The sequence below is a fragment of the Cyclopterus lumpus genome, chromosome 13 (genome assembly GCF_009769545.1).
Source record: "Cyclopterus lumpus isolate fCycLum1 chromosome 13, fCycLum1.pri, whole genome shotgun sequence".
Classification (NCBI taxonomy): Eukaryota; Metazoa; Chordata; class Actinopteri; order Perciformes; family Cyclopteridae; genus Cyclopterus; species Cyclopterus lumpus.
In genome coordinates, this window is record NC_046978.1 from 10466333 (window position 1) to 10601076 (window position 134744).

Consider the following 134744-nt stretch of genomic DNA (forward strand, 5'->3'; position numbering starts at 1 on the left):
GAGACCCGTGGGAAGCCTTTAAAGAGGAAGTCAATAAAAGGGTATAAACATGCATGAGCTTAAGTTTGTGCTTTTTGTGTCTTTATTCCAAAGTTGGCTATGAATGATGGCAATGGAGAACAAAATAATGTTCCAGTTGTTACTAGTTTGTGAATGTTAATGCTTTTGCATTGCATCTATTAATACATAATTTCTTCACTAGTTTGGGGAAATTCATATAGACTTAAAGGACCTTTTATCTACAGTGATATTGATTGCATTTTCAAATCAATTTAACACATTACCCTTTGTTGAACATTTGAACATTTGTATAAGTATTAGTATCTGTTTAAAATATGCAACGAGAATATGCAATTCATTGCATAACTGATCTGCACAGTATGTATCTCAGTTATATTGGACATTGTGCACCTGGCAGACAGAGTCCTCATCATGTAAGCAATGCACATTTCAAAGTTATTATACCGTATAGAGGCTACCAAGCATGATATAATAATAATACATTGTATTTGTATAGCGCTTTGAAGGGTACTCGAGGCACTTTACATGGATATGGATGTGTGTATGTCCCACAGGCTTTAGTCCATCCATATACTGTAATGTATGTGGTTACCAAGAGAGATCTACCATCTAGGCACAACTGGAGAGGAGTCATGTTGTATGTGTAGAAAGCTGGTTGTGGTTTTGTTGTTCAAACATAAACAATAATAAAGAGCAAAACATTACGAACAGACACAGAAGTAAACTTTTCCCCAAAAAATAATGCAACTATAAATATGCAGAGATGCCGCTGAATGTTCTCCTGCCGTCAGTCAGACAGTGAATGCATTAGTAATTTGTCTACTGATAACTACAAGCAAGTTTGCTCAATACAATTGTCAAATTGAATTGCTGTAAGAAAACTGTTAAAAAAAAAAAAAAATTTAAAACATGGGAAAATGCCACAGAATATGTCTAGACTTGAAGACTATTTTAATTAGCCACCTCTTTGTTAAGTGTATATGCTCTTTACAAATCTAAAAGTCTGAAGGGAACTGGAGACACTAAATTGCATCACGACATGAGTGTTATCGTCTGTCTGTCTCTCACAGCCTCTGCGGTGGAACTGCATTTTGCTAAATGAATGCTCGGATGGACTAGAGCTCCTTATAACCCTGAGAGGGATTCAGCCAGCTGATAATATGAATGGGTTTTATTTGTGCCTCAACAAAACATAACAAGCCTCCCTTCTCTTTCACAAGTCAACAATCTGTCCTTAGGTTTCCCAGTTTCCATCATTTTTGTTTATTTTCAGGGTCTTTAATTTTGCATTGTGCACAAACCATATCAAATCATACAGCCATAGGAGGAATTACCCCGGAATAGATAACTACAAATTACCATGATGTGCTGCTTACAAGTCTATGAAAATGCATGACTTATCAAGCTATCACATTTCCAAAGACAGTGCAACAAAGTCTCCTTTATCTGAAGCTCAGACGTCCAGCCTGACTGAAGGGGCTTTATGAGCACAGCAACCCAGTGATGCTAAATCCTATTGACTGTGAGACTCATGTGAAACCTTTAAGACCAGCGGCCAGCGAGTACATGAAACACATTACAACAACATATTTAGAACACAAACGTTGAGCATATCAATATGCACCTCTGAATACTTATTACGCGAGGAGCATTTTCCAAGGCTTGACCAAAGCTGCCTTCTCACTGAGGACTCCTCCTGTTCCTTGACACTGACGCGTTGTACGAACAAACCGACGGAGAGGGAAGGTTGTGTGAACAGAATGCACATTTAAATCGTCATATCTGAATAAACGAAGGCTCCTGAGATAACTCAACACAAGTACAGTCACTTCCGGCCATGCTGCCAGGTGAGTGTGATACCTCAGATCAATCTTTCTGGAAAACTCCCAAAGAACAGAAGCAGAAAATAAATTACATTTACGGCAAACAGATTATGATGCAACCCAGTTTTTCACGGTTACCCATCTGCACTAAACACCTCTCTCACTGGCATAAAGCAAACTTGTGTTTTTGTTTTTTTTTCTTAGCAGAATGAGGACCGCTGTGATAATTATCATAAAAGCTCAACAGAAAACACAACGTCTAGGTGACTAGGACGAGGACTAGGGAATGGCGTATGGCTGTCATTTCTGAACAAAGAAATATTAACTTTGTTCATAGAGACTGCAGAAAGAGAGAAAAGGGAGATCATCACACAGGCTAAATGAGATTCAGAGGCTCATCCATAGTCGGGCACAAAGCCCACTTCAACAGAGATGAGGACCAAGAGAGATTGGTAAAGGTCAACACTGCAAACGGGCATAAAATGAAGTATCATTTTTGGCAAAATACTGAAACGTCAGAAATGCATAAACATCATAAAGCTCTCACTGTACAGACGCCTACCACGTTACAGCACAGGTGAATGCCATTCATCAAATCTCTAATCAGAAATGTTTTTTATTCCATTCTGTGCAGATTCTATTCAAATGGTCTCAGAAGTTGTAGTTTCTCCTTTTCAGACTCGTTTAGGCGTTTACAGTAGCAAGTGGGATCAGTTCTGCTGCATTTTTATTGGCCATTTTGGGGACCTTTAACCCTTTTGTGGAGGACTATATAATGCACTTGCATCATAAAGGTTTTTTCAAGCTTTGGCTCACTCCATTTCATTATTTTCTAATTTTCTATTTTCAAGGACTACAGTGTGTTGTGTTGACTTATGGCTGAAATAATGTAATGTGTGCAGGATTACCCAATTATATTTGTCATGTAATCATTCATGTATGTAATCATTTAATCATTATGTAATCATTCATGTATATATTTTTATATAAGAGTCTTTATTTGTTATTATAAAAATTATATGTATTATTCTTGTTAACTTAATTTCATTAGGTCTTTTTTGCAACTTTTTAAATGGCAGTCTGAAATGCATCAGCATATATATACATTATGAGCAGATTCCCAATCACCACGTTATAAATTACTTTCAAAACGACTTTAATAATACGCCTCCATTCACAGCTGGTTATGATCAATGTGGTTGCAAATGAAAATACTAAATCCTACCTTAACTGTGAAGTCAGTTTGACACATGTATAAAACATACAGTTCTCCTTTTATGTTGTACATAGAGTATCCGCTACTTTATGACTTGAGACATTAAAAACGTGTCTTTCAGCTTCGGCAGCTAGTCGTTCATGTTTAGATTTAGTTTCTTATTGACTCATCTGTCAGGGACCATAAGAACGCATGTCAATTCTGTTCTAGGGAGATTTCCCTTTTAAGATGTGTGAACACAGGTGCCTCTTCAGGAGCCTGAGATTGATGTAAGCACTGCTTTAAGTACTTCTCAGCGTGACCAATCATGGCTCTAAACTTATCATGAATATCTTGAGCCGGCTTCCTGGCAAGTGGAAAAATGTCTTCATTTCTTTTGCTCAAATTCAAAATAATCTTTAATAGCATAATTGCCCTTACAGTCTATAGGCTTCATTGCTAAGCCTATACCCACTCGGAGGGGGCATGGCGTGTAAAAGCACTATGACAAAGAGCATAGCGAAGGGAGACTGACAGCACGCGGCGTGGTTGTGGAAGCAAGCAGCTAATCTTTAAGCCCGTTCCTCACTTGTCTGAGCACATTTGCCTCCGGCTTGAGGCTTATCCCTACAGATGTATATCTGTCAACAGAAGGCAAGCAGGGCAGCAGCGGCTCTTTCGGAGCACATTTGTTCCCTTTACTGGATTATTCATTTGCAGTGGTAAACAGCGCAGCACCAGAGCCAGCACTTGGCAGCTGGGAGACGCTCTGCAGGGTTAAGCTAACCCTGAGCTCTAAGCAACGGGTATCCTTGACTGTAAAGCACCTTCCCTTCCTCTGCCATACCTTGTGTTCAGCTCCGCCGGGTTGTTCCTGCGGCCTGATTATTCCAATCCACGGGAGATGCACTTTGGAGATCCATTATGTTTTAAGTTGGAGAGATGTTGGATACACCGCGATGCAAGCTGGAATTTCTATTGTCACATCTAAGAACTGAGAAGTGATGCATAATCCTGTAATACTCTGAATGACAAATGGGCTCCGACACTTCATTACATCTATGTCCACTGTCCGAGTGTTGTGAAAGCTGCTGCTGGAATCCTCACTCTACTGTACAATACGCAGGTTTCTGCCCCAGACAACTGTGGGCCCGAGAAAGCTAAAGAGAGACACTTTGATGCTTGATTTTAATCCTGGCGCTCTGAAACTCTGAAAACTAAATATTGACTTCTTTCTTTTTCTACACAATGAATATTTTACACTGTTAGGCTGGCCCAAGCCAATTGGCAATTGGATGTTGTTACATACTACTCAGTATCCTAACTATATGCATACAGACCAGAAAGTGTTCATTCATATACATGACATTTATTTTGTTCTCATCGGTTGGCATATTTGTCCCGATGAATGTAAATGAAAACAATCGAATAACGGAAAGCGTTGTATGATGTGTTATGTGTGCATTAATATGCATGCATGTGTTGTGCATACTTGTTTATGAAAGAGCTTTGGATTTCAATTCCAGTACATCGGGGTTTCAAACATTGCCTTTCTGCCAAAGGATGCCGAAAAAGAAATATTCAGTCTCGACCAGCATTTTGGTGATTTAATGACAAATACAATTTTACACATGAAGGTGCTATTTTTGGAGATTGATATGGTTTTGAGGATCATCAATTTGTTCAGAGTTCTGGTAAATGTAGAGTTGAATTTCTGACATGTTTTGATGGTTAAGATGCTTTTAATGTTACTTTTATTTAATTGTGTTAAACAATTTATCTCAAACAATCACACAAGCTTACATGATAGCCTGTTCTCATTAATTCCACAAATCCAATCTAATAATCACAGTCGTGGTCTTAACCCTGAGAAATGGACAGGTCTACTTTTGGGCCAATATTTGAAGGAGATATCAATCGTTTTACTAGGCACTTTTGCATTTTTAATGACTTGCCTCAATTCCCGCCTTAATGAGGGAAGACATTTTTCATTTAAATTATGAGAGAATTATTCATCCTCAAGCCCACCTCATTGTCTCTCTTTGTCTATGGTTTTGATACCAGATACAATGCTGTAAAAAAAAGGCCAGCCACTTTCATTTCTTCTATGCTGTGCCCTCATTACTGCCCCCACACGTTATGGTCAAACACACACCAACGCTCAAACGTCACCTGCAGGTTCTATATTGCCAAAATGTCTGACGAGATAAGAAATGATGAAAGGCTCCGTGCTCAAACAAAAGAAAGGTTCCCTTGGCGGTATTGGAGCTTTTTGAGCTCTGTGAGAAGGAAAGTGATGAAACACTTGAGTGAAAGGAATGTCAGACCAAACCAGAGAAGCTGCGACCAACAAAGAAACGCACCGATGATAAAACGTACATGTCGGAGGTAACTAGCCCACAGGTTGGCAAGGAGACCACAAGTATAGCCGCACCGGCTGGCTAATTAGCATGAATAGCTAACCTGCCACCCAACCTGTTACCCGGCTCTGACAAGTCTGTCAAGTGTCAGCTGCCTTGGGTGGAACATGTTTGTGTGACGGCCCTGGTACAGTGATTCACCAACAGCTCACAGAGTGGCATAGGTTCCTACTGGTGCACATATGGACCGGGCCTCACACTCAGAGCTGGAGCACAAGGCAGGACACACAATAGACATAAGAATAAATCTATTCTGTCACTACAGCGTATTAAACATTTAGGCCGTGTAGTACTCCATAGGCTGCTGTAGCTATAGATAAGAGTGCAGCAATGCATTTAAGCAACATACTAATGGTGTAGTTGTTCCAAGAGGGATGAGTCTGCATGAAATGACTCCCAGCATTATGGAGCATGAACAGAGCTGCTGAGGCTGAGGTCTTGTCCACAGTATCACTGCAGTGTGTGATGCGGCGCACAGCAATTTAACTGTCGATTAGGCTGTGATCTCGCGGAGGACGCATGCACGAGTTACTTTCGGCGAGGAGCTTATTTCTTCAGTCCCGTTTGTTGTCTGTCAGAAAGCACGGCATCTCAAACATGTATTCTTCAACATGAATTTGCTGAAAGGTTAAGCCATGGCATGAACTAGATATAGATGCACATCAGCAGTTTGTTGAATGGGCTCGTTAATGTCGCAAGATGGGCAATTCTTAGAATACAGACGCCTCCCAAACTGCTCTTTGAATGAAAACAATCTGGCACATGTATCCATTAATTCCCCACCTCTGTGTATTGTTTTGCAGCAGATCCTGATTCCAATGCAGATGAATTGCAGCCTTGTAGGAGGTCTGTGCTCTCCGGGGGCTTTCTCCACAGACTTTCGGCGCACTGCCCTGGGTGCCCCTAGTTCATGTGTCTAAACTTAAGCCACATTGCATCAATAATTAAAGTAGCCCTTGAAGTGGGCAGCATCTTAGTAGAGCTTTTGGACAAGATGATAAAACCCTCTGTGCCCTGTTCTCTCTGGCAGGATGTCATGAACCCAAATCTGTTGCATGGGCTCGCATTCGGTTGTCCACTTCTACTCAACGTTGTTGTGTTAGCGCATGATGCTAGTAGTATTATTGAAAATAATGCTCCTTCGTGCAGCTGTTGAGCTTTTATTGTACACATTGCAGTATTTATAGATGGACTCTAAAGCATGAAAAGCATACTTTTTGCACAGACTTCTGAGACAGCAATATAATGTGTCAATTTATAATGTCCACTAAAAGGCATAAAAATGATGAAGTGATTAGTTGAGCACAGCTATAAACTACTGTAAGAGCAAACCACCTCAAGTCTGCAATAATGGTATACTCCAAGTTTGCTATTTATACTATAGATTTAGAGATTTGCATTTGACATTCAAAAATGTTTTAATGTTTAATGAATCTGGATTTAACTTCAGTTCAGATAAAACTGAGACGTAGGATTCAGGGCAGACCACACAAACCTTAAAGAAGCAGTTCCATATCGCCCTTTAACTACAACTCACTTGATTGAATATTACTTCCAACCATTTTCCAAAGCATCCAATAGTTTCAACTGTTACATTAATTTCAGCATAGCTTTAAAATCCTCCTGCAGAACCTTCAACACATCCTTAAAATAGGTAATCCGGGAAACTGACTACTAAGTTTTGTTCTTCTTATGTGGTAATGCACTGCAAGGAGGGGCTGTTTGCATGTGCTCAGGGTCTGAGAACAACCTTGTTATGACACTACTACATTACCATCCTCAATTGATATTTGCATTTCCTTACAAAACAAACCATTAATGCAATTCTTATCGGAGGCCAATTCTAATAGAATAAGGCGTATTGAATGCACCATCTAAAAGGTTTTCAAAACAAGTTCCAGGTATCTGCAGGTTAATGTTCATACGATGCTGACATGGACAGACACAAAATACTGCCTGGATGGTAGCATGTCATAAAACATAAAAACCTTTCCAATACCAAAAGACGTCTACACATCGATCATGCTTGATCAGTTAACCCTAACCACAACCCACTCCACAGGAGGGCCATGTCTTTAGAGGGTATGGCACATATATATATATATATATATATATATATATATATATATATATATATATATATATATATATATCCATTTGATGGCATTTCCAGTTTGACAAACTCACTGCGATTGAAGAGAGTGGGGTCGAAACTTGCCACAGGGAAAGATGGCCAAAAGCAAAATAATAATATAATTAACTAATTAATTAAATCATGAGATGCACCTGCTTTTTACGATGAACACTCAGATATTGGGTCACTGTCAGTGGAATCTTCTATCATCTCCTCCCTACACTCTTATGAATAAGCAGTGACAAAGAAACATCTTCCCCCCGCTGTCATGTGGGACACAATCTATTGGAATTGGAGTCAACATGTGTTTCGTTTGCTTGGATGTGCGCACGAGTCGCCTACAGGGCGGTGGCTGCGCGAGCATGTCCAAGAGCGGGACGGTGAGTGGGGACTTAAAGGCAGTTGTCGACACTGACGCCTGAGAGGCTGCAGAGAGGCATCACGCATCCCTCAGCCCACAACTTTGAATGGCTTATTCGGCGACAGTGGGCTAATGCGTACAGCCTATACGGACGGTCCAGGAGAATGCGTCCGCGCGCGCACTTCATTAAGACACGGTGCGCAACGCGCTGGAGACAAAAGGCTCAACTCCAATGCAGCCACGGCTACATCGGAGACGTGTTGTCCCCTCTGCAAAGTCACTGATGTCACGAGGGAAAGGACTTTTAAAAAAGGCCCAAAGAGAGCCGACAGTGTGACAAACAAGGCGCACGCCACCAGCTGATGTCACCTCTCGTGCATCCCTGTGCCAGCTTCGGGGGACACCACACATACAGGATGCGACTGAAAGGCTACTCAGCTGCAGCCGGATGTCGGATCTGACACTTACGACCGAAGGAAGAGCAACATCCAAGTTGTCTCCGATACAACAACAACAATAAAAAAAACTTGTGCAGCCGCATTCTGCTTTTCATTGCGCCGCACAATTCAACTTCCAGGCATTCCAGCACATTCGGATCTGACAGCACACAACGGCACCGGACAAAACTGCTGCGCAAACGCACATCATTTTTAAAATAAGGCAAATCAACTCTCTTTCTAGCGTATGCTTGAACTCACGTGTGGCACGAGCACATATGGGCTTTAGGCTCCACTTAACGCGGCCGCCACGCCCGTCTATACGACAACAAGCAGCGCTCACCTTTAAAGACGCTTGAACAGAGGCTGTAAAGGATGAAGATCAAGTGCTTCTGAACAATCATATTCTTCTCTTTTCCTTCACAAATATATTACGTCGACACTCCACTCGCATTCGTCTCTGTCTCTTTCTCTCTCTCTTTCTCTTGGTCTCTTCTCCTCGGGTTGGACTTATCCAGGTAAACGGCGCAGTTTCGGACTGAGCGGAGTCACATTGATGAACTCAGCCTTTTTCCAGAGAAGTCCCCGTGTATGTGTTCGCAGATCCTGGTGCTGTGGTGGCTGTAGTCTAGCAGGACGGCAGAGATGCTCGTCGGCAAAGTGCTGCTCCTGCCTCCCTTTATTGCCTGTCTCTTTGACTCGCTGCAGAGAGCAAGAGTCCCGCCCACGCGTTTTGACTAATGAAGACGCGTCTCCAGTGGAGAACACCTAGAAATAGTTCTGATCTGTGGTGAACTGTCGAAAGTAATCCACTGATGAGTTTTGGAAGGATAATTTAGCAAATGTCAGCGCAGAGCATGATGATGATGCTCTCTCCTCCATGTTTTTAACAGTGTTAGGCTTAACTGTGAGAGTGCAAAACAAAATCCATGCCAGTGATTTAATGTATTGAAATATGCCCACAGCTAGCAGAGTTAATTTAACACTTTTCAAACAGCCGCCCCAAAACCATTACAGATTTATTAGCAGACACACAAGCCTGCAGTCAACATTTGACAACTCAAAATAAGTGTCACTGCAAAATTGACACATATTATTACTTGGGAAATTCTAGAATACAAACAGAGTGTCTTTCTTAGAGGCTTAGAAATACAATATTTTTAAAAAGCATGCAGTGGTCAAAGAAAGACCTGCCTATGTTGTGCGAAAACGCAGTTGCTTTCCCCAGAGGTCGTGACCCGGTGTCAGCAATCGTGTCAGGAATCAGTGCACAGGCACAGGGGAGGTTAATGGGCTCCTGGACATCCCTCTTCCTTCAAAGGCTCCTATGATCGTTGCACATGAGTGTGACCATCCCTAAAGACAGAGGAGGGAGGAAAGCAGCTGCTCCAGCCAGGGATGGTTTTCTAAGCCCATCGCAAGGATTTTACACATGGTTTAACATGCCGCCGGTCGAATTTGGTCCAATTTTGTACAGTGGCCTTCAACGCCACTCCCACTTCAAATCAAATTGCTGACCTGGCCGTATCACCTGAGAAAATGCTGCAGTGCAAAATTGTATTCCAGGCTTTTAAATCATCAGCTTTTTTACTTCAGTGTAGGAATAATATGTAAATGACATGTGACACTCATTATCTGAACAAGCATTCACTTTGAGTACTAATTTTCTTTGCCAACCAAGAAATGAATGAGTTTTTCCAGATGTTCTAATCCATCATAGCATTTAATCAGAATAGGCAGAATGGGGGCCTTTTACTAAAACGTGTGCTCATTCACTTTTGCATGCTGATGTTGCAATTTAGCCTTTTAACTTGGAACCACGCACTTCTCTAATCCCCGGGAAACCATTGTTGCCTTTCAACTCTAAACCTTGAAGCACTGAACACTCTTGTGTGACATACATTCTCAATACATAATATAATTGAAAGCTACTATAGAAAGCCAATTACCATGAGGCTGGTGGTAAAGAATCAATCCCATGTATCCTGAAGGTCAATTCCTCGTCATTTCATTAGATCTATGAAAGTAGAATTCTACTCATGCGCCTTTTAAACGGAGAGAATGTATTGACCATGTGGGTTCAGCAGAAAAAGCTTGGGGTGCTGACACAGATCTGAAATGCAGAGGAGCATATTCTCCTCTGCATTTCTCTCTGGGACGTTATGTTGTATACTGTGCTCTGCATCATTTCAAATAGTGTGTGCATTGTCAGATGTACAAGGTCACCGGCTTCAGTACACATTTGATCCTTGAATTCTATTGAACATACAGAGTTTTCACTAAAAATGAGAATACACGATTCTATGTTTAAGTCCACAGGAGAGAATCAAAACAAAGGCAAAAGACAATAGTTTAGGCTAAGCTGCGTTACATTAATATGCATTAACCTGTCACTGATAGCATTTAATCCTTCGGGCTGATTGAAAAACAACTCATCCAGACACACTCGGTGCACAATCCATTTCAGGATGGGCCTGAATGACAGCAGTCGTGAAGGCTGAATGCTTCATGGAAATGCAGAGTGACGAAGTGCTGCACACAGGATCAGGACATGGGCTGTGACAATCATTTTGTCATTTAAGTAATAAACACATTAACATATCCAAATAAGACATTTGACATTTGGGATTTATTTTGTCTTGAGAGTTAACATTACATTTTTTAACAAGATAGACCTTAATAAGAATAATGACTTGAAGTAATAGCCTTGATACACTGTCTCACCTGCATATAATTCAATTCAATTCAATTCCATCCCAAAATCACAAATTACAAATTTGCCTCAGAGGGCTTTACAATCTGTACACATACGACATCCTCACATCGGATCAGGAAAAGCTCCCAAATAAACAGAAAAAAAACCTTTCACATTGAAAAAAGGGAAGAAACCTTCAGGAGAGCAACAGAGGAGGATCCCTCTCCCCGGATGGACACACGCAATAGATGTCATGTGTACAGAATGAACAGCATTACAGAGTATGAATAATGAGTGGTAGGCATGGACGATCCAGATTTCCACAATCCATTTAAACAGAAGGAGGTAGAGAGGGGGGGCATCAGCTGGGCCACGGCAGGAGGCAGGGCCATTATACAGGAGGCATCGCAAACATGTTTTCCTCATATTGGGGATTTAAAAGGTTAAACTGTACACAAATGCTTTTTCTTTTCTTGTATATCCTGAAACATTACATTAAAACTCCACATTAATAATGTAGAGGTCAGCGGGACACTCAGGAATTGCAAAAATAGTGTACGTCTTCACTAACAGATCAACCCAATATTAGCTTATAGCAGATATATTGGTATCAATAAATGTGTTGTCAGTACAGAGTACATGATTGGAGATATGTTTGATAATAATAATAATGTCGCCATTACAGAGCATTCACAAGTTACATCTTGAAATGAGAAATCAAATTTAAGGCTTTATATAAAAATAAATGATGTTGTATGCAAATACATCTATACACATTGAATTGAAACATTGAATGTTGGTGGGGTGTGTATATGTGTGAAACTACGCTCTGTACTCCTCCCCGGGTGACATCACAACCTTAAAAACTGGAATGATGTACTTGTTTGCCTAAATGAAAAAGATAGGCACACCTTTGCAAACCAAAGTCAAGAGTTAGTCTGAAGCTCTGGTACTGGCCTTAAAAATCCAGTATTTGTTGAGCCCTTTGTTGAACAATTAATAATATTCCTTATCAGCTGACGCACAAGCAGAGCTTAAATTACCTCAGTTGGACAGTACCGTTACACATTCCCATGACAAATGTGGCTTTAATTAGGGAGCACAAAGCAAAAGGGTGAACTTATTATTATGCATGAATAGTTCCTATCGGGTTTTGGTTTACCAAGCTCTGCACTGGATGAGTTTAGCCCAACAAAGGTCACTTTAAATCAACCTCGTTTGAACAAGATGTATTCAACTCTGCATTTTATAATCACAGAAGAGTCGTACATATTTGAAAATGCTGCATTACACATTGTATTCCCTGAATGCATGGGTGTTGTTAGGATTCAGAAATATCGTGAAAATGCACTGAGATTTAAATGTTCATGTTTCACACTAATGATCTCCCAAAACACCCTTAATTAATGAATTCATCAGAATCAAATAAAAGTCACTCACAAAAAGCAAGGCAGTTTGATGCATACCTTGGGGGAGTATAACTGTTCTATTTTACACATTAGGACTACAAAGACTGATCACTGTGGAAGCCAAGCTTCCACCCCAACATATTCAATACATAATGCAAAGGTTGTCAGTAAGATTAAAACTTTTAATCCCGTTTTTCCTCAGACACGTCATCAAGCACTTATGTCTCCCTCTGATGAACGTTGGGAGTTCTGTATTTTTGAAAGGCATATTGGACTGCTGCGGGATGTAGTTTAGTTGCAGGACTTTTTCATGATTATGAGAACGAGTCATACTTTATTGTAACATTACAGTAAAGTGTAATGGAGATATGCCTATAGCATTCAACCTGAGAATATACGGTAGAGTTACTGTGGCATATGTGGCATGTGTGGATGGTAGGTTATCATATCTTGTTCTTGATTAATGTAAAAGAGATTGAACATAGCAGCATGCTTAAAAGACAGATAGTTTTCATTACCACTGCACTATCACAATGAGATGAACACCAACATGCCTGTCCACAAATCATTTATTCTGCTTCTGTGTAATGATGTGCAGCATTCGTTGCAAGACACAGATGAAGGGGAGCATTTAGAGTTAATGCCATTTCTCTGAATGATGTGATGTATCGTGGCTTTCCTGCATCACTGCCAATTACTATGACAAGAAGTGTAGGTGCAGTACTTTCCAGACTACACACCAATATTAGCACAATCCTTTGTATACTGCTCTCCATACGAGCCCAGTGTGACTAACACATCAAGTTTTATAATGCCAGTGGTCCACTGGGAAATAACACCTGCTCCCAGCTGTGTACAGCTTGAACTTTAACAACATGTTATACGAAGAGCTGTATGTCCCCCATCCCTGTAAGAACACAATTCCATCTATTTATTGGCTTATCGACGGGACATTGGGACCCGCTACATTTGATAATGGATGTTCTGTACCAAAGTACATGCAAGTCAGCACTCTGTGGATTTCATTATATGCAGCATAAGTATTAATCCTTCATATATGTTGTCTGAAGATGTGTATGCACCTCACATAATTGCAGCATCAAATCTACACAAATCTACACAGCGTGCCATGTCATGGTTGTTATACACGGCGGTTGTGAGGACTGTTTTCCAATAAAAGTGCAACCATATGCTCGTCTAATCTGATCAGCTATCTTAACTCAAAAATGCCCTCTTTACATCAGCCATATGCTGCCAGCAAACTAAAGCGTTAGTCAGCTGGATGAGTGACAATAAAATCAAAAGTGATTCAGCTTTGTGTGACAATGTCACAGACAGTGATGAAGGGAAACCAAAGGCCCTTTCGTAACATTAGACCGCCATTACACAAAGAGGCTTCATATTGATGTTCATTTCTATAATGCTATAAATCACCCTGCTTTATCTAGTTGACCTATTGTCCATCATTAAACATGTATAGTTGTGTGGCTGAACCTACAGCAACTAAACATTCTCAACGGTGTGTTCTTACAGGGATGGGGGACATACAGCTCTTCGTATAACATGTTGTTAAAGTTCAAGCTGTACACAAGAAAGTGACAATTTAGGCTTGACACTGATATTAGTTTTGAGGGCTACAGCTGACAATTGCGTTCCCTTCGCAAACTGTAGGGAATTGTTTTTGTTTTTTACGGGTTATCCAGAGTTATCTGGAAAATATTGGATTCAAATATTGGTTTCACCAGAGGAAGACATTGTACTATTTTGTGACAGGATGCAATCAACTGTTGGATAACAGATAGATATTTCCCTCGTTTTCTTCTATGAGCTACAGAAAAACTAATGAACGTACAGTGCAGAGGTCACACATGGTTCCAAGACAGAGGTTATTAAAGTGGGAGGGGAGACTCTAAGGGGAGGCTCAATGAATGCAATCCAAAAAGACATCAGTTATCAAAAGAAGATCAAAAAGAATAGCCTAAATGTGTGTGATGTGGTTGAAGAGATAATTCAGACATCCAGAGATTTGGGGAAATTTGACAGTTTTCCACATTTTTCCAGAGTGCCATAGGACAGACCTTTTATGTATTTGTCATAGTCTGAAGTGATGTCCAACAGCAATTTAAGGCTATCTTGGCAAAACGGTTTATTGTCCATCTATGGGATTAATTAACATAATCAGATGGTTAAACGAAGCAAGTAAACTAAGAGCGCCTTTTGCCAAGTTTTGTCTGAGGGGATTATATGGAACACTGTACAAATATATTATATAACTAAATAACTAATAATTATTATTTTATTTGGAGTTAATATATCTTCAGGAGGATCAAACATGATCACTTTGCTGAGTAACACCTGCTCTTGGTTTTATTCTGATAATGTTATCTAGGTAATTAAGTACAGTACAACAGGCCCCAGAACAACAATGTTCTCTATTCCAACAAGTACAGTATACGCTCTGCAGCTCGGGACTATTAAAAATAAAACTAGACAAACTACAAGGAAAAAACTCAAACATTATTTTAATATATAAAGTTTTTCGTGGAGCATATATTTGCACAATAATCCCTAGAAGCCCCATTATCCAACATTGCCCTCAGTTTTCAAGTGATCTGACATATATTACAGCTCCGGCTGTGAGGTTTTGTGCTGGAGTAAAATATCTCAGCACAATTTAATGTGGAAGTGCTTACAAGGATATTCAGCACAGCGCCACAGTGCAATGTTCCATCACAGAATGACTGGGCAGAGTATGGCTCATTAATTGCAAATGAAATGTTAAATAAACATTGTATAGGACGACAGACCCCCAGCCGTCTTTCTAGAGAAACTACTAGTGAAAAATGATTTGCACCTTTGTACCAGGAGAGAAGCATGGTAATTATTGTATCCTTATTGCACAGTTCCAGGAACGTGGAACTGTAATAATTCAATCAATACCGGCCTTTAGTCTTAACTTTACAAACCAAGCATCTCTTCAAGGGCACACTGCTCCCCCATGGGACCCCGTGGCATATTTAAGTAGACGCTCCCCTCTCCACCTCTCCATCCTTGATGATACAAACAAAACCTAGTGCCCTGGATATGCAGAGTGAAGTGCTTTGTGTTAGGGCTCACGTCCACCACAGCCCACAGCAGCTGGTGTTCTCACAGACCACTGCATGGAAAATGGGCCGCTTTCAGGATTAAGCAGCCCATGGTGGATTTCTAACTCCTTATTGGGGCCAGAATCACTTTGATATGGACTTGCACAAGATTAACAGCGCGATTTCAAGTCCCCAGTCTCAGTTGTGTTATGTCTTGCTGCAGTTTGTGTCATTATGCTTCTACAGCTATTTCATGTTTTTAATGTAATTCATTTGAACTGAAGATTCAAGCTCAGATGGTATGATAGTTATGATGTGGGGAAGAAAATGACATGTGGCTTCAAACTAGAGATGTGTTGATACCGATATCAGATACTGGTCCAATATTAGTCCAATACTAACTCAAATAGCTGTGATCAGGTTTGTTGCATTTTGTTTTGCAAAGTTCGGAAAGCAATGTTTAATTAAGTCATGCCTGATGTTGCCCTACACATAAAATAATGATCACAGTCACGTCCACACAGAATGGCATACATTTTATTAATAGCACACTGGTATCAGATCGGTACTTAGTAAAGTAAAGTCCAGGTTGCTATCGGTACTGAAAACGTCAGTGCAATTCTATTTCAAACCCCAAGGTCACTGCAACACATTCGTCATGAGTGAGGAAGGACAACATTTAGTAGCTCTCACACAAACCTGAATGAAACTCATATTACATGATCTATCACATCCAAATATATGAAACCTAAACCGCTCCATCAATCAAAAGAAAAAAAACCACCACATCTGGTGTCTATCAGCTGAAATGAGAAAAGATGAGTAACAAGTTTGAGAAGCGTTGCACAACCTCTTTAGCATTCTGACACGGCAAGCGCTACCAAAAGTTTTGATACTTGGGTAGCTGTGTTATACACAGAATTATGATGCCAGTGTCTCATAGCTCATCAGCACTCTCAGCACCTCCTTTGCTTATCTTTGCATAACTACACATCCTGGTCATGTTTCCTTTCTCCTCCTGACCATCTGTTCCCTGCTGCCAATCTTCTGAGTGTGCCAACTTCTGCCTCTACATCGTCTCCTACTGAGTCAATCTGAGTATTGATATCATATTCTTCCTCTATCCTTTCACACAAACACACACATACACACACTGAAGTGTAATAGAGTAATCCTGATAAATATGGCAGCATGGCATACACAGTTTGTGATTTGTTTCACATCTTGAACATTGTAGAAATTGGCATCAGGCTATATAATGCAAATATGGCAACTAATATTCCTCGACATAAATAAGGATTCAATTTTGTTCGGAAAACTATTTATTAGCATTTAAAGCAATAATGGAACACATCAAACTACTCATTACTTCCATGAGCAAGTTGTCACAAATTGAACAAATTATGATTTATTTTGTTAACTTCTGTTGTTTTTGTTAAAAAATGAACATCTATGAAGATATCAGCATCATTACCCCTTGCTTATCCACATTCAGGATGGAGTCCAATCGCCAAAGACTTTGCATTATTCAAATATATGCAATTGTATTATGTTAATATTAAACTCTAAACAAGTCTCTCCTGTTTGAAGTCTTATTACCATTCAGAGTCACAGTGACCACAGCACTGAAGCTAAAATATGTTGTTAATTAGCTTGTACTTGGTTATGGCAGTATTGATGATAATAATCTACAAGTGGTAGTTTTCTGATCAATACAGTGTGTATATCAACATATGGCAAGTAAATGCAAAATCACATAGAAGATAATTAAATGTATGTTTAAATGTTGTGCAATCATAGTTCTGGCACCAATGCAGCTAAAGAAATGCTTGGTTTGAATTGGGAGCAGAACTATGGCTGCACGGCTGTTATATATTGTAAGTATGGATATAAGAGAAGCACCAGCAGGTTATAAGGGCGAGAACAAATAAAACTTCACGATTGCATAAACCCAATAGTGACAGCTCCTTGAGGGCTACTCCTATTCTCATAGAATCTAAACTTTCCATCGCTAACTAACTAACGCTCTTAGGCGTGTCAACTCAAAAACCACATAGACAGTTTCTGCAGGCAAAATATTCCTCTTGTTTGTGCCAAAGAAGATTGTTAGTTGTGTAATTCAAAACACAACCTTATTTTCTCCCACAGCACATTGCTGTACCTGTTCCTTGACCGGCCTCCACACCTCCCATTTCCTCCGGCAGCCAGTGGTTGGTCCACTCCTGTGCATTAAGAACTCCACTGCTTGCCTCAGGCTTTTAAAAGGAATGACTAACACACTCTTTGCAAACCACTGAAAGACTGCTGGAAAACATCTCAGCCTAAACAGAGTGATGCATGTGGGTGCCATAATACTCTGTGGTCAACACATTTAGGAGTCTGCTTGTTCTGTAACATTCAGATAAGTTGTTTGCAAAATATATGTTAGTATTATGGTGTTTGGATAAGGCTTTCACTTAGTTGGTTTAATACAAGTATCAGACATATGGAAGTCACCACCAAGTGAAACCCAAAAATATATGTATTATCCTGAGTTTTGTTTTGGAGAAAAAGTGGGATTCCATCAGTGCAATTTGCATAACTAATACATAATTCATACAGAGATGAACATTTCATGAAGGAAACATGGTGACTGAGGTACACGCAATTACAAGCATTGCTCACATCAAAGTGAAATAAACTGATATAAATAAGTGATAGGTTAGGAAACATGCATTCAGGCTTACTTGTATAATGATGTTTTTGGTCAAACGAACTACATCACTGACAAATTAATACAGTACAAAACAGCATGCTGATGGTCAGATTTTTAAACTTATCAAGAATTTGAAAGTGCACTTATGCTGGTTCAAACTTCAGGATGCATCTCCCAAACAGCTTGTCAGAGCACAGCAGGGTGATTAGAGTGTGTTGCTGCGCCGCGTGCTAACTATGGCTGGGTTTGCAGACCTGACAGGTGTCCCGGCAGATGCATTAGAATGCATTCGCACCTCGATACGTGCTCTCTGGTCAAAACAAAGCTGACCCCAGAGGACAAGGTGGTGTTTTGTCAAGCAAAAGCCTCACTGACAATCATCAAGTGTAAGAAATTCTACATTTTAAATTCATCTCTTCTCAAGTGCCCAGCAAATATATTAACCTGGACCACATATTAGTATGAATTATATGACATCAACTCAAGATTGGAATATTTTTACTGTGGCTGCAACATTGTAGATTTACAAGTACACAACATTCTGGTCCAATCAACACATTTTTCTCTCAACACTTCTGTTGGTGTCACATTTACAGATTCACTTTCACCCTCTCAAAGGCATCTGTTATAGAGGGGAATAAGCCTTTTTAGCTAATGGCTAATTCACCTCCAGAGCCTATTAGGAGGGTGCACTACCTGCTGTTTCTCAAACTGTGCTGATAATTTTAGATGACTCTCTAGTCGCAGTACATGCGAAACAAGGTGAACCACAAGAAAAAAGCACGCTTAACATAAAGCCTGTGTTTTAGTGCTACACGCAGACATTAGAAGGATTTATAATGTCACGTATTCTCGGTCAAAAGAAGATTTTCTAAAATATTGCACAGTTAAAATGTTTTGCATTAAAGCACCATGAAACAAAACTAGCCTTGCAGATAATAATAATTTCCCCATGGTAGGCTATTATCGCTCACTAACTGTGCATGAGAAACACATCTTGATTAGTTCTCCTGTGATTTGTGTGGCCCTCTGATATATATATATATATATATATATATAGATAAGTCCCTTGATAAATATTCCAAAACCATTCCCATAACATTTTTGACTTTAGCAGTTCCACATTTCATGCACCCTTTTTGATGGTAAGATCTTGATTGATTCCTCCAAATTGAAATGTCAACATGTCATGGATCAAACCAATTTCCCGATGTTTCTATTGTTGTCTGCAAAATTGGGAGGGAATATCACCTGACAAAAAGAATGTGTTCATGTGCAGGTGTGAGGCAATACATCAAAATGCAGCGATTCTTTTGCCAGACGCTGCTTTCAGCGTGCGCCGCATTCCATTTCGCCATGAAGGAATTTGTCAATTATCTCGATACACTCTCTGTCTGTGCATGCAGGGTGAGATTCATGGTTTTCGACTATTAAGAAGCAGCTGTTTTGGGTGAGGTACATGGCGATGAGGCAATTCCAACTGTGCTTAAGTTTTTCAAATTTAGCCCTAGGAAATTAAATGCACCCCGTACCGCTTTGAATGCATCTCATTTGAAATGATGAATACTTCAGGTGCTATAAACTATAATACATCTAATAGTCTAATGCAGCTCTGCAGCGGAGACGGGGAGCTGGTTGCAGCAGCTAAATCTGCTGCGCGTCCCCCAATCAATTAGATCTGTGAAATCCATTTCTCTTTGCTCTTGTTTGCAATAATTACAACCTCCACCCCAAACAGGCATGATAAACACCCCCTGATTTAGAAGTGTTTGTTCAGATCGGAGGGACCTGCTGCTTGTCTTGCTGTTTATAAACCGTGGAAATCTACAGGGATTACACAGGCTCATCACCATCTGTGGCATTACTCCAAAACAAGTCTGCACAGAGAAGAGCCCTTTCAGGGCGCCGAGAGGAAGAGGCAAAGTCAGACTGACATATAATGGCCTGCTCTCACCTCGTCTGCAGAACAATGCCATCACCATTAATTGGGCTGTTAGCGGGGACTCAAACACACACATACACACACACGCACACACACACACACGCACATACATTCTCTACATATATGGTTCTGTATTTAAGGGATTCGGACTGATTTTAACACATAGCCGTACATGTAGAAACAATTGCTTTTATGTTTTACTTACTTTAAATAAAACACATCTGTACCTCTTATCACATAGACAGTCTAAACTGAACTATAAAGGCTGAATGCATTTTGTTTTTTTTACAATATTTTCAAGAATAAATTTGACCCAAGACATTTCATTGTTAGCAAGGGTAGGAAACGCTAATGTTTCAAAATCCTATTGTTGAGTTTATCAAAACCCATTTTTCTGTCAGAACAACTGTGAGTGACCCGCAGGAATTTCAAAAGCAAAACGCAAGGCACAACAACAAAACTGCAGGATACTTCCTGTATCACAATGCTTCAGATCAGAGAGACCGTGTTTTGGTGATTCGATTTGTTAGAGAGGCGACAAAATAACTCCATTGACTTTTGAATGACGGATGTCACAAATGATTGACAACTGCTGTCAACTCATTTGACAGAGACAATTTTAGTCACATCTGAAAAACACTGAAAATAATAAAACATTTTGCAACAACAATTTTCGACTCAGGATATCAACATCAACTTTGGTGTCATTGTAGGCCTGAAAAATGGCTTATACAACCTGCATGGGATGGAAATGTTACATTAAAGCACAAATCAATATTCCTCTAGACTAGGACTAGCATGCTGACCCCAAAACCATCGAACTCACCAACAGATATTGTCCAGGTAATTTACAGTCATTGTAAAGTATACAGTGTAAACTTAGCTATAGAAGACAGAAGCAAAATGGACTCCTGTTATAATATGTATTGTGTTAATATATTTATGTAAGACAATGCCATGACCATAAGGCATTCAGTTATATCAAACCTATCCATATAGAACCGAAGGTTGGTTAATAAAATAAACCAATAACAGCATCATGGTTATTGCAAAATTCCCATGTTCTCTATGTTTTCTTGTGAATGTCTGCTCTAGTAGCTGCCATTAAGTCAAGTAGTGAATGTATCCTTTGTTGTTTTTCTTTTATCTCTTTATTTATTTATTTGTATTATTTTATTTTACCCTTTGTGTGTTTTTTGTATTTTATTTTTGTCTGACAAACCTAATTTTTGTATCTATGTAGGTCTGCCATCTCGAATTTCCCTTAAAGTTTTTATTTTATTCTGTAAAAATGGCAAATATGATATCAGGCATTGATTCTCCAGAGCATTCTGTAGGTGAATCTGAACACAACGCAATTGTACGTGCTACTGCTTCACTTCAACCCTAAAATAAAGCACCTACCCTCTGTCACATATTATATTTTCAGATGTGATATCTGTGAATATATTCTAATATAAGTCATTATGGCTCTCACCATTGAGGCAAATGAAAACCATTTGCATCATTATTTTTAGAACTTATTATATAATACAAAAATTCTAACGCCTTTTTCCAGCTGTCTGAAGGCCCTTTGGAATTTTTCAAAGAGACCTTGCAAGTAAATCATTGGTTAAGAGGGAACGATTGAACTAATTCACCTTCGACAAACCGGAACTTGCGACACATGGAGATAATCATGTCACTCTTTGTAATGATCCTCTTTCAAAGCAACCAAGGAAATTGAATGGTGGGAGGAGGCCACAGAGGGAGGTCTTGAACGTTTCAGTGCAAAAGTTTAATTAAAATGGAGGGTAATCAAAGTGCCTTTTATAACAGAATGAAAGACTTTATATAATTCTTGAGTCCTGTTGAGAGAAATAGACTTCACAATGAACCACTGTGCCCCATGGTGCTGAGGGCTCACTAGTTTTGTAGCAAAGTTTGAAAAACATGGTTCTGCTCCTGACCAAAGCGTTTATATTCTAGGAGGTTATTCTTTTTTTCCTATATTTGGGCCCAATCTCAAAACAGCTTTCATAGTAGAGTGTATCATCTGATGATATAAGGTTGACAACTTAGACTTGGATGCAAAAGCCTTGTGGTGCCATTTGTTCCTCTACCATTCAACCTTTCAGGAGAGCACTTTACTGTCAAGTTTTAAATGTACTTATTAAAGCAGTAGGCTAAACAACTATTTGCTTAAGATATAGTGGTATTAGTAGTGGTAATAGTGGTAATGTCCACCTGAGCAGAAAATGAAGTCACTCTCTCTCTGTAGGCTGTGATCTGAGCTTCGCTATTCTTTGTTGACATAACCGGGCTGGCCACCTATGATTTTAGTGCATGTTTGTGAATATTAGCGTGCCCAGCTGGATCGCTAATGGCCGCTGCTCTGCACTGAGCTCATGCGGCGGTTACAGCTGATAAAGCCACCCGACAACACAGAAATGTAGCGCCTGCCCTCTGACTCGCCCTCAGTTAAACACTTTCTGCGCTGCTAGCACCGTTAGCACCGTTAGCTGCGAGACGCAGGCTCAGCAGTCGCCATGTTGAGAGGTAGCCTAATAGAAATGCACCCAATCTTGCATAAAGCACGCTTAAAAGTGAGATTTTAAAGCGCTACATAGCACTAAGACATGCCTTCTCAAAGTAGCAAATTACCTTTTAACAGTGTATGCTGGAAATGTTCGATCTTAATCATTTTAGATCTCAGCGAGGCTTTTGATACTGTAGATCATGCAACTTTAATTGACTGCCTCAAGCACTGGTTGGGTATCAGAGATGGAGGACTGTGCTGGCTCAGCTACTACATTTCCCAGAGAACCTTTTTCTTTCACTGTCGGCAATTTATCATCCTCCTTGCCAGACACACTGTTACTTGCTGTAACAGGTTTACATTTTAGGTCCTATATTCTTTTGCTTGTATATGTTCCAATAACATCCGTAAACATAATTGTCTCTTTCAGCGGATACAACTGTAGGTTTCTTGATTAAATTTCCTGTGTCATGGCTCTTTTTTTAATCTCTTTTGGTATTATTATTAAACACAAACACAGAAGAAATAACAGTCATACTTTCTATTAGCCCAAATAAGCTGCTGTTAACCTTCTAAAATCACCACCAACACATTTGAAACAGCAGGCTGGGAAAATGACCAACTCAATAAAAGACTTTGCCTTTTGAAATCACAAATATGCGCAGACCTCTCACACAGTTATTGTATACAGTTTTGACAAGTAAGAAATGACCATCAGTATGTCGGCATGAAAAAGGTTGGGACAAAATGTGACTGTGACAGCAGCCATATGAGTTTTCCCATGAAGCCAATATTAATGATGTGAATTAAGACAACATCCATGCTACATCTTTAAAGCTCATATACACCCACTACCAGAACCCCAGCAGCATGATAGGGGCATTATAATGCAGGCGCTCAAAGATAATCAAAAGAAATGAGTTCAGTCACAACAAGAAAGTAATCCACACGTGAATGTATACATGATATAGCAGCGGCCAACGTCATGACAGTGAACCCATGGAACAACGCACCATGTTAACTTAACAGTTTACAAATGTTTCCATTCAACAGAGCCAAAGCATTACCAACGTGAGCACAAGCAGCACCTCGTTGAAGTGACGCCGCTGGCCTGAAGTTCGACTTCGTGGCCGATGGACGTCAGACAACCGATGGACGGATGCAGAATCAGTAGGATTATTTCCCCCCAAAAAGCCACCCTGAGGCAGCAGCAGCAAGTGTTGGAAGAAGCATTACAAAAGAGTTCAGCAGAAGCAGCAGTTCAAAAAACTCACTACAGAGTGAGATACATTTTCAATAGCCCGCCTACTTGCAAAAGGTGGATTAGATATCTATTAAAGGCGAGCAGACTAAATCATGGGAGGGTGCTGCTGCCACTGATGGTTGGAGGCTTGGTTGTATTGCTATGCTACTTGTTGTTGGATGACTGTTTTTAGTAATGAAATGTAAAGATTAAGCTTTCAAGTGTCACCAATAATTTTGGTTTTGGTTTTGTAGATGTTTTCTTTGGATTGGATGCACTTCAGTGTTTTCCATATGTGCATCAATGTAATTGGACTCTTCTATTATGACTTCCACCACTTACATCATATAACTGTACAATGGATTGACGTTATGTCTATTCAGTAAATTATTCCCAAGTTATTCTTGTGTATCCATGGGCAACAGCTAACAAAGATCACCGTAATAGATGAGTTAAAACTATAAAGTCTGTTTTGATAAAACATTCATTAGAAAAGCACAAATCAGTTCACCATTGTTATGAGACTGTAAATACAGTAAGTGAAAAAATAGTGTTATTGTGAAGAGAAAGTATAAAGTGGATTCAAAATTAGGCTCATTTCAACAGTCGTCATTCAAACTGATTGATACCTCCACAAAAAAACTGGACAGCTTTTTTCTTTTGATAATTGCCTTTAATGATACATTAAGTCCACGTTAATACCAACATTTTCTTCCCTCTGTGACAAGTGTGAGGGTACATTACTATTACAAGCTTATGGTATTCCTGACTGAACAGGTTATGTATTTATAAGTTAAATACCTTATATTAATGGAGGTGTCAAATTATGGGCAGGTTTGAATTCATATCATCGAGGCATGCATGCATTCATTGAGGCAAATGGAGGATAATGTGACTCTTGAGTTAATGACTTTAATACAAATGTTCATTGGTTTGAATTGGTTTTGGACTTGAACAAGAGAACAGCCTGAAAATGTGTCTTCATTAACACAATTAAAACACAATATTGAAGACTATATTCATAATAATAATAAGACGACGAGAAAGCTGCACATTCTCATGTACCAAAGAACATCAAGGTTTCTGTAGCTAGTGTCTTATTAAAAATATATTAGCTCTTTTTCTCTGAATATTCATATTTTTCACTAAAGTATTTTAGTCGCCCTCTGTCTTCCTACATATCAGCATATGGTTAGGTTTATTACTTTTCATATTTTCAAGGCTGGATCTTGAAAGGTTGCGAAGACTCAAACTCACATTTTGATAAAAAAGTGAACACAGCACACATTTGATGTTTTAATGCCTCTTTCATCTTTGCAACCAAATGGAAATTGGGCATGTATGATCGACTGCACTTTTGTTTTAGAGTTTAAGTCTTGAATTTTTGTTCAAATGATATGTGCGTTGTGTTGATTTGTGAGTCTAATCTCACCTCAACAAGTATTTTAACAGCAAAAAATACCCTTGTTCTTTCTTTCTGTTCCAGGAGATGACTCATGCTCTGAAATTCTACCTTTTTTTAGTTGCAACATACTGAGATACTGTAGCACAAGTTTAAGACACAGTTAGATTGGACTTGTTAAGACTAAGAGAGACATTATATCCTCACAGTGTGTGTGCCATGCAAGTCAATAATGAAAACAGCAGGTATTTAATTAGTCATCAGGATATGTATTATATTCCATCTTGGTACAAGGCCAGTGTAATTATTTTTCTCTAACCTCATTTGACAATCGTCTCCTTGTTTCTGTTAAGGAAGCCCTGACTCGGCCTCTTCACCCTCTTTCTTTGGCGGCGTCCCTCGAGTCTCCGCTGTTCCATTTAAACCATTTGGCCTGTTACAGTGTGAGGTCAGGTGTTAACAATCCACTTCTTCTGAGAGGTCTGAAATTCAGAAATTAGTTTTGCCAAAATCCCTGAGTGTGGCAATACAGGCTCCGCTGGGCTCCTCGTGTCCTCAAACTACATCCAAAGCCGTGACGCCAACCACTTTGAGGCAGATATTTTAAACTCACTTAACATATCCCCAATACGGCTGTGAAACATTCAGAAATAACACCTGGATATCACAACTCTTTGAAGACACTCATGTACCTGGTGGGCTCGTCCGACGCGTGCCTTGTGTTCTGCCTCACCCAGACACACTGACATCGCTGCTCCCACCTTCTCTGGCGTCTCTCATTAAAGATCAGTCTGCGGTCCTTTCTGAGATCCCAGAAGACCTCCATCCTTGAAATTGAAGGCTGGAGTGAATCTTATCACCTCTCATTAGCTTCATTCCCATCCTATCTGGCTCTCTTTATTGCCCGGCGATACCCTTCTTACTCGGTAGCATTCATGGAGAAGTGGTGTCCTTCCGTCAGAGGAATTATATGAGTTGCAATAATTCAGCACACTTATCCCTGACATATAGCTTGAACCCCAACATAAAGCGGTTGTCTGTATTGTGCCTGGATCATGTTGCCATACCTAATTTCATTTTTTCAATTATCATACATTTCCATTCAGTGCGACTGAAACTTGTTACAATATAGCATGTAAGCAGTTTTTTTTATATAGCTCGATTTAGAGGAAACTGCATCGTGAAGTGCATAATTTATATTGTAGGTGTTCATGGACTGTAAACCACAAAACTGTCTGAACCTAATTGTCTGATGAGGAATTATATAACATCCACGGACTCTAAAATCAGCAGCAATTTGAGGCTGAGAAAATGTATACTAATTATGTTATGTTATGGATGCAGTTCCAGAAGCATTGCCTGATGCTTTTGTTTAATTTGATTGATGTGTTTTGCATTGATGCAAATAAATTGTCCCTTTCTTTCCCCCAAGTCACAAACAGAAGAGCTGACTCTACTCCTGTCTGACAGCACGAGTTGGGAGATGTCTGTTGTTTTGAAAAGCGGCTCCCCTGAAAATATCTTCCCTCAGTAGACTGCTGTGAGGCAGCGTCCTGTCCCCACAGTCACTTAAAAAACACCAGAAATACTTCATCTTTATCTTAGTCAAGCACTGCACGTACAGAATCAGAGGCTGTGCTTGTATCAGAATCAAATTAGCTGCAAATATGGATAACAATGAGCGACTGAGATGTCCACTGTTCATATACTGTATATATATATTGATATTTAATTGATATGTCCTCTTTGCCTTGGCCGTGACATCTGGAAATACCTCGTGTCTTTTTTCACATTTTGACTGCAGCTTACATTTTTTATTTCAATCGTATATGGACATGTTCTTTGGGCTTGCCTTAACACAAATCTGAAGAAAATTCTGATATTGGTTAACAGATTGGCTCCATTATGTGCAAATAGGAGATAGCTCTATCTCAGAAAACGAGGAGCACAATCAGGCATTTGATATCTATAACAAAGAAACACGACGAAAGCGCTTTTCCTTTTTTTTATTTTATCTTGACTTTACTATTGATAAAAGTGTGCTTTTTCATGTGACCTAAAAATGCCAAAGTTGTACTCTATATAATTCTTTTATTCGAGACTCATGAGTCCATAAAGCAACAAACACAAATACAACAACAATATATAAAATACAATACAAGGACACAGGTACAATCACTGCAGTTAAAAAGTCACTTGTGGTTAAAACATTTACAAACACTTGTTCCAATGTTTCCACAAACAGGAAAAATACCTTGTATCACTCTGTGTTGGCTCAGTTAAGTTATTTAATCGACATTTAAATTTGTATATAAAATTCCTCAACACCGCATGGAAAGTGGGAACATTACGAGTCACAAACATCTGACTTGCACTTGTCCATCTGGGAAGCTTGAGCAAGATTCTGAAAGCATCATTAAATGCCACCTGAATCTTTTTCATTTTCACTTTACTATAACTGCACCACAGGTGGGCTGTATAGAGAGGAGTACAGTAGGCTCTGAAGAGAGCAGTTTGAACATCTTCTGTACACATATGAAATGTACGTGCCAGCATGTTGGCTTGGGCATAAAGTTTGCAACACGCTGCACATCGTCATCATCACTGAGGTCGTTCCTGATGATGTGACCCAAATATCTGACTACTGCACCACATTTAGTTCCTGGTCTCCCCAAAAAAAGGAAGGAAAATGTGGCTTCTGATGCTCCTTGGTTTTAGCTTTCATGATAACAGAGTTAGAGTTAAACTTGATATCATAGTGCACCCCTTGCACAAAGTATGTCCGTACCAGGTTTGAAGACTTTAAACTGGAACAGAACTCACTCAACAGACTTTGGCCACACATGGGTTAATAAATATGAGGGTCTCACAGTACCACGTTCTATCTCAATTTGAAAGAATATGTCAGCTCCTTTTTCTTTTCTTTGCTCATTTACTTGCTTATTATGGTTACCTCGCATGGCCCTCAGAAACATTGCACATGATTTAGCATTTCATTTCCACATCAAACTGTCAACTTCTCCATTGCAAAGATATTCTGAAAAAAGCAGTTTTTCTTTACATTGTCTGTGTCTTTCAAAATGAATCACACATTTCCTTCACTGACTTTTTCAAACAAAAGTACGGCACAAAGGGACGCAGCAGATTTTTATGCCACGAGTTGAACATTTTCTGAAACGTATTTTGTATTTATCCAGAAATAAGAAAAGTACAATTATGTTCCTCGTACTTTAAAAAGAATATGTTGTTTTGTCTTTTTTTTGCTTTAGCCTTTATGTTTATCCAGGATTCCTGCAGAGTAAACATGCTCATTCTCTGCCCTGCTCCACATATGATTGCATACGTTGGAGGCACCACAATTAGGACATAGTGATCATACTCAGAGCTTTGATTTTCCAAGCGACACTGCTGCTATAAATGCACCACTTTGTTTGTCATTTTAAATTGTGTAATAAATAGCTGAAGGCAGTTTCTGTCTATTCTGTTCCTTATTAAAACATTTAGAGCTACAGTTTTAGTATTCACTGACTTCCCTTCTATCTTCCAACAGCTATATTGTTTTGCCTTAGAGGTGTATTATGGAGATTGAAAACTCTGGGAAGTAATTCTCTCAGCTTGGATGTATTAAAATCTTTTGAAGAATAATTACAGGTATTGAAAGACTAATTGCATTTTTTCATTACACATGATATCAGTGTAGCATGCTTGTATACTCACATCAATTTAGGCAAATGAGAAGCTTGTTTGTATCCGCTTCAATTAAAGTCAAAACACTGGCATTTCAATTGTGTTTTGCGTCTGTCGTGGTCTTTCCAACTAAAATAGGATTCAGTGGGACATACAGTTCAGCACAACAGGGAGGAGGATGCTCAAAGCTCCGTCATCTGAATTCTCTCTGAATAAATAAATTACTGCCACTCGGGGTTGTAAACATGGTGTCTTGGGAAAAGTAAAAGGAGAAAAGGAAGATTTCGATGGGGTGATACCTGGGAGAATAGTTTGGGAGCATTGGGGGAAAGCTGCCATTTTCAGTTTGATTCTGTCTCTGCATCAACGATAGAGACGTCTTGAGCCGATAAGCCATCGTTGACAAAGCATCTTCAGGTGGTATAAATAAAAGAACATGTGTTTTAATGCGATGGTCAGGCCAACGTCGACCACAATAACCACTAAAGTCAAGCAGAGACACAGAAAACAGTAGGACACATACCAAGCAACATTATTTTGTCAATTCCTCGTGTCTCCAATAGTCATATTATTTCTATACCTGTTGACATTGTTGTGTTCTTTTGTGTTCTCTGTTAGTTGACTAGCTGAGAACCAAATCAAGATCAGATTGTCTTTTATAGCTGACAAATGTTGCATTAAACCTCTTCAATCTTTGGAGAAGCGTTCGTAAATGTGACCTTTATTTCATTTCATTATTTTGTATTTCCGTGGAATTAGTTGTAAGTTACTTCGAGGTTGGTGTGTTGTTTATTTGCGAAAGCAGCTGTCAGACTATAGTTTAGACTCTGCACTCCCTTCGTGTATATGTGTTTATTCACTAAAGTGTTATGTGGCTCTTTATTGACTCATGCCATATAATACATTTTGTAAACAGAATTCTTTGAGGGAAATATTTGAGCTCAGAGTCTTTTCAGAGTGATCTCAGCTTTTATGGATGGACTGACAATCTGCAGCAGGTGACTTGTGACTTGTGCTAAAAGCAGGTGAAACAAGGGGCCTGTGATCTGTGCAGTGAGGAAAAGCAGGCTGCTAGAAAACAAATATGTCTTTGCTGTTGCTATTTTTTACGTTTAAAACATCTCAGTGTCGTCCCTTACAGCCGAGGAAATTGTTTAACTGAATCAGACAGATTGCCTAGGTAATATAAATTGTAGCCGTATTGCTTACAGATAGCCTAAAATCAATTAAGCGCTTCCTTCCGCTCATCAGGTTAACACCCTTCAGATTAAATGTAATGTTTGTGTCAGCTGTTGTCATTGGGTTGCCGAATGTGTCTTTCCACATACCCCTGTAAATATTTGTTATTTAGCTGTGAATCCCGGAGACAACATTTATTGGCATAACCTTCTGGGATGGACAGTAACACGCTTGTTTCCTCTATTACTAACAGATGGCTCTTCAAAACGACACTCCCTTTGTGACTTTTAGCTGGGACAGTTTTATTTGGCGACAAGGACAACACTTTCAGGAGACACACTATTTCTTCAGTCAGTGTGAATGTTTATCAGCCTTTGTCCAAGAGGGATTTAATCTCAATTATAGCAAGGTTATACTCCTCAAGTCCTTTAAGTGAGTTCTGTCACTCCACACTAGTTTGTGGCCACGGACAACAAGATCAAAGCATTGCATTTAAAAAAAACATACCCATTAAATGGAAATAGGTCACACACACACACACACACACACACACACACACACACACACACACACACATACAAGGTTAAACAAATGTAACTTTGCCCAAATCAATAGGATCTTGCTCAATGGCGTCATTTTTTCTTTTTTGTTGAATAACAAGCACAATTAATCAATGCAGTTCGTTCCAATTGAGTTTATATGGAAAAGCTGTGGCCAGTAGTAGTTGTCAGAGGTGGAAAGAAACTGATTATATTTACTCAAGTTCTTTCAGCGCAATCGTATGCTACTTTTTAAGTCTACTATACATTCCACTTCATTTATTCTACAACTTAAATTACTAGTTTCTTTGTAGATTCAGATTAATATTAGAAAGTATAATCAACAAATACATTATAATGTACTATTAAAGGTTAGCTTATTATTGATCCCCGGAACAAATTCAATACCGAGCAGTATATAAAGTAATTAAACTAAGCTCCGCCTGTATCATATTAATTAATTAATGCACCACTAATTCACATCCAATTATATAAAATACACTTTTCTGAAACGTACTATTCTGCATAATGAGGTGTTTTACTGTTGGTGCTTCAAATATATCCTGATGCTAACACGTTTGTGCATCTTGAATGCAGGGCTTTTACTTGTAAGAGTATTTATACACTGTAGTGTTACTCCTCAAGCAAAGTGTGTACTGCTTCTTCTATCATTGGTTGTTAGTATACAAGTTCGTCTGACCTGACAGTGTTGCTAAAATAAAGGTCACAGGGTCACCAAAATCCTTACGAATCATCATGGATGGCAATGAATATTATTACAAAACTACTTGAGATAACAGACGAATCATTCTTTCCTAATTTTGAGCTCAGCTATTGAGTACCAGAGACATTGAGGCAGCTTTTTAAAAAAAATTCTTCTTCTTTTTTTCCAAGCACAAAGTCAAGCCTACAAACAGCCTGCACGCGCTGCACGTCTGCCTACAACTCAGAGTCGTCTCTCTCGGACGCGTCAGATGCTTCCTCTGCTGTCATCTTAAAGTGACACTGTATCCCGGCACCGCGCGGCTCGGCTCGGCTCTTCCTCCCGTCTGACCCGCTGGAGAACAGAGCGTGTTGCGATGGGTCGGGCTTGGCGCAAAGCAGCGTGATGCGCTGTTGTGTCCGGATACTATAAAGAGGCGCACAGTGCGTGCCCGCCCGGCGCTATATACGCCGTCAGTGCATCCGAACAGCAGCAGTCGGTGCTCGATTGGTTTCGTCTGGAGAAACCATGGCAGACCAACAGGATAGTGTTGCAATTCCTGACTTCAGCTGCCTGCTCCAAATGGACCCCTGTCTCAAAACGTACGAGAAGGACTTCAAGCGGAGGTAAAACGCGGCTTAAACGGCGCTTGTGTGCACACATTTGCGCCCAAATCAGTCCCCGGCGAAGCGAGCAGCAGCCATGTTTACGATGGCGTCCGTGTCTTGAAATAAACATGCACAACTAACAGATTAACAGCGATGTTTGCAACACACCAGACCGTCGCCCTCTGCGTTCGGGTTTGACATTAGGTGCGATCGGAGGTCGCGTCCCCCTCTCAGCAGCAGCAGCTCGCCGCCGTCCTCCCCGCCTGCTGAATAACACGCACGCACGCACGAGAGGAACATTAATGAACCGCTATACCATTATTATTTGTTTTTTGACGAGATGTTTGACAGTTCGAGGGCAGCCGCATGTGTTTCGCAGTCAGCTGCCGTCCACGTTGCGCGTCGGGCCGACACGCTGTCTGCTCCTCGCCTGTTGTTGGTGCTGGAGCCGACCCGGAGCATCGCTGCGGTCCAGCGCCACAGCAGCCTCAGCCTCCCGCAGGCCTCGGCCATCCGCGAGGAGGCGCTTTCCTCGTCGTTGTGTCCGGTTGTTATCGAGGCATCAGTTGTCCTCGAATGTGTGTTTTTATTTTTATTATTTGGATGAAACTCCTCCACCTCGGAGCACATGCACTATGTGATTGGCTTTTTGTTTGGATTGTTTGTGTTTGCCAAGTGAAAGGCTCTGCAACACAAATACTCACTCACAGTAATTGACTTCATGCTGCTCTCATACTGCATGTCCTTTCCCCCCTTTCAGCCTCAATTTGGCCTTCGTACGAATTAATGATTAGGGTGCAAGTCTTAAATCTGTGGATGCAAATCCTGATTGTGCAGTGCGTGTTTGGGCTATAGTGCATTTAATAATCTGGGTTTATGTCCAGCACACATTAAAATCACATTGTTTGTGCAGTTGCCAAAGCATGATGATTGATGGTATCAAACTACAACTCCCAATTTGTTATGACCGGACTAGAAATGTTTCCATGATGCGTCTTTGTAATTGAGTCATGCATTTGTGCCAGTAATGCACAAACCAAAGAGGAAAAGTTCTAATAGATAATGTAACGTCCTTGTTATTTATAAAATAGTGAGAGCTGTGCATGCACCATAAACATTCAGATGATCACCTTTTGTGATCAAAACATGTTTTGTAATGTTATGTACCTGAAGGCATACATACATTTATACACTTTTTTTTAAAATTCTGAAATAAAAAAAATATTCTTTTGGCTAATTGTCCTTGTTCCTCGTGACATCATTTTGAGGTTATTGGATGTGGGCTCACCAAACATACTCGTATGCCATGATTACATTTACATAAAGACAAAACGTCAAACCTTTCAACAGAATCAAGTTTGAATTTCTAAACTTAATCTGTTTTGCTAATTATCAATGAGCGACCATTAGGGCCCGTTTATTCTGGGTCAGTTTTAGCACTAAAATAATCCGGAACATATTTACAGGAAATTTAGAGGCCGGACATTTGCTTTATAAGTGAACACAGACACATTTTAAATACCGTTTGTACCTCACAGACACTTGAAAAATACTAGACTTGTGTCCCTCAGTTGACCTTGTGCCAACTCTAATCTCCAAAAGTAAATAGACTCTCTGTAAATCAATAGCCTGCACAGGCTCTAAACTGATGTTCATCTTGTTGGTTATTGTCTCTTTTTAACTGCTGTGAGTTCTGGTTTTAACCTGATAAACAGACCGGACTGTTAATGTTGCACTTTAAATAAACAAATTGCGTAATGAACGAGTGACAACACAGTGTTCCATTTAACGCAATATTGTTTTCATAATGATAAGTCTTTCTTGTCGAGGATCCTGTCGGCCCGATTCTGGGTGGAAGGCCGTATGGCTCAGGCTCACACAATGATAGTGTAATTATTTAGCTCAATTCTACACCTGTCGAATTAGCCTCACCTGCTAGATGTCTTGATAAAAAAAGAGTGTAATGATGTGCAGCGCGCATTGCTCCGGTATCTGCTCACTGTTGGGTCGTCCCCCACACTAGCCCTCAAAACTTGGCTGAGGGGCCACATTGGTTTAATCCATTTTCATTACCATGGCCCATCTTGTCTCTAATGTGGCAGGTAAGGGACCCCCTGCTTTGTATTTGAAGCATGCGAGTGGGGCTCTAGTATCTCCGAGAGATGAGCATGTCAGCTTCATCTCAGACACAGCTTGGGATCGCTCGGCTTCACAGAGCCACAGACGTGTCTCAAACACCTGTCACGCTGATGAAACTCACACATACATTATTTTACATATAGGAGCACTGCTGTGAAGGTTAATTCTTGATAAGCCCTCGATGTCCCAAGGCCCACGGCCCAAACACCACACCATGAGCACGGGCAAAGCAATCGAGAGCTTTCTCCGGCTGCGGTGTCACGCTGAGTCCCCTCGCCGAGCTGCACGGTGCTAAGAATTCAGCTGGCTTATCAGGAAGAGACCTATGACCACGCAGGCTGATGCTTTAGATTGCACCGCCATGTCAAGGCTCAAGGCTACCCCCACATCTCAGGTTTGTTGAACTTTGTTTCACACCAGATACGGCCCGGCATGGACGGGCCCGTTAGAAGGACTCCAGACGATTTTGCAAGCCTCCCATTCTAATGAGTTGTTTGTTGGGTTTGTGAGCAGTTCTCACTTTATTTCATCAGGATGCTACTTTTTTAGAATAAATGCAAATAAAACCGTTGATGCCGGACTCGGGTTACAGACCCAGTGAGCAGTGCTTTGTTGACATGCTTCATCATGTACCCTTCCTGTTGCGCAAGTCTGCAGGAGGTTCTGCGAGGAGTTTGCAGCTCGTGGCTCCACGCATCTCCTAAATTGGACCAAATGAAAGTCAGGAGCATTGGGAATGCTGAACTAGTTTTTGCAAAGACTTGAGTGTCATCTCAACTCATTTCAAAGTGAAAATACAGCAATAAGTCTGAGTTTTATGCTTGTGATGGTGATGCAATCTATTTAAAGCAGACTTGATTCTTGAGTTTGAAGTGATGAATACAGATGCATGGGCTCTGACTGAAAAGCATAGATTTAGAGCATGTATTTTAATACAGGGATTGGAATTTACAGTTTCTCGATGGGAATTATTAGAACGACTGGATCATATTCCTGAAACTATTGTATTATAATAAGTGAACGTTTGATGTGCCTTTTCGTTAAAGGGCAGCATTAATTTTCCTGTCACCTTGCTTGAGGGTCAACAAAGGTGTGAGGTGAGCAGGGAAGTATCGCTGTCATCAATCAACCTCAACGTGCAGGTCCCTCTTTAGCCTCATTAATGGGTTTAGTCAAAGAAGGACATTAATGGCATTATTTGGAAGTCACCTTGCCGCCGGGCCCAATGGAAGCCCTGTAGGCGAGCCGAGATCTGGAGGAGGGTTCAAGCTTTTTCCTCCTTGTGCTTTTCCAGGCTGTTGTGGACGGTCCTGACACCTCTGTGCTTCAGCTGTCACCATCAGTCGCACACGCAACACAGCCGACCCGAACACGCAACGCTACATTTAGAAGCCCAATTGTCTAACAGTGAGTTAATGAACAGGTTACAAAGTTCAGCTGCTCCATGGGGAGAATTAAAAAAGGTGGATTATATTCACAACGACTGACTCTTACGGCCCCTCGTGTCAATTCATTTTGAAGATATGACTTAACCCATCTGATACATTTTTTTTCCTGATTTTATATTAACCAGTTACAAATTCTACGTCCCCTCCCCCCCCCCCCCCCCCCCCCCCCGGAAAAATAGATAAGCCACCTTATCTATCAAATGCAGAGCTTCTTGTTTGAAGAACGAGGGGTCAGAACAATTCTTTTAACTGACTTGATTTCTCTGATTCATTCTTGTAATTTTAATCCATCCACTTGATTAATTGGGTCACCATAAAGCTAGCCCAACGATTACTTTCACGTGTGGAATCAACAACATTGTAGAGAAGGAAGCAAAACAAATGAAATCCTTTTTCTCTAATGTTAGAGCGGCATCCAAATGTATTGGCTGAAATTGACCGGACTATTCAACAAACTTTGGTTGACCTCAGGACTTTGAATCAGATTTCTGTTCATAAAGTTTTAAAGTTAGAGTTTCAACTATTGGTGGTACTAGTATTGTGTTAACTGGAAAATGTAGTACAGAAAAAAGACTTCATATGTGACTTCAGTAGCACCACCTCTATTTGTTTGTACCTAATTATACTGTGTTTTTTTTGCAAGGATCATAGTGTATCAGAATTATCATATTGAACTGCATTATATTTGTAAAATGCATTATGATAGGAACAATTGATTGAAGTAAAGTGAATAACACACACACCAAATATTGTAAAATTAATCTACGTAAAGCAATTATAATGACAATACAATTCATTATGATGAAATGCATTATGGAAATATTGAAATGATGTAGTACAATACTCCACCTTTTTATAAGTCATAGAAGGTTGCAGTTGAGGCCTTATAGACGTTTGAGTGTGTTGAACCATAATTGTACAGTGCTATACGCACATTATAAGACTTTACCGGCTGAGTATGTTTATAGTGCATTATAGACATGGGCATCATTTCAATTTCTATAGCCTGTGGAATGACCAATCAAGTCAAGCTTTTTTTTTTAGGCCAGTTCCACATAGGCAAAGGTTCTCAACGCTGGCCGTGTTTTTTAATCCAAGGAAAAGCTCGCCATGATAAACAATGTGGCAAGAGATCCTCCTACGAGGGGATGTTGGGGTGAAATAGTGCTACTGGTCTCCCACTGGGGCCAGGCATGGAAAAAGCTTTGTGGTCCAACTTTCCTTCTTGGACTTTTTGTCTCCAGATCATCCAGCCTGGATTTCATGCTGCTCTGCTTCTTTTCCCACTCCCGTCCAGTCTCCCGCGGGGCTTGTCTGAGCTCCTCTGGGGCCCTGAGGATGAGAGATCTTCTCCCTTTTTGTTTCTGCAGATGATTGATCTTCTATTCAATTCAATTTCAATTTCAATTCAATTCAGTTTATTTTGTATAGCCCAATATCACAAATTACAAATTATCCTCAGAGGGCTTTACAATCTGTACACATACGACATCCCTGACCTTTGACCTCACATCGAATCAGGAAAAACTCCCCAAAAATAACCTTTGACAGGGAAAAAAGGGAAGAAACCTTCAGGAGAGCAACAGAGGAGGATCCCTCTCCCCGGATGGACAGATGCAATAGATGTCATGTGTACAGAATGAACAGCATTTAAAAAGTTACAAAGTTAGTTATCTTCTGCTGCTCCTCGCCGCGCTTCACAACCAGTCTCTCCAGCTGAGCCCCATTCTCTTATTCAGGAGAGTGCGCCCCAACTGGTGTGCTATGTGGAGCACCCTCGAAGCCTCAATGAGATCTTCACAAACTCCCTTTCACCAGCACCCCCAGAATGTCTCCCACTAACCGATATGGCTTTCTCTTGTGTCTGCTGAGCCCAGCTCTTCTCCCTGTAGGACAGCTTCCTCCACCTATCCCGCTTTCAGTCGCTTCATAGTCTTAAGTCTCAGCTCACGACTGGGACTAATTGAAAGTTTCCTCTTGTTTGTGAATATCGACACGATCCAATTTTAAGTTGTTTTTCTCTGCAACGTTACGATCTGACAAGTTCTCGGGGAAATTTGGGATGACGTGAGAAGAAGCAGAAATGTAGCCGACACAGAACGGAAGTGATTTGACGAGACGTTGATGTCTGTCACTTGCAATTTTGCAGTGTGCAGTAATATGCAAGTCTAATATCTCAGTTTTGCCACATGACATTTTCTCCAGTATCTTCACAGATCGAGAAGAGTTATCCAAACGGAGAGATAAGAGAGCCAGGACTGTAATCTGTGGCTCCCATCTTTAATCTCCGGTTGCTCTATTACCACCGACTGACTAGGGTACAGAACCAGACTCTTTTGTAAGTCGTGGCGACGGGGATTAGTAGTGTTGTCTCTTGTCATGTACTACTTGACAATGAGCAGCAGTGTTTTTCAAATATTGCTGTGCTCCATTGAGAAGTGGTAGTACAAAAATAAAGGCATGCATACAGTAACTGATCTTTTTAAGGGTGTGTAGTTCATAAATCTGCTCTTCCCATTAACAATGGGTCACATGACTCTGTCTGCAACAGGAGTTGCTCACAGTGTAGTTCCTCTCAGATCTAAGGAGTGATTCAGCGTGCTTTAGCTCATTGTTTTGGATTCACGGCCGTACTGTATCCTCACTCCTCTGGTTCAGTCTGACTGAACTCATCCGTGTCCTTTTATAGCCACTGCAGGCAGCTATTTTCAGCAAAAAGCTCTGATAAACAGTTTGGGACAATCTGGGGAACATAGTGGAGCGTTTAGCCGCTAGAGACATACAAGAGTTTTGCTCTGAATGTATTATTCAATTGAACAGAAAGGCAACCACAATAATGTTAATGATGATAATGTTTGTCCATGTCTGCCAGGTGCGTTGAGTTCGCCATATACACTTGTGGTTAAAGTCTCCACCGTTCCCAAGTGGTAAATTAGCGAAAAAACATTAACGAAGATTTATTATTATAAGATAGTGGCACGTTTTAATGCACTATAATGCAGTACATCACTTTTTACTTTAATGCATGTTTAATTCAACATGCGTTCAACCTTCTCCATAAACACTGAAATTAGTCTTGTTTATTTCAATTGCAATTAGGAAATTAATTTGTAAGGGAAACCGAAGAGTAGCATCATCTTAGACACTATTGATTCTCACATTAAGATTCAAGGTGCTCATAATATTTCTGACAAACATAACACTGAAGGAATATTTCTATAGTCTAGACTCAAAATGTCTAACTTGAGCAATATTATAGCTAATGAAGGAACTGGGACTGACAGCGATGCACAACAAACAAATACTTATGCGAGCTGAATCCTTTTTAAGGGTGGCATATTCCCATGAAAATCCTGCACTTTTTGGCTTCAAGCCTTAGACGAAATAGATGCGCCTCAATAGATGAGGCTATCACACTGAGATCAACTATTTCTCTGCTCTGTTGTTACATTTGGTGCGACATGTAAACACAGCAAATGCCTGTATTTTTAGTTTTAATAGGTTTGAACATTGCATTCATGACTTTGGAACCTCATAACCTACAAAGAAATGTGACGGCTTCAACTGAATACACGGAGACGACAGTCTGCTATTCTAACATTGACTTGCCTTTTTTGGTGGAAGGGGGGGGGGATTCAGTGCTATAGCGCCAGGGGAATAAAGGCTTACTATTTGTGATGAAATGGTCACACTCTGAGACTCTGCACTTTGCAGCGTGCTGGCAGAGTGTTTTACAGCCAAGCGTTGCCTATGGTTACCACGTGCATAGTCAACTATAGAAAAACCGAGGGGAACGGTTTGGAGATGTGGTACCAGCATGGAGCAGAGGCAGAGTGACAACGTCATCAACATTTGTAGACAAAGGCACAGAGGACGGCAGCTTCTGCCTCATTATCAATAACAGGAAAATAGATCAAAGTTTTGATTTTGCCCATAGCTTCAACTCCGTTAATGACTTCCTGAAATGAATTGTTCCTTTTTTATAGGCGCACAACTCATTTGTGATGTGTGGTCTCATCTCGCCTCCTCGCTGCAATCTCAAGTGGAAGCCGACACCGGAGAATACTGCATCCACAGGACTTTAGCTCGCCAACCCCGCCGGTCCAACCTTCTGGAACTCACTTGTTATAATCATAGGCGTGACTTTCATGCCTATTAATATTGTGGCAGAGGAGCTCTGCCCCTTCGTGAAATCTTCCCTTTGTCCTTCCTTTCAGCATATTCTAGAAAAGGTAACAACGTGGCAAAGGAGGCATGTGGCATCATTGGTTGGACTTTAAAGGTTTACATTTGGCAAGTACTGCCTGTATCCACTAAGCTCAACACAGGGATTAGCTGCTGAGAAATGGCGCTGTTACTTCAGCCCATCATCACCAACCCCAGGGCATTCACAGGGCAGTCTGAGCTTGGCTTCGGGGCTATAGGGGAGAGAGTGCACTTAAATCAGAAAGAGGCTTTCTCTACTGGGAAGGTTCATGGGTTCGGATATGGACACCTGCTGGAAGGAACTTAAGTGAGATCAATTGCAAAGTAGTTAGTCTATCCTTCACAGTTGAATTGTAACAAACAGAGGCGTGTCTCTCCGGATATAGTCACATATTGTTTGAGTGAGGCAGGTTTGCGTCCCGTGGGATAGACATGAAAGAGCGAGCGTTGGCATGGAAACATTAAGATGCAGCGATGTCCACTGCTAAACTTGTCCTGCAACATTTTAACAAACGTGTACGGTATATATTCCCAGGTGAAAAGGATTACAACAAGAAAAGAAAACACTGACAGTTATCACCATTATTTCCTCAGTTGATTACTGTTATTCAGCCAAGTTTAAAATCTTTTTTCTGATTATTAAATATTAGAGTCAAAGCTTTTTGCTGAGGGAACATTGGATTTCTCTTTAGCCTTCTATTGTTGCCATGTTGTAAGGATGCTATGAATGATGGATGAATACAACCCTGTGCAAAAACCTTCAGAATTTAGATTTCTGGCTCACAGTACGAGAACATCCTTAATTATAGGAAACGTCTTTTAAAGGAACATTGTGTTGGCATAAATCATATATAATATTTATAAGTATGTTCTCCTAAGTGTATAATCACCTGCAAATAAGAATCGTTGTGTTTTTGATACCGTACAAGGAGCAGGTTCAGGCCAGTTGATAATACGTTTGTTTGTTTTGCAAGTATTCTGACATTTTTATGTTTAAATATTAAATGAGGCAATATGTAATGCTAACTTTTGGTGAATTTAGGAGAAGTCTACAGATGCAAATAGACAACGTATAAATAGGTTGTCAAAGAAGCGTGATGGAGTGAAATTGATTGATTCAACATCACTGATGACATGTATGTATGTATCTGTCGGATTGTGCTTTTATTGGTGGGTTTTTCCATTGGACCCAATCAACTTTGGTGTGTGTGTGTGTGTTTTGAAGATATGAGCTGCTACAGAAGCAGCTTTTCCAGCTGGAAGAGACAGAAGGAGGCTTTGACCGGTTCACACGCAGCTACAAGACCTTCGGTGTGCAGCGACAGCCTGATGACAGCCTGTTTTTTACGGAGTGGGCTCCTGCTGCAGAGGCCCTCTTCCTCACCGGGGACTTCAGTAAGTAGCCTGAGGAGAACTCCTGTCAGGTCCTGAACATATCAGCGGTGTGATGTTCAGGTAGTTTCTCTCAAGCTTGTACTTCGAGTTTCAGTGCTGCTCATTTATTATCCACTCACGCATGTTAAGGTGTCCCAATTATTACAAAATGTAATCCAATGTGAACATGTGGAATTAAAGCTGAAACTGTGTGTTAACCTGCGCAATTATTGTTTTTGCCATTGGTACAAAAATAATGAGTCTTTTTCCATTCAGAAATGTTTTTTATTTGTGTTTTTAAAAAAACTGCAGCAGGCTGATGGATGTAAGTGTCCTTCATTCCAGTTGTAAAATAGCAATCAGTGTTTCGATCAATGAAAATAAATGACACTTTAAAATAAAGTTACCTTCACTATTGAGGACAGAAAAACACAAAGAGATTTCAGGGCTGCAACAGTAGAGGTAGGGTGCATATCTTCGCGGTGCATTCAATAAGAAATGGGACATTGCTGATCTCTTGAACACAAAGTGGCCACAAATTAAGAAAACGCTGAGAGAACTGCAGCCCTTTTGATCAACCAACCTGGGAGTAGGAAATGTGGAAAATATTGATGACACAGGATAAACTTTTATACTGAAGAGGGTTCTTTTGAATGTGGGAGTGTTTGTTAATATTTCAGTAGCTGGTTATTTCATCATTGCCTGCAAAGTTGTTGAGAGAGTGCAACCTCTGTGTGTGCACTGAAATCTTTTATTCCCCCCGGTGCCAACTTTCAAAGTAATTTCAGGTTAATAGTCTTTTAAGTGTTATTTTCTTTTAATGTGGGCTGTGAAAATGCTGCAAGATTATTTATTTTTGTCATCATTAACACAATTAAATGAGACTTGCTCTCATCTATCAAGCAGATGTACCATGTTATACAAGCCCTCAGTGTCATTTTATTCCCTTTATCAAAAATATGAATGCATCTTTTACACATGCCAGCAGTAATATATATTATGGACAAACAAAAAATGTAATAATAGAAGGGAAAAAAACAAGAAGGATGGTGAAATAATTCAAACCTCTGCACATAACTCTGATACCATTAGCCATGCCAGGCCACAGCACAAGCTCTCGCCTCTGTGCCACGGCCATTCTAAACTGACACCCTGCAGGTAATGATAAAGAAAAGCAAACGCTAATAATAATACCCTCGGATGGATGTTGTGTGCGAAACCGTAGATTTGTCAATTTATTTTCCCTTTTTTTTTTGTGCTCGTTAGTTCTGTTGCTGCAATTCCCTCTTTCCATATTTCCCCCTGTCCCTTTTCCTTTTTTAATTATCTTCCCAGGACCTTGGGCAGCAGCTCAATTCCAACATTCAATTCTGTGAGAGATTGCATTTTGACACGGCTCAGTCATATTATTTGATTTCAATTTCATAGTAAATGTGGAAACAGCCCAGCAGCCCTAGTCATGCATATGGTGCAGGTTGGATGCATAATGCACTGTTTCTGTAGAGCAGTTTAAGCAAAAGGAGATAAAATAAATTGTGAAAAAATATGACTGGGCCTGTCCTGCCAGTGGAAAGTGCTGGTGTTGTGCCCGGTCACTTCTGGAGCATCTCCTGTGATTCATTTACCATCCTGCGCTTGTTTCTGCTCATGAATAGCAAACAGATGTGGATTACTGAATAAAAACGACATCCTAAATTGACACGCCGAGGTGGATGTTTTGTGTCTGGATATATTCCTGTCAGTCAATGACAATTGCTAATGGGTATCAGCAGGTTATGAATGTAACACCTCTTTGTCGTTCCCTCCAGAGATATAATTTAAAGAGCAGTGAAGTGGTATTTTATCAGTTTTGCTTTTAGATGACTGAGCCCGCTGCCTTTCTCACTGTTGCAAAAGTCTCAGGATACAGGCGAGCAGTGCGGAGTATGAAAACAACCAGACAGAATTATGCATAATGAGACAGCGGGGGAAGCAATATTGTGATCACTCCATACCAAGAGAGATTCATTTACAGACTTGGGCGGCTATGATCGTTTGTCTCTCTTTTATCACTACACAGCTAATCAGAATGATGTCTGGCTCCGAGTTGTAAACCAATTAATTTGAATCCTTTGCTGTGCTCCCCTATAGATGAATGGAACAAATTCTCCCACCCCTACACCAAGAAGGAGTTTGGCAAGTGGGAACTGGTTCTACCGCCCAAGCATGACGGGACACCAGCTGTGGACCATAAGACCAAACTCAAGGTAGAGTACAGCACATTTTCATGCCTATTCCCTCGCCCTCCGCAGGCGTCATCTTGCTACGGTACGGGGGGGACATGTCACTGTAATGTGCGTCATGTGTGGTGTCTTATTGACCAAGTAAAAAAAAAAACTGGCGTGTCGCCGTCGGCAACATGTCATACTCTCAGCGCGCGAGTAGGCAGATTACTGCATGTACACAATCTGCACAGTGGAGGGTAGATACACCTGAGGAGCCCAGCTGATGGCTTTTATTTCAGCTCCCGTCTGGCTCTTCTTCAGCACACGGTGCTGTGTTTGTCTGTGCATAAAAAAATAGTTTTTAAGCTCTAGAAAGTAATTCCTCGGTTAAATGCAAAAGACCCATTATGCATTGTCTCCCAAGCAAATGGCGTGAATGAGAAATGATTCTGCAATGAGATGCCAGGTGTGGATCGGACGGCACCGTGGCACCACTCTCCTTGGGACCGGGTCATCGCTGGCACACTCCAGCGCCCTGGACAGGTTGCCCAGCTCCCATTGTCATCGGAGGTCAGTCTAAGGACGATAAGAAGCAGATGGAAAAGCTGGCACCTGGCCTTTCTTTGTGCACCCCCGCTGTCTATGAATGGCTGTCTTGCTGCGAGCTCCACTTCAGAATTAGTTCCACGGCACTCCCTCGTCGAAGCACGAGCCGAGCTCCAATCACTCTCATGTAGAGCAGCTTGCCCCCCCCCCCTCTCCCTTTTTGTTCAGGGTCCAATTTGTCTCCATAATCAAGCAGTTTCCTTTTGTTTTTTACAGTACTTACAATGCGCTCTTTATGTTGAGAGCATGCAAGATTTTAGAGAAGTGGACGGAGGTGTCATCAAACGCAATTTTACATATTTTTCTAACTTGGCTCTTGGTTGTTTTTCCTGTCCATGCACCCTCACCCAGCAGTCTGATTTTTCTTTAATATTCTTAATGCTGGCCAATTTGTCTGAAGGACCACCGCTCTCTCAGGCTTTATGCCAGTCCATTTATCCAACTATCTTTTACTAATCCTATAAACTGTGCAGCATGTCATCAGGGGAGCCAGGCAGCTAACACCTAGGTGGCCTGGCCATAATGAAAAAACCCAGAGGGGGGTCTGGCCAATAGCTCGCTGGCAGGTGGCATTGGAACAGTCATTACTTTACAACAGTAGCCAGGATTAGTTGAGTTCTAATCCCGGTTTCTGCAGGGGACAAAACGAGTCGAACACATACTGCGGGTAACACTACAGGATCGATTTCTTGTTGGGTTTTTCCAACTCTCACGCTGGCTTCCTCCTTTTGCTTTTTGACTGATTGAGGCTAGATAACTTTTCAGTTAGATTTCCAAACTATACTTATTTGACTGCCTTCCAGTCCTGAATTGCAAACATAATAGATGAGAGGCGAAGGATAATGATTTAGATTTCCTACTTTTCTAAATTGCTCCCTGGCTCAAATCCCCTCTCAAGATAGGCCAGTAAGTGGCTGTGTTAATACCAAGAGAGGAACATAAAAAAAAAAACACAGGATGATTACCATTGAATCCATATTCCCCACACAAACTTCTCTGTTCAATACTGTGGCTTTTGTATTGTGTCTCTGGGAGCAAAGTATAATGGATTTAAAGCTGAGATTTTTTATTTTATTGGAGAGTGGGGAGCTGCTTCCTGGAGGAGTGGTGGTTTTCATGTTGACATGTTGAACATGTTTTGGTTTATTGGGTGAACAATCTGCACCATCCTTTCTGTACAATAGATGGGGAGTAACGGCACAGTTTCCTTCTTTTTTTTTAATGATGTAAGCATTTCCTGGCTGGAAGATATACATAAATGCTGATGTTTAAAGTTGTAGACATCCAAGGACGGGAACACACCAGAATCACAGAGGAACCTGAAGCCCAGGCCTCTTAAACCTGATAACTATTATTTCTGGCTAATTATTTTCTTTTCTTTGCAAAGATGTTTTCATTTTTGCATTCTTTTTTTCCGTTCTACTTTAGTTTGAATACGGTGTGTGGCCTCTCGGCTTATGTGAAATACCCCTTCTCTTTCATTGTTTAAAGGCCCTAGCTATAACACAATACTCATTTGTCTTCTTCTTCTTTGTTTTCTAGGTGGTAGTTCACACCAAGAAGGGTGACCGGCTGTACCGAATCTCTCCCTGGGCAAAATATGTGACCAGGGAGGAGAAGGCTGTCGTCTACGACTGGGTTCACTGGGATCCGCCTCAGCCCTATACTGTAAGTTTTTATCTCAATGTTTTATTTGATAACAAATAAATCTGTTTCCTTTCTGTTGTTATTCCTATGTTTGATTGATGTATTCCTTATTTAAGGAAAGGTAGAAATCTGAAAAAAAGAATAAATCAAAAAAATCCAGGTAAAAATAGGATTTGACAAACACCAATGCAGTGCAATCATTCAACATGTTTAGTTACTGGAAGCGTTTTCTGAGCTGCCAATATTGAAAGAGGAAATTGTTTAATGTAAACATCAGAATCTGTGTCTCCTTCCAACAGCAAAATTCAACAAATTGTTGGATCTAGATCCCAGGGAAGGTAACATCAGTTTAAACTGAGCAGATCCTTTTTTTTTCTGGTATGAAAACATTGAGGCATAATTCTGAAAGCCTCATCACAACTTTCATGGTTTGATGGCTAAAATAGATTAAAAAGGAAATCCTCTGTCAAGCTAATATGCCTTTTTTATGTTGGGTGTACTCGGTGTCCGCTTGCAGCGTGAAACATACAATTGCATTTGAGATCGCTCTTACATCTCGTATCCACAGCGGTCGTGGCCATTGTTGACGTGGGTGCTTGATGCTGAGAGGGTCTGAATGTGTCTCAATACTTTACGCCCTCAGCACAAGTGTGCACAAGCAAAACAATAAGACGCTATTAAAGACCACCTTGCCTTTTTATCGCTTGTTATTTAGAACCATTTTAATTAGAGGAGCCCTCGTACTGGCAGTATATTCGCTTTATTCACAAGTGTCTCAATCATGCAAATATTGGGTCTGTTAGGCCTTCTGGGTAGCCATCAGGAAATGTGTTCAATGAATGAAACAAATCCTGTTCCCATTGTGTAACACAGACAGTGTGCATCATGGCTCTCTTCATGTGCACAACCATCATCTGCCTTGAACACTCACACTGTGTATTTGACCTTTTTATGGCTCGTAATTACTCACAAAATGTACTGTATTTTCTTCTTTTGTTTAAAGCAATTTTCTTGGGGGGGGGAAAAAGTGCCGTCATGATTTCTTGTCGTATTTTTGGGTTCCTCTCCAGCCAATCCACCCTCGGCCAAAGAAGCCCACGAGCCTGAGAATATACGAGGCCCACGTAGGCATCGCTTCATCGGAGGCAAATGTCGCCTCATACGCCAACTTCACGATCAACGTGCTGCCTCGCATAAAAGAGCTGGGTAAGACACAAGGCTCCGTAAGATCATTCTCTTCCCTTTTGGCATCCCTCTTCTTCCGTTGGCTACTCGAGTCTGCGAAAAGCGCTCGGCAATTATCCTGCTGGGATCCTCTTCATCTGACTGTTAGGAAGAGCTTTTGTTGACTCAACTTGAGAACATTTTGTATCTCTTCGAGCCAAGAACACAGAGAGTGGAGCATCGAGGTCATCAAATCAGAGCCAGCAATGTGCTCGGGAAAAAAAACTAGTGGAGGGCTTCGTCGAGAGCCATTTTCAATTCAATTCAGTTTATTTTGTATAGCCCAATATCACAAATTACAAATTATCCTCAGAGGGCTTTACAATCTGTACACATACCACATCCCTGACCTTTGACCTCACATCGGATCAGGAAAAACTCCCCAAAAATAACCTTTCACAGGGAAAAAAGTGAAGAAACCTTCAGGAGAGCAACAGAGGAGGATCCCTCTCCCCGGATGGACAGAAGCAATAGATGTCATGTGTACAGAATGAACAGCATTTACAAAGTTACAAAAACACATTACATGAATATGACAATGTATGAATGGAACTCCAATCCATGAAACAAAAGGAGTTAGAGAGGAGGGGGGGCGGGGCGATCAGCATTTCTTATAACCGCCTGCGTCCTGTGCCGTCTCTGTCAACACTGTCCCTCCAGTAGCAGTGTTTTCAATGGCAGACCTGTCACTCTCCCTTTGCTCAAAGCCACACCAGCGAGTCAACATCCTGTTTACTGGCATGCCCTCGAGGGACCGCTGCACCGTTGACAGTGTTTTGTAAAGAGGGCTCCACAACACTAGTCGCACACAGCGCAGCAGATAACGTATTCCTTTTCTCTTTTTCAATAAAAAAAAAAACTATCTATTTGCCTATTTTTATAATTCATTTAAACAAATGCCATAAAGACAACCTCTAATGTATATAATCATAAACTCACAATTAGTTTGGTATCAATACATTCAACCATATTCGTTACACTGCACTATATTTGAGTTCTCGTGCAGACTCACTTGTGATTTGTTTGTCCAGATTAATTCAGTATATAGTCCTCAGAGGTTTTGGTCGTCTGGCTTATTGATTGTTTGAAACTCTGGTTAAATGTCAGTGGCTGTTGCAGCTGTCTCAGTTTAACTAAATAGGACAATTAATTAATTTTTTGAATATTGTGAATCTTTTACCAAGATGACTCGTGTGTCAGTCAATAAATTCAGTTTAGCACAGCTAATATATAAACCGAACAGTCAGTTTCTTTCCATGGGCTACTTGAATTCAATATGTGACTGACTATTAATACTGCCACATTTACCTTCATCTCTAACACAATATTCATCACATCAGTGTTTAATTAGTATTGCGGACAGAGGACATGTGGTAAACGACTAGAAGAGTTATTTTGACATTTCTGCAGGATTAAAATTTCTCCCCCAATTTAAAAATATAATTGAATAGGTGCTTTACTCTGCTTGAGAAATGGTTTGCACAGCAAAACAAAATGTCAAACATTACTCTTTTAGTTATTAATTCAATTGAAAAAGTGAAATACTATTGGGTTAAAGTGTGTTTTTAATTGTTTTACCATGCTAGCGGCGCAGCTTTAGAAATAGAAATGCCTGCCACAAAATGTATTTCTTTTAATTTGCCTTAACAAAATAATATTTCTGAAAATATGTGATTTAATAAGCCATTCAGAATTGGCTGCCCATCTACGTCCAAGGCAGGCTCATCAGAATAAACCTCACCCAGACCATGAGGAAAAATAATGTGTTTTCTGAACATTAAAGAATGTAAACATGTCTTAGTATAAACCCAAAATACACATATTGTGATGAACAGGAGTAGATCATGTCCTCTATTCAACAAAAAATGTAAACAAATGCTAAGAAATACACATTCCCTTCATGACTACAGTTTCAGACTAGAGGATGACCATATTGTTGCTTACAGCTATAATTATCATTGTTATTAGCTAAGAATTATCAATACTTGTTGTGCTTTGACGTGTTCTCATGATGCATGTGGCTTATGAACTGCAATGTGTGATGCAATATTATAATAACTCAACTTATGATTAGGAGCTAAATTCAAAAGGGACTTTCACCTCAAGGAACAGATCCCTGTGGAGGTTTGCAACTCTGCTCATATGAGCTATGTCATCATTTTACATTCAAATACAGCCTGCTGCACTCACATTAATAAAAGGCACAGATATGACTGTCACAGAAAACCGGGAGCAATGTGATAAATGCTGTTTCCTTGGGTGTGTCATTCTGTTTAGTGGGAAATGGAACTGTCAGTAAATGGTGTGCGTGTGCGTGTGTGTGTGTGTTCAGTCACACCCATTCGAAAAGCCCACATTTTTTTCCCTTTTTTTTTTTTGTCTCTCGCTTTCGCTCTAGCCTGAAAAGAAGCCGCAATATAAATAAATGTCTTCCACACAACAGTGAAAAACCGCAGGGCTTCCCTCTGGACTGCTCAGTGGCGGTTTAGAAGTGGCTCTCTTATTCATAGAAGCAGTAGTCGTAGGTTGTTTTGAAATGTTGTACATGACCTCCTGACTCTGACAGCTGGTGTTTCCCTGTAGCCACCGCTCGTCTTTGGGATACCAGAGCTGGTGTCAAAAAGGAAATGCCTGGAGCTCACATACAGTGTGACTGACAGGGGTAGATACCTGTTCAGGTAATGCTTTCAGTCTCAAGAAATGTATTTTTTGTTTTGATTCGATGTTTGGGATGATGAACTACGCAGGTGGAATCATAAGAAAAGAGAAGACGGCAAGAGTGAGGCTTTCCAAATAGACGGGATGTAATGCACTCGCTGACAAAGGAGCACCAAGACGTCGGGCTCCATTGTATCATGTTGCCATACCTGAAGTGTTAGCATGAATTAGACAATGTTAGTTCAATAATCTGGTAAAGCCGAATAATCTTTTTTGAAATGGCTGTCCTCCCTCTCCGCAGGTTACAACTGTATTCAGCTGATGGCAATCATGGAGCACGCCTACTATGCAAGCTTTGGATATCAGGTTACGAGTTACTTTGCTGCTTCCAGGTAAATGCTTGTCAATTTCACAGTTTGATACAACATGGATTTTGTAGAAATCTCTCTTTGTATTTGCTATGGTAGTCATTATAGATACTGCAGTTTTTTTTATTGTGTTTTATAGTTAATATTTTCTCATTAGTCATTCCGTTTTTGTGAATCTGACGTTATGTTCAGCATTACCTCGCCACAAGTAAAAAGGCATGAAATGATAAATCCTTTCAGCTCAACCAGGAGTGAAATCTTCTGTACTCTCTTCTATTAATTAGTGTCACATGCCATTCACATCTGTCACTTTCAGTGTCTGCCCTTTGCATGCAAACAGTTTTTCGAGAACTTCACTTCTCAACACCATGAGAACAACACTGAGCAAGCAACTTCCCACTTTATAGAACTAGTCACCTTGAATCAAGGTTAGGAAGTCTGGCTCCAACAATATAATCTCTCTGTAAATACATTTGCTGTTAATCCAGCGAGTGGAGGGAGTCTTAGATAAAGGTGGACTAGTCTGAGTATTTATCCTCTCTGAGATCCATCCTCACTTGCTTAGAGTATAAACCCAAAGTGTAATGTGTATATAGTGTAATTTCACCCATGATTGATCTGTGTCATTTAAAACCTGAGCGGTCGAATAACAGGAAGCGGGGTAATACTGTCGCTATGTGCCCTGTGTTGAAAAGGAAGCTGATATAATGATAGCTGGAAGGACGGCCGGGAAGTTATTGGACAATATGAGGAGTGTACACAAAGATGTGCGTGTGTTTGTATATGGCGGTGTGTATGCATACAAACAGTTACTCTGTGGAGTTTTCCACAGTGTTTTCTTTATGACCCTTTACATGGTATTAAAGGACTGTAGAAGTGTTGGAATAGGATACAAAAGAGTGTATGATCTTTTGATAAATGATCTGAGGAGGAGATCGTATTGGATTGTTATTTGAACCACAAACATTCTAATGAAAATGATCATTCAGTGTGTGCCCTTGCACTTTCTCTTAAATCGTAGACCTGTTGTCACCGTGATGCTAATTTTAGGAAAAATAAATTCAAAGTCAAGGACCTTCATGATCATCATTTGTTTGGGGGTGGGGAGGGAGATAAGTTATGATCTAGTTTGGGCATTAGAAATGGGGGATATTATGACATTTTGACTTAGATGTGGGTTTATCATTTGGATTGGGGGTTTGGTTGAGTTACATTTTGACTATGAAATAGAAAGAGTTTAGGACTAATACAAATCTGTGTATTTTTAGTCGGTTCGGTACCCCGGAGGAGCTGAAGCAGCTGATAGACGCGGCTCATTCAATGGGCATCGTGGTGCTGCTGGATGTCGTTCACAGCCACGCCTCCAAGAACACCGAGGATGGCCTGAACTGCTTTGATGGCTCCGACTCGTGTTTCTTCCACTCTCCACCCAGAGGGGAGCACAGTCTGTGGGGCAGCCGCCTCTTCAACTACGGCAGGTACTCACTGTTCCACAGTTATTGACAGGGTGTCAAAGTTTTTTTTAAATTTTTTTAAGGAAATAAATATCTGTGAATCAAGATTTGAAGGAGACATTTCTTCACCACCGACAGTACCTCAAGGTTCGAGCTCAACAACACGGTTGCACAATGTAATGTAGTTGTCGTCCCTCGATATGCAGCTTAAGAAGCACAACAACAATACCACATTTTAAAAAAGAAGAATTTGCTTGCGCACCCTGAGGAAAGATGCTGCGCTGTATTCAGCTGGTATGGCAGCGACTGCTTCTGTATCACTTGCCAGACGGCAGCAGGGTGAGCAGGCTGTGGCTGGGGCGGGTACAAACAACACAAACTGCTTCTTTTCAAAATCAAGTTTTAGCATTAAGTTTATTGGCATCAAAATATGTTGTTGTGCAAACATAAACCATATATTTGTGGAAGTGCAATGATGCATATGGTCAACACATGATGGTCAGGTTTTTTTTAAACGGGGATGATAAATGAGCATGAGGGTTTTAAGGGTTCTGAAATGGAAAGAGAAATGTACAAGCAACATATGAAGAGGTTGATAAACGAGGCCAAATGGGAGCTGACATACCACTTTTTGTATTTTATCAGACTATCTGATACAGCATGATGTGCTGAAGGTCAAAAGCAAGACATGATGACAGATTGCATCTCTCACCAGAATGGCCATGCAGTCAGGTTCACTGTTCATCTGATATTCCTCAGGCGTAGAATTAGAAGGATTAATGGTGAATGTAAGTTTCCTCAAACGCTCTTGATTTTGTGCCCTTTACACATTTTGCCAGACAGGTGTGGAATTTTAATCGTTGTGAATAATGATTGGATGCTACAGCGTTGACGGGTGTTGGTTGTGTTCATATTTTCCGCGAATTACAAAAGAGTGAGGGAGAAAAAGATGAAAGGCCTGCAGTCGGCCGGCTCTGCTGGTACACCAAAACTATTGCTTGGTGTTGTTAATTAAGTGTCCCTCCTCTTGCCTCTGCACCCAGACAATGATCCCAGAGCACATTAAAGAGGACCCGGCACTGTTGAGTCTATCAAATGCTTTTTTTTTTTTGCACTGGCTTTTAATAAGTGTGTGTCGGTGTGCAGCAGTTTCCAATGCATTATACCATGTTTAGTGTCAGGCATGAGGGCTATAATAAGGGAACAAGGTTCTCCTTTCATTACTTATTGAACGCTCCTCATATCCGCAGCACTCATTAGACACGGTGCAGACATATGCCGCGGCTGGGAGGCATATGAGGAGTCATTTGTAAAACCCCTAAGGAGCTCTGCAATGTCGTAGCCAGTTCATTTGTCTTCTCTGCCTCTCACAGGTTGTTTGGACGTGTCGGTTTGTGTCAAGCTTTTCTGCTACTCCCTTAGAAAGGAAATGAACCTCGGAGGTGAGCCGCATGCCTGGTGGGGAACACAGGCTGTTTTTAATCAAGCAGCCCTGATATCAGCCATCACAGTCCGACCATGATGTTCGTATTAGGTTGACAGAAGCTGACTGATACTGGCTACTGGAGCAGAGATATATTTTCCTTGTTGCTGCCTCTTCCGCTCCGCTTGTAATTCTGCATCTTTATCAAAGAGCTTTTTTTTTTCTTCTTTTTGTACGCGTTTCTCTTCAACTTTCCCTCATAACAAATGCAGCTGAGTCTGGAGGGATTGTTGTTTAGATGCCTGCTATCTAGTTGTTAACTTGAGTCAAATGCATCAGCATTAGAGGAAACGTACTACAGCCGCTTGCCCTTGCTGCGGATACGAGAGCTGGTGTATGTCAAGAGGTTCTGGGCGTCTCAGTATTGAAAGTAGCTTGTTCTTCCACTTACTAAATAGTTGAATACGATGAATAGTTTGAGTACAATGGCTGGAAAGGATATATATCCTATGCTTTGAGCTGAACTGTTCCAAATGCCCTTGAAACTTCAGAATATATTTTACTTGTATATCAAATCAATTGACCGTCTGATAAATAATGTTTCAACTCTGAAACTTATAGGGATGTAGAGTTTGACTTAATGTACAAGTGATGCATCGGGCTCTCGACTGCTCTTGATGTGATAGGCAGAAATGTCTCCTTCATAAACCGTTTGAAAAATGTCAGTCACCTTGAGACGGTGACCGAGCCCACGGTTCGGCGTGAAGGGGGCTGGCAGCCAGAGACGCCGAGCCTTTCTACAGATCAGGGCCCTCAGATGTGAGAGTTCTAAGAAGCTTGATGTTCTTTAATCCCGCCACCTCTCTCAGGATCATTTGCATCCATTTTTCATCAATCTTTGTGTGAATTCTTAAGATATGAAAAATAGGCCCAGGGCCAGGCTTTTGAAAACTCTTTTTAACTCTTCTGCGTGTTCTCATGCCGAGAGACCGGCCATGTGTTTGAGGACCACGGAGCAATAATTCTCCCTTTGACAAGATTATTCTATGCGTGTCTTTTTTATTGGGTTCAAATAATTGTTAATGATGTGTGCATGGTGCAATATAAATAGTGTATGTTACTGTGCCTGTGTGCCGCTGATGATCCTAAATGAATGAGGGCCAAAAATAGCTTCTAGACCTTCACTAAATGAGATTAGCACTGCTTGGATTGTAAGTATATTCTACAGTATGAGTAGTTTGCAGCATCACACAATATAGGTTCTGTGATGCATAATGTAATACTAAATCCATTAGTTAGGGTATGCTTTGTACTGTCACTCCCATACAAATCAGCTTATGCTTTGTAGGTTGTATTACTATGAACTGTATATCTTTAGTATTTCTTTGTTTTACAGTACACTTAAACATACCTTTTTCTGAAAGGGAGAACATTATGGAACAGCTGTTTTTTCCTGGGGATGACCTGTGAGGAGATCTGTGTCCATCTTTATTGTCAGCTGTTGAGCTTCCAGTGTGCCGGTTCAACTGTTTTTAAATCGGGACATTTAAAAATACTAAAAAGAAAAAAGAAAAAGTATTTCTTAAAAAAGGTTAAGTCCTGTACACAAGGGAAGACATGTAGGGAAGCAAATAATCATCCTGCTGATAAGTTATGTTTTTATTTTAAAGAAAAAGGAGCAAAAACCATCACAAATAAAACAAAAAAATAAAATAAAATCAACCTCCTTTTTGGAGCATTTCTGTTGTGATATACTGGCTACAGCCTGGTCAATCAATAAACCCACACTTGAAATGTCAACTTCAGTCATTTCAGTATTTAGTACCCATGAGTTATTATCCCTGCCCCATCCAGTCATACACCAGAGGGGAAAAGCTGTTTTCCCCTCTGGTGTGCTCCAGCTAATCAGCTGAGCTGAGCTGTAGGTGTGCATGGTGGCTGGGTGGAGCTGCCTGTAGGGCTTCCAGTAGGTGCTGGATGGAGCCAGTCAGTAGGATCTTTGCTGCTCTGCACCGTCATGCCCCTCAGACGCGTTAAAACTGACAAAATGCAGAAAAGTACTGTGTTTCTCAGTCAGTCCGTTCCATTCAAATCTAGTGAATAGTCTACATCTTAAACACACATTGTATTGAGTGTGGACTGCAGAGAAAATGCATTTGAGGTGTAAAAAGAACCTCACATTTTTAACGGATCTTCTTTTTTTTTCAGCTGTAAATTAAGAGCCAATCTCAGCTTTGTAATGTGTTGTGTAGTTCACAACCAAACTGATCTAGCCAACAGTTTTATAACTGTTCTGAAACTCCTTACTCACCAATACAAAAGGGCTTTTCACCCAGGATGCAGCTGATTTCAGCCATCGACTGTGTTGCAGAAGTGGACATGATGTCACTATGATGTCTCCCATCGGTTTGGGGACTGTCGTTTTGAAGTCTCGAGTTCCATATTTGGGCTGTCGACGACTTTTCTTTATGTCGCCATATTCTTTTGTTGTTGTTGTTGTTGTTGCAACCAGAAGAGACGAGAGACTTTTATTGACATTGTTAACCAAAACGGTAACGTTAAGTTTCATGAACTGAAAACAAAAATAAATAAATACGGACAACATCCAGACTGCACAACGCTGTGGCAGCGCACACTGCTTTATTGTCTATTTTAGTCTAAATGGTACAATCATTTTCAAAAGTTTCTACTAGTTTACTAGAAATACCATAAGCCCAACGTTGACAATGTTTACTGATGTAGATCAAGTGAGAATTGGGGTCATTGTTGCATAGACTTCTATCCAAACAGTCTTCTTTATGCAACCAGAGGAGTCGCCCCCTGCTGGCTGTTGGGGGGGGGGGAAATAAGCACGTTGAAGGTCCTTTCGGCAGCACAGAGCAGCGCTGGCCCAGGGGCCGTCATCGTACTCTGTAAGAGGCCCTTTAGGAAATGGTGTCTGCTGTGGCGCGTCCCTCCTCCACTTTACTAACCCCAGAGACTGTTATCCCTCCAGTTAGGTCTGTAAGGCTGCACTCTCCCTCAAGACTCACTGCTAGGTTCTGGCTCACTTCTCTTTTTTGTGTGCCACTACTAAAACCTGGTCCACTGGATTAAACTCCAATGGGGCACAAGTAAGAGGTGATTCTAATTATAGGGTGCTAAACATACAAATAGTCTCACAGGAGGCAGAGTATATCTCCCAGGGATGCCAAGCAAAAGTAGCTGGCTGCCAGGCAACCTAAAGAATGCCAGACAAATGGCAGATATCTGACACAAAGCACAGCAATACAGGGACAATCTGTCAGGCAGCGAGATGAGAGTTTAGCCAGCGAGGCAGCCAGCATTACCAGACTGCCTGGAGGGCTGCTCTACAATGCACTGCCAAATATCAAGACGTATTTCTTACACATGTCCAGCACAAGGCGCACATTTGCATTTCAAGAAACACACATTGGCTGGTGGAACCGTGTTTTACTGGACAGTGACTTATTTGATGAAACCAGGCATGATTAAAATGTCTACCTTTTTGTCACAGATGTAATAGAAAATGCATTAACATCAGCAAGTCATATCCGTCGAGAATCTGCAGTGTATGTGTATTTAATGTACCCGCAAGCTGGATGAATAATTCCATGATTGAATAAATCAATCAATCAAGCCTCAACCTAGAAATGTGAATGTATTGCAGGTGTGTCTCTCCTGTCAATTTCTCCGTCCTGGACACAATAATGGCTTTGGGGAGAGGAGAACATTTTGAAATGCGTTTAAATGAGGCACCTTATTTGTCCTTTTTGGTCCAACAAATGCACACCATCCATCAGGCTGTCCAGCATCGTTGTTTGAGCATCACACTTTGTGTGGAATGACCTGTCAGCGTCTTAAATTTATTTGGTCTTATCTGTGGCTTACCTGTGCTGTTGTGAAAACGAGGACTTTAATCTTTCTCTCTCCCATTACGACAAGTTGCCTTGACCCCTTATGCAAAGTTGACTTCTACCGGCACGGCATGATTCCATATGTGCTCATGAAGCTGATGTGTGGGGGGGAAAAAAAGAGTCTGTTATTTGAATTGACTTTGAAGCAGTGTGTTATTGCAGGTAAAACAACAGCACGTATGATAGATGACCTTATTGTACTCTACAAGCGGCAATATCAGAGGTAGCTCTGTTAGTGCTCCCTGACCGGGTTTCGCTGTCATTGCTCAGCTTTAGCACGAGGAGAGTGTAATATGTAATTTGCTTTTGTATTAACACCACAGGCCGGGTGATAACTTCATTGAACTGCATAGATAAGCGCTGTATTGCATTGGTATAGAGATCTAACTTTCCCACTGTAATTGGACTTGATGATGAATGGCATTGTGGGTCCTAATGTGGCAGTATGGTTTCATCTTGGGGCCTCTGGCTCTCACTGGCTATTATCTCCCTCCCATGAGGATACATAGTGTCTGAGCCTTTGTTGGCTCTGCGCAGTGGAGTGGAGGACCTAATCTATTTATCACAGGGTCCGCGTGACCACCCAGCCAGGCTGCTGTATCGAATCATACCAGGCTCCCTAGTGCTCTTCCTCTAGGGAATGAGGAAGCGCCGATGTAGCATGCAGCTTCACACCTGTCAAACAATGCTGAGGTTGATCATCCCTGAGGAATGGAGCACAGAAGGCAACGCATTTAAATGTATTCTTGAGTCATGGCCTACCCGGCCAAAAATATCTGGGATTTTAACTTTCACCAAAGAGGATGTAATCCTGAGAATTTCATTGTTGAAAAATTCAGGGGATGGATCAGTTATATGACTTCATGCAGAGGTATTGTTGAGAACAATACATGTCTGGTCTTTGGATGGACTCTGAGATATCACCGAAGGGTTGTTGAAGCATGAATCTGGAACTCCTCACTGCTTCAACAACTTTCTGACATGATGAAATTGCCTCATTGAAGCAAGAAATGTTGAACTGCCTCTCGGTGTGTGAAGTCCCAACTCACCCAAATGAAAATCAATGCCGCATCTTTCTAATTCAGGCTCTGAATGAGGTTTGTAAACTGGTACGGTAAATATGGAGACCTGAAGGAACATTCCCAGTTACTTTCCAGAACTAAGACAACCTCATTCAATATCATAGTTATATAACTAATATATATATATATATATATATATATATATATATATATATATATATATATATATATATATATATATATATATATATATATATATATATATATATATATATATATATATATATATATATATATATATATATATATATATATACATATATATATATATATATACATATATATATATACATATACATATATATATATATATACACGTCTTAAAGGCGTCACACAGCATTGATGCAAACAAGCTACCAAACAACCAGTGGAGCGAAACTTCATCAGACTACTTCTGATAAAACATGGCAACAGAAGAAAGCAGAAACATGGACGGAACACTTTATTCATGTTGCAGAGCAGTGGACCGTTTATAATAAAGTCAGAACACTTAGTGGTGACAGAAATATGATTGAAGTGCTTTTGACAAAGTCCTGAACAAATACAATAAGATTCTGGGACACTTAAACTAACTGTTGGTACCTGTTCACTCTATATTTATCTTTCTTTGACTGAGATTCTCTAAAAAGAAATCCACTGTACTGACTAAAGGTCTCCTGCACAGTAAATTACAGCTGTGTACTTTCTTTAGTGCGAGACCACTTAACGTCACTCTACAGGGACCCTAACCACTGAACTGAGACTGGTTATGTGTTAGACCACCTGACTCTACAGGGACCCTAACTACTGAACAGAGACTGGTTATGTGCTAGACCACCTGACTCTACAGGGACCCTAACTACTGAACAGAGACTGGTTATGTGTTAGACCACCTGACTCTAACAGGGACCCTAACTACTGAACAGAGACTGGTTATGTGTTAGACCACCTGACTCTACAGGGACCCTAACTACTGAACAGAGACTGGTTATGTGCTAGACCACCTGACTCTAACAGGGACCCTAACTACTGAACAGAGACTGGTTATGTGTTAGACCACCTGACTCTACAGGGACCCTAACTACTGAATAGAGACTGGTTATGTGTTAGACCACCTGACTCTACAGGGACCCTAACCACTGAATAGAGACTGGTTATGTGTTAGACCACTTAACGTCACTCTAACAGGGACCCTAACCACTGAACAGAGACTGTAATGATGTTCCCTGATAAAAGACAAATGTTTCTTCTGGTAAGTGTAATACACTACTTTTTAATTCATTATTGAATTTTGCGCATAATGCCATTAATCTCTGTTAATCACAGAAAATCATGTGATTAATCAATTAAATTTGTTCATCTTTGCCCAGCACTAATTATTATTATTATTATTATTATTATATATCATAACTTTTAAAAGTCAACAACTTCAAACGGAGGCCGAGTTGACAACAACCCAAATCTTTTTGGATGGATGTCCCTGAAGCATCATCTTATCAAATGGGGGTCTAATGGATACCGGACAGGACATTGGCTCTTCAGGGTATGGCAGGGAGGGGCATGGCCTGCAACATTGACCACATAGACTAACCATAGATACCAGCTTCTCGCAAAAATAGAAAATATATCAGGTTTCTAGGTATGGTTAACATTCAGGTCCACTATGCATGTATGATTACAGTCATTGTTGGAGCTGAGTGTACAGAGAGCATCTGAGTTGAGAATGTCGGACTAAGCAGAGACAGACGTTCACATTTAATCAGTGTCATTCTCCTCGCATCCACTGGGCTTTACTGCTGCTTTGGAGCATGGCCTCGGTGTGTACTATGTTCCATTCCGTGCTCATTACGCACATCGCATAGTGAGAACCAAATCCAAGTTTTTAACTGACGTTTCCATGGAAACACGACACTGAGCAGGAAGAAGAGAGGTGCATAGTGTACTTTGCCTTGAGTGGCTGCTCAGATCCAGATGACTCCCCCCATCGCTCAGTCGGGAACGGGAGCTGAGACATTTATGGAATCCACCTCCTCCAGCCTCCGTCGGACAGCAAAACCCAGCTACAAGTTCTGCTTTTATAATCCGATATTTTGTTGGTTTTGCCCATTTCTTTTCTTTTTCTTTTGGTGTATTTTCCTTCTTGCTTGTAGGACAAAGGAGCTTAAATACATTGAATATGGAGGCCAAAGCAAGTAGAAGTATATTGTGTATTCCAATTGCCCTGCATGATGTTTGTTAACCCAAGTGCAGCATGAAATCCTCTCAGTTTAAGTACTGCGGGATGGGCCTGGCTACAATAAACGCTCGCTCAGTGGTCATGCAAGTGCTCTGATGGAAATCGGGGAAAACTTTTCTGCGGATGGGAAGCCACGGATTTCTCTTCCTGACACCCAGATACGTGAAAGGCACGTTAATGAAAACACCATCTCCTGTCAATGACACTCCATCTTCAACATAATGGAGCTTTGGATATCAATATGTGAATGTCCTGTAGTGGTGAAAATTAATCTCTGGTGCCTCAAGTGCATGATGAGATGTGTGAATAATTCACAGCTTCTTGTTTATCTGACCTTGAAGCGCTCTCTCTCTGTGTGTGTGTGTGTGTGTGTGTGTGTGTGTGTGTGTGTGTGTGTGTGTGTGTGTGTGTGTGTGTGTGTGTGTGTGTGTGTGTGTGTGTGTGTGTGTGTGTGTGTGTGTGTGTGTGTGTGTGTGTGTGTGTGTGTGTGTGTGTGTGTGTGTGTGTGTGTGTGTGTGTGTGTGTGTGTGTGTGTGTGTGTGTGTGTGTGTGTGTGTGTGTGTGTGTGTGTGTGTGTGTGTGTGTGTGTGTGTGTGTAGCTGGGAGGTGCTGCGGTTCCTACTGTCAAACCTGCGCTGGTGGATGGAGGAGTACTGCTTCGACGGCTTCAGATTCGATGGTGTTACCTCCATGCTGTACCATCACCATGGCATCGGTAAGGCTGGTTTGTGTGCATCTCGTATTTCAGAACTGGGTATTGTGCGTAAAGCTTGTCATAACTACACTCCATTAAAACCCACAGTGCAGCCCAGACTTGTGTGCTTATATTTCTGATCAAAACAGCATGTTTCAATAAAAAAAAAATAGGGATCCAACTTTTTCAGTCCTGATTCAGAAACCAATACCTGGGGCTTTTGGCATCGGCCGATAACAATCCCATACCAGTGTTTAATCAATATGTGTATGTAGCCCCCCCCTCTCTGTTGCTGTTTTAATCAGGGTCCTCCTACTTTCCCCCTGTTTGCATGGGAGGTGCACTGAAAGAGGGTCTACTTAAATTCTTACTATGGCCTACTGTTGGTGTGGGCTCAACTCCCATGCATTTATATACATATATATCCCGGGTTAAATTCCTCGTGTCCTTTATAAATATAGCAGGTTGCTAACCCTGGAATTCTATCAAGACACGGGATTAACCCACATTAACATTTATTCTTCCCAAAACAATACGCATAACAGGAACACACACTCATCCCGGGCGTTAACAGTCTGTGCTAGGGTACCCTAGGCTGGCGCGCTTGTTGGAGCTCAGGTTAATCCTCCTCCTCTGCGGGGTCAGTACTCACGGTCCCCAGAGAGAGCGAGTGATGCAGTCCTACTAAAACCAGCTGGTCCCCTCTGGAAGCGCGATGATCCCCGGAACCTCCGTCCTGCCTCCCCTCTTCTCGCCGGCTACGTCGTCCTCAAGGAACCCCTCACGGGTTAACCGTCAGCTGGTCCGCCGCACTCCGACCGCGCTTTCAACCCGGCTCACTGTCCTCCGTGGATCTGCTCCTCGACGCCAATCCCAAACCCTCCGTTCACTCTTCCGCTAACACACCTGTTCCCCCACCCTCGAAATCATCCCGAACTCTAGCATCACCTCCCTTTTATCGTCACTCACCTCCCTCCTTCTGATTGGCTCCCCACCCTCTGGACACCGGAACCAGCCCAGAAAAGTCGGGAAACAACAGACCTCATAACAAAACGCACCACCACACACATATAATCAAATCAACAGGGCACATGTATGCCTCTCTGTATGGAAGTCACTGAGATCATTATTTGATGTGGAAGGTAACATCAAGGCAACATCAGGCTTGACTTAAACATTGCTTTCTTAACTTAAAAATATAATGAATGCATACATGTATTATTGTTGTTGTGTAACATGAAAATGTGAATAAAAAAAAAACTAAACTACTTCTCCAAAAGATGTTTTAATGAATAAATGGAGTTGAGCGAAATACTAAAAAGTGAGATACTCACAGACGGAACTGCACACTGCCTGCAGCCTGAGTAAAACATATTCCTCCACAGTATTTCAAATAAGGTCAACCTTCTGACTGAAGTGTGTAATTTTACATGTTGTCCGATTAGAATTATTTAGGAAAGAGAGACAACTGAATTAAGCAACGATTTCACGCTTGGATAAACTGTTAACGCCTTAAGATACATAGTAATGTGCCAGTAAACACAATACATGTTCAGCTCTGCGTTTTGTGAGCAGGGGAATGCACTCGACACATTTGCCAGGCCTTCTGAATGCGCACAACGCATTTTGGTGTCTTACACAAACCTTCCGCAGAGAGCACGGGAAATAATCCACACGGCCCTTTTGCAATAATGCAGTCTGTGATATGGGTAATAGGTTATTATGAATCTCTCTGAATATACCACAAGTAATGCTAGGTGCAGCTTTCTAGGTGTCGCTCATGCACTTATCAGATAACGAGTCAAAGTCCCTGTACTAAACTGAATGAGCGTTGCGTTCCACTTTTCCCTTCAGCACAGTTCAAAAGAAAAGCGGTGGAGTAAAACAGCACCAGCACCTGAACATCCTGAGGAACGGATGATTTCAGGAATCCGCATGAAAGATATGAGTGTTGACGTGCGCGTGTGTGTGTACTCCTCAGGCTCTGGCTTCTCGGGGGACTACAGTGAGTACTTTGGCCTACAGGTGGACGAGGACTCTTTGGTCTACCTAATGCTTGCCAATCACATTCTCCATACTCTTTATCCGGACTGCATCACTGTTGCAGAGGTAAAAAAACACACTCCACAACACACCTTTCAGCTTCCACTTACTTTGCAATTTCAATGCCCACAGGCTATTATTAATTAAAAGCACTTAATAGTCAGGCATAGCTTACTTACATATTCATTGGTGTAATTAAGAGGCAATGCACAAGGAAATTGGGGTGTCTCTCTTTTTTTGGCCTGTGGTATAGGAGTTTGAGCCTCTTTAATATGTGAGTTGTGTAGTGGTATTGATGTGATCTCGGCTGACTACAGGGAAAGAAATCTGTGCACACAAATGGAGAATGTGATATGAAATGGTGTGACTTCTCTGCAGGATGTGTCGGGGATGCCTGCTCTCTGCAGAGGAGTGGAGGAGGGAGGGCTTGGGTTTGATTACCGACTGGCTATGGCCATCCCTGACAAGTGGATTCAGGTGAGATGATTTACTCTTTCTTTTTTGTGTCCGCTCTGCTTGTTTTTTTCTTTTTATTCTCCCCAGCGGGTTTCCCCAGACACTGTAGGCCTCCGCTCACGCAGAAATGTACGAGCCACAAGTCGAGGGAAAACTGAAAGCATCTCAAAACGGGGATGAAAGACAAAGGGAGTGACGGGACATGTTAGGATGCCTTAAACACTCTTGCGCTATCTTATAGCTGAGTCTGTTGCTCAGCATCTGAGCCTTTTTTAAGAAGCTTTCAAGTGTAAAACTTGCCGAGCAATATAGTGACGCGAGGCGCTTGCCCTGTATTTTCCTGAAGGAACTTGCACACTGTTTTGATCTGATGTGACTTGAATGGATGAGGAGGCTTAATACACCTGTAAACGAGGCATTAACAACCGACTTCTGAATCTATGACTATACATGCCATTAACCTTGGAACGGGTTGTGTACAATAAGTACAATGTAACAGAATATCTCTGGGTTAAAGGAGACATATGCTCATTTTCGGGTCTTGTATTTTTGGGTTTCTGCCAGAACATTGTTACATGCTTTGATGTTCAGGAAAAAACCTAATTTGTTCATACTGCCTGAATATATAGTACTAATCCTTTGTCTAAAACTGCCTGTTTAAGCCCCCCCTCTCCCTAATTGGTCAGCGCTTCCCGGTCTTCCGGTCTGTCCTCCCGGCTCGTTTAAAGGCCCAGTTGTTGAATACGGGCTGTGTACATTTCTCCGTGGATGAAGTGTTTTGATACTGACACATGTGGCACCTAGACCTGCTTTATAATGAACAAAAAGACATGTAAATGATGAATAAATGAATGAATGCACAGCAAACTTAATTTACACATTGATAGTATTCTACATTGATTGCTTGCTGAGATTAAATCAAGTGATTGTTTCCATAATTCCAATACTGCACTATAAAATAGATCTTCTTTCACACTGCTCCAATTAAACTAGGCTGTTCTATAATTGGAGACTTTAACGGTCTGGACCCTCCTGTACAAGTGCTTTGCATAATATATTACACAATTAAATACAATAAAACTGAGGAGGATAACATACTGTTAATGTTTTATTAAGCAAAGCTCCAAACAAACTACTGAATGTAAGAAGGATAACCATAAATATTCTTCAACAATGACTGTCACATTCACAGTGAGACATATTTACAAATGTAAACGGGTCACATTTATTTTCTTGACCTCTTTTGCTGTTATGAAGAGTTGTTTTTCATTTCTTCTCCCGGAGCGGCACATACTTTTCTTTTATCAAACTGCAGAAGGTCTTTGTGCTTTTTCTAAAGCAGTGTTAATTTATTTTCCCTTTCCTCCCCTGCTTAATCCTACTGGCTCTGTGAATGGGAAGGTCATTCTTTTTCCATTCAAACACCGAGCTATGAATAAATGATGGAGGAGAAATAATTGTCATTTGAAAATAAAAGCAAAAGGAAGACAAACTTGCAGACTGTTAACTAAAAGGTCATCATGTCACTGATCCAAGCTGAAATCTCCTTTGTGTTGTTTTTTTTCCTTAAGTGGACCATTTGAATAGGCCGGCAGTCACCTTTACGTTTCATTTTGATTCATTATTCCATCTGATATGTCTGTCCTTGGGGTGACTTAACATGATGTCAAAGCAAAGGGTATTTTTCTGTTTAAAATGAATGCTCTGTTTATGTTATTTTCTTGACACTCCCTCGTATAAGCAGGTACTGTATATCACCCACCACTCGTTTATAAGGCCAAAGGGTAATTTCAGCCGTAATGAATTCATGAAGAAAAGGGTCAATTATGTCCACTCTAACATTAAGGAACACATTAAGCTGTTAAATGTCAAAAATATAATTATTACATTTGAATTTCCATTCATTCATTTAATGAAATGGCAATAGAGCTTGACGGTTTATAGTCCTAAAATTCATTGAACACAGAGTTCCCAAACCAGATCTCTAATGCTTCAAAATGTCTTCAAATGGTACCTCTGTGTGAGGTAAGAATACCTTGACGTGTGTTCATTGTAGAGATGCTTGTGCTAAACAATTCTGTGTTTCTCATCAGTCCATGTTCACCTCAGTGCTCATTGTCTTCAATGCAAACATCCCAGTGAAAATCATGACAACTCTGGACGGCGTTTCGTCTTGTTGGCCTACAAAGACACACCATTGCTCAACTTCAAGTTGCAATGTGACTTTGGAAGAGCAAGGGTGTTGTGCTCTTGCTTTCATCTGTGTTGCTTCTTTTAAATAACATCCCATGTTTTCACAAGTTTCATTAGTCAGTAAAAATTAAAGATTATTTGAAACATTAGTTTGGGTTGTAGCATAGTAATATGTGGTTGGGAACTGGTTCTCAAGCTTCATTCTGAAGAGCTGAAATATGAGCGATCAGTACCACCACTTCGTTATTCTGTACTGGGGAAAAGATGGTTTGGAGGAAGTCTTGAGGGTAAAAGGCCCTTTAGGCAGACCAGTTTTTTTTCTGCCCAGTATCAGAATTTTCTGTTTTTCCATGTATCCTCAAGGTTACCACCAGCCAACCAGCCATGCCATACAACCTAAAATGCTGCTCCCTTACAGACAAACTGTAGCTAATGTGTACTCGAGTACAAAACATTAGAGAAAGATGCCACAGCATCCACTCCAGCAGATGATTTTACAACAATAATGTTTCTGGATGTTCAGTGTTCAGGACATACAGTATACACTGTGTATTTAGAATATGCTGGTCATGTTAAGCCACATCAAAATGTTGCTTCACAAATATATGACCTGCATCAATGATTGCAACTGGTTATCCTCTAGTAAAATAATGGATTTAGGTAAGAAGATTACAAAAACAGTAACTTGAATAGCAGAGTGAATAACCTGGTGATCACTGCTAAAATTGAAAGAGGCTGATTACTCATTGCCAGCAAACGTAAAAAACACCATTGAGGGATATGTTGCCACCCGGCAACGCTTCAGACTGGATGGGGAAGTTCTGGACGCCAAATATTCTCCGTCCTTCCACAACAACTGTTGAAGCACCCTTTAGCTTGCCTCTTCAGCCCAAACTGCCCAAACTGCCACTGTGAAAGTACTTAATGGCCCACAAGAGGAAAACATTGTTTTTAACCATCAGGCCATTCGGTATGAAAGTCCACAACTGTGCAACATGGAAGCCGAGCAGCACAGGGAAGGTGTAGGCATACTCAGCCATCCATCCGGAGATAAATTAACATTATTATGTATTTCTTTATCCGAGAGTTGATGTCTGCACTTATGGCACCATCACACACTGGCGTACACACGCACACTCGCACTCAGAAAGCTTCTTTCAGCCCTGTTTGCCTCTTCTGGAGAATATATTCACTGTACTTGGGATCAATACATAACTCATAGTGTATTCCCTTGATCCCCTTGTTGGTTCCTCAAAGCCTTTATTAGAAATGACTCCCACTCGTCTTAAGTACTCTACAGTGTTTTAAGAAATCAGCAAGTATTACTTAAGAAAGTACATTTGTTGGAAAGCAGACAAGCAGCACGTTCTCTCTGGCGATGTATCTGTCTGTTTGTGTTGGCTGGAATGTGGATTGTTTGTGTGTGTCTACAACAAGTAGATGACTTTTCTTGTTTGATATTGAAAGGAAAATGCTGCTTGTAGAAGGCCTAAAGAGGTTATCTTTTGTAAGATTCATGTAAAGCCGTGGCGTTTAATCCAGTGAGCCCACACTGAAAGTTATATTTACTCATATTTTTGGTGATGAAGCGAAGCCGAGTGTGTGTGTGTGTGTGTGTGTGTGTGTGACCTCGGCGCCGCATGCATCCTCTTGCACTACGGTTTCTTGTGTCTCTCGATGGGGGAAGTCTATGCATCGTTAATCAAGCCTGTCTCTCACAGCAGTGGGTTTTACTCAGTAGCCATGATGGAGGGAAGACAAGGGAGGGAGGAAGAAGAGAGAGAGAGAATCCCAGACTTGACCTTCCTCAGTGATTCTTGCAATAGCTGTGCGGCACCGCTGAAACGGAGCCTCCTCCACGGTAACCAAAGGTTTTACAGGATTATCCTCGGGACGCCTCTGGAGAGGCTGTTGCTGCTTTTACTTTTCAAACAATATTGCTTGCAACGCAATATTCGTGTAGATGCTTCTTCTGGTTGCATTTTCCTTTTCAATTACATCTGTTGCCTCCTCGAGGAGACTTGACATCGCATGAATCGCAAAGCTGTGGGAGAGCAAGCGAGCAGCGGAGTTTGTGTATTTCTGTGCAGGGAAGCAGTCACATGAACATGCCGCGGTATAGTCAGTGAAGTGCACTCAGGGCTAGCCTTGCCTCTTCTCACAGAGTGTCAATTAGGGAAGGATTTGAATGGACTGAAGTGGAGCCTCCAGTGAGGGGTGTGTAGTGGAGACGGAGACATGGCGCGGGGGGTGGCGGGCATTCAGGAAGACAGACAGAGAGACGGGCAAGAAGAAACAGAAGGAATGAGAGACAAAGAGACGTTGGCTTATTTATAGAATCGCATGTGAACCAGTGATTCTCGAGCGGGGCCTCACGCTGCGCTTCGTCCCCAGCATGACTGATTGATATGACTCATTTACAGGCTGCAGAAGGCTGTTAGGACCAACAGGCTGTGAACAATTAAGATATCCTAATGAGGACCAGATAAGGCGCACAGCACAAGTTTGGATGATTCGATCTGATCGTGACCATAAAATGCTGTCACTCCTAATGGATAATGTTACAAAAGCCCTCCGATTTAACAAGCACCCTTCCCTCCAGCTACAATAGATTGAGATGTAATTGAAACAATTAGAGGCGGAGGCAGTAGGGGGCGAGGCAAAGAGAAGGCGATGCAGAGACTGGCATCTCTCTGCTTCTCCGCTCTTCAACTTGAATGAGTCAATTGTCCCGAATTTTGTTTGTTTGTCCATTTATTTTAATTGAATGGAAATATCAGTCTGCACAGCTCTCTCTCTCCTTATTAGTTCAAGGGGGAAATCCATTTCTGGTCAACATACTTTGCTCTATCATACTGGAACGCTTTCATTTAACATGACTCTTCTCGTCTCCTTTTAACATTCACATCTCAGCTCCATTCTGCACTATTTTATGAGCTCATTGCACTCTGAGGTCTCCCTTGTATGGTGTTACTGGCGAGAGATTTAGATGATGACTCCTTCAGCAAACTGTGAGGCGGCCTGAGGAGTGCCTTTCAGCCGAGTCAAGCCGGAGACATTTGTGTGGGCAGAATGTTCATTAAATTTCAACAAAAACTGAAAGTATAAAGATAGGGAGGCATTAACTTGATCCGTGGTATTGCGTGTTGCACACCTCCGTTCCCTGCTCATCTCTGGGGGCGGCGCTGCCTGTGAGAAAAGAGGATGTCCCCATAGCAACACGGTGCCAGTAAAGACAGGAGAGGCAGGATGCTCGGGCCAGCCACCAAATGTAAAACAAGAGCTTTACACTAAACACATCTCTAGTCCTTCCCAGTATGATGTGATGGCAGTGGAGAGGCTCTGGAATCAGTCACAGAACGCCAGTGGCAGGGAGATGACCTCATCCTGCACCGCTAGATTCTTTTTCTTATTTTATTTCTGGCTCTGCCTAATTAATCTGGGCACTCTGGTTGGCTCCTGACAGCAGGCTTGTAAAGTAAGATTTGTGCACTGCTCATTATCATTGATGAAGTGGAGTGTCAGTGGTGCCAGGAAGCTCGGCTGGTCGGGGCTGATGTGGGTGAGCTGGTGGTAGGGAAGTCGTCAACCCAGTCACTCTAGTCTCCGTTCCGACAGCCCCACTCCCAGATTAATTGCTCCCAGACCACTTTTGCGGTTGAATTGAATTGTAATGATTCATAAGGAAGAGTAAAGTGTCTGAATGTACGTGGATGTGGAGGCAGACAGGATGATCTCCGGGGTATATTCTGCAGATTCAGTTGTTTGGCTTTTATATTGAAGCCGGTGGAAATACGAGGGTTGCATTTAGAGGATATATTTATTTTCAGCCGACGTCGCATTCTTAGTTTAGCTGAAGGAGTGAAATTTAATTTTAAGCTTTGTATTACTATTCAATGTATCCATATGTTAACCATTGTATTGTAATATTCTCCATGATGCTACTCACCTATTCAACCTTGGCAACACACTTTTTATTTAGAAGTGAAAAACCTGATCTCATCTGCCTTGATTATTAGGAAATGTAATTTATTATATAGGCATAGTCATAACATTTTCACTTGTGGTGATATGTATGCACCTAATAATCTCCCCGATGTTTCTTCATTATCTTTTTTTTCTATTCAATGGATTTTCCAGCCTTCACTAACATCCCACGAGGTGTGCAAAGACTTTCTCTCTCCCAATATACAGTAGCACTGAATATAGAGCTATAAAGACGATGGAAGCATCAGTTTGTTACATGTCTTTAAGTTTAATTAAAATGCTTAATTTTTTTTTTACCTTAAGTATATCTTTTATTCCTTTTTTCTTTGAATGTATGCACAATTTGTATCTGTTGGATTTATTGAAGAAGACCTTGTGTAAGACATCTTTGCTCCTGTAGTTCTTTACTTATTTAGTTTACTGAATGTCTTTTACCATAGTGTCTTAATGTGCCTGAAAATGTGGCTTCATACCTCTCATTTTCCTCTAAAGTGTATTTAGTCATGAACATTTAATGGTAATCAACTTTGAAAAAAAGGGTTCATTAAAAAAAAAACTAATAAAAAAAAAAAGACTACACGGTGAAAACAAAATCATTTGAATACTATTCAAATCCAGCTATACATGGGACACAAATAGGTGGACATAAGATCAAACCTGGCAGCTGGGGCGAGACACTCTATGCCAAAGCCTGCTTGTGATTTAAACTGTAATCGTGGAAATTACAGTGATGTTTGTTCTAAGGTATAAGGTCCTCTGCATCAGGGTGTTGAGCTTGAACCAAAGAACAGCCAGTGTGGCTTGGCTCGAGGATCTGAGGCAGCGCACTGAACTCAAAGGGAGTTGAAAGTCTGAGAATTTGTCGCACATGCAGATGAGAAGTGCCTCACTGAGGTTTTCTGGTGGCAGTGGGAATGACTAATATGGCCACACAAGGCTGAGGTTAGGAAGAGTGAACGTGAACAGATGGGGATATATAGAGCAGGTGAGCCTCTATTTAGGTGGACCAGCCAGTTCATCTCAGACATATTGATCCACACAATTACCTTCTTTACTCCGAGGATCATGGCTCTGTAGAGTAATATAAAGGTTTCCTGACATGTCAATCAGCTGTCACAGCAAATTCCACCGAGAAGACTTCAGCCTGTCACTGAGATGGGCTCTCCAACTCCCCCACCAATCAGACAGGCTGCATGTCTATCACCAAGGGTTCTTTGAGGGCGTAAACTCTTTTTTTCCATTTAGGATTGCTATAAATACTGTGACTTTCTAACATCTCTCTTGTTTATCACATCATCTCCGTTGCCCACTACTGTCGATGTGATTATCTTCACTTTGCCCCTGTGCTCTCGTTAGCTCCTCCACCTCCTAAAAATGACCCCTTCAGCAGGAAGTGTGCATGTAGGCAGGCCAGTGGCAGGGCATTGATTTCATGGTTGGATTTATTGTTGAATCCCTCTGTTTGGATGAGAGGCTCTGACCTTGCCCATCTCAGGTGGGGAGGGCTGATGCCTTACTACCCATGGGCTGTAGTGAAGTTATTAAAAACTCCATTACCGCCATTCAAAGGTAGACATAACTCACAGTGCGGATATAGAGATGTCAAAACAGAGATTGATCTGAGAAAAAAGTGTAACCCAGAGAAAACTCAAAGGTAGAAAGAGTGCCAGATCTGAAATACTGAGCTTTAGACATCAGTCAAAGCCCGACTGGATCTCTCAGCAACACATCTATCAAGTCCTTTTTCAATAACCCCTCTCTGTCACCGTGTAGATCCTGAAGGAGTTAAAGGATGAGGACTGGGACATTGGCGATATCATCCACACACTGACCAACAGGCGCTATGGAGAGAAATGCATAGCCTATGCAGAAAGTCATGATCAGGTAAGCTATTTTCTACAAGATCCCTTTTAAAAGGGTCTGGATTATCTTGCTGTGGGTCATAAAACATAACCCACCTTTCTAGGCTCTGGTTGGGGATAAGAGTCTGGCCTTCTGGTTGATGGACAAGGAGATGTACACCAACATGAGCTCCCAGATTCCCATGACAGCCATCATCGACCGCGGCATGCAGCTGCATAAAATGATCCGCCTCCTCACTCATGGTCTGGGTGGAGAAGGCTACCTCAACTTCATCGGTGAGTGATTGTGGTAACACAAAGAGAATGTAACAACCTACAGTTGGCATGTGGGGCCACTGTGATGGCAGTAAGCTCAGTGTGGTGAAAAAATGATAGAAAGAAAGAAGGAAAGAAAGAGAACAAAAGAGAGTTGATTATAGAACCTCCAGTGACACCAGGCTACATTTACACGGTTTGATTCGCTTTATGAATGCTACTGTCGACTAGAAAGTAAAGATTTGAAAGAAAAGGATATTATTAACTACCAACTGTGACATTCACGCTGGTAAATGGACCTGTACTTCTACAGCACTTTTCTATTCTTCCGACCACTCCGAACACTACATGACATCATTCAACCATCCATTCACTGATGGGAGGAGCCACCTGCCCATCAGGACTAACCAACATTCACACACAGTAGGCACAGCTACAGGAGCGCGTGTGTGCGTGCGTGTGTGTGTGCAGATGGTTTTCCCGACAGTTCATGCAGAGGTGTATGTTTGCTGTGTCCGCCCCCCCGCGTCCCCCATGAACCCTAGGTATAGAGTATGGCTTAAAGAAATATGGACGCTAAGAATTAGAATAAGCATGCTAATCTGGAGTTAGCACAAAGCCGGTTGTACTTTATCACCGATCACAGACTGCGTGCGTGTGCGTGTGCGTGTGCATGTGTGTGATCAGGTTCCTGTGTTTTGATGGTGTCTTGGTGGAAGATTTCAGTGTTGAAACAATAAATTAATTGACATAAAATGAACAAACAACAATTATGATAACTCATTGGTAATTTAATTCACGAAAATGACAAACATGTCTTTGTTTCTCTCAAGTATAAGGATGTTCTACTGGTCTCTGTTGTACATTGTAAATTACATACATATTTTGTTTAAACCATTGGTCAGACAAAACAAGCAATTTGACATTTTCCTTTTATACTAATTGAATTATTGAAAAAAATAATTGGCAGAATAATCTTTAATAAAAACAATCGACTGCTGCAGCCCTAATATACTGTAATTATGTGTGTGCATCGAGGAGTTAATTTACACACACACACAATTATGGTTCACAATATATATACTGTATAATATTGTTGATTTAGCTCCCACATCATGTATCGCGTACGACACAGCATATAAAATTACATTACATTGCTTGTCAAATAATTATTTGATATACTGTACATGTATATTCAAATCATATGAACAGGTCATATTATTAATAGTCATGAGGCAGTCGAGTTTGTGATTGTAAGGCATCGTCTTTCTGCTTGGTTCAGTTTTTGTTGAGGGTTCATTTTCGATCCCTTTCATGTACTGTATTCATCCTGAATTTGAAGCTCTCCCCTCAGGCGGACACAACAATCCCTAAGAGTTCAATGAACGGATAGAAATGCACATTTATTCTCCTGTCCATCCAAGTCCTCCATGGGCAACAGGCAGAAACGGGATTCACTCTACATTTTTAATTGATGAGCTATTACTTGCGTGTTTATTTTTGCACTATTGTTTCAGGGTGTTTTGTGCTTTTATTTGTGTACATATCATTATGCCATAGTGTGTTTATTTAGCTTCAGGGCAAGACACACACAATGTATCTTTGCAAAAATAAAAGATATCCTAATTCACTAGGGCTTGAAATAGCTTAAAGTAGCCCTTGTCACTTATTTTCCATTCGGGGTGAAGTGTTCAGTTATTAGATTTCTTATATTTCTTTCATGGATAAATAGCTCGCGACCAATGAGTCAAGGCCAATGATAAGCATCAAAGAAACCTTTTGAAGTGGGCTTGACGTTAACACTTGCCAAAGCTGATGGGGGAAATACAGGACAAAAGCTGTCGAAGATCAGATAGGCTACTGTTTTTTTTTCTCTCACATTAATTCCAATTCATAGTCACTGTCGAGATGCTTCTCGCATCAATAATAAATATGCGTTATTAAGGCCTGCGTGTAGAGATAATAGAGTGGTAATGAATGATGTTGGAAGTTGACCTTGGTTGAGGGCAATGCATTTCCTTGGATGAGCCTTACTAATGTAAACGCAGCCGGTCCTTGTGATCCACAGACTTTCAGCTCCACCTGGTGACCGGGCTATCTGGGCAAGCTCTGAGTCTTTGGATTAATTATCGCTTAGTATTCACTGCGATGTCCAGTCTTACTCTGGGAAAAAGAGTGAAACACCCTGTGAATTTTTGCTCTGACGTGTCGGGGGTGTGGTGGGGGGGAAGGGAAGCCCAATCAAAGAGGCTGGCAATCATAACAGCTCATAATGAACAGGATGTCAGAGAACTGACCCCCTGTGGGGCAGTTGAGGGACCGTTGATGGTAATCATATCTCCTTCTCTGGCTTAAGTAGAGCTCAACGTCTCGCTCTGCTGTGTGTCTCATGGACTTTTACTCTCAATCAGTGCCGTGTCAGAATCATCAGATGATGCGGTGTTGGAAAAACAATACTTGAAATGGTTATTTGACAATTATTTCATCCACTCAGTCGAGTCCTTTATCGTTAGTGAAAATTACTCAAGATGTTCACTCAATCTTCGCCCTAACCCATACTTTTTAAAAATTGCATCCTTTGATCACATAATATTTCCCAGTCCAAAGCCATAAACATATCCAGTCGTTAAAGGACAATATTTTATAAGTCTTGTAAGATTCGTGTTCAAAGCTCCGGGTCCCGTGGCCGCAGGAAATTCAGGATTCGAGTTAAAGTTTAACAATATTTAATGGCAAAGATAATACTCATGTAGCGTTCACGATCGTGGGGCCAGAAAGGAGGAACTCTCCACAGACGGAGTGCAGCTCCCAGGGAGCCACAGACCGGGGCTGTCTCGAGTCTCCAGACCAGTAGAACCATGTCCCCAGAACAAAAGCTCGGCTATTAGTATGGTCATGCAAATGAATTCACACCTAAAGGTTAGTTCCATTGGTCAGTTCAAAGGATGCCGCCATTCTGTTCGCTACGCCAATTAGTAAACAGGCAAGGTCAAAGCTCACTCTTCCGGTCAAGGACAGGAAGTTCCCCTTCACAATAAAACCCTATTATCCTGCCTTCCGAATAAAAGCAACACATTAGGTTTCAATCGGCATCCATTTTAACTATTGTCTAAACAATAAAACATTCATTCATTCTCATGCATCATACAGTTAATCATTACATTTGTCATTAAAACAGAATAATAAAACAGTGATCCTCTCTTATGTTTCATAATACATTCCTCCAGAATATTCCTCATAATATCCCAAATTAATTATCATATCTTTCTTTATGTATTAATTTAAAACATAAACTTCTCTTATCTACATGTGCAAATATATATAAAATCCACTACAACCTAACAGTCCCTCCTTTTATACTATTCCATAGTATAAACAACTTGTATTGGATTTTATTTCACCGCACTGTAAACATCACTGTAATACAATCTTTATTATCAATACCTGTGGAAGAAAAAACAATATCACTCCCTCCTTTTGACCCTGCTCTGCAAAGTAACTAAAGTCTAGGAGTGTTGTGATCAGATATGTGTCTATCTGTGCATATGTCTATGTGCATCTTCTTCCTCTGCACTCTCATCTTCTTGATGGTCTCCTTTCTCTGCATGCTCATCTTCTCCATGGTCTCCTCTCTCTGCATTCCTCCATTCCTCGATTTCCTCGAGTAAAAGGAAAACAGCAAGTTCAAACACTATATTTATTTTATTATCATCATACTTCTGTGATTTTTTTATAATTTGAATCAATGTGTTAAAGGTGCACGATACTCCTCTGTTGGCAGCACATCTGTTGGTGAGGTCCATCACAGCAGGCAGCCAGGTACACAATGAAGGTCGACGATGGAGAGACGAGTGTAGCTGTGGGAGAGAATTAAAACACACAGAGCGGCTTTCTGCGCTGGCTCTAACTAAAGTTGGATATCTGAAATATACTTGGAAATAATTTCATATTTCCCGAACCAATTCTCCAACATGTCTGAGAAGTAGTCATTCTATTTCTATGTTTTCTTTTAATCTTCTCAAAAATTATTTCTTAAAGAACTGAATTATCCAGGTTCGGACTAGCAATCTCAAACTAAATTATCAAGGATCAGATTAGCAATCTCAAACTCAATTATCAAGGATCAGATTAGCAATCTCGAACTCTGTGTGAGGAACAGCTTCTCACCCGTGGGAGGAATCAACTATTAAATGCGCTTCTGTTGTCCAACGGAGTCTTAATTACTCGTCCAATCCCATCTATCTTAAATTATTTATCTCTTAATTTATTTATCTCTGCGGATTATATTAAATGTAATTGATCAACTCTATGTTCTTTTAACTATTTCAAATCCTGCTAGGATCTGATTGCGAGCTGGTATTAGTCTGGCTCTCCTCTCTTGCTCGAACACCTACTGAAAGAGAAAATGAAATCTCTCATTTCTTCTCAAAAATATTTGCAGCTAGGTATTTTGTGCCATGACATATTTCAGCTATCTTTGACTTAATCGTCCGATTAGCCCTCTCGACTATACCCTGTGATTGTGGGTGATAGACTGCTCCGTGTGCATGTGTAATTCCTAGGTGTCTTTCCACCTCTTGTAAGTGTTTGTGTGCAAAGTGTGTGCCGTGGTCAGACCCTATTCTCCTTGGAACTTCATATCTCGGGATGAGTTCCTTCTTCGGCCATTTTAAGACTGTCTTTGAGTCTTCTTTCTTGCGGGGGATCGCTTCCACCCATCTGGTGTATCTGTCGATCATCACAAGTAGGTATCTGAAACCTCTCTTCCTGTTTTCTGCACCCATATCGGTGTAGTCGATGCATATTTCTTTGAATGGAGCATCTGGCACTGGGAACTCTCCTTGTGGACATTTGTATGGTCTTTTCATACTAAAATCATTGCAGGTGGGACATTCATGGTGATGAGTTTCACCATCTCAGTCATATGGGGATGCCACCAGAGGATGGAAACTTCCTCCTCTGTTCTTTTGGGATTCACGTGAGAGGGACCATGTGCCTGTCTGATGAGTCCTTGACACATCCTTGCAGGTGCCACTATGCCCATCATGTGATCTCCAGAGTCCTTTCTTTTGGACGGCTCCATTGTGTCCCACTGATTCTGCTCTGCTCTGCTTCTTTCTGCATGAGCTTGATGTCTTCTATTCCGAGTTTTGGGAGTTCCGGTGCGGCTATGTCTGTCCTTTGTTTCACATAGCCTGCTTCCTTCTTTGCTGCGAGGTCAGCGGCTTCGTTGCCTTTTGCCACTTTTGTCTTTGTGGTCTGGTGTCCTTTACACTTCATCACTGCTACGTGTCGTGGTAGCAGGATGGCTCTCAATAATTGCTTCAATTGACTTTTGTGCTTTACTGGTGTGTTTGCTGTAGTCAAGAATCCTCTTCTCAACCACTGGGGACCGTCTACATGTACGGCTCCATGTGCATAGGCTGAATCAGTGTAAACATTGACTGATTTCCCTTCTGCATATTCCAGTGCTTTTGTCAATGCCACTACTTCTGCTAGCTGTGCAGATGCTTGCTGTGCGATGATTTCCACAGAAATGGTTGAATGTCTTTTCTCTTGTTGCTGCACGACTGAGTATGCGGCAATATTTCCATCTTCACATTAAGTCCATCGGCCATGTCGTTTGGCTCGTATGAGACTGATATGTAGCTGTTGTAAGACTTTTGAAATCTTATCTTGTCATCGAGAAGGCACTTGAGGTCAACTAGGCCGATGTGGTCTAACTTCGAGCTGTCGTACATCAGGTCTCTCTCCTCCCTCCTTTTTCTGAAACAAAACAGCGGACACTATCCCGCTTGATTCAGAAACATCAAGGTCGAAGGGCCTGTTGTGGTCAGGTGTAGACAGCTTTGAGGCTTAGCCAACTTCTTGTTTGGACTTTGCGAATGCCTCTTCTGCATCATTTGTCCATGTGAGCAGAGCTTCCATGTTTCGGCTTCCTGCTTCAGTTTGCATGTCTCTGAATGGCTGTGTGAGAGACGTGAAGTCAGGAACGTAGTGTCGACTGTAGCCTGTTAGGCCCAGGAATGACAGCATCTCTTGTACTGTCTTTGGTTTAGCTGCACTCAAAATGGCCGACCTCTGTCCCGCAGACAGAGCGCACGAGTCTCCTGAGATCAGTTGTCCCAGGAATGACACTGCATTTTTGCAATCTGAGTCTTTGAGCGCTTCACCTCATAACCTGCTTTGGTTAACAGCATTAGAAGGTCTTTCGTCACTCTAAGACAAATTGCTGCAGTTGGTGCAGCTAACAGCAGATCATCCATGTACTGTACAAGTACTGTGTCTTCCGGTAATATGAAGTCTTTGAGGTCTTGCTTCAGGGCTGCATTAAACAAACCCGGGCTATCTCTGTAGCATTGTGGCATTACGGGTTTGGCACTTGAATGTTCTGTGCAATTGTGGCTTTGTTGATGGTTCTTAGGTCATGAACCATTCTCCAGCCTCTGTTACCGGATTTTTGGACTGGTAATATCTGTGTATTCCAGTTGGACTCTGCGTCGATGAGTATGCCTGCTTCATACAATCCTTGAATTGTCTTTTGAATGCCATCTCTTTGTTCTAGCTGAAGCGGATATTGATAGCGCCAGACCGTGTCTTGATCTGGTTTCAAAGTCATTACCACATTATGTTGAGTGGTGTGGCCAACATCATAGTCTCCTCTCGACCATATTTGTGGTGGCACTTCCAACATTTCATCAGTGGAGGGATGATTTGAGTGTTCCCTTCCATGATTTCTGTCAAGGTCAAGTTGTCGGAGTTGTCCCTTGGAATACGAGTGTTGCTGTATCCTCCAATAATCACCATTGGGGGTGTGGGACAGATATGGGGATTTGGTTGGAATCCACCTTTCTTTTGAGACTCTCCATCATTGGGCCAAGGTTTCTTGCTTCATGACCTGCTCTGATCAGTAGTGTGATGTGAGGGGCAGAGTCAGGTTGCAGTGCATACCAGTCTCGTTGGTCTGCAGACAGTAAACATTCAGATGCAACTCCTTCTTTTCCTACAATTATGGCTCCTGTTCTGATGACTTCAGTTTCACCCTCCTTTTCGTCTTAGGCGGCGGCGTAGTTGTAGGTGCAACGGTAGGGATCTTCTGGCATGACATATGGATGTTGTGTCATAATCCATGGCATCTATGGCACAGGTGATGATAGGTTCTCGCCCATTTGGAACCATTATTCACTGCGCCGGGCCCTCTGGGCCTCTTCATAGAAGATCCACATAATCTTCATCCTGCACTATTCTTGCAGGCATCTGGTTCTGGTTTGGAATGTGTCGTCCAAATCCTCCTCTTTGTGGGCTTCCTCTGCCTCTAGCTGCATCAGGGCGACTGTAACATTCCTCAGCCCTGTGCCCAAGTCTGTCACAGATACGACAAGGTTCTCGCCACCTGTCTCTTCTGGATCCTCTGGACTTGTCTCTGTCTATTCTCCTCTTCTTTATATTGGTCCAGGGCTTTGCCCACTGCTTCCTGGATCTGGACGACGAGGTTGCTAACAGCAGCCATCTGCTTTCGCGCTTGTGGGCCGTGCTTAGCAGCCTCTGTGTCCTCTTTTGCTATCTGTAGCTTCAGGAGTCTCATTGACAGCTTATCTTTGGTTGCCTTTTCTTCTTCATCATCCTCGTGGTGCTGAGTGATGTGGTGTGTGATGTGTTTCTTCCACACTTCAAAGGTGGCATCTTTATGCCCATCGTATGTTGCTCACGACTCAACTTGGCCGGGAGACCTGCTATTACAGCAGCCTTCCACATGTTCAGGTATGTCAGGTTCCTGTCATGTCTGGTGCCTGTAGCTGATTCCCAGGCGTCAGCTGCTTCCTTCAGGTACACCATGGCTTCTTCATCTGACTTTAGCTTGATGCTGGCTAGGTTGGCCATGTCGGGAGTATCTCTGGGATTATATGGCTTGTATTGAGGTGTGCCATTGCTCAATGTCATGATAGGTGCCTGAATCTGGCATTTCCCTCTTCTTCTTCACAGCACACTGGGCTTGTTGCTGCCACTGACATCTGACTGTGTCGTGGTGGAGGCTTGTAGCTTATGCCTTCCTTTGCTCTCCTCGGGAGGTGTTGTCGTGATCCCTGGAGGCTGTCTCCTCCTCTGCTGTCTTGGAGGCTGTCTCCTCCTCTGCGCCAGTTGCAAGGCACAGTTAATTGACCGGAAAGGTCAAGCAGGGCTCCTCTTCTTGTGAGATGGGGGTGGAGGGGGCTGGGGCCTTGATTTGGCTCCTCTTCACTGAGGTGTCGCAGTTGGCCATGCGATTAGAATGGAGGCTCTGAGCTGGAGGTGGGGGCTCTGCTTGTGACAGTGCTTCCTCTTCTGCCTTTCTTTCCCTCTCTTTCTTCCACCATAATTCTCTTCTCATTAGGTCCCTGTCTTCCTCCTCTCTTTGCTGACTTTGTCTAGCATCCCCTTCTCTGCCCTTTTCTCGGCCAGCTAATGCCCTCTGCAGCTGTGCGACCTTGTTCATCAGGTCTGCGACTGTTCTGCTTTCTGTGGAGTCAAACTCTACACTGCCTCCTAATAGTCTCTCTACTGGGGCCATGGTGTGTGGAGCTTCTCTTAAGTGGGCTGTGGGCGTACGGGGGAGGGTATTAACATATTATGGGATAGATGGAAGGGGTGGGAACTGGGGCTGATGGCAGAAGTACAGGGGCTGTCTCCATTGACAGCTCTTTATTCCTGTTTGTTTCTTCTTTGGGGTCTTTCGGGGTGTTGCTTCTTCCTGGCACCTCCGAGCAGTGTTGTCTTCATTCACTGCTATGCCATGTCGTGGCAGTCTTGCCTACACAATGGCTTCATTGGTTCTGGTAACGTCTGCTGATCGGGACGTGAACCAATTTTCCTTTCTGTTTGTCTTTCAGCTTGAGCACTCTCATCAGAGTAACTTCTGGTCTTCTGTGGGCCCCTCCAGGGTTGTTACGTCAAGTAAACCCTCGGTATGACATTGCTGAACATATTTCCTCAGCTTCTTATTCAGTCTTTGGCTTGAACTATCAGGTTCATAGCAGCATAGAGGATGTCTTCAATCCAAGCGACCGGAGTCTTGATTGAAGTTGGCTCGACATTTTCCGAGAATGGGTACTGACTGGCTTTATATAAGGAAATGTAAATGTAGAAGGAAAAATAAAATTTCAGATTAAAATTTATCCAAAAAATTAAAAATTAATTTTTTGAATAAATTAAAAAATAAAATATTTTCACACTGTGTCTAACGTGCAAGTGTGATGCGATTGGGAAAAATATTCAAGTTAGGAAGGGAAAAAAGTTATACACTGCAATTGGACAATATTCCTTAGACAAAAATGGGAAAAATGTGTTACTTTATGCAAATGGAACAACGATTACGTACAGTCCACACAGCCAAGCACAAAGCAAATGATACAGCCTTCAGCTGTCAAAAATGGGAAAAACTTGTTATTTTATGCTAATGAATCACCAGGGGCCCAATCGGTATAAGTGGGACTCTGTCCAACACTTTATACAGGCTTCTCCTGTGTACTTTTAATAAGCAAATTATTTAACAGGGGCCCATTGGTATAAACGGAACTCTGTTCTACGCTTATACAGGCTTCTCCTGCGTTTCAACCAAATCAATGGGAAAAAACTTTATTTTAAGCAAATTTTTAACAATTACTTTTAACCGCCAAGCATAAACAAGCAAATGATATGATCACAAAAACTGCCAATTATGAAAAAAGCAAACGATAAAACAATTACTTTTAATCAAAGAATCGCCAATAATGAAAAACAAATGGCATGAGAACCAAAACCGCCAATTATGAGAAAAGCAAACGATAAAACAATTACTTTTAATCAAAACCGGTAATGATGAGAAATCAAACGATATGTCTTAATCAAAATCCGACAATCATGAGTAAAGCAAATGATAAATCAATTACTTTTATTCAAAAAACTGGCAATAATGAGAAAATCAATTGCTGTAATAAACTGGCAATACTTAAATCAAAAAGAATAATGCATCAGTGGTTTACCACTGTCCTCTTTCACTATTCAACACGATGGTGCCAATAAGGTTAATCCCTAGGGCACTCCATGGGGGGTGGGGGGGTTCAACCACTAGGTGTCAAACCTGATGGTGAATGGCTCTCCACTGGCAAAGACGTGTATTCTAAACCCGTGTGACCCACATGTGGTCTTACAGGAAAAAAAAAAAAAAAGGCTTTATTTTATAACCCTTTGTCTGTGTCCTCTGATCTCCTTTTTCCTCTCTTTTCTCAAAAAGGTTTAACTACTTATTCATCAGGGGCTCAAAATGGTATAAGTGGGATTCTATTCTACCCTTATCCTGTCTTCCCTGTGCTTGTCTCTTCTAATTATGGAATATATATATATATTTACAGTATTTACAACAATAGCACGCTGTACTGCATAGAAAACTGTCCCAAGCGGTCCCAAGGTAGGTGGGGCTCTTGCTCTCTTCACTCTACAGACCTGTTTGTAACAACTGGTTTATCACGGTAACTTATTTATCTTATTTCTTACAATAATCCATATCAATTCTTGCGCCAGTCTTCGCTGGGGGAATTGAACCCTCCACGCTGCTAATCAGTCGCGTCGCGGAACGATTTATCTATTGTGGACTACTGGACGTTAAATTCAATGTGCGTCCCTAAAGAGTCTAAGGGGGAAATGTTTGTAGCGGACAATAGATTATGGCGAATAGCTTCTACGTAACGCTCACTAACTCCTCACTGTGGGGAGTTTAAATTAATAAACTCCGGCAGGCCGTTCTCACGGACTTCAACTCTTTAGGAACAATGCGGCACTATCTTCGCGTAACCAGTCTCGTTCAATATGCTCGTGCGACTCACAACAGAAATACACACATTTAACAGTACCACACAAAACAAAACAAACATAAAAACACTAAATGAGCATCATCTTCACCACGGACCTAGCTTAGTCCTTATTCTATGTCGTGTTTTCACGCTAAATGTTTTAGCCTGGTCCAACAAGCTCCGCACCAATCCACACGCTAAAGTGTCTATATTAAGCTATGCAGGATTCGATGAAACAGGTTCCAAGCTTACCGATAATGAGTTGGCCATGGTGTGGAATGGTGTGGATCTAGCGGGCCCAGTTCCTCAGCCACGAGGCCACAGCAGCTCACGTCGGTGGTCACCAAATTGTAAGATTCGTGTTCAAAGCTCCGGGTCCCGTGGCCGCAGGAAATTCAGGATTCGAGTTAAAGTTTAACAATATTTAATGGCAAAGATAATACTCATGTAGCGTTCACGATCGTGGGGCCAGAAAGGAGGAACTCTCCACAGACGGAGTGCAGCTCCCAGGGAGCCACAGACCGGGGCTGTCTCGAGTCTCCAGACCAGTAGAACCATGTCCCCAGAACAAATGCTTGGCTATTAGTATGGTCATGCAAATGAATTCACACCTAAAGGTTAGTTCCATTGGTCAGTTCAAAGGATGCCGCCATTCTGTTCGCTACGCCAATTAGTAAACAGGCAAGGTCAAAGCTCACTCTTCCGGTCAAGGACAGGAAGTTCCCCTTCACAATAAAACCCTATTATCCTGCCTTCCGAATAAAAGCAACACATTAGGTTTCAATCGGCATCCATTTTAACTATTGTCTAAACAATAAAACATTCATTCATTCTCATGCATCATACAGTTAATCATTACATTTGTCATTAAAACAGAATAATAAAACAGTGATCCTCTCTTATGTTTCATAATACATTCCTCCAGAATATTCCTCATAATATCCCAAATTAATTATCATATCTTTCTTTATGTATTAATTTAAAACATAAACTTCTCTTATCTACATGTGCAAATATATATAAAATCCACTACAACCTAACAGTCTCTTGTGCCAGTTGATGATTGAATTAACCAGTAACTAGTTGATGCATTACAGATTTAAATGCTTCAATCTAGGTAAATAAGGCAATAATAAAAGGGCATGAAACTCATTGTAAGAATTTAATGTACTTATGAAGCCGAGCCCAGTTGACTACTACTCACTTTATGTTAAGCATTTCTCTTACAAAGCTAGAACAGCATCAGAGTCAGAGGGTTTGTATTATTTATACTTTCCATTGATAAAAATGGGGAGGGACATCTTATCTAAGAAGTAATAGGTATGCTATATTAACCTTTACACTATCTATAAACTTGTCCATGCTTCCCATTGGCATCCACTTGTAAATCCTTGTGTTTTAATCTTCCGCATCAGTCATTTCTGTTTTATAGAAATAATCTCAATTAGAGCTGCTAAAATGATAGACGCTAAGATGTGGGTGTCGATGATAAATACCTGTATTCTGCATTTATATTCACTTGAAATTTGAACGAGAGAATGTGAATCTGTAAATTCCTTTCCGAGTCCTCCACCTCCACCTCTTGATATAATGTGGACACATGTCTCTCATCGTTGTCTTGTAAAATCGCCCCTTAATGGCGATCTCGCTTCTCCTCCTTCTGGCTGAGCAGTTTTTAACCTCTAGATCAATGAGAATTCTTCTTGCTGCTGCAGTTTTCTCTAGTTATTACCCGTTTTACTGAAGGAACAGATGGATACACATATGATTTGCCTCCACTCCCTCCGTTGTTCAATTTTCTTTGATTTTTCCATTTTTACTTTTGTTTAAACCTTTCACGCATCAGTAACTCAGTCAGTTTTTGTTTTGTAGGTGTTGTATCATAGAAGCACAAATGGTGTTGTAGTATTGACTGAGCTGTAACAAAACTACCCCAGTAAAGTAAAATGAAGACCTCCTTTTCAAAATGATTACTTCACAATTATGCCTAATTGTGCTCCAGTCCCTTAAATCAGAGTTGGCAGAATTACTCAGACATAAGGAGGCAGACGTGAATTTCAGACTTTAATTTAGCCCATTCTGTCAAGTAATGCTCAGGGTTTTGAAGAGCAGCTCTGGAAGGGAGACCGGTATTAAGGAGGCACAAAAATGAATATGTTTCTCTTTTGAGAACTGCTGTCTGACTGACTCAAACAGTAAAAACAGATGAAAGTTCAAAGTTACCCTGAAGAACAACATCTGAAAGTTTCATAGTGAAGTTCATCCCTGAGAACTTCCAGCTATCGGGCGAGCATTAGGGAAAAATCAAATCAAGTAGATCTGAGATGTCAGGTCAGATAATCAATGTTGACAGTCATTTATTGAGTGCTGAGCAAGAGCAAATTGTTTGAGCAAGCAAATCAATTGGAAGTGTCTAACCTAGAAAAGCACATTTATTTACTCATGACCAATAGCAAACGCCACGCAGCAAGAGGACAGAGGGAGCATCGGCATGTGAGAGGCTGGAAGATGGATACTGTCAAGGATGTGAAGTGTCAATGACATTAAAGCGCCGAGTGGCGTGGCAATAATGAAACGCCTCAGTGCTTTTATCATTACATCAGCAGGGACAGAATGGAGGCACTTGCTCTTTCTGACTTTCAGGGCTCACAGAGACTTAAGATAACCTTGCAGATTTACAATCTAAATCATTGAGCTAAAAACTTCTCCCAGCACTCCGTATTCATGGTTTGCTACAATGCAACAGGCCACTATTATACTGCAGCCTTGGAAAGTGAATTTAGAACGAGCGCTCCCTCCTCATACATTTCAAATGGATAACCTCACTGAGAGCTCACAGGCTTGTGGTTTCGGCGGAACTTAAACTTAACTTAACCCGTATTTTATTGTCATATTACATTTTTACATATATATGAAATTTGTCCTCTGCATTTAACCCATCCTTAATTATTAAGGAGCAGTGGGCTGCTGTGAAAGCGCCCGGGGAGCAACTGGTGGTTCAGTGTCTTGCTCAAGGACACTTCGACATGCAACTAATGGGGGGAGCGGGGATCGAACCGGGAACCTTCTGGTTACGGGACAACCACCTCATCCCCATGAGCTACAGCCAGAACGTGGCACTGCCACCGCTGCCGTAGGACCGGTAATGCTTATTAAATGTGCAAACTGGGAGTGTACGATAGCGCAGTAACAGGAAATCAATCTAGCAATGTGCAAATCATTGCATCATGTTTGCAGCTTCTATTTTTCTTCTTTTCTTTTTTCTTTCACTGCATCTGAACCCTGTGAATCTCGCCTTCCCATCTCCTCTGATTCCCTCATTGATCTTCCTTTGCCAGAATCCCTCCAATGGAAAACACATTGATCTTTGGCTCCTTCTTGTGCTGCTAATTACTGAGGGGACTGTGTCACTGTCACGCCCTTATCTGATCCAGGGCTGTGTAGAGGAGTAATGGGATGTGCCAGCTGAAAAGCTGTCTGACATAACCTTGTGTAAACATGGTTATGGTCAGTGGTCTATTACAATTTGAGGATGTACTTGTTAATATATAATTTTGGCCATCAGCCCTATCACTAATAATAACATTGGACTCAAGGTTTTATTTAAACATCCATACCAGTTTAGAGACTCACTTCCTGGATCAACTGTGACCTTCCATACTTGCTGTGTTTGTCTGTGCAATTTACCTGCAAATAAAGTGGATAAGATAATCTGGCTGGTTTGTTTACAACTTGATCTTCCCGACTACTAGTGTACATGTTTGATTATTGCAGTCGGACGTAGTAAAACACGGCAATTATCCTTTAATGAATGTTCCAAAAACCAACTTTGTATACATAATACCCTCACGGTATTTCATCTCAGATAACAGTGCCCCCGATATATTATGAGACATAAATTGTGATTTTATTCATGTGTGTGTTGTGGTGAGAATCCATCATATTTTGTCCTTGTTGCAAACTGCTATCTGGTTTATTTCAGCTGTGAGGAGGCAGAGGAAGGTTATTATCACGGTGACTAATGCAGGCATATGGGAGGAACATTGCCGTGTTATCGTAGAGGAGAGGGAAATGATTACATAATGGAGGTGTGTCCAATGTGTTTCTTTAAAGCCCAAATGAAAAGAAGAGTCAAAGACTTCCACGGGGCACTGAATCAACCTGAACAGGAAATCAATCATCTCTGCTAGACTTTATAAAATAATAACATCAGGAAACTGAAAGCAAATGCAGGCAAAAGAGGCTGGTGAGCTTACACTGTTAATGAAGTGTAGCACTTTTATCAAAGCTGCAGCCTGTATCTGAATAGGGAGATTACTGTGTTTTCCCCTCTTACGCCTGTATTTGTATTAGTGCATGTTGGTGTGTGAACTTGCCCTCCCTGCCCCCTGTGTGCCACACACACTCCCACAGAGCAAGTGGACGATAAGGAATGGCTCATTAATGTAGAAGTCCACACAACAACATTTTCATGCTTTGCATTTATGGGTGCATTTTGTTGTGTGGTGGAGTTGTAATGTGTGCAGGTCAAGTGTGGGCCAGCAGATGAAGTCGCACCACGTTGACATATCTCCAGTGCAGCGTGGAGTAGCAGTTCCTTTATCGGCTCGTTATTTAGCCCCGACAGTGTTCACGCCTGCTCTGTCTAAACCAAAGAAGAAAAATGATCCATTGTTTCCTTTTGGTTCTAGTCCATTTAGGGTTCACACTGACTGATTACAAACAAAGCAAGAGTTGTAAACATGGACTGACCGGTAACTCATTCATTGGACAGTTTTGGTGACCTATTCTGCATCAACAGCGCTACATGGGGCCCATTTGGGAAAATCCAAACTGAATTTATTTCAGTGACCGACAGCAAGTGATGCTGTGTCCACGGGTGCCTGAAGCCTTTACTTCCCCCTGATAGATTATGAAAGATTATATCTAACAGGGCACCAAATGTGTAGGTGCAGTAGCTCAAAAAGGCATTCAAATTGCTATCCTTAGTAATTTTTATTTACCAAAAAATAATTATACTGAATAATATGATTTAATTGACAAATTAAGTAATTGAAAAATGACCTTGGGGTGTTGCCTTTAACAAAAGGAAAATGATAGTCTTATAAAATAGTCTTATGAGATGTACTAAGCGTATCAATTTGGAACTCTGATTAATACTGAGATTAATAACCATAACTAAAGTGTGTGTCTGTGTGCGTGAGAGGGACAAAGGATGGCCTTCGTGGTTCAACATGGTGTCTGAGGCTGCATGGCCCACACAACTAGATGGCTGACAGAGTAAAACTACAAAGAAGGCTGAATTGCAGATGGCGACTGGGACCTCAGCCACATGGTCTATTTGTCTTGCATGAACACGTGTGTTCAGTCATAACACAGCGTGAATGGTGCAAGAACTTTGAGATTCTCTCCCAATGTCTATGTCCGTGTTTTAAAACCAATTCACAGTTTATGTAAGTGATTGTAATATGTGTCATATAATACGGCGGGTTTGAAAAGATGATAAGTGTGCATACAAGACCCTGAGTCTGTGGGAAGCATAACGAACGCATCGATGTTGGCGAAGTCTGTGCTGGATCAGACCCAGTTATATTACCAGGTCCTTGGGGCAAAACTTGCTTGTTGCTTGAAAAGTCAGCTGGCAGACTTTGTTGTAGCCGCTGGCGCTAAACTTGTTTACTGTGGGTTAGCGGTGCGTCCCGATCTAACCACTCGTTCAGGTCCCTGCTGTGAAAGAAAGGGTCTGTGTGTGCGACGAGGAGTTGAACGGCAGTGCCGCTCCTGCTGCTCGCAAAAGGTGAGAGAGAAGTCTGCTGCTCCTTCTTGCAGTGTGAGAGAGAGAGAGAGAGAGAGAGAGAGGCTATTTATCATGGATGGAGTTCTCGCTGATGCATCCTGGGAAACTGAATCAAAATGGCCCAAAAACAGGTCGCCAAGTTGCACATAAAACGGCGTGTGTGTTTTATGTTATTGGTTGAGCTCTGTTCCAAACATTGACACAAAGGCCACTTCAATTAACTCAGCCAGCGAGATGCACATGAATGTTAAGCTCAGGGACCACGAGTTTATCAATAGCTGCACACATGAGCCCACTGAAGACCAGGAATGAGATTGGAAAAAGCATGTGTGTTAAGTGTGGTGTGATTTGTTGAGTGAGTATCTGAATGGCATCAGCTGGTAGGATTAACAGTCTGCTGCACACTCTTTTTATTATTATTTATGAAACGGCCAATGAGATTTATTTACATGTCAGCAGTGACGTGGTTCCTTGTTGTCCTGTGCTCTGAGCAAAAGCCAAATTGCATACCGTTTGCAAACGCAATGTCATATTCCTTTTTGTTTTTTTCAGTATTTTTTTTACTTGGAGACGATACACAATGTGGGATGACAGATGTCAGTTAACTTCAGCTTTGGGAAACTGACGCACATTAAACTTTCAGAGAAAGCTTGTCCAGTTTTTTTGTTTTGTAAGAATTTCGTTCAATTTTGCGGCTCTAAGTAACTCCACCATTTCCCTTTAGCGTTGCTTTTTAGGACTACAGAGTCCATCAACAGCACACTCTCATATACACACATTTAATATTCCAATATCAATCCACTGCAGCCTGCTCAGAATGAGTATGTTGCATGGCATTGGGACACGTCTGTTTTGTAAGCTCGGCCCACAGACACACGAGACACAGCTGAAAACAGTGTAATGCAGTGCAAGTCTTCATGGACCTGTCGTCTGTGGCATGTGGTGTACAGCAACCACTTTGATGGGTTGTTGCAGTCTGAACTGTGCAGTACACACATTGATCCATCTCACACTCATTCTCCACCTTGGTTGCTCTCACTCGCACCACCTGCATGAAACCCATTGCAACATTTCAAAAGTAATTCTGGGAAATTAAGGAACTCTAAAGTACTGTAAATGTTGTTGAGCCAGACAGAGGGAGGACAACAATGGTAAAGTGTGCATTGAACATCACATATTGATGCCTTGCAGAGAAAGAGTATCTGAATGTGTTCTCTCTTTTTTTTTTCTCCTTGAAAATGCTTATTCCGGTTACTTAAAGGGAGGAGGCTCTCACACAGTGTTTTCTTTTATGCCATCGCTCCCTCTTGGCAGCTCTTGATATCTCATGAATGCAACCTGAATCCACAGAATGTTATGCTTGCTTTGACTGCCTTTGTAAAATGAGAAATTAAGAAATCAGGTTTCTTTTCTTGAAGGAAGTTTGTCAACTTGTAGCATGTCCTTGAGATCTTTCATACAGCATGATCCCCCCCTTTCAAACTTGTCTTCAAGTGGGTTCAGAATGTAGACGGTATCTAGGCTTCTTCAGTATTAGTTTATGTAATCGTAATCTAGTTCTATGATTACAGATGGAGAAAATCCAACTATGTAGGCTGGGCCACTAATTTTCCCTATTCCTTGCAAATCAGAATGAGCTTAATCGACCCACAGATGCCCGTACCTACTTTAGGGTAGCATTGATGCAACTCCCGATGCTCATAGTGGGTACATTGTTGCCAAACTCCTTATGTCATCTAACAACTAGTTAAAATGTTCATATTTCCCACAGGCAATGGCTTCTAACTGTTACCTCCAGAGCCGGTCAACCACCGACAATCTGCCACTCCACACCTGTTTATGCTGTAAACGAAGGAGAGGGGACAACATGTGCATTCAATTCTGATTAGCTGTTGCCTAAAATGCAATATCTCAGGAAGGAAGGGGTATGTCTGCACAGGCCAAAATGTATAGGTCTTTTAGAACAAGCAGTCTATCAATAGTGTAAAACTGCCGTACAATAAGTCTCCCAATTCCTGGTACCCAGTGTGGAGAAAACCCTGTGAAGTCGGTTAGAAAGAAGAAATGTAGCTCTGTCCGCTGTCTCTATTAATCGCCATTGAAGGGGACTAGATTTCTTAGTTTGAGAAATCCGGTTACTCCAGGTAACGATGGTGGACTGTGCATCAGTCTGCAAAACAGCTGTTATCGGTTCTTTACTCTCCCGTTTGTCCTTGTCAGGGTCCAGGTTGGCCGATTGGGCCTGGTGCATCACGGCCTGCAACAATTGCCCCCCAGAGCCTAAGGTTGTCCATCACAGTGCTGCCTGCAGCGGAGTCATGTACCTCAGTGTTGTTCCAAAAGCTGGATCGTCCGGGAGTGGCCGATATCTACCGCATTATATCGCTCAATATAAGGCAGGTCAATGCACATTAGTAACCAAACAAACATTTGTTTTGTTCAAGATGTGTTGAACTGTAAAGTGGTGCCATTGTTCAGCGGAGAGGGAGGATGATGAGCGCTGAGGAAGGCTCTTATATTGGGCTCTTTCTTCCTCGCAGCTCTGGACGCCGGGAAGATTGAATCGGGCCCTCCGGGGGCCACAGTGGTTACTCCTGACGGTCCGAGACACAGACTTCAAAACACTGTGAGAGTCTCACCTACATCCCAGAATGGGTAGGACAAGAAGGCTTTGTCTTCAGTCCTGCCGGGAACTGTCGAGTTGTCTTCAGTCTGTACAATTGCACAGGGGTTATTTCTATGAATGTAGAATGAAACCCGTCTGAAACAGATTTCATCAGCTTATCTCCTTATTTAACAAAAAGTAACCAAGATGATCACACCAAATGGATCCGAAAGCCACGTATACACTGTGTATGCTGTATTTTCCAGAAAATAAGTTCTCACTTCAATGTGTGGTTTTCTTCCATGTGGTTCTCCTTGCTCATAGGATTTTTCTTAAAACTTTTATTCCATGTTTGTGATTTGTGACCATCATATCTAAAAAAAAAATGGAGTAACATGGCGATTTTAATGATCCCGTGACCTTCTCTCTTGCGCTATGGTAAGGCCAAACTTTTAATGTTCAACATATCTCAAAAACTACGACTTTTAGGAAGAATCATATTTGTTTTTGCTGACCTTTATAACCTATACTGATGTGCCATCATTACTGAAAACATCTCATCTCATGGCCACTCACTAACAGCCACACAGTTGGCTTTTCTTACGCTTCCCAGGATTTGAGTCAAATGATCTATTTGCAACCTCATATCTCAGTAGATTTATATATGGTATCGTGGATTTATTAAGACTAGTTACATTAATGTTGAAAGGCATGTGGGGCCACTGTGATGTCAATGAGTTCAGTGTGATAAAAAACAATTAGAAAGAAGGAAAGAAAGAGGACAAAATAAGGTAATTATAGAACAAAATTAGCTCCAGCAGTGACACAAGGCTACATTTACACGGTTTGAATCGCTTGATGAATGTTGTCGACCCAGAAAAGATATTTTGAACTATACCAACTGTGACATTCACGCTGGTAAATGGACCTGTACTTCTACAGCGCTTTTCTATTCTTCTGACCACTCGGAGCGCTTCAACACTACATGACATCTTTCACCCATTCACACCCATTCATACACTGATGGGAGGAGCCACCTGCCCATCATTACTAACTAACACACTGTGCCTACACACAGTAGGCACAGCTACAGGAGCAATTTTGGGGTTAAGTGTCTTGCCCAAGGACACATGGGCTAGTGGAGCTGTGGATCAAACGGCCGATCCTCTGATTGAAGGAAGACCCAGTCGCCCAGTTGTTTTTGTGATGGCGATAATGTTACGATCGTGCAAGTTTCAGTCAGGAAACATTGCAGATGTATAGTTGACATCAAAATGAAGGTCACGTTTGAAGAGGAGTGTGGCCCTCCCACTTTGTGTGTGTGTGTGTGTGTGTGTGTTTTGCAGGGCTTTCAGATGTGTAGTTTACATGTTGTTGTAGTGCAGGGAAGACAATCTGCCTTTTACTTCCAGTGTTTAAAGTCTGAGATGTCATTTTCTCCTTTAAGAGATGTGTAGGAGGCTTGTTATTCATGTCACAAGAAAAGTCTCTCGCTGCCTCGCTCTCTGCTCTTCCCTTCCTCCCTCTCTCTCTCTCTGCTCTTCCCTTCCTCCCCCTCTCTCTCTCTGCTCTTCCCTTCCTCCCTCTCTCTCTCTCTCTCTCTGCCCTTCCCTTCCTCCCCCTCTCTCTCTCTCTCTCTCTGCCTTCCTCCCTCTCTCTCTCTCTCTCTCTCTCTGCCCTTCCCTTCCTCCCCCTCTTTCTCTCTGCTCTTCCCTTCCTCCCCCTCTCTCTCTCTCTGCCTTCCTCCCTCTCTCTCTCTCTCTCTCTCTCTCTCTGCCCTTCCCTTCCTCTCTCTCTATCTCTCTGCTCTTCCCTTCCTCCCCCCCCCCCCCCTCTCTCTCTCTCTTTCCTGCCTAGGCGAGTGCTGCAGTGGTCTTGTTCTGGCAGTCCGCGCCTTATTGTTTGCTACTTCTTTAACACCTACATAATGTATTTCATTAGACTCTGCTGTCAGCCCCTGTATGTTCCACTTCATCCCATCACTCTGATTTTGTCTCTGTTCTTTCGTGAGGAGGTGGGGGCTCTTGGCACCACAAACAACTAGCCTGTATTCTTCTCCTTCTTGTCATGCATCTTACTCTGTCGTCTCTTGTCTGTGCGTTTCTTCCTTTGCCAGGAATTCAATTATCCTGGCTGTTGTTTTATGAAGTTGTGGTGACATCTGATGACGGATTCATTATCTCATCTCCGGGCGTGACAGCATTGTAGCAACAAGACCGCGGTTTCCTCCACTTATGCAGTATGCGTTCAGCTTTGCATCTGGACTGTGTGACTCCTTCTTCATTGATGCTGCTAGGCTGAAGTTCTTTATTCTCACCCTTGCTGGCTTTCGCTCTCAAATAAAAGATGCTAAGGAAAATGAACAATCTTCCTAAGTTGCATGAAAAGTGCAGTTCTGGTGGTTGTGAGGCTGCAGAATAATTCAGAAATGTAGTTAATGCTGTAGTAAATATGAATTAATCAATAGTGGGATGAAGAGAGATTTCATGGAGAATTTCCTTTTTTCAAATAAATGACAAGTTCGGTGGTTCCCAGCGTTGACATGAAGTTTGCTCTCCGTTATGGAGAAATAATATATAAATATATCCCGGTGAATAATTTTTGCATAAATTTGTTGAAGCACTGAGACTCAATGGAAAGCTATGGGATTCATTTGCAATGTTTTCACTAGCGTTGTTTTTATTCTTCTTTTTTCTTCAAGTTTTCTTCATGAAAGGGCACGGTCCCGGGTGACGGGAAGGTTGGCACACTGTAGATGGTGAAAACATTTTAATATGGAAAGTACTAACCTCTGCTGGGGTTAGGCGAAGGTCGCAGGCTGTCGCTGACTCGGGTCGCTTTGATCCGTCTTCTTTTGTCTTGTTAAAAAATTGCACAAAACCTGCAAAAGAAGCCCACGTAGGCCCGATAGAGTATGCTAATTCTCCGAGAATGTGTGCCTTTCCCTTTTATTATGTACGTTCTCTAATAACGCGCTCTCTGTTGCAGGAAATGAGTTTGGCCATCCAGAGTGGCTGGATTTCCCTCGAGAGGGGAACAATCAGAGTTACCACTATGCCCGGCGGCAGTTTAACCTATTGGATACGGATCAGCTCCGTTACTATCAGCTCTACGCCTTTGACCGGGACATGAACCGTGCTGAAGAAGAGTACGGCTGGCTGGCGGCCCCACCTGTAAGAACGTCACACTCTGGCTGTACAGTAGGCATTGTGCACTCTCAATGACAAAGTATCACCACAATATACTGTCACGGCATCATTCTTTAGTCACATACAGAATATTTGATATTTTCCCAGCAAATGGTTCATAAATGATTTAGCTCTGATAATATTATTTCTCAAGAACGAGTGTATTTCCGAAGCCACCCTCTTTACACACCTTTACAGTTTTCTTCTCTCCACATTGGAGTAGTCAGCCAGGTGGTGATAAATGCACCATAAGGAGAGTTCATTTGGAAGATGTCCCGTTTGTCTGGCTGCTGTCAAGGTGAACAGTAATAGATTTCACTCTCATTTGAAGCCCCCGAGAGAACAAAAAAATATGTTTTTCTCTTCATGGGCCGCTAGCAAAGTAATGGGATAATGCAAATGGAGAGTGTGGCTAAATTGATGGGGATTAGAAGTGAGTCTGCGTAATTGATTACTATTTTGTGATCACTAAAGGTTTTTACAGAATGTTATTGGGATTTTCAACATGTATTTGTTTGCCTCTAAAATGAAAAAGAAAAAATCTAAAGAAATCAAAATAATTCAAAAGCTGTCATATCCACAGATCATCAACACTTCTTTTATTATTATTCTTATTTATTTTTTTGCAGTTTCAGAAATGTGGAACCAAATTAGTACAATGTACCTGCTGCTACAATTTACATCGACAGTGTCCAGGGGCCTTGATGTAGTCCAAGTTAAGACCAGGTCTATGTAGAATCATGTCTGAATCAAGGCACCTGAAGGACTACGCCAGGACCATTTGAAATGGGTCAGTCCTGTTTCTAATACAGACATAGACAGAAAGTGACCCCTTAAATTGTCTGTGCAACATGGTGTTAAAAGACTAGAAGTGACAAGAAGAGGTGGACTCAAAGTAGACACATTAATCAAAATATCCAATATGTAAAATCTAAACCATACTGAAGCAATAGATAATAAATCAGTTTCTGTTGCTGACCCTGCACTCCGGTCTCCGACAGTGCTCGGAAGCAGCGCAGACAAAAAAAAGGAATTATTCAGGAATTGATGCAATATCACAAAAATACTGTAGAACATCACTCACGGATAACGCCAATAACCACTCAGAGATTCTGCTGTATTAACCAGACGAGACTGGATCCTCTGTACAGCTTATCAATGACATTGCCAAGGTAATCATGCTTAGAGGGAATATGCTATATATGGGTTCAATATATCTCTGTGGTGGGAGCTTCCAAGGGCGTTTTGTAGTTTAAATGAGAAGCAGAAGAGGATCTACCGGCAACTCTCCCTGGTGGTCCCAACCTAGCGGAAGGAGACACATGCAGGGGAAAAGTGTGATTTGTGCGCGTCTCTTCAAAAGGCCAAACTCTGGACATTGAGTGCAGGGATGGCATCACTTGAGGTGTTCCTCTGTGACGACATGTGAATAAACCATACGATTTTTGTGCGCATTAAAAAGATTATTGTAAACGTTGCACTTGTAATGGGAGTTTCATTGCTGACGTGACAAATGGGGATACTGTCGGGATTCACCCTCATTGTCTGGCTAAGGTTCTCCCAAAAGTGTTGTTTCAGGTCAGAACGCTGCTGCCTGCAGAGACCCAATCAGAAACTTCACGCGCCTAATGCCAAAGCTATGCAAGAAATAGAAAAATACCTCCCTCCGATACTTAGGGAGGTATTTTTTTCTTGCCGCACACTTGAAAATTATAGGTTAAATGATAATTTGTATTTTTCCATCAACAGAGTCTGAATAATCACAATAATTTCAGGAGCACCGCCAAGTCTGTTGATTGCATTTACATTTATTTATTTATAAGTGAGCATAAGTAAATTGCGCAGGTTATGTTTCTTTTCCGATGCGGAGGCGGTTGCAAGCTTGACAAGGCTCCACATTTGTGGACTTCTCGCGTAGAAATGGACTTAGTAAAAAGACCGTCTGCTCCCTCCTTCACCTCCATCCCCTCTGCCGGTCCAGTTCCCTGGGTGCTTATCTTCTCGTTCAGCCGTGAATATGCTGCCCTGAAATTGGCTTGGCGAACAAGACACTAAAAATAGTGGGTTGGGTGACATTGATAATCTCTGCTAATGACACGTTAACAGTAGCTCGCTCCACAGCAGAGTGCTGGCGTTATCATGTGCAGCTGTCGAAAGCTGACAGCGTGCGCCCCGCACTGTCCTGGGCCGCTGGGTTCTGCTGATGAGTGCCACCTGAAATGTGGTGCGGGAATGTTGCTCATCCTATTTGGAAATGTGTAGTCCACTGATATAATGTGCCCCATTTTAACTCTCAAATCCAAGATGAGAAAGGTAATGACTATTCATGAGGAAATATTGTATTAGCTTTTTTTCCTTTCCCTCTCCTCCCCTCTCTCTCTCTCTCTCTCTCTCTCTCTTTTCTCCCTCCAGGCCTTTGTCAGCGCCAAGCATGAAGAGGACAAGGTCATTGTGTTTGACAGGGGACACGTGGTCTTTATCTTCAACTTCCACCCAAGTAAGAGCTTCCAGGACTACAGGGTGGCTGTAGAAGCTCCAGGAAAGTATCCTTTTCGGCCTCGACTGTCACTGTTCCCTCCTTTCAGATCTTCGGACATTGTTTCCACAGTGCACACTCGCTCTGCCTCTCAGAGGAATGACGTCTGTGTTAGCCACTTTTTTCATACGACGTGACTAATCTGTTGAACTTGACAAAACCACTAACTGTTATTTCAACCAAGTCCGTACATGTCTGTAAAAAAGATGGAAAGATGGGAATTCCATGATCCGAGTTTTGGGAAGGAAGGCGTTATGCGTGTGCAGCACGTTGGGCCAGAGTGAGGTAAAGCAGGTTATCTACTATTTGTTATATTCATGGTCCTCGGTGGATGACGTTGTATCAACTTTGGTTACCTTGTAACTTTTTACCTATCACCACCATTATGTCCATTATGTTCCACTACCACATTCTCATCAGATCAGCCGTACTTTCTAACCTTACAGTGCCACTAGTCTGGCTGTATAGATATTTAAAGCAATATTAAGTATTTTCTACAAACCGCGTGAAAAGACCAAAGCCAATTGCGCAATAGTCTGTCTTTTCATCAACTCAACTGGAAATGTTAATCTTTGAAAAACAGGTCATGATTTTTTTTTTTTTTTAAAAGGCTGATTAATTTCTTATTAAGAATAAAATAGTAGATATAAAATAGTTTTTAGCAAATGTTGCATTTGTGACAATTCTCAGCTCTGGATTTGAAATGCGAACCTTTTCACAGTGACCGTGTCCATTGAAAGTGGATCAGGGATCTCAAATGTGTCACACTTAAGTAAATATGATTCTTAAAGAGCTGTGCTTTTGATGTCAGTATTATCCGAGGCTAATACTTTTGTGATGTAATATCAGTCACGGTTGAGAGGATTTTGAGTCAGTTGTTCATGCAGGTGTTGTTATGCCATTGCAGAGAAATATTAGCAAACAAAGCAGTGATTCAGAAAGCGCTCTCTTTGGAGGTATTGGCTGTCTGTCCTCCCAGTGAGCAGCACAGAGAAATTTAACGAGTTCCACAGTTGTGATTACAGCAGGCTTAATGATCAGGGATGTGAAGGGGGACTGAAAGCTGACAGATTTGTATTTATTATAACGGTACATAATTCTCTTCTGGGGCCCACCGAAGCCACCGCCAACAGTTTGCCACATGGATACAAAGCTGTGTTTCTTCTTTTAGCTATGCTTTAAATAAAGTGATGGCGAGCCAAAACGGGGACAGAGTGTTAGTTTTCTCTGGATGCCCGCGGTTCAAATCCCTGCACATGAGCAATCCAGTCTCAAATGATGAGGATTCGATTGGCTGAAAACAAGGCTGTCAAACAGCAGTTGTTCCTCTGATTTCTGCATTTGTTTTTTTTGTTTCATTTAGATGGATACAGTGATGTTTCTTTCTAATTATAATAAATATAAAAAACTCTATAAAAAATGTAATGAAATACCCTAAATGACTTTTCTTCTTTTTTTTAACAATGATAACATTAACAAGCAGTATGTTTTATTACGCCTCCATTGAGGAACATTTTTTTTTCTAGTTATTACATTATCATGCAATTATTATAATACATAGTGTGGATGCTTAAGTTATAATGTCACAGACAGCCTGGGTATGAAGATTGTTTCTGAAAAAACAAAATTCTCCATTGCAAATGTTAATCAACAAGTTCAAATATAAAGACAATAAACATGAGACAGAACAATAAACATTTATTTATTTGTATTAAACCACAGAAGTAACCCCTAATCTCTTTAATATCAAGCGTTAATTTTGAGCTTGTTTGATGTGCAGTAATTGTGCTTTCTGCCTCTTGTATTTGGCTCTGCCTTCATGGGGTGAACCTTGGCACACCACTAATAGCCCTACTGCACAATGTCTGTAACATCGCGTTTGAGGGTTTATTTTCATTTAGATGGAGCCACATCTTTCCTCCTGGTGCTTCTTTTGATGTGTAAGGAGCGGCCTCCGACACTTGTGGGTTGAGAGGAAATGCAAATAAATGTGAGGGCAAAGCTCTGGCTGTCATTATACAGAGACGCAGTAAACACATAAAGGCAAATGTGCTGTGTGTGTGTGTGTGTGTGTGAGAGAGAGAGAGAGAGGAAGGTAAATGTGGCGTGCGTATGAGGAGATGCAGATCCTCCGATGGGAATGTGTGCAGAGGATCCAATTAGGAGAGAAGACGGATGAAAGTGCCACTCAGAGGCAGAGGAGGTAAACAAGACAAGCTCAAAGAGTCCAAAAGTGTTTTTTCATTACACACGGCTGTCATATACTTAAACTTTCTTCTACCTGTGAGGGTCAGGGATGTCACAGTGGAGCTCCACACCCACTGCGGTATCTGGCAAATAATGGCTGGATGCAGCTGACCATAGTGTGCACCACTGAAAATGGATCCAATACAGGGTGTTATGATACTCATCCATGTCATGATTAGATGCTGAGAGCAACTGCGTAGTATCGAGGGGTGGGAGGGGAGGTGGAGGAGTCAACCAAATACAGGACTGTTTGTCCAGGACACGGCCATTTGTCCTCTCAACCAATTGTGGCTCGTTAGTCACTCTGTAGTGGCTCGTTCGTGACTCTGTTGTGGCTCTGTATTGACTCGGTTGTGGCTCGGTAGTGACTCGGTTGTGGCTTGGTAGTGCTTCGGTAGTGACTCTGTTTGTGGCTCTGTATTGAACTCAGTTGTGGCTCGGTAGTGACTCGGTTGTGGCTCGGTAGTGACTCGGTTGTGGAGCGAGTCCGTCAAATTAACTTCAACTACACTCTTTTCCTAAACCCAAGTGTGTGGTTTTATTGCCTAAACCTAACTTCCTTTCATGGTGGAGGTTTATTTTGAAAAGACACTATGCATGAAAGGTGTTGAAACTGACACGTCCGCAACTGACACTAGAGGGGTACCTCGAGAGTCACAGATTGAAGCTTAGAACAAAAATAACTTGGATGCTTTGACGCGGTTCAGATGTGTTCCAGCTAAAGAGCTGCTGGTTTTATTGTTTGTGGTACAATGTAAAACTGTAAGTCTGCTGTTTTAACTTTCAGATAAATAACAACTCGGCTGCAATAGAGGCATCATCCCTCAGTACCGGGCCTTAGTTGAATTCACAGTGACTCTTCTTCCTCTTCACATTTTTAGACGAGCCTCTCTTTGGCTTCTCATTGTCCTCTTCTGAATTTTATTCTCTCCATGAAAAACTGGAGAGAACGCGAAGCTGAAAATGTTGGCCATTAAAATGCACTCAACGTGAGCTTTTTTCGACAGGCACTCAAACCATCCGTTTCCCGTTTTTGTCTGACTCGTGGTGGACGCATTCTTCAGGCACAGGGCTTTATCTTGGCTGGTTAGAGTATTTGAAATCCCAGTTGGATCCCGTCATGAAAGCTGTACCTGTCAGGGCAGATTGGTCTTTGATTTACATTGTGCCAAAAGGCAGTTGAGATTGTGTCAGGTCATCATTCTCCTCTTCTGTCTGAGCCGTTCCTTGAATGCCGTTTAGAATAATTCAACTACAGGTGCAGTGACACTAACAAACTTGAATAAAATGCACACAATTGTGTGCATGGATGACAATAATGTATGCTGATATTATCTAGAATGTACCAGACAAGGTTTCTAAAGAGATATGCATTTTTTATTATGTTTTTACCACCGCGTGCTGCAGGATGCTTGCTTGAGCAAAGTGACATTTACTTTTCTCTGCGGCGAGATATCATCCACAAACATCCTCATCAATCCAGAGGCTTAATCTGAAATCCAAATGTTGTCGTGTTCAAAGACAAATAGAGACGCTGCGTTTTATTTCTGGCCGTGAAGCAAAGTTACAGTTTATCATAACTTGGGTCTTATTTGTGTAGTTTTTGATCAAATGTATTCCGGTAATGATAATTCTGTACTCAGAAGAACAATTCCTCAATTTTGGAACATGGTGATATCAACGCAGAAGTGTTCTCGTCACATCATCTAATAGTCTACTTCAGACAGTCAAACACACAACGCTTTGACTTCAGCAGATTCATAACCACTCAACATAATTGGCACCCCCTCCAATCAATGAAATCCCTCACCTGAAACTAAATACATAAAACAGAACGGAAAGTTATCGAAACGTTGGTATGCCATGTAATGCACTACGACAAGTTTGGTCGGTGAAAGTTAATCCAAGATGTCGGTGTGTAAGCTGTGATGGATGTTAACAACGGACTAATAATTCATAATTTTCCCTTCATTTGGCTCACCCGAAGGTTTGTGTAAAACGTGTCGGGTCATTTAATTTCGTGCTTCTTGCTTCGTTTGGTAATTAACTTGCCAAATGCTACGGAAATGTACGAAAATAAGACCCATACTTTCATCATCCATTAGTTTGACCACTGAAAGGCTTTATAGTAGAGTATGAAATACATTATTTATTATGACCTCTGAGCCATCTAAAATAATGATTTTGATTCATTTTTCTTGACAAATTCATTAGAAGATGCTCATTTCTTTTTATGAAATGCATGACAATGGTCGGTCTCGAGCTCCCCAAACGTGTTCCATAACTAATCAACACAACAGCGATGACGTAACAAAGTTATGCTGATGGCTGGTAAAACAGCACTTTTAGGTGTCATGCTCTTACAAAGTGACGTAATCTCTTTTAATTTGAAACAAATAGTCTTTAAGTGTTGTCACTTTACATCAGTTTATGTAAGTTTCAGCGGAAGGTGGAAAGAAGTCCAGTCTGGGGGGGCAAGACGTGGCGTTTAGAATGCTTTCACATGCTTCAGATGGGCAAACGCATTCAGCTCAGCTCTTGTCAACAAGTCAACATCAGGTTGCTATTACTTCCATAAAGCCAGAGGAAAACGACAAGCTGATGGAGAAACTAAGTGGTGGCTCGGTCAGCAATCACGGTCATTGCCAGATTGTTTTCAGGTCATCAATGGCTCCAGCCATCAAGCTTCGGACTGCCATATTTTTGTTCTGCTCATTGGGAAAATCGATTGTGTTCTTAAATCATTCCCCTTTATTCACAAAGGACGTTATTGATTACAATACTTTACAGCTGCACAGCAAGCTGTTGTTGCCTCCGCCTGTAGCCACTAACAAAGACGTAATCGCTCTAAGCCTCCAACTACCAATTTGTGCTGGTTCTCGCTTCCTTGCAGAGAAGTTTGCCAAAGAACTCTGAATTACTGTCACGATGCCTCATTTCCACAGCGCTCTGCCTCACCCACATGCACTCTTCCTGTGCACATGCAATCCACATGACTGGAAATGCACAACACGCTGTGTGAGGGAGCACTGCAGTGTTACTTACTCTCAATCAGGTATTGGAAAGTATTTACACTGCACAAACGTATCCCATGCACTGTTAGAATTGGCCAAACTCAAGGTTTTTATTGTTTGTATTGGGAAGATTAACCTTTTGAAATAACATACATGCTCACTTTCCCAGAAGCTCTTTAACCCTTGGGAGAATATTTCCATATTCGTTCGATAAATATCGTACAGCCAAGCAGAATGAGTTTGTTCTGTCAATAAAACGGCAGAGATGTGGGGGAGGGGGTGTTCCTCCTCAAGAGAAACATGGAGCAGCGCCTCTTTTTGAATCATCACTCTCAAAGCAGACACGGAGGCAGCAAAAGCAGATATTCCCTGGCTCTGGGGCAGAATGAGGCAGGGTTTGAGGATCACACTCAAGCGCCACAATATCGCCTATTGGGAGATCAGGTGATTATTCAGCCAGCCAATTAGGGAGCTGTTTACACGTCTGCTCCTCTCTCCTGGTGTTTGTTACAGTACCACTCCTTAGAGCTCCTGTTCCTTAGAGACGGGAGTAAAAAAAATGTACTGCGCAGATGTTCGTGGGTATTTACATTATACATCAGGGTGTACATGAAGGCTACTAGACGAAAACTGTCAAGAATATATGTTTATGTACATACTTGTCAAAGTGCACTTTCTCGCTTTTTAAATTCGGTTCTTAAAGTGTCTTTCATATTTTTTGCTGACATTAATAACGACCTTGTAACTGATTCCGACATCCATCCCTTTTTTGTTTTTGTCAAGCAACAAGATGGGAACTGTGCTAATGTCCATCAGTTTAAGAAAGGGAGGAGGGGTTTTCGTTGTTTCTTCAGACAGATTTTGGGAGGATTAGAGAAATACAGACTACTAATGTCATATCTAAATTGTGAGGAAAGAGTCCTAATATGACATTATTAGTCCGTATTCTCCAATTCTCCCTGCTGTAGAGCAAAACAAATAATGCTTTTGGGAAAAGGTGGATGTATACTGAAGCTCTCCCTGGAGCATATGGCATGATTCACATATTATATTTCATGCAATGTCTTCCCAACTCGGTTCCTCCTCAAGAACGCACACATTTTATGAGACTGCGTTAATGTTATTATGAAGGCATCAGTCAGCTCTTTGTTGTCTGAGCATCCTTCTTTAGAAGCATGGCGGATGACAAGGGGTTATTTACATGTTACGTTGTACTTTGTCTGGGTGCATTTGTAGGGATTTGCTCTCAGTTTGACATTAATGAGTTATTTTTCTTAATCTGTGTCAAAAAAGCTTAATTACACCGCCGTGATTCAAAAAATAAAACACCAAAAGGTCCTAGATGAGTGGATACTTTTACGGGCCGGTGTATTTGTTGTCAGTTGTATGGATGACTTTTTTGATTAAATCATTATTTATGCAGTGAAGTGGATAAATTAGACAGGCAGGCAGGATGGCTGAATCACTTTTGTATTTATGTTCATTTCAGCCAGCGTTCTCTTTGTCTGTTAGGGCTCCGCTCTGTCACTTTGTAGTGCCGCGAAGGGGAGATGAATGCTGATGGATGCGAGTATTTCAATGAATATAAACCAGCTGAGCACTGCTAAACCAAGTCTGAACACCAAAAGCACTGGTAATAAAACCTTCTCCTCTGCTTCTTACGTCTTAAATCTTATAATCTAGTTTCCCAGTGCTATTGCGCCTTAACGTCAATCTTTGTCAGATACAAAATCAAGCTGGATTCGGATGAGGATCAGTATGGAGGTCACGGACGGCTGGACCACAACACAGAGTTCTACACAGAGCCGCGGCCCTTCAACGGCCGCCCCAACTCCATGCAGGTAATTCTTCAAAGGCCATCTTTTGTCGTCAGCGAGTACTCCAAACATAAGTCCCAGGCCATTGTTGTCGAGTTCAGTCTCAAGACCACTTTAATGCTGTATCACCATCCCCACTCTGCATACTAATTTTAAACATTGTTGGACGATGTTGTACATTCACGCTGAAATGGTGACACAATTAAGTGTGCTCAGAAATGTCAGTATTCATACTAAATGATTTTGGAGTGTGCTGTTGAAGGACACCATTGTCCCGCAATGCAGTGCACATATGCAGTCGAGGAGCTGCTCCCGGCTAAAGAAATACAAAAAGCAGCTGTGGGTGGTGATGAGGCGGCTGCAGAAGTATGTCGGAAAATGCAAAGTGTGGGGATTTAAACTTTAGACAAACATTTGTATTTATTCTTTTTTGCTTTGTTGTGTCTAAATATATATTTTGCCTGTTGCATTACCAAGTCATTACAAAAGCTGCATTCATTTCTTAAGTATTAATACCTGTGTTTGTTGCAGGCTGTTTAGACATAGCTTTAATCTTGCATACTTTTTTTAACATTTCAGACATTTTGACAGGTGTCATTAGAAAAGCGCTTGATGATTGCATTCTGTCAGAACATATTTGGACTTAACGCAGCAAGAAAGGCACATGGAGTGACTAATAGCCTTAGCAATGACTCCGTTCCATAAAAGTATCCCAGTAAACCACACCAACGAGTACCTGGACTCTGACACTGGTACATTAAATCATAAAACGGCATTCATTTGTGTTATTAGTTGCACACGTAAGACTCCATTAAGTGTGTATCTGGAGGATTAATATGTATATCCACGAGTCAACAGATGAATCATCCCCGGTCGACACCAGCATATCTTCCCGGAGGACTTTCACAATGTAAACATTAATAAACATGAGATGGTTACTCTATGCTGACCTTCACATCCTGATATATCAAATGATTATCTTTCAGACCTCTAGCTTTAATTTCTGAGGACGCACACAAACAACGCTCTGTAGAGACACAGGCTTTACATTGTAGCCGCAAGGAGGCTGTGACTCTTCTTATGAGTAACAAATCCTCTCATTAGAAAATATAATATTTTGTCTGCAGCACTAGTGCCAACTGTTAACGTATAATGCTTGCCTGTTTTACAGCGGTTTAGTGCTTTCCTTTCATGCATGGAAAGGTGGTGTACACTCAACCTGCTTGTAGCAATTACAAAGTATGATGAAATAGCTGTCAGTGTATTAATGTTTTGTCCTTTTAATGTTTCGTCTTTGATTTCATGAATCAATTTAATTAGCTTGAAATGGAGTTTGTAGCAAGGACCCTTCCGAGCCATTCTAATGAGGTTTAAGTGTGTTGTCATGAAAGAGGGTTGCCTGTTCTGGCAAAAAGCCACCATGTCCCTGGTCTGGGCCTCTCAGCTTAACCACTGCTCTGATTTTAGTATCTTCCTCATTAATACGATTAGCTTTTAATGCAGAACCCAGAAAATGATCAAATATGCGGCTCGCTATGTCTATCATATCCATTATTTGTGAATATCTTATGTGGCATATATGCATTTTACTCATGCTGGCAGTTATCCTGGAGTCATTGCGCGTTGTGTGAATCTGATATCTGATTCAGATTCCCTGGCAAACAATGTGCATTATTCATGTTGTTAGAACTTAACCTTTTTATGTGTACGCCTCTTAAACTCACCCGGCATCATGGAGGGGAGAATAATATGTGGGAGAATTAACCACTGGGCTTCCATCATGGAGACGGCTTTAGGCGAATAGCACGAAATAGGTCGGTCCTAGAAAGAAGCACTGGTATGCATTTAAGTAAGTGTGCTTGAGGATCTTCCTCATGTTTGCCTCCTCTTTTTTCTTTTTCTTGATGTAATTCTTGCTCGATCAAAACGCTGAAAGGCAATAGGATGTTTATGAATAAGGTCAGGGATGAATTAGTGAGGATCAGCACTGATACCCCAACACTCCAACTGTAACTAGGCTGATTGCGTGTGTTAGATCTTATGTTAATGAATGCAATTAATGCTTGAGGATAGTGACGTCTGTGAAGTGGTCTGCACAGTCATCATCTCGCTCCGTGGCGTTTCAGTTTGTTTAGTCAAATAATAAATATCTCGAGGCAGTGCACTTCAGCTGTGTCAGTTGGTACCAGAGATGACATGGCACCTGAGAAGGTGTTTGTTTACCTGAACTCAACTTGAACCTCTTCAGATCAATACTGAAAGTGTTGCACTTAATGTACGGAGGATATTGCTCCGCATGTATATTAGGAGTTGGACGGAGCACTTTAATGCATCAAAAATGTGTTTGGAAACACTCACACCGCCATTAAGAGCCTCATTTCAGCATTATTTAACCTTTTTTAAAAGCCTCTTCCCTCCTCATGCAGACAGTTATCCTCCATCGTATTAACTTAGGTTTCGTCAGATGAGGACTCAAATTCCACATTCTCTTAAATCTCTTATTAATTCAAACACCACGGCTTCAGCCACGTCCCTCTTGGCCAAAATGTGAAGTTTAGTTAACAAGTCATCTGCTAATGTTGGCACCATCATGGAGTAATGGGGAATGAAAGGGAGTGAGAGGACCGGGGCCAACAGGGTGGGGGACCCTTCTGCACATACTGTAACTCCTCCACAGTCTCCCTCATAGAGATTTGCACAGGAAGCCTGTGGTCTTGCATAAGGATGCTGCTTCTTCTCTTCCTCCTCCTCCTCACACCTACCTGGTTATGACAAGAATAATCAGATAAGAGCCTCTGCCGGGGCTGCGAAAGGTGCCCACATCGTCCAGGTTTTATTTAACAACTGTTGCTTTTAAAGTCTGCGCAAACTTCTTCTCTCCTGTCCTTTTAATGGGTCCGACAGTTCTCCAGCATCCTTGTTACTCAGCGATGATGCACTCCCTGTGTATACCACTTGTGTGCCTCCTCAGTCCTCAGAATGCAGATGCACACAATTGGATGAAGCCAGCAGAGTCGCGCCCTCTGTTTACAGATGTGGTCCTGGACTTGCTGTGTAACATCTGATTAACTCTTTCTCTCTATTATAAAACAAATCAATGGAGAGAAAAATCATGCACCTCCTGAAAACAAACCAACAAGAACAAAATGGAAGCTGTAAGAAGTGAAACCGATGGTTCGACAGTGAGTACAGAGGAATGCTGCTAATTAAACGTTTACATGACAGTATACAGTACTTGGATCGCTTAAATTACATAAAAACGAAAAAACGGTTCATAAGTCTTAATAATGGCTATATTGTGAATTAATATAACATTAATTAATTAAGCTATTAGTTAGGACAGGCCACATCAGCATCATGGCTGCCATCAAATGGTTGGTTGTAACTGTAACGCTGTATTTTTTTGTCACAGTTGAGACAAAACTCTGGTCCAACAAATAGTGAGCTGCTAAGAACATGTGTGACAGATGTGGTCTGGGGCAGTGGTTCTCAATTGGTGTGGTTCTCAACTGGTCTGGGGCAGTGGTTCTCAATTGGTCTGGGGCAGTGGTTCTCAACTGGTCTGGGGCAGTGGTTCTCAATTGGTCTGGGGCAGTGGTTCTCAATTGGTCTGGGGCAGTGGTTCTCCACTGGTCCGGGGCAGTGGTTCTCCACTGGTCCGGGGCAGTGGTTCTCAACTGGTCCGGGGCAGTGGTTCTCAACTGGTCTGGCTGGGATCCCCCATCACCCCTGAATGACAAGCCGAGACCCAAATCGATGAACATTGTCAACTTCTCAAATTGATGTAATAAAAAGATGGTGCCGTTTGAACCTGAGAGTTCAGAATGTAACTTATGGCTCACTCTCTGACTTGTAGTGCAGTATTGGTTGTTATAGGTTCAGTGCCTTGAGGAGCAGCTTTTATCCACAAACTCAAAATTAATTAAACAACAAGTTTTCAAAAGTCAAAAAGATTCAAGTATACAACATTATTTTTTCTTCTGATTAGCTTATTGGTAGGTAAATACTGAAACACATTAAGCAGCACTCACTTCAGCCTTAGTGTACCACTGACCTAGACCTGAGTCTGGAGGAATTCATAATGGGAGAACTGGGGATGTTTTTTAATACAAAGTCAATGCACAGTGTGTGATTAGAAAAATGCGCTTCATTGACGCATGCTGAATGTTTTAACTCGGGCGAAACATGTGTGTGTGTTAAAGCCAATCAGCGTTGAGATGCTCCGCCTGACATCACTGACGTCATCCAGACTGTTCCTGGAGTTTCTGGAGAAGCTGTGTGCGGCTACGGATAATATAATATATAATATTAATATTATGAACCCAGACACGAGGGCTTCATGGTCTGACGTTTGTGGGACTTGCACAACATGTACAAATAGTGGTTATTTCTTCCATGGTGGAAGGCGGTAATGAACTGTTTCCATGGCAATAAGCCACGCCTTCTCTCCGGCTCTTCTAGCGCGAATGATCACAAATTGTCTAGCGAGTAAAGCAACGCGATAGTTCGCTTCTCTTTTTGGTGTGAGAGCTGCATGGAGGAGAGTGAACAGACGGCACTCTGCTGCAGAAAAAATTACCTTCAAAATAAAAGCACAGGGTTGATTTCTTACTTTTTTTTTAAAGAAAAGGCGATCATATGTCTTTCAAGCCGTCGCGAGCTGCATAAAATAACGTGGCTGGCCGGATTCGGCCTTGTGTTTGACACCTGTGAGTTAGGACTTATACATTCTTTTATAAAAGGTGGCTTATTTAGAAGTGGTACCAAAAGATGTATTCTTGACAAATCACATTTTACCTTTACATTTTAACATTTGTTGTTAATTAATTTAAGTGCTATAAGTTTTTTAAAGTACCGTCTATACCTAAGATGAAAAAAAGACTGAATCTGAGCCCCCCAGCAGAACTAAAATTGCACTTTTTATGTTTAGTTTGTTTGCACACGTTTTAGCTCAGTAATTGACCTCTGCCCTTCCATTCACTGTGTTCCATCTCTCACCGCTCTTTAATGCCATTGTGGTTTTTTTGTATACGGTGTGATAGTAGTTTAATTTAATCCATAGTTATATGAATATAGTGCATGTTTGGACAGCTTCCCATGAAGCTGAATAAAAAAGATGAAAAATATTCTCTTTTTTATGCAAATAACAAAATGCAGCTAAGCCTTCATCTGATTGAACTGACAGCTTGATTTACTCAGCAGGTCATTTCATGAGAATCTCACACATCAAGGGCTACTGCTATTGAACGATTACAATTTATTCATTTTGCAAGACCAAAACTTAGTGTAGTCAGGGACAACAACTATGTGAGAAAATGGGTTTTAGGTTTAACCTTGTTTGGTAATTGTCACATTTACAGTTTTGTTTGAGTGTTCTAATGTCAAAGACATAACGCTAAGAAACGCTGATGAATAATTAGGCGCTTCAGAACCTTTGGATAAACTTTGCATGCACCAAAGGGCCTGTCTCCTTTGACAGTTTCACAAAAAGAAATTAAGTGAGGAAGAAAAGGAAAGTCAGGGAAACGTAGCAGGCTTGTAGCAAATCATCAAAAGATGTACATTTCCATCAGAAACATCTAAGGCATGCTGTTGAAGTGTGAACTTACATAGTAAAACTGTGACAGTACGATGAGGGCCTGCACATACAAATATATACGACTAAATCCTCTTCCACACACTGGTATACTGTATGAAAGACGTACACAGGTACTGTACACAGGTACTGTAGTTGTGAGGATACATTTACAGTATGTGAAACGGGTCACGGATGAGTTTTGATTGTTTCGCCATTTATCTATCTTGTGTCAGGTAAAACCCCATTTTTAAGATGTCTGTACTAAAGTCTGCAGTTTACAGGAAGATTTACACTGTCGGACAATTCCGCCTACTAATTCAGTACATGTCCTCAAAACATGCTTTACTTCCTCTTCATCTCTTTTTCTTTTCTTTTTTTCTTGTTTTTGCAGCTCTGATATCAACATTTGGAAAAAATTGCCAGATTAGCATAGGTTCTGTTGTACAGTAACTGCTGCTGTTAGGTCTGAAATGTGGTTCATGCAAGTCTGGCGGTGAAGTGATAAACACCTACTCCAAATGACTCATCAGAAAGCAGCAGAGGTTTTATGGAAATATTCAGAAAAATCCAGTCAGATGCTCGACCAGGGTTGCTTGTTGTGCATCGCCTTCTAAAAGCGTTGGCAGCAGTATGTGTGCTACACTGATGAAGATTGTGTGGCATTAATACTGGGTGACTGGATGTGTGAGCTGAATCGCATCACAACACTGGAGGTTAACCAGGAATGTGAAGTCATTAGCGCTGAGGACAACGCTGGGTTTCTCATGTGAAAATATGACTGTCATTTGTAACTGAAAGTAGTCTCCATTTAGGGGCCGTTTGGACATGCAAAGGGTCCCTCACACCACCTGTTGTTGTTGTTGTTCCCTTGTTGTTGTGTGTCTCTTTGTAGTCCACGTGTCTCTTTGTGGGCATTCTGCATCACTTCGGGGTTATTTTGTGTTACTTTTGTGGTAGTGTTATGTCCCTTTTGTGGTGATTCTATAGCTCTCTGTGACCATGGTGTGTATATGTGTGGTAGTTGTGTCCCTTTTGTGGTGTTCTAGCTCTCTGTGACCATGGTGTATATGTGTGGTAGTTGTGTGTCCCTTTGTGGTGGTTCTATGTCTCTTTGTGACCTTGGTGTATATTTTTGTTGTGTCCCTTTGTGGTGGTTCTATGTCTCTTTGTAACCAGCTTGTGTATAATTGTGGTAGTTTTATGTACCTTTCATGATGGTTATATCTCTTTGTGACCATTTAGTTTCTATTTGTTGTAGTTGTGTGTCCCTTTTGTTGTGGTTCTATGTCTCTTTGTGACCATTTTGTGTTCATTTGTGGTAGTCCTATGTCTCTTTTGACCACTTTGTGTCTCTTTTTGGTCGTTCTGTATCTCTTTCTGGTCGTTTTGCTTCACATTGTGATAGTTCTGTGTCCCTCTGTGGTGGGTCTATGTCTCTTTGTGATCATTTTGTGTATATTTGTGGTTGTTCTCTTTGCGGTAGTTTTGTATTTCTTTGTGGACATTTTTCTGTCTCTTTGTTGTCGTTTTGCTTCTCTTTGTGGAAGTTTTGTATTCCTTTGGTGTGTCACTGTTCAGCAAAGGTTACAAAGGCTTTAAATTGCATTACCACAAAAAGATGATGTGGCATCAAAAAAAAAGGTTGCAAACTTGATGTTCACTGCGTTGGATTCAACAGCTCACACAAGTTTCAGGGTGCTATTATTGTGTGGAAATAAACAAATTTAATTCTGGAGCAGAGAGAGAAATGAGTTACAATTGCTCAAATGATTAGCTGAAATATGAAGTCATGTAAGTAAGTAAGTAAGCTATACTTACATTCACAGATTGATTTAGAATGTGTCAATATTGCTATCTACTTGGTGGAAATAAAAGCTGTTGACATATTCCAGGTTAGGCGCAGTGGTAGCTTTTGTCTAAACAGGTGCAATGATTTATTTGGCCTTCCCTTCTCTCTGCGGTGCTTCTGCATGGAGACTCTCCCACTGCGACTGTTTAATTAGTCACCAATGTCAGTGTTTCAGTGCCGTGCCGCTCGACTCCCTCGGTGACAAACTGTTGCCAAAGAAACACATCCGCTCAGATCCTCTGATGCCGAGGGGCGGCTTGGAGAGTTCAGGGGGTGATTGAATTGTTTACAGTTCTGCACTCTTTTTCAGTTTTTCTGTTGGGAGATATAGCATCATTTATGTCTGCTTGGCTTTTCCTTTGGCATACATCTGAAATGACTAATGTTACAGAGTGTCTCCTTGCCTCCAAACGACACTGTGAATATCAAAAGGATTGATCAAAGACTTTATTAGCTACACCTCTCCAAAATAACACCCGTACTACGATTTCTTTGTACTTGGTGTGTTTATATAAGAAATCTGACATTTGCAGGCTTGGTTCCTTCTTTTTTTCTTCAGTGTGCTTAGTTTTTGCTGACATGTTTTTTTTCTTCAGCCCACCAAAACCCAGGAGATACTCACAGGTCGGCTTTTTCCCACTGGCAGATTGTATCTTCAGAGGATCTCAAGTTTACAGCTGATGCAACGCCAACATATAGAGATGATAAAACACACAGTAATTGCATTGACTACAGAGTTCAGAATGGAAAATTATGATTATTTTTCTTTTTGGCCCCACACTTATGGCTCATTTGCGGATTGTTCACTTGAACTCGGAAGCTTTGAATGCTATACGATTTTAATGAATTTGAGCGGATTAAGTCACAGCTGAACAGGAAGTTCTGGAGAACCGGCTCAGACACAACTTTAAGCTGCAGATCTGCTGACTCCAGTGCCACCCAGAGGTCTTACTGTTGCTGCAACTCTGTCACACTTTGATTATACTTCTCTAACCTTGGCACTCCTCTTCAAACACGGCCGTGGTGTTTGTCTACTGTCTGCTCTGGAGAGGTTTTTTTTTTTCCTGCTCCGATCTGAATATCCATCTAAATACAAGCCCCCTCCGCTTCCCTGTTCCCCGTTTTTTTTCTCCTCCCCTTCATGTGGCCGTCATGTCGACCTTGATTGTGAGAAGCAATCACGCCTGATTATCGAGGCACCGCCAAGGGCTTCCGTGTCTGACTTCTAAAGAAGTAGAAACGTGAAGATTTAATAATTTTCCAAAATTGGTGATCTTGTTAGCATCATTAATCTTCAACTGTCAACTCACTTTTCTCCCCACTTGCTTCCCTCCCTTTGTCTCTCTTTCTCCCTCAGGTCTACATCCCCTGCAGAACAGCTATTGTCCTGGCCAACGAGGAGATAGATCACTGTTATTAGAGGATGATTGTCTCCACAGAGACCAGGATCGAGAATGGATTCCAACCTCAAACTGAGTGTTAACAATCACCTTCATCTTAAAGTGTCAACCTTGCACACCACCCAAACCCACTTTTTGCGTTTTGAGTCTTTTTCTAAATGGGGAGAGAAAGCATTGTGAGCTTTTCTGTTTTCAAACTCCATCTGCAACCATAGATGCTGTGTAACCCTATTCACTACAGATTGGTCTATTTGGGAAGCGTCCAACCTAACCAGCAGCTAGATGCTAAAACTTAAAACCCTGCCGAGTCCTTCCACCACTAGCCAGCAGCCATTTATAGGCTCCGTTGAATTTGGCATGCCATCTGAAACACATGACCGGCGACAAAGGGAAGCAATTAATCAAGCATGATGAAAGCTCAGAGAAATCAAGAATATTTCAGAATGTCATGCATGTTGATAAACGGTCTACTTGGTTTAATTATATTGTATTCAAAACACAAATGATGTTGTCAAAGACACAAGGAGATTTACTGTATTACCATTTACATTGGAATTCAAAATGTCCAGGTATTTCATCACTGGTGAAACATCTTTCCTAATTTGCATTTTGGGACCTTATACGTATAAGAATATTGCAATTTGCACAAAGTAATAAGCTGCTTTGAATTATTATACTTTTAATGGGCATCTAAAACAGTTGTGTTGGAATGTTATTGGGAGCATTTATATGGTTATTTATGGCCCTGTTATTTAGCCAGTAATTTGCAGCTAAAGCAAAGTGATAAAATCATCTATTTGGGATTGTTCACGGTGCGTTGCATAATGCAAAAGTAAAAAATTTTTTTGCTGAATTAAACAGTTTTTTCTTCCACTTAACACAAAGTAAAGCATGGGGTTCTCCCACAGTAGGTCCCATTAGAGTAGTTTATGTCGTGCATTTCACTAAATTCTTCGTAGTACTGAAATAGGTTGGTACTGGTGATGAGCACATCATTTTGTGTGGGTTTTACTAATATGACTCACACACCCGACGACTTTAAGATGCATGCATGTGCACCGTGTTCATTAGATACTGGAGAACTCCTTTTGGGATCATTTCAGGGACCTAGACGGAGCCTAAATTCATGCAGATTGACATGTGCCTCTCCCAATTAGCTCAGGCGTTTGTGGCTCTTGTCTCAGCACACTCGATGATTGAACATCTCAAAGAACAGCTGCAAAGCTCATCCTGTGTTCCCCATAGCTGTTATGTGTGGAGATTATCCATGAACTAAAACTGATGATAGGTGACTGTTTTTGTGACTGCAGAATTCAACCCAACATGTCATTAAAGTGGTGTTTCATACCAAAGGATTCATCTTTTGAAATTATGTTTCGCAAAAGACTGATAATTGATCTGTCTCCAGCCTTTATGTTCTTATTTTTTCCAAAAGGTCCCCTGTTTTCCATATGAATGGATTTCTATTGGACAACTTTCAGTATTCGCTGCACGTTTTATCAAAGCAATACTGTTAGAAGTGAAACCAGAGCTGATTTTGAGCTTCCCAGATAAAAGCTAACAATTTGATTCACTGCCATGGATACTGTAATGCTGTGATCCACACCTTCTGCATTAGCACAGATTCTCAGCCATTTAAGCTGTGTACTGTAGCATATGGCAGGTTTTGATCTTTATTTTTATATTCAGGACCATCCACCTGTGTTTAGCCAAAAGTATCAGGAACATGTCATTTCTTTTTGTGTTTCATTCAAAAAAGCCTTTTTCAACCCCTCGAAAAGTGGAAGACTGGATCACTGCATACATTTCGAGCAACGAGGTTGCGATTGATGTGGAGTGTTTAATCATCCCTCCGCTGACCCAATGTCATTGTCTTTTTACCACCGCCAACAGGAATTGTCTGCATTTGGTCTCATAAGTAAAATTGATGTCTGATACACAGTAACTATTGCTGCATATTTCTTTCATTATTACTAATGATAATAAATCAGTGCCTGTCGGGCCACAAGAAAAATCGTGGATGAACTAGACGTGCAATCTGACTACTGATTCTGTCCCATCACACACTTCTGTGCGTATGTGAGTAGGTAGTACTGGACCAGACTTTAATAAGGAAAGCCCTGAAGTGTTTGGGATGACAAAAGTAGGACTAGCACACTGCATCCCAGAACATAAAGTTTCAGTTTCCATTTGGTGACCAGGAACGCTCTGAAATGTTGTTAGGGGACCATACAGAGCCACCGCCTCAGTGGGTCCCACTACCTGATGTAAGGGGGATGAAAGACGACTCATCAGACCATAATACTTCCATTTCCTAGGCATCCTCACTTTGTACTACTTCGTTCACTGGCAATGACCAGCAGTTTGGGAAGAACGCTGTGGTCCTTTTTGAGGCTGTATTTCTTTGTAGTGTGTTTTTATTTATTTATTATTGTTCCTGGTTTCCACTTAGAACAGATGTTCTAGGTTCTGGATGACTCACTTGGTTTAGGAACATATTTCCAAGTGGCATAACATGTCTCATGCAGCTTTCAGTCTCTTTACTGTCAAGTATCTAATCCCCACCCCTCAAGAAAACCTTCTGGCCATTTCCAAATATGTCTCTCAGTAACTTTACGAGTATTCATGTCCTACCACAGGGGATGGCTTGTACAATATAATGCAGTTCAATCCAATTACCATGCAAATTTGTTCGCAGTAGACAAAATAACAGAAACACCCGAGCATGTCTCAACACCACCGCTCAACTTGCCAGAGTTAAATCTGAAACCGTTGCATCAAACTGAACTGAAAGCTTCACCGTCTTAGATGTTGCACTGATATAGGGGTTGAGTGCAGCCCCTGTAGATACCCAGGACATGGCTGATGTACTGTAGCCTACCTAAAAAGATTTTATAAGTAGCCCTGAAAGCACAGAGCGCATTCTGTGTTGTAACAGTTTGTCTGTTTATATTTCTTATGGGCTCACCAGCATACAGATGCCTGCGGGCGAAGATCCTGGAGAATGCAATATTGTCAAAGTCAGAATTGGGGCTCTGACATGCACAAAGAAGATGTTTTCAGAGTTCGACCCAGGTGACTGCACAAGTCAGCTGGGAATTTCACCATGGAGGCTGCTGCAGCTTCAATACAAATGCCTGTGATTGTATTATATTCTGTCACTTGAGCTTTCCAATGCAGGCTTAGGTCGAGACAAAGTTAGAAATTTGAAGTCAAAGGTTCTCAACGCGACATTCAGAGCGTTAACACAGCGAGCAGCTATTTGCTATGTAAAGATATAGAGGAGTAATATCCGAGCGTATGTCTACGCAGCCACGCCGGCCTTGCGTGCGTGTTAACTTTATGTTAATGCGTGTGAGTGTGCCCGCGGTGCAATGCAACAACGGTGGTGTTATGATCGCATTAACCCCGCCCACCGGTGCCCCCTCAGGTCAACACTGTTAACTCTGTCAGCACTGTTAGCTCCTAGTCGCCAGCTTAACCGTAGCCATTTGTTAGGAGCGGTGGGGAGTGACACGGTAAGTTCTGAATTTTTAATAACATTAATAAGTGAACTGTTTGCAGATCATATAGCAGGTTATCTGCTGGTATGAAAACAAACAATACATCCTTTTGGGGTACAAACGCACAAGGCAATTTAGTACTATAGGTCAAGGTCTAGTGTAAAGCAATATGATTGCACATTTCCTCTACACTGTATGCTGGCTGATGTTTTCCCTTTCTTTCCACATGATAACACAGTGCTCAAACAGCAGAGAGAACCAGTACCATAAAAACCTTTTCAACAGCATGTCATTTCTGCACGTTAGGTTTGAGCACAAGTGTTACAGTTAAACTTACTTCAACCCTTGCGGTCTCCATTCAACAATACATTATTAATGTTGAGAACTATTAGAGAGGTACGTGTTTTTAGCACATTCATTTTAGCACATTTAAGGCTACTGCAGGAGACTGGGGAAGGCCGTAATGTGGGTTACAGGCTTATTCTCCCCACGCCAGAGGGGTGACACTCTATAATACTATAATATAAAAAGTATAAATACAAAAAACTATATCATTGTAAAACAACATATTGTTCACAATACTATGTTCATTGAAAAAGAAGAAAAAACATATTTCTAACATGCTGCAACCGTCCCTGGTTGTGTTGCTACGTTCACCATTTGACTTCTTTCATTCAAATTCATATTGTGAAATATGTCTCATCATCATCATATGTAAGTTTGACAAATAGGAATTTGGAGAACTAAAATTCAGATTAAACACAAGAGTGCTCGTCAGGAAAAGAACCTCCTCATTGTTGTTGTTGTGTGAAGAGGGCAGCCGGTGGTTTTCAGGAACAACTCCCTCCTCCAATCATAGGAGCCTTGAGAATCAGAACGTTGTGCAGTTGTAGAACCAAGTTAGGAACATTAAAAAGGTGTAACAAAAGTGCTGTCACAAGACAGAGGATACAAGGTGGAAACGAGATTTGGAGGTTCTGGGTTGACGCATTCTGCCTCATGATTCAGCATTACGATGGATCTTTCTAGACAAATAAAAGTAATTCAGCATTTACTACAAAACTGAAGGTCCCCCTTCTAACTATCCAGATTACATTTTAAAAAGATGTGGTATTAAAAATGTCCCCAAGTTGTTCCTACCCAGGTATTCAGACAGTACAAATATCCTAGCTCATTTTATATGGCACAAGAAAAATCGATTCACAACGTTAATACAAGGATGACATGAAAGGTATTTATGAAATGTGTTTTTTTGTTTAGAAAAGTTGAAATTCAATCTACAATGCCATAAAAAGAACATATCTGGGGACTGGTGTTTTTTTATCCAGATGGTAGAAGAAGTTATTGAGAGCTATTACTCTTTTTTTTCTGGAAAAATAATGCTTATCTTTGCCCACATCAGAGCCACAAACTGGGACTTGTTTGGGTTAATGTGTAGCATCTGTTTATCCTTTTGACAGATGCTTCCAATGTTAATGCTATAAGCAAAGCTAAACGTGTGACCAGGAAATCTCTATATTGAAAACATGAAGAAGAAATTGTATATCTCTCTTCTCATTGGAGAATTAGTATCAAACACTTTAGAAGGAGAATTCCTTGTTCCTTCCGGGTCAAGCTAATTTAATATGTTGCTTTTACTGCAAAGATATGACTATAAAGGTCACTGGTGCCTTACTGGAGCACACTGGCATCATGGAGTTGGTACTCTGCAGAGAGAAGAGTGTGCAGATATTCTTTTTGTCATTGCTGTCACTTTTTCATCGTTATGCAACAACTGGTTTCAATGGTGATCTTTAGGACCCAAAGTACCCTTTGTTTTCATTCGTACAAGGTAATTAAACTCATTCTCCTGGTATCTCGAGTCTATTCAGTCCTCATTATACAGCTTGAATAAAAACCATCAGTACTCGAGCTCCTGAGTACCCGAGCAGGAACTGCATTAATACAGAACTTTCAAATAAGTTCATGGGGGCGGGAAAGGATTCACCAGAAATGTGCAGATACTGTATCTGAAAGGAGCAAAATGCAGCGATATCTGGTGAGCGATATCCTCCTCCGAGTCCCTTAGGATCTGCATTACCTCAGAATCACCTTAAAGCGCTGACTCCCATTTATCAAAGGGATCCACAATTGGTCCACAGGGTGAGCGCCAGTCAACCATAAATCTCGAAAAGTCAGATATGGCAGCGTCTACAGCACTTCTCCCACCAATTACGTCTTTGTAAGCTTTGATGCATGTAGTATTTATCGTCAAAGCAAAGAAGGGGATCATGAAGCTGCCAATATCCACCTGATCTCAACAACCTCTGCAGCTCCCCACAACATACTGATGGTGGGAGGAATCCCAGACTGGATGGAGCTTAGTCATGACTGGTGTGGCCTCCTTTGTGCAGTGGGAAAGGATCCTCTCGCATTGATAACCCCAAATCCATGGTGTAGATGGTTATAAATATTGAGAGTGGGGTTGAAATAAGAGGATCACGACATGGTACGTGGTAGAGTGGCACGTGGAACAGCGCCATTTCCTCACCTTTCTTTTTTTTTGTTTTTGCAACTTCACAAGTAATTTCCATAAAAATGCTGTGTTGACGCCACTGGTTTGTATGCAACGGGAGGAGATATGACAACACATGCAAACTGATACTATATTTATTATAAGAGACATGATTTAAAAGGTCACCATCCGGGATGCCTCAAAGAGAGCCACGGGAAGCCCGGCGGGGGCATTCTCTTGTGAAGAGCGCCGACTGGTGGGTACTTGAGGTACTTACAAGGGGTACTTACTTGGCCTCTGATATTCGTGTGATAATCAGGTGGAGCCACGCCGACCGCTGGGCGGACCGCCCACCCGTCGGCGTGCGAGGCCTCCGTGCACGTGCGTGCGTGTGAGTCCATACCAACGAACCAGCGGTGGGAAGTTTCCCAACTGATAACGTCGATTCACGCCACTGTTGCCCGACTTGAGTCGCGCAACTAAAAGGAGGCAACAGCAGTGAGGCGGCTTCCCATAGAAGGTAAGGCGTTGTGACTGGAGCATTTGGACTCTTTGCTTTTTGGTCAAAGTTGTGCTTTTTGTTTTCTTCTGAACAACTGTCCCATGTATTCCGCTGCAGCTGTGTGTAAACAAGCCCATACAAAGGGGTTTGTTCTTACTTCTCAGCAATGCTTAGCTATGCTGCAGTAGTTCATACGGAAGCAGTGCACATGGTCTGAGGGAGGGGAGAGCCATCCGGCTGATGCAATATAAACCCGGAGCAGCTTCTGGACTCCTTTAGTCCTCATTCTGGACCAGGGTCCCTTTTAACGTAGCTTCACCAGTGTTGCGTCGTTTATAGAAGTGATCCGTGTCGCGTGGTGGTCTGCAGTTAAAGTAATCTGTGGTGGAGGTGAGGAGAAACATTGCCTTCTATGGCGAGTCCCGTTTCCATATTTACATGTGCTACTGGAATGCTATACATATATGTTTTAATGCATTTTCATTCCACTGTAACTATTGATTTGGAACTACTTTTTGTATGGGAAATAATTAGTACGAACACATCTCAATCAGGAGAGACCAGATGAAGAAAGGGTCGTGTTTATTGTTAACAGGTGATATGTAAGGATGAAGTCCCCGTGAAACTTTTTTTGGGGGGAGTTTTTCCTGATTCGGTGTGAGGTCCTGGGACAGGGATGTCTTATATGTACAGATTGTAAAGCCCTCTGAGGATAATTTGTTATTGTGGGCTATTCAAAATAAACTGAATTGAATTGAATTAAAGTCTCAGAGTCTTTGGCACTTGGAGATTTATAATTGAGAGCCGACTTTCCCGATCAACAACGATATAGACCCCCCGTGGAGTCCAGACCTGGTGCTGATGAGTTGATGAAGCTGATGGATCCGTGGAGACTGGGCGGAGATAGGGAGGTGGAGGGGTGTGTAACTGCAGCATAAATAAACTGAAGGTAGAGAGACGGTCATATTTAAATGAGACAGCAGCAAGATGATTGGCTAACCGTGTCATTGTTTCGTTGTGCTTATTGGATAGAGGGGACCAGCTGATCTAAGCAGCTGGTCCCCTGCTGTTGTTTAGAGATGGCGATGTATTTGACGTATGAGACAATTTAACATGTTGCTTTGAAAATAGTAGAGGAGTTGAAGTAAACCATTTGGAATAGTTTAAATACACGGTGATCATCTACCAAGCCTATATGTGGATTTCCCCGTTGTTGTAGTTATTAAGGGCACAGTGCCAGCTGGTGGTCAGAAACATACCCAGGACTGAGGACTGTTGTATAAATCATGGACACCTGAACTATTAACTGAAATATAGTCTAAAATAAAAGTTGCACATGTTTTAGGTATGTATATTATTGCGTAGATTCTGTATTTGGTTTAACTGTGATATTTTTGCATAAAGTCACAAACCATGGGGAGGGCATGGAAAGAATATAAACCTGCAAGGTCACGTCTGCTAAGCTCTAACGGGGGAGAGAGGGGGCTGAGCTGCACCTGGTTTCAAACTAGGGTGTCAACATAGCTCAATCTACATCACAGATGAGCCTATTACTGGCTGTACTGTGTATGTATGGTTTACATTCAATAAACAGTAAGAGATGAAGATCTTCAGACCCCAGTGATTATGCATCCACTGCATCGTGTGTGTGTGTGTGAGTGAGTGAGAGAGAGATCGCGAGATCGCTGTCACATGGCACTTTGTTTGCTCCACCCCAAGGGCAGGTGGCCTTTTTGTCGTGCTGCTTTATACACTCCATGTGCCAAGTGGGACATCAACGGCCTTTGAATTGGCTCTGTGCTGCGGCCGTCTTTTGAAATCATGCAGGGAAAATTGTAATTAAAGACACTCCGCAGCTTTTCTCAATTTCATGTGAGGAAAAATGTCATGTGGCACACTTTAACCCTTAGATAATGTGTATTTCCCAGATGCAGGTGGTTCTGCAGGTGTGTGTCTCACTGGTGTACAGGTCCAGTATAAATGACGGACTGAAAGCACTATATTCTAAGGATGTAATGCCATCTAAAACATTAAATTACATGCAGAAAATAAAAAGTTTCTAATGCTATATTTCTCATATACCGATACTAGATCTATGTCTATAAATCTATTTATGGCTTGGATTTGTGATTTATCACTAAAGAATGTTGGATCAACTCTGTGCTTATAAACAATATCACAGCTGACATAAAAGACATTTAATGGAGCTCAAGTATTCAGCCTCATGCCAAATAGTGACGGGCATGTGTTGAGTTCGACGATTGGCTGAGAAGAGCCCACCCTCCTTTATTTAGCCCTGCGTGTCACATCTTGTGCAGTGAGTTCTGAACCTCGGGGCTGATCCCGCCTCCTTTTGCCCGCGCTGCAATGGATATGATGATGGAACGTAAAACAAGGACATATTCTTTCACGTCCGACACGTTGACGTGAGAAGTAAACATTTTACAGAAGCACCTTGTTTTTCCCTTTGGGTTTCCTTTCTAACTTCAGCCTTGTGTACACTCAGCAGGGTTGTTTTGGCCTCTGCATGTTGGTCCAATCAAACGGTTAGCCCAATGGAATGTCTGGCTCAACTTGTTCAGGTCATCGTAACCTAGACAGACCACACAAAAGGGGATCGGCATCACAGCTGGTTTGCGTCTTTAGCTCGGGGGCCGTGTTCTATTTGTGGGCTGGACACCTGGATAAGAGGCGTCTGTGTCACGTGTCAAAGCAGCTCTTTCAAACGTCTCTCTCGGCTCTATTCAGCTGACTGGAAATGAAATCTACAGCTCCACTCACTGGAGCGAGTGGTTGAGTGGATTTCTAAGCTGAAAGAAGAACAACTGTGTGTGGCAGTAAAGACAGGAGATCCTGTTTTGTGTGGCGTTGTGGAAGTGAGTTTGTGTGCATTGTTAGTCAGATCTATATCTGTCTCTGATGCGCTCCTTTAGCAGAGGCTTTGAAATTGGAATCTCAGATTGTCAGGATTATGCCCTGCACAATGTTTAGAAAATATCACAATGTAATAGTTCGGCAGATAATGTTGTTATGAACCATCTGGCAACATCATGGTTGAGTTGACTTCATTCTGTTTTGTCATCATGTAATGAACGGTGAGATTTAAGATGTTACTGCTGACTTTGTAACATTAATATTGCATTTTATTGTAACTGAAAAATATATTGTTCACTCGCCTCAATTTGACATATTGGGAATATTGATATATTATTATTGATATATATATATATATATATATATATATATATATATATATATATATATATATGTCAAAAATAGTATTTTTTTTCTTTTTCTCCTTAGTCTGATAAAAGGCATAGTAATCTCAGTGCTCAACTCATTCCTGTCTTCTTTTTGTCAACAGCTAACTTATCTCGTGTAGAGCTTTTGGTGCCAGCCAGGATGATTCTGGCAACATTAAAGGGCATTGGGAAGCAGCTCCTGCGGGTGAAGGTTGTCGACTGCAACACAGTGGACTCCCGGTTGTCTCGATGCCTCAACACGTTCGACCTGGTGGCCCTCGGCGTCGGCAGTACGCTGGGTGCCGGAGTCTACATCCTCGCCGGCGCCGTAGCGCGGGACAGCGCTGGACCCGCCATCGTCCTCTCCTTCCTCATAGCCGCCTTCGCCTCAGTCCTGGCCGGTCTGTGCTACGCCGAGTTCGGAGCCCGCGTCCCCAAAACTGGCTCGGCTTACCTCTACAGCTATGTGACAGTTGGGGAGCTGTGGGCTTTTATCACAGGCTGGAACCTCATCCTCTCATACGTCATTGGTGAGACACTTTAAATAAGGAGGGGAAGCATGTGGCTGCTACAGATATTGATCAGTGTACATGACCACTGTCCTCCACACAGGAACTTCAAGTGTGGCCAGAGCATGGAGCGCGACCTTCGATGAGCTGATCGGAGGGCACATTGAGGGATTCTGCAGACGTCACATGACCATGAATGCCCCAGGCATCCTGGCAGAGTACCCAGACTTATTTGCCGTCTTCATAATAATCACTCTGACGGGTGAGGAGCAACGCGGATACATCTCTGAAAAAAGTTGTATCTCCTTTTTTCCTTTCGACATCATAGGCTTTTCGTCTTTCACATTGTCTTTTTTTATTTTTTTATTTTTTTACTGCTCACAGGACTGCTTACATTTGGAGTGAAGGAGTCGGCCATGGTGAATAAAGTGTTCACCTGCATCAATATGGTAGTGCTGCTGTTTATGATAATCTCTGGCTTAATCAAAGGAAACCTGAATAACTGGAACTTGAAGCCTGATGAAATCCTTAATGCCACCAGCAACTCTAGCCTCAAGTGGGTGACATGAAGAGCGTATTCCCTAAAATGTTATGAGCCTAATAATATACCTGTGTGTTTTGCTTTAAAAAAGCAAATGCATTTTCTTTGTTTCACTTCCAGTATCTCTGATACCCCACCGTCTGCAGAACGTCTCGGTGAAGGCGGCTTCATGCCGTTTGGCATGAGTGGAGTCCTCTCTGGCGCCGCCACCTGCTTTTATGCATTTATAGGCTTTGACTGCATTGCCACGACAGGTGAGAGGGAATACATTACGTTGATAAGCAACACTCGTGACCCCGATCCTCTCACATCTCCAGCCGTGTTCCCTCCCCAGGAGAAGAAGTGAAGAATCCTCAGAGGGCCATTCCCATCGGCATTGTGGCCTCGCTCCTTATTTGCTTAGTGGCGTACTTCGGTGTGTCCGCGGCCCTCACTTTGATGATGCCTTACTACCTGCTGGATGAGAACAGCCCTCTGCCAGTGGCCTTCAAGTATGTGGGCTGGGAGGAAGCCACTTACGCAGTGGCCATTGGATCGTTATGTGCCTTGTCGACCAGGTAAGAGGCTTTCCTGCTGCCTCTGCATGAAAAGGATTTAATAATTCATGTATTGTACCTTAAATATATTTTATTTTATTTTATTCAGTACATGAGTGGATGTAGTATTATTTGATTTATTTGGGTGCTGAACCATTTAGAGTGAATTTTGTGATTTATTTATTTATTCTTTAACGGACATTAATCAGCTCGACCTTGATGAATCTTGGGTTGTTTTCATGGTTTGGACTCCTTAGTTACAGTTTTGGGAAATCTTAATGCTGTAGCAAACAACATTTTAGATGGTGGAGTCCTTCAAACCTTGTGGCCACAGTCCTCTGTTATATTTTCTAACCGTGTTCATGCTTTTTTTCTTCTTCTTTCTCTCTCCCATACTAGTTTACTAGGCTCCATGTTCCCAATGCCCAGAGTGATCTGGGCCATGGCAGAAGATGGGCTGCTCTTCAAATGTTTGGCCAAAATCAGCCCGAGAACCAAAACCCCTCTAACAGCTACAATAACATCTGGTGTTGTGGCAGGTAAGGTCATGACCTAAACCTACTAACTGGCTGGGGTTCCCATCATCCTATAACCCGACAAGACGCGCTTGGCACACGACGCCTCAGCACAAGCACTCGGCCCAAAACCAAGATGACGATGCGGCACAAATGTCCTGCAAATGTAATATTTCTTACATTATTGCCATGTGCAAAGCTGGCACAGGAACACCCTCAGTACAGCATCCCGTGCTGTTCATCCGGATTTCTGGCTGAGAATGGCTGCAGTTGAGGTCTTGTGTAAACGCCTGACTTCCCAAACGTTTTTGTTAAGTAAAACCAAACTCTGCCTCCTCCTCCTTCCTTCATCCTTGGCGTAGTCTCCTAGGCTCCATGTTTTCCCTGCCACACATTATCTTTGCTATGGCTCGCGATGGTCTGCCCTTCTTGTTTTTGGCGCGTGTCAGCAAGAGGAAGACGCCCAACATCTCCACCTTTTCACGGCTGGTAGGTAGCTGACATGAGGCCCAAGGCAACAGTGCCCCCTTGGGGAAGGAGGACGTTGGCTCTTATCACATGACGTTGCAATTAAATGGAGCTCTACAGCAATAGTTTGAACATGTGTATGAATTGTGTTAAAATGCAATATCTGCACATTATACTGTGGTCAATGTGCATATTACATTGTTTTCATTTTAGGATTAGTTTGAAGAAATCTCTTATCTTGTATGTTTTTCTCCTGTGTGTCCTGCAGCTGTGATGGCTTTCCTGTTTGACTTGAAGGACCTGGTGGACCTCATGTCCATTGGCACTTTGCTGGCCTATACTTTGGTGGCTGCCTGTGTGCTGGTCCTCAGGTATACACCTCATCTCTTAGTTGACATAAGCAGTCTATGCTTGCCAGAATGCTAGAGGTGCACTAAAAGCATGCGCACACACAGTCGGCAGGCTTTTTCAACGTTTAAGGACAAGGTTAACAACACACCCGGAAGGGAGAGCGACTTGATTCTCTGCTTATGTAGACATTACTCACACGACAAATGGCGGTTTGATGCCACATTATTGCTCTGAACCTCGTACGATGCACCTTTTTAAAGATGCTCACAGTCTCAGTTTCCATTTGATACGAGACTGTCTCATAATGTAAAACATGACTTCAAATAATAATTTTTATGATCTGAAAGATTATAATTTACAGTCGCCGACCTTGCTAAACCTACTGACCTCCAGCTTTGCCGTCTTTAATGCATTTTTGATAATAGTCATGAATAATCCTTTGGAGCATATTCACTGGAGAGAAATATCTGCTAAACCCCTCATCATGAAGGGGATGCAGTATGGTTTTAAACTTCGTTAGGATTTTTTTTTAAATGTCCTCATCCTTTCGTGAACAGCAGTTGTGGGAGTACAGCCGTTTCTCAGCGTGAATCTGACCATCTGTTTCTCCATCTGAAGGTACCAGCCTGAACAGCCCAGTGTGGCCTACAAGATGGTCAACACTCAGGATGAACCTGAAATGGCTTTTAACGAGGGGAACGTCGACGATCGCTTCACCATCAGGAATTTACTTTTCCCCTCAAACACGGAGCCGTCCCCTCTGTCCGGGTTTGCCGTCAACATTTGCACCAGCATCATGGGTGAGACGCACACAAAGCCCAGGGGAAATCAGAGGATGGCGGCGGAATAATTCACCTGGTTACTGATACGGCACTTCATCTCACGGTTTAATGCTCCCCTCCAGGTGTGTTGGTGTGCATCTTCGGCATCGTAGCTGTCCAAGGACGTCTGGCAGTCTGGTCGGTGTCTGTCCTCAGCTTTCTCACGGTGGTCGGTTTGATGGTCACCTTCATCGTGTGCAGACAGCCGCAAAGCAAGACCAAGCTGGCTTTCAAGGTAGACTGTTGTAGTATTCTCACACCACGTCATAGTTGCACAATGTACAACGGGACCCTGCAGCTTGTGGGAAAAGTACTCTGCTTTGTGTTTGTTTGCATGTTATGCTTGTTTAGCACTTTGAATATGTTCTATAGAAATACAGTTTAATTTGCTAATCTCAAGAAGACCTCTCCTGTTTACTAGACGGTTTCATTAAAAAAGCCCTGTTTAAACGCAACAGAGCAAACGTCACCAAAGAGAGGATTAGCTCTGTAGACTTTACATTTGCTTCCAACCTGCTAAAGGACTACACACCGTTTAAACTAATCCAATGCAAATAGTGTGTACTTGACATTATAGCCGGTCATCCTTTCTTAATATTTAAGGTTGGAATGTTAAATGCTCCCACTTTCTTCTCGCAGGTTCCCCTGCTGCCCTTTCTCCCAGTCCTCAGTATGTTCATCAACGTCTATCTCATGATGCAGTTCGACAAAGGAACCTGGATGCGCTTTGCCATCTGGATGGCCTTAGGTATTTTGGAATTTTGGCCGTACAATGCCAAATATGATCTGTTGCTGTACTTATTTTGAAAATGAATTGATATTTTTGCCACACTGTTTCTACGTAGGTTTCCTTATCTACTTTGGCTATGGTTTTCGCAACAGTGCAGAGGCCAGCACCTACACGCCCACCTCCACAATAAAGGTTGAGCCCATGGCCAAAACGAAGGAAGCCTTTCAACACGACACAGGAGACGATGAGGAAGATTCCTGAGGAAACGGGAAGGTTCACTGATCCACTCTCTTTCTGTTCTGTAAAGGGCGACTGTCGGTCAGTGGTTAGCAGGTCCGTCTTTCAATCAGGGGGTTGGTGGTTCAATCCCCGCCCTAGTCGATGTGTCCTTGAGCAAGACACTTAACCCTGAATTGTTCCCTGTAGCTGTTCTACAGTGTATTAATGTAACATGATTGTAAGTCGCTTTGGATAAAAGCGTCAGCTAAATGACAAATGACATGTAATGTAATGTAAAATAGCTGCAAATCCACGAGAGAGATACGGAGACTTTCATGCGCCCTTCCAATCAGAGCGTTGAAGTGAAAATTATCCGATTTCTTTTTTCCGCTGAACACAACTAATGACTAACGAGTAGTTTTAACATATCAATCAAAACATCAAATGCATCAAAACGTTATGTTGGTTCCTTAATCCACAGTATGTCAGAATGATGAGCCACATTCTTTTTATTGTTACAACACATTTTAACTTTACTTTTTGAGAGTTCAGCTTTTGCCATTCGTCTAGCTTGAAATCGCTCGACATTTTCATGTGTTGGCTGTTTACAGAAAAGACATTATGTATTACAAAAGCGTTCTGAATGAAATTTACGAGGCTTATCTTTTATGCTTTCTTAATTTTTTAAGGTAAATATGCATGCGTTTGGCGGATTTCCTGGTACTTGTTTGTTACTAGTCATGGCGCATTGGGAGGCACAGTGCCGGCTACTTTGTCAAAATCCCAATGGAGATTATCCCCACATCCCTTTATTTCACAATTTAATAAATTGCATTAAAGTTATCTAGTCGGTGCAACCGCGTCGTAAATCATCCAGGTTCACCAGATATCTGAGGTCTGAAACACAGGGGCCTGTGCCCGCCTCTGTCCACAGGGGCTGCCAGAATCAACACAAAATGAAAGTTCCTTGTTGCATCTTAAATTGAGAATCTGAGTAATTATTTTCAGACTCAGCTGAAAATGTCACTGTCACTGTATCTTGAGTGCCTTTTTGTGTATTAAGTTCACCTCAATGGTAAAAATTGTGCGACGCATTTTGACTCCAGAAAAAAGGTGCTGTCCAGAAGGCTCAACTCTGTAGGCCTACCTGTGTACTATATTAACTGCACAACTCGAAATAATTCATCATAATCTGTTACAGTACTCTGTGAACAGTATCTCTCAGTGTTTGTCTTCTATAGTTGAATGATGTTTTCCTCAGGGCACACATTAAGATCAAATACAACAATCATGTCTCCATCAAGGAACTTCATTTGTTTAACTAGCCAAAGAAAAGGAAAGCTGCTAATGTGGAACGATTATTACAAGCAACAGAGGATGCATTTTAAGTTTCCCAAGTAAATGTTACACCTTTTGAAAGGTCTGATATTGCTCTATCAACAGCTCAAATTGTGATATATATATATATATATATATATATATATATATATATATATATATATATATATTACTACCGTTCAGAAGTTTGGGGTCACTCAGACAATTTCGTGTTTTCCATGAAAACTCACACTTTCATTTATCAAATGAGTTGCTAAATTAATAGAAAATATAGTCAAGACATTGACAAGGTTAGAAATAATGATTTTTATTTGAAATATTAATGTTGTTCTTCAAACTTTGCTTTCATCAAAGAATGCTCCATTTGCAGCAGTTCTATAGCTTCTCTCACTAGCATAACTGTTTTCAGCTATGCTAACATAATTGCACAATGGTTTTCAAGGGTTTTCTAACCATCCATTAGTCTTCTAAGAACACAATGTACCATTAGATCACTGGAGGGATAGTTGCTGGAAATGGGCCTTTATACACCTATGTAGATATTTCATTAAACACCAGACGTTTCCACCTAGATTAGTCATTTACCACATTAACAATGTATAGAGTGTATTTCTGATTAATTTAATGTTATCTTCATTGGAAAAAAAACAGTGCTTTTCTTTGAAAAATAAGGACATTTCTAAGTGACCCCAAACTTTTGAACGGTAGTGTATGTCTGTATATAATGTACACTTTGGAGCTGTAAAAACATCTATCTATGATGTATAAGAGGAAATTCCACCTTAGTGCAGCATTTTCACTTGTTACTTCATATACATCTGAACAGGCTGAAGTATAATCAGTTGGTGATTGTCAACACTTCAGTTTCCATAGAGATAGTCATACTGTAAATTAAGAAAACAAACTACACTGACGGTTCTGTTTACCTCAACAGTAATATATCTGAGTGTGTTTGTCATTCAGATGCTATTTAATGATTATGGAAATGAAAGCTGATTGTCAGTGAGTGCAGCTAAAACTTGAATGTGACATTTCTGTGTCGCTGTGATGAAATGTTTCCTTTTTTTGCTTTTTATGTTCCATTGAGAGTAACTATTGATGTTGCCAGAAGCCAAATTATGTTGGATTTATTTTGATTTTGTGTCCAAACAATGTTGCAATTCATTGACGGAGTTGCTTTAGATTCCTTAACGATAGCAATGAAATGGTGTGCAAGTTTAAAATGCGACATATATACAAACGCGGTGTATCTTGGCTGCATTTTAAGATTATAAAGCCGCAACACTGTGTTTTCAATACGTACAAAGTTGTATGCTGCACTATTTTTGTTGTGTTGATTTTATAGTACGTTATAAGTTAAGTTATAAAGGTGTAAAGTGTATCAGAGTAGTGGAGGTCAGCTGTTCAGCATGTGTTGTCTTGATATTGGTCGTGGTTTGTATAGTTACTGCTGTAAATAAATGTTTGCTGAAAGTTCAAACACACTTGTCTTTGTTTTTCTTGCTAATTGTGTTGTGGATATTTCTCAGTTTCTTTCCACTCTCACTATGGGTTCTGCATTTTGTATAAATGATATTTTGTTTGGATTGACTAAAAATGTCAGATCATTTAGTAGTCGACTATTTATCTGATTATGTATTTAAAAAAATAATGTATAAATATGTATTATTATTGTCATTATTATGGCTTTGTTTATGTGAAGTTTTGCACAAAAATACAATCCACTTTGTAACAATGATGAGACGAAGAACTGGACCCACTTCCCTTTTTCTTTGCTCATGTTATAGTTGTGTGTGTCGTCTCTTTGCTGCGCACGCGGACTAAGGCTCTTTATTGCAATTATGCAGCATTAAATATGTGGTGATGGGAGAATAAGTGGGTGATCTCACCTACAGGGGGCGACAAGAGCACGTGTTGACATGGGCGTCGATTCCTCTCCTCCTCTCCTCCTGTCCTCATCTCCTCCCTGTTCTCCAGCGATGGTGCAGACCGTGTCCTCCTCATCACGTCTAAAGGTGGACGTGTCCCTCCTGCTGCTGCTGCCGCTTCGTGTCTTCACCGAGGAGCTCCTCTCCAGCGGATTACCTGCATCTAACCGGTGAGGTGTCCCCGCTTCCCTCCGGCGGCTGCGGGTGTTTTCTGTCCCTCTAAATCTCAATCTCAGATCAGCGGCAGTGATCATTATGTATTGACACTGCTGCATCTGCTGGGGAGACTGCGGAGGATCCGGTGTGTAGGAGCGACGTTATTTTCATTTCCAAATTGGTTCCGAGAGCCAGAAATTGTCATAGCTTCAAGCTAAAAAAAAAAAAGGTAACCTCGCTTTAGGTGCGCGTGTGTGGTGGGGTCAGACCCTGCATGCTTTATTCTTTCACACCTCTCTCTCTCTCATGTTTATTTTGTGTCTGTCCTGAAAGCAACACCTCCTCCTCTTGCCAGCCGCCTGTTTGCGGGTCATGTGCGTGGGGATGTATAATTAGAAGATGTGCAATGAGGAAGGAGGCAGCACGAGCTCAATACATGAACATCAGTCATGAAAGCAGTGGCAGATGTCTGTCTGCTGGTGCGGTTCCAGTGGCCTGATTTGTGTTTCCTTATGTAAGAGGCCTATTGGTGATGATGTTGAACATGAACGCTGATGATGCTACTGTACGCATCTGACCATGTATTCAGGAAATCATTTACACTTGTTTGCATGTCACATGAATGCTTCTCTGGCATGTATGTTTGCCTCTGCCCTTCACTTGGCACATGGCTACTGTCCACTAGTGTCAATGTGCTGAATGCACAGCAACGCAAGACGTCGTTGGAGCTTAAGTTGGTCACACAAAGAAGCCGGGGCCACTGAAGCGTTAAAATGGGAGGGAGGCTGGTGTCAATATTTCATGAGGATTCCAGCTTACACATCAAGGGCAGCTTGGTGGACAAATGCAGGCCTTGATCTGTGGCCTGGCCTCAGATATATACGAGTGGTTGGAGTGAACCTTCTCACAAGCATTCGCGCGAGGATGCACTGATTTCATACGAGGCCCCCCCTTCCCGGTGAAGGTCTCGCCATCATGCTGCATATTGGGAGGAAGGTGGCGGCGAGGTGGGGGATAAGGAAACATGCTCAGGGAAGCATGTTGTGGGTATACAAGCATATTCCATGAGAGGAAAGCCGAATGGCCTAACACAGTGACAGACATATGTGCCGTCTGGATGGAAAGGGCATATGAGGTAGTAAAGGAAGTGGGGAATGTTAACTCAGTCAGTAAGACGAGCAGCTGCATCGCGCTCTTTCCGTAACGCTCAGCTCCCCAGAGGGTTTTTTGAAGGGAAAGAGGTTGACATTTATTAAAAAGGTTTAATTATATATGTACAGCTTTCATTTCAACCAGCACATGAAACTGTGAAGCAGAAAATGAACTCCACAGTATGAAATATGTTAATGTTCCTCACAGGTAAAAGTAGGGCAGGCAAGGTACAAAAGAAACCCCCAACAGATCTCTTAGTAAGAGTGCATTTTGGGATTCGGAGATGAAATGGTCATTTCCGTTTATGTTTTTTTGTCATTTGCCAAATTATAAATATATATATATACACTTTGCTTTCATCAAATAATGCTCCATTTGCAGCAGTTCTATAGCTTCTCTCACTAGCATAACTGTTTTCAGCTATGCTAACATAATTGCACAATGGTTTTCAAGTGTTTTCTAACCATCCATTAGTCTTCTAAGAACACAATGTACCATTAGAACACTGGAGTGATAGTTGCTGGAAATGGGCCTCTATACACCTATGTAGATATTTCATTAAAAACCAGACGTTTCCACCTAAATAGTCATTTACCACATTAACAATGTATAGAGTGTATTTCTGATTAATTTAATGTTATCTTCATTAAAAAAAAAACTGTGCTTTTCTTTGAAAAATAAGGACATTTCTAAGTGACCCCAAACTTTTGAACGGTAGTGTATATATAGTACCGAGCTAGTGAGCCATATCCCTCATGTCCCCCCCTGTTCTGATGAGTGTCATATAATGTACAGTACTGTTGCGTCTGCACTGCATCACTTTGGAGTTGGAAATCAATTCAAAAAAAGTGCAGCATTAAAACCAGACTTCCTCTCTCCAATGTGCCAGTTATTGTCAAGCAACATGCCGCATGTGAGAATATTAACCCCAGCTGCATTGGTTGTTTGGTTGCCCAGAGGGAGTTTGTGGCTCCATGTGGTTGCATAGCAGTAAAGTAACCTTGTGGTACAGACTTGCTAGGGAGGCGGGGGGAGAGGCAGGTATAAGGGACTCTGATTCATCGGTTTCTGCTCTGCATTGCAGGTGCTGACTTGGCATTTAGTGTTGTGTGTTTGTCCTGTACTTCAAACCACACACTGCTGTCTTTTGGGCCCTCTTTGCGTTTTCTTTTTAATTGTTCTCCCACAATTTGTACCATTAGGATCCCCCTCCTTGTTTGAAACATGCAGCAATGGCTATTATGAAACAATTCAATTCAGTTTATTTTGTATAGCCCAATATCACAAATTACAAATTTTCCTCAGAGGGCTTTACAATCTGTACACATACGACATCCCTGACCTTTGACCTCACATCGGATCAGGAAAAAACTCCCCAAAAATAACCTTTCACAGGGAAAAAAGGGAAGAAACCTTCAGGAGAGCAACAGAGGAGGATCCCTCTCCCCGGATGGACAGATGAATAGATGTCATGTGTACAGAATGAAAAGCATTACAAAGTTACATAAACACATTACATGAATATGACAATGTATGAATGGAACTCCAATCCATGAAACAGAAGGAGGTAGAGAGGAGGGGGGGCGGGGCGATCAGCAGGGCCAAGGCAGGTGACCGGCTCACCAGGCATCAGACACCTCCAGGTCCAATGGACCTTATGAGACGTGAAGTCACAACGACTCCGGGGAGGAAGCAGAGTTAATAAGGTGCAATGGAGAGATGTAAATTCATCCATAAGTAGAGAGAGAAGAGGAGATAGGTGCTCAGTGTATCCTAAAACATCCCCCAGCAGCCTATAAGCCTATAGCAGCATATCAAGGGGCTCGACCAGGGAAAACCTGATTCAGCCCTAACTATAAGCACTATCAAACAGGAAAGTCTTAAGTCTATTCTTGAATGAGGTGACTGTGTCTGCCTCCCGGACTGAAAGTGGAAGCTGGTTCCACAAAAGAGGAGGTTGATAACTGAAGGCTCTGGCTCCCATCCTACTTTTTAGGACTCTAGGAACCACAAGTAGCCACGCATTTAGTGAGCGCAGCTCTCTAGTGGGGCAATATGGTACTACAAGCTCCTTAAGATATGATGGTGCATCACCAATCAAGGCTTTGTAGGTGAAAAGAATTTTAAATGTGATTCTTGATTTTACAGGGGTTAGGGTTATTAGAGCAGCCTGATAATAAGGAGTTGCAGTAATCTAGTCTGGAAGTAACAAACACGTGAACCAGCTTTTCTGCATCTTTTTGGGACAAGATGTGCCTGATTTTTGAAATGTTACGTAGGTGAAAAAAATGCAGTCCTTGAGATTTGCTTAACGTGGGAGTTAAAGGACAAGTCTCGGTCAAAGATAACGCCGAGATTCTTTACAGTGGTGTTGGATGCCAGGGAAATGCCATCTACAGAAACCACATCACCAGATAATTGATCTCTGAGGTGTTCAGGGCCCAGTAAAATAACTTCAGTTTTGTCTGAGTTCAACATCAGGAAGTTGGAGGTCATCTATGTTTTTATGTCGAACGCAGCACTAAGGTCTAACAAAACAACAGTTTTATTTTCAAGGAAATGAGACGCTATTTCCAGCTATGTAAGTGAATGCACTTCCACTACATCCATTTTAGAGACAAAATATGTTTTTTGTGACTTGAAATGAGTAGGAAAACATTGAAGTCCCTTTTTAACAGGTATGACTACATGATGGAAAAACGTAATAATAAATGTTGTTTAATAAAAATGTCAACAAATCATAAACTAATTGTACCTAGCTGAACTTGACAAACAGAGATGAATAATGGCAAATATTTGGCGGTATGGAAACTTAATGTGCAAGTACTTCTGAGGGTCTGCTGAAGCTCCCCATACTCAGGAAATAGTTCAATCTCAGACATCCTTTATTTCAATCAGGGAGAGACCAGTTAGATAAAGAAAGGATGCATGTTTATTGTTAACAGATGATATGAAATGATGAGTCTCAGACAGCACCAAGATGATTGGCTAGCCATGTCATCGTTACCGTGTGCTTATTGGATAGAGGGCATCAGCTGATCTGCGCAGCTGGTGTCATGATTGCGTGAGGGATGATTGGCAGACATGTGAGGAATAAATGCGGGTTGAGGGGTATGGTCTTCCTGTCTGAACTTGCGCTATAGCTCCATTATGTGCCTTTGGATGAAGACGTGAACGCAAACAGCAGGGAGCGATCACCATTGGGTTTTTCCCATTCATAGTTTAGTCCAAATCAGAGACTCTAAACATCAGAACTATAGTGAGCACACCTGGTACTGACGTATCTTCTCCACACTTAGTATCCTTTTGTGTGCGATCCTCATGAACAAGTGGAGAACTCCTATAAGCACC

The 134744-nt window shown here is 41.5% G+C and overlaps 2 protein-coding genes across 3 annotated transcripts; both read left to right on the plus strand.

The window, feature by feature from the left end:
• The first annotated feature begins 31723 nt into the window (after window positions 1-31723).
• gbe1b (glucan (1,4-alpha-), branching enzyme 1b) lies at window positions 31724-114413 on the plus strand. Its single transcript, XM_034548437.1, has 16 exons — window positions 31724-32115; window positions 41116-41285; window positions 43395-43510; window positions 45617-45742; window positions 46792-46927; window positions 49905-49995; window positions 51240-51449; window positions 60662-60777; window positions 62738-62865; window positions 63178-63276; window positions 71209-71319; window positions 71402-71573; window positions 93748-93932; window positions 96360-96490; window positions 103468-103585; window positions 112346-114413. Exons 1-16 carry the CDS (start codon window positions 32018-32020, stop codon window positions 112406-112408), a joined length of 2070 nt encoding a protein of 689 aa, XP_034404328.1. The 5' UTR covers window positions 31724-32017; the 3' UTR covers window positions 112409-114413.
• Window positions 114414-118699: 4286 nt separating this feature from the next.
• On the plus strand, window positions 118700-127019 carry LOC117741626 (high affinity cationic amino acid transporter 1-like). 2 transcript variants are annotated; one of them, XM_034548769.1, is made up of 12 exons: window positions 118700-118905; window positions 122252-122659; window positions 122742-122900; window positions 123023-123194; window positions 123300-123433; window positions 123514-123736; window positions 124115-124254; window positions 124967-125069; window positions 125668-125849; window positions 125954-126105; window positions 126510-126618; window positions 126716-127019. In XM_034548769.1, exons 2-12 carry the CDS (start codon window positions 122290-122292, stop codon window positions 126859-126861), a joined length of 1890 nt encoding a protein of 629 aa, XP_034404660.1. In that variant the 5' UTR covers window positions 118700-118905; window positions 122252-122289; the 3' UTR covers window positions 126862-127019. The 2 variants fall into 2 exon arrangements, with proteins under 2 accessions (XP_034404660.1, XP_034404661.1); XM_034548770.1 differs by lacking the exon at window positions 118700-118905 and adding an exon at window positions 119098-119277.
• Window positions 127020-134744: the final 7725 nt, after the last annotated feature.

What these genes read in the sequence shown, in the direction of transcription:
- gbe1b (XM_034548437.1), top strand. Translation starts at nt 32,018, where the DNA reads ATGGCAGACCAACAGGATAGTGTTGCAATTCCTGACTTCAGCTGCCTG. An exon ending in ACCATAAGACCAAACTCAAG is followed by an intron (nt 43,511 to 45,616) that starts GTAGAGTACAGC and finishes TTTGTTTTCTAG; the next exon opens with GTGGTAGTTCACACCAAGAA. An exon ending in GCTGGCTGGCGGCCCCACCT is followed by an intron (nt 93,933 to 96,359) that starts GTAAGAACGTCA and finishes TTCTCCCTCCAG; the next exon opens with GCCTTTGTCAGCGCCAAGCA.
- LOC117741626 (XM_034548769.1), top strand. Translation starts at nt 122,290, where the DNA reads ATGATTCTGGCAACATTAAAGGGCATTGGGAAGCAGCTCCTGCGGGTG. An exon ending in CATCCTCTCATACGTCATTG is followed by an intron (nt 122,660 to 122,741) that starts GTGAGACACTTT and finishes TCCTCCACACAG; the next exon opens with GAACTTCAAGTGTGGCCAGA. An exon ending in AGACCAAGCTGGCTTTCAAG is followed by an intron (nt 126,106 to 126,509) that starts GTAGACTGTTGT and finishes TTCTTCTCGCAG; the next exon opens with GTTCCCCTGCTGCCCTTTCT.